At 38.8% G+C, this 133,091-nt stretch overlaps 2 protein-coding genes and 3 long non-coding RNA genes across 7 annotated transcripts; 1 reads left to right on the plus strand and 4 right to left on the minus strand.

Annotated features, from left to right (window-relative positions):
- Positions 1–7,810: 7,810 nt before the first annotated feature.
- On the minus strand, positions 7,811–92,171 carry LOC140239263 (decapping and exoribonuclease protein-like). Its single transcript, XM_072319140.1, has 6 exons — positions 91,705–92,171; positions 23,600–23,823; positions 22,499–22,718; positions 21,042–21,177; positions 15,241–15,326; positions 7,811–8,019 (listed from the first exon to the last, which is right to left on the minus strand). Exons 1-6 carry the CDS (start codon positions 92,169–92,171, stop codon positions 7,908–7,910), a joined length of 1,245 nt encoding a protein of 414 aa, XP_072175241.1. The 3' UTR covers positions 7,811–7,907.
- Positions 51,865–56,957, minus strand: LOC140239267 (uncharacterized). Of its 2 annotated transcripts, XR_011901963.1 has the most exons (4): positions 56,661–56,957; positions 55,412–55,801; positions 54,332–54,539; positions 51,865–52,519 (listed from the first exon to the last, which is right to left on the minus strand). It is a non-coding gene; the product is annotated as an uncharacterized lncRNA (long non-coding RNA). The 2 variants fall into 2 exon arrangements; XR_011901962.1 differs by lacking the exon at positions 56,661–56,957 and having other exon boundaries at positions 55,412–55,909.
- On the minus strand, positions 57,776–63,272 carry LOC140239264 (uncharacterized). Of its 2 annotated transcripts, none has more exons than XR_011901959.1 (4): positions 62,183–63,272; positions 61,094–61,312; positions 60,244–60,613; positions 57,776–59,889 (listed from the first exon to the last, which is right to left on the minus strand). It is a non-coding gene; the product is annotated as an uncharacterized lncRNA (long non-coding RNA). The 2 variants fall into 2 exon arrangements; XR_011901960.1 differs by having other exon boundaries at positions 60,244–60,616.
- LOC140239266 (uncharacterized) lies at positions 68,317–71,962 on the plus strand. The gene is made up of 3 exons (XR_011901961.1): positions 68,317–68,352; positions 70,734–70,824; positions 71,484–71,962. It is a non-coding gene; the product is annotated as an uncharacterized lncRNA (long non-coding RNA).
- A 16,037-nt stretch (positions 92,172–108,208) lies between the features above and the next one.
- Positions 108,209–121,876, minus strand: LOC140238603 (decapping and exoribonuclease protein-like). The gene is made up of 6 exons (XM_072318504.1): positions 121,392–121,876; positions 119,306–119,529; positions 111,013–111,232; positions 109,515–109,650; positions 108,799–108,884; positions 108,209–108,320 (listed from the first exon to the last, which is right to left on the minus strand). The coding sequence occupies exons 1-6, from the start codon at positions 121,874–121,876 to the stop codon at positions 108,209–108,211; spliced, it is 1,263 nt and encodes a 420-aa protein (XP_072174605.1).
- Positions 121,877–133,091: the final 11,215 nt, after the last annotated feature.

Genomic DNA, 133,091 nt, shown 5'->3' on the forward strand with positions numbered 1-133,091 from the left:
AGAAGAAATACGCAGAAGATACCAGAAAATATAAGAAGAATGATTATACCTAAAATATTTTAGGCCTAATCAAATTCTCAGAAAGGAACCAAAACAATCTCCTTTTGTTTTATGATCAAAAATAGAACATGAGCTCCCTCATTCCGATTTTTTTTTTTTTTTTTTAAAGATTGGCCCCATTTCTATAGCATTTTCGTAATCACGAAGAAATGTCACTTTATGCTCGTTTTGACCTTAAAATAGGGCAAAATCAATAAAAAAAGAACGCTTAAATGTTAGAGTTTAACATGCTTTTACAATGCAGTGATAGCAATATCATATTACCGGGGAGGTGACTCATCTCCTTGTAATAACTATGCTGCTTGAACTATAGGTGTATAATGTTATGATCAGGCTGGCATATTTTTCATGGTCTTGGGTGAACATGCGTAATCAAACATCACAAGATCCCAATTTCTTAGGTTGATATATCTCAGCAAATGTAACTCATCCCGGTCTGCTTTTCAATATCATTACTTTACTTTGGAACAATTCAGTTGGTTTGACTTCATTCTGCGCGTACTACAGGGTCCTTTACGAGTTGATTTTCCTCGTTTTATGGTAATTTACAGTCGTTATGTGATAAGAGGAGGTAACACATTGCATGCTGGGAGTGATTGTGACGATAAAACCAGGAGCCTTAATGGCTATGCTCTTTTTGACCTTTGACCTTGAAGTAATCAGCACTACGGAAGTAAACTCTTATTTTCCCCTTATAAAATCAATATGGAGAGTCGCTAACAAACTAATGTTTACACTGATCGTTGATGATACGGTGTAGGACCTGCACCACAAAAGCCCCCTCCTCCTTCCGATGAGAAAAATCAATGATGAAAAAAAAAAAAAAAAACACGATTTTTTTTTTTTTGCTCGTATGGTTTTTGCGCAACGAAAACGTACTGCCCGCAACATTTTAGAAATATAGAGCCAACAGTTCAATGCTGAGTGACACAAATTCATAAGACAAGCAAAGAGATTGGGTCGTGCTCTGGTAATCTCTCAATGTTTATGGAGCACTAAATCAGAGGAGAGGACATTGTCAGGCTACAGGTAGATGGGAATTATAAAAGCAGAATGACCGATTAATATTGAAAGCGTTTTACATATTGGGCGCATTGTTCGCCATTAAGTTCAGCAGGCGAACAGATAATGATAACTATGCATTGAATTCTCTTCTCTTCTCTCTCACTCTCTGTCTATCTTTCTCGCTACAAAAAAAAAACAAAAAAAACAAAAAACAAAAACGGTTATAGTCTGATAAATAGCATGGTTCCTGCATAAAATTCACTTTTATGTGAATAATGATAGTTAAACAATTCACCTGGAAGGAGTGACGGCGGTAAACCAGTTAAGTGCCTCCTTGCTATACTCAGCAACACCGAATATTATCTAATTATCACTCCAATGTCAGTGCTTTACTAGCCTTTTGTCAAGGCCCTCTCGCTGTATGGTGGAGAGAGCCCAGCCGAGTGGGGTTGCGCGAGGTCGCGCTGGGCTGGGCTCGCTTTGCTCGCCCGTTACAGCGAGAGGGTCTTAACAAAAGGCTAGTGCTTTACCGACTACCTAACTCCTCTCTCAGAATTCAAGGTTAAGATAAAAAGCGAAATAAAGAAGAGAAAAAGTAAACATGCATAATACACACTCTTACCACCCCCTATCACACATGCGCACCCAATTCGTCATCAGATACACTGACTATAACTCGTGGAGGCAGATTCAGCATCTCATAATCAATCACACAAAGTCTCCTTGTATTTGATAAGGTCTTTCCTTTTTATTTACATCATAAGTACATGTGCTATTGATTATGCTGGAAATTGAAAATGATAAACTTGAACTTGAACTTGATAAAGTCTAATATTGAGAATAATGTGAATTTTTGAAGTCAGCAATATTACAACTCACAACAGGCGATGGCCGTATCATCTTTGTTAAAGTCGATTATTGTGATAAATTATCAAGCTCCTATATTAAATTTTTGACTACATGACATTATACAGTTTGATATTCATTGTGTATCTTAACCCCACTGTATTCTCACACAGTGTCATTGTCATTATAGATTATATCTACAGGTGTATAAGAAAGCTACCAGTAGTTAACCCCACCAAATATATATCTTGATGAATAAAACGAAACTGGACTGTTTGGGGATCATGTAAACACTGGATTAAATTATTTATACGATACAATGCTATATAAAAGGTCTAAAGGCATTACAACAACTGCATGCTGTTCAAATTCATGAAATTCTTCCGTAGAGATGTTTTCATTGCAACTGATTGACAAATTGTCCTACATCGACGTAAATAAGGTTCGAATCCTGCTCGAGTACGTACGCCCATGATTTTTTTTTTTTTTATCATGGCTACTTCTAAAACACTGATCAATTCAGTGCTCATTTACGTCGATGTAGGGCAATTTGTCAATTAGTTGCAACTGCATGTTGATAGTAAAAAGAGAAAGGTTACATAGGAAGTGAGATTATGCAACTTACTGCGTAGGCCTACTGCAAACTAATGCGAACATACATGCCCCAAATCTGAAAGCAGACACCATTCAGATCTTTAAATGAGTACAAGCGTAAATATATTTTATTTTAAATCATTACAGGACATTAAAGCATAACGTTGTCTATTTTCACACAGTGGCAAGGTGCTAATCCTCCACTGCCAGACTTATTTACAGATGTATAAGATAGCTATATACCAGTAGTTAACCCCACCAAAAGATATCTTGATGGATAAAAATGAACTGGACTGGACAGATTGGGGATCACCTAAACAATGGATTAAATCATATACCATACAATGCTAAAAGATCTTGAGGCATTACAACAACTGCATACTTATTGTAAGAAGAGAAAAGTTACATAGGAAATGAGACTACGTACTGCAAAACTACATGTACTACGATACTGCAAAACTACATGTACTACGAATATATTATACATGCCCCGAATCTGAAAGCTGATACTATTCACATCTTTATCAGTATGATTATGTTTTTGATTACAAGGCATTACAGCATAACATTCGCCGTGTATCTTAACCCCACTATAGAGTATACAGTGGCTAAATGGTAATCCCCACTGCCATATTTATCTACAAATGTATAAGATAGCTAACAGTATAATAGTTAACCCTACCGAGACATCTCTTGATGAATAAAAAGAAACAAAAATCTAGACTATATACTTGGGTACACCTAAATAATATATCAAATCATTCATACCATATACAATGCTAACAAAATCTTAAGGCATAGACAATAACTGCATACCTAACATACCTAGCATATTAGATGTTACATAGGAAATGAGATTTAGCAACTTACTGCGTAGGCCCATTGCAAACTACTACGAACATAAGTACATGTCCCAAAATCTAATCTGAAAGGAGACACCATTCACATCTTTAAATCAGCACAAGTGTAAATATTTTTGATTATCGGACATAACATAACGTGGCATTGTTTACCTTAACCCCACTGTATATTCTCACACAGCGGCAAGGTGCTAGTCCTCCCGCATTGCCAGACTTATTTACAGATGTATAAGATAACTACCAGTAGTTAACCCCACCAAAACATCTCTTGATGGATACAAATGAACTGGACTGCTTTGGAATCCCCTAAACAATGGATTAAATCATCCATACCATACAAAGCTAAAAAAGATCTTGAGGCATTAACAATATCTGCACGCCAATTGTAAGAAGACATATTAAAGGTTACATAGAAAATGAGATTAAACAACATCGTACGTACTGCAAACTACTACGAACATACATGTTCCAAATTTGAAAGCTGATACAATTTAGATCTTTATCAGTACATTTGATTACAGGACATTACAGCAAAATATTGACTGTGTATTACCCCCATTGTATTCTCACATAATGGCAGGGTGGAAATAATCCACTGCCAGATTATGTTAAATGTATGATACTTGGAAAAAGCTGTTATTTTCGCGCATTTTGCGAATCACTGTTGGACGGCGGAATTTAACAGCACGTGAAAATATCGCAAATGGACAGGCATTAATTTACTTACGATGTCAAATCGCGAAACAAAAATCTCGAGCAAATGTCTGTGACCTCCTCATTGGCGAAAATATCTGTACGTGAAGAAAACAGCTTTTACAGTAACTACCAATAGTTAACGCCACCAATACATCTCTTGCTGTATAAAAAGAAAAATTGGACTCTTTGTGGATCACCCAAACAATTGATTAAAATCATTCATTAATTCGTGCTCGAGATTCATCACAATAATACGGGTGCTGTTCGTTATTCCGAAGGTTCGATATTCCGAAGGTTCGTTATTCCGAAGGTTCGTTATTCCGAAACACGCAAATTCCCTATACCTAGAGGTTCGTTAATTCGAAAGTGAAAAAGGGTTCGTTAATCCGAACATTTGTGGCGTTATTCCGAAGGTTCGTTATTCCGAAGATTTGTTCATCAGAAAATGAAATTCGGAAAAACGAACCTTCGGAATAAGGAATCTTCGGACTGAAGAGCCTTCGGAATAACGAACCTTCGGAATAACGAGCTGTAACCCAATAATACTATGCAAGTAAGGGCCACTACCTCGGACTAATACTCGGTATAGGATAGATTGTTATACCCCTCAGGTCCACGGCAACATCAGTTGTTGCTTTGGCGAGTGATAAATGCCTTTTACAACAAAATCGGTGAACTTGAGCACCCGCTCAACAAATTCATGTTGCCTGTGCTCTTATAGCACTGTCTGATATTTTGTGTGCATTTTTTTTTTCATTTGGTATACATCATTCATATCTAATAGCATCATACGCATATATAGTTGGTATGGTACAGCAGTAAAAGGCATGCATCTTGATCACGTATAACACTGAATTTATCGTTCAAATTTTTTTTTTTTTTTTTTTTTTTTTTTTTTTTTTTTTAGCGCTAGAATATGTTATTGATAGCTATATAATAGTAACACATAGGTACCTATAGCTGAGCAGTAAAAAAAAAAAAAAGAAATAAGAAAAATACTTTGTAACTGCCTGAATTGCAATGGGGCAGACTCGACTAGCATTCATGCTATTTTCGGGTTTCTATTGTCCTTGCTCTTTTGATATGTAACTCCATTGTAAACATATACATTGGTTATAATTGCATTGGATAATAAATTCATTGATTCATTGATTCATGCATTCATTCATTCATTTTTATACTTACATGGATGGATACATTTGACCGGCGTCGATACCTCTGCAGTCTGGCAATTACTTGTACATGAATTCATTCACACAGGTTTCATCCCCACATAAAATCACTCACATGCACAAGTCGCTCACACAAGTTTCATTCTTACACAAGTAACTTACACAAGTTTCATTCTTACACAAGTAACTTACACAAGTTTCATCCTCACACAAGTTTCTTCCCAAGGCATAAGGGCTATATCAAAGCGGCAGTATGGTGGAATGTACAAGGTCATGTTTGGTAGTTCTTATGGTGAAGAATTTATCCCAAAGTAATTAACATTGTGCCAAAATGAATGAATGAATGAATGAATTTATCTATTCATTTATTTATTCATTCATTCATTCATTCATTCATTCATTCATTCATTCATCTTTATACTTTCGACGGACACATTTCACCGGCATCTGTACTCTGCAGTCTGGCAGTTACTTGAACATGAATTCACTCACACAAGAAGTTTCATCCTCTAGTCACTCACACAAATTAGTCTCATCCTCATGTAAGTTTCATCCCAAAGGCAAAAGGGCAGTGTAAAAGTGCATGGCAGTATACGGTGGAGTGGTACAGGGTCATGTTTGGTAGTTCTTATGCTGAAGAATTTGTCCCAAGGTAACTAACATTATGCCCATATTAATTAAACAATTGATTAATTCATCCATCCATTCATTCATTCATCCTTAGGCCCTATATAATTTCGACGGACACATTTTATCGGCATACCTCTTCAGTCTGACAATTACTGGTACAACATTAATTCACACTCAAGTTTTATCCAAATGCAAAAGGGCGGTAAAAAAAAAGTGGTAGTGCAGTGTGGTGGAATGATATGGGGTCATGGTTGGTAGTTCTTACGAATGCTGCAGAATTTGTCCCAATGTAACTAACATTATGCCCACATTCATTCATTCATTTATAAATTCATTCATTCATTCATTCATTCATTCATTCATTCATTCATTCATTCATTCATCCTCAGGCCCCATACTTTTGACGGACACCTTTCACCAGCAGCTATACCTCTGCAGTCTGGCAATTACTTGCTGTACATGAATTCACTCACACAAGTTTCATCCCTGACATAAAGTCACTTACACAAGTTTCATCCTCACACGTTACATTCAAAGGCCGCAGGAAGGGCAGTATAAAAGTGAGTGGCAGTATACGGTGGAATGGTACAGGGTCATGGTTGGTAGTTCTAATGCTGAAGAATTTGTCCCAAAGTAACGAACATTATGCCCTAATTCATTCATTCATTCATTCATTCATTCATTCATTCATTCATTCATTCATTCATTCATTCATTTATTCATTTATTCATTCATTCATTCATTCATTCATTCATTCATTCATTCATTCATTCATTCATTCATTCATTCATTCATTCATTCGTTCGTTCGTTCATCCATCCATCCTCAGGCCCTGTACTTTTGACGGACACATTTCACCGGCAGCTACCTCTGCAGTCCGTAAATACTGGCACATGAATTCACTCACACAAATTTCTACTTACACAGGTCACTCTGACAAGTATAGTTTCATCCTCAGACAACTTTCATCTTAAAGCAAAAGGGCAATATATAAGTGGTAGTATGGTGGCATATACATGCATGGAAGTGTCATGGATGGTAGTTCCAGCAAGGAGGTTCGAAAAATGGAGTCACAACAGGGCTTATTCGCTTTGATCCCATGCTCGAAGCCGCCACTCAAAAATTTTTGAAGTATGTGTCAAACTGGATCTGCCGCTCAGATGCGAAGGCAATTGACTCGTGTCTCATTGCATAATCACCAGCCACTTTCCAAGAAAGATATGTCTTTGTGATGGTAATTACTTTTCGCTATCCCTACTTACAAACGATGGGCAATAGATAATGGTAAAGACACGGGGATGCGCGAATAGGAATTGCTCAAATATTGCTGAAATAGATATCAAAATTACTCGACTGTACGTGTCTGTACGCTAATCTGACATATCAATTTATAAGGAACTATACTTGAAGATGATACCATATTAGTTTCATTTGGCGGAAATAAGGAGAAAAGTGATAAAACCGGCTTTCCATGAGGGTAAAATTTCAAACACTTTCACAAAATACAGCTCAGATTTACACTTTTGCACATATTTTCGAACGGAATTGACTTTTGTTTTATATGCTTTATCATTAGGTGAAATTTCATTGCATTTGATATATAAACGAGCAGCATATACCCGATATTACGTTAGCGTTAAAAATGAATCTTCAGTTTGCTCAGAAAGATGGCGGCTTCAAGCATTGAACATCAAAGGCACAAATGCACCTGTGGAATAATTTTGTCCATTCATAGAAAACTGACAGCTGATTGAATAATTATAGTCAGTTGTAACTCCATCTCTCGAACCTCCTTGGTTCCAGGGAGCTCCCTGGTAGTTTTTATGCTGCAGAATTGGTCCCATATTAACTAACATTATGCCCACTTCCTCATGGTTGCAGCAGTAACTCTCTCCGTCCCAGGGACTTTGGAGAGTGTGTACATCACTATGGGGTTTTCTTTGCCAATTGGTACTCAAAGCACACATAAGGGAAGAAGTCTCATAACAGTAGACCGTCAGCTGTCGTGACGTAACAATGGATTCTTCCCGGATGCATGCTCTTTCTAGCTGAAGGCTGAGATGAATTCCTCCGTGAGGAACTGTTCCGTCCCATCCTCATGGAGGACACAGGTCACTTCGGACGACCCAGGGGCCCTCTCCAGCATGTACACCACCCTGGAATCACACAAGGAGAATGTATTTAGAGCACCATCTATTAATGGATGCATGTGCCATGAGTTCACAATATACACACGAGTTTCATGTGTGCATTATTTAGTAACACACACACACACATACACACGTACACACACAACACACACACACACACACACACACACACACTCACACACACAAAACCCACCAAAACATAAATGTACAATATTGTATTGGCAGCGGAACCTTTAATGTTGCAAGGAAAGATTTGTTAACTGTTTATGCAATTTTTGTTCGACCTTTGCTTGAATATGCCTGCCCTGTCTGGCACAGTGCTTTAACTCAGTCTCAACGAAATAAAATAGAGAAAGTACAAAAACGTTCACTCCGAATAATTCTGTCGTATAATTATCTCTCTTATTCCCAAGCATTAGAACTCGCAGGACTTCAGTCACTTGCGGAAAGACGTCAGTACCTGTGTCTAGAGTTTGCCCGGAAGGTTTTCAAATCAAATATGTCAAATCAATGGTTTTTGCCTGCAAATCTATCGAGGAGTCTAAGAAACAATCGACTGTGTTTTGAACCAAAGTGTAAAACTGACCGCTATCGAAACAGCTGTGTCCCATACCTCACGAGATTGTTGAATATGCACGGTGTATGATTGAATAATTTGTTGTTTATGATGTAATTATTATGTTGTTTGTTCGTCGTCGTCGTCGTTGCAGCATACTCTTGTCAGAGCGTAGCTTCCCACACGGCAGCATGATACAAACATCTGTTTTGAGCCATTCTAGTTGCTTTCTCCATAGAACCAAATGTCTCCCTCACCGTTCTGTCCCATCCTATTTGGGTCTTCCTCTACTACGCTTTCCAGGAAATTGGACCATAAGGACTCTCTTTTTCATCCCACTGTGTCTCATAATATGCCCAAAATATCCCAGCTTCTGTTTCTTTACATACTTCAGTAGCCAGTCACTCGGTACATTGAGTACCTTTCTGATGTCTTCATTTGTTCGTCGTTCCACTCACGGGACTCTCAAAATTCTGTGATCACATTTATTTTCAAATGCACAAATTCTTTTCTCATCTGCCTTCCGTAGAACCCAAGCTTCGGATGCGTAGGTTGCAATTGGGAAAATGCAGGCTCTGAGAACTCTGAGTTTTGTCTCCTTGTCTTGTCCTTGCCACAGTTTCCTCATGGCATTCAATGCCTTCAAACCCATAGCTAGTCGGCTTTTAATTTCCCTGCTGTTATCACCATTTTGCTGCATTCTCACCCCAAGATACTTGAAGTTGTCAACCTCCTCCAGTATTGAACCATCAATGCTAACTCAATGCTAATGTTGTTTGCTAATGCTATTTTTTTTTTTTTTTTAGTTCTTATCAATATCTTATTGCCAGTATATGTTCACGTTAATGCTCATTTTATGAATTTATGCCTTTACAGTTTGATGTTTTTATGTGAATTAGATAGTGGTATTATGTTGAGACATAATGTGTTTCGCAGTTATGGGATTGGATTGTACATGGAGTTGTACTGTGGAGGAGATAGTAGGGATTATGAAATAGGTGTTTATATGGGGGAAATAGGTGACATATGGTTATTGTGAGATGAGGTTTTGTGGTATGATATGTAGATTTACAGATTGGGTATGCTGTAAACATTACATCATAACAAAAACACAGGTGATCAGAGTTTGGTATTCACACTCTCTCTTTCAATACCTCACTTGCACTCCCTCCCCCTCTTTCCCTTTTTGGCATTATCACTTGCTTTTTCTGTTATTTTTTTTTTCTTTCTCATACACACCATTACGCCAATACAACATACTGGTGCATTATTAGTCCTACTGATTTCCCACTTTTGTTACCCACCAGTGATCACCCTCTATAGTGTAAGATAGAGATCGCATTTTGCCATTAAATGTACAGGTATCTTATGAGTAGTATACTCACCCTCATGAATTTATATCATACGGTGCTTGTGCAATAAGAAATAATTTATTAGTTTGTGTATTTGTATTGTAAAGTATTCTTTGTTTTGTGTTTTCTGTAATAATTGATATGAGTAATTGGATTTGGGGAATTGACGTTAAGTTCAGTTAAAAATGAATGCAAACACAGTTATTTGAGTATCAAAGTGTTAATGGTTAATGAGGTTTTTTTTTTTTAACAGATGATATGCAAAATATATTTATCGAATTTTTATATTGCATTGAATCAATCATAAGGAAATGTGGTGTATTTGCTATTGTTAAAATGTTTATATAATGTCTGTTGTTTGATGTAATTCATACGTTTTTCATGTGATGCATTATAATTTAGCCTTCGGGCTACTACTTTGCATGTTTGTTTCAATAAACCATTATCAATCAATCAATTAATGTGGGGGGGGGGGGTAGTGGGGGGCTTCCAATTTGTGTGTGTGTGTGCATTTTTGATTTTTTTTTTTGGGTCAAAAAAGTGAGGGTATATCTTATACGTATAGTAGAGGCTACTATGTAATCCCGTGAGATTTTTGTGCCAAAATTGATTTTATTAGCTAACTTTGTCAATTTGGGGGTGCTGAATCCAAAAAACTTTGGTTCCATTTTTTCCAACCACGTCTTCAGCCGCCATTTTGAATTTCAAAATGGCCGCCATAGCAAACTGTATTTTGACCCATATTTCATAAAGTGAGCATTGTAGAAGCTTCAAATTTGGTGCAAAATGTATGAGTGTGATGTCAGACACTCTGATATATCTTTTTCTGATATTGTGGATTGTTTTGATACAATTTGTAGGCTGCCATCTTGAATTTCAAAATGGCCGCCATAGCAAACTGTAATTTGACCCATATCTCATAAAGTGAGCATTTTAGAAGCTTCAAATTTGGTGCAAAATGCATCGTTGTGATATCAGACACTCTGATATATCTTTTTCTGATATTGTGGATTGTTTTGTACAGTTTGTAGGCTGCCATCTTGAAATTCAAAATGGCCGCCATAACGTTTTTACCAATATCTCAGGTTGCAATTATTGTAGAAGCATCAGATTTTCAAGAATACACATGCTTGTGGTGTCCAACATACCAGTACAGCTGTTTTCTAATTGTGGATCATTCGACAGGCCACCATGTTGAAATTCAAGATGACTGCCATAGAAAACATATTATACCGGGTACTGTTGTAAGCGCCTTAGATGAATTTGCCAAAATTGTTCTAGATAGACCGAATTCATTTCCAGGTCAAGCAGAATGACAGCCATCTCTCAATTAAAAATGGTCGCCGTAAATTCAAAACGTAAGGACGAGGTTCCAATGACGTCATCAAGCCATGCTGAGGGGCAAAAACTGCGTATGGGGGGAGGGGGCATACCACTGTCCCATACATGTGGGCAAGCGTGTAAGCGTTACATCCCATAGCCAGGCGGGTATATGCGGTTCGCGAACTGCACGCTAAAGCGGTTTGTTTTTGCCTCTCAGGGAACACATTATTTTGCATCGTGGAACCTCGTTACTGATTATATTAAAGCCCAGTCAATGAAATATTTGTACAAAAGTAAGCATTGATACAACTGAAGGTGATCTTCAGAAACTTGATGCTGCCTCGAGAGAATGAAGACAAACAAGGAAAAGTCTCGCAATGGCAAATGGCAAGAAATGCCATGGTCACCCTAACAGGCATCCCATTCACAAGCTTGTTTGTTGGCCACAAACTGAAACAAGATTTGCTAGACACTAGATATATTTCTGGAATAATACAGAATGAATAAGGAATGAGTAGGCTTTTTCCTTATTGCCTTTGAGTGGGTCATCTTCAATTATTATGACTTCCAAAATGCTTACTGCTGTACAGCCAATGATTCTAAAACAACAAAGGAGCAATAATAGCTCGGTTCTGTGGCGCTTTGCATGCATCAGAATTCCTCCACAATTAAGAGGACCATCACATGAGGGTAATCTCAAAAATTGTCACTGCCTTGAAGCTGATGAATGTGGTGTTTGGCAATCAGCTATTGGAAACATTCAAGGGAGATTTTTCTCGAAAGAGATGAAAAGGGAAGTTTTCATGTTCTGTACTAAGAATTTGTATCTAGGAGAATTAAAATATATTAATCTCTGGGATAGTATGAAAAAGGGCAGACATTCAACTCGTGCAATTAAAATACACCATGTAAGATTGCATCCAAAGTCATTAAGCTTTAGAGGATCACCAACTTCTCATAACATTTCTACTGGCTCTACAGTCTGATAGACCTTTCATTATCCAGTCATTGCTGAACGATACAATTATCGGAAGGTATTAGTTCTAAGTAATTCCACAATTACTCTTCATCTCATAAGTGGCCTTCTCCTCATTCTCACTAACAAAGGTTCATTTTCCACACCCATGCCTTAGAAACCCACAAAACTGAGCCATATAATCAGCCTGAAAGTTGAAATACTGAGCAGTCATTTCCATCTGACACAGAGACCACATCACGGAAAGAAAAGAAACAAAGGGTACATGAAAGATGCCATGGGAGCTGTCACCCGTCACTCACAACGAGGAAACAGATAGCCTCATTCCATTGTATGTAGATGCTACTTCAAGAGCAACGGGAAAATCAGAGATATTGATGATTATTACGTAGACACTGACATTTCAATTCTCCTCATGGATCTTGTAAGTTTGCTTTACTTACTGGATTGCATGATATCTGCTCCATCACTGGAAAAGGAAATGATAAAAGTACAATATGACATTATTGAGAGATTATGTTCTGCAGTTCGTTGCGAAAAAAAAACAAACAAACAAACAAAGGTCTGCTTTTTCATGCCTTTTACTGGTGCTGGCTGAAGTTGAAAATTTGAGGATGTCTCAAAGAGCAGATGGACCAAGAAGTATCTAAACCTGGAATCATGCAGAATGTGCAATGACACAGTCCAATGCTTCCAGAAGTTTGGCGTGGATGACTTCAACCAGGACAATCTCCCGCTTTACCCTCGTAGAGTCTTGATACAACAAATCCAGAGAGCAAAGCTCGTAAACTCTCACAACCTAATTTGTGCCTCTACTAGAGGGAAATATGATATTTACATCGTAGTTATTTCCAGAGGGTATGCATAAAATATTCAATTAAATGCTTTGAGCTTCCTACACCATCGGTGGCCACAGAATTCATTATCATGCTCATAGCTAGAAATGCAAAAGTCACTGTTTCTGGATGGAAGAATTTTATAGAACCAATTCTCCCTTGTGTACAGCCTTAAAGGGGATGGCTAGTAACTGATCAGTGGGAATCAGTGGGAATGCTGAGGGATGATTGTTCCAATCCTTGTGGGATTCATTTAAGAGTACATTATATATCTACTGTTGTTATGTGAACATTATTTGCTTTAGAACGGTCTCATATTCAAGTAATGTGCAGATTAATGCCCCGTCACTGACCAGGCACGCTAACCTGGAAACATTAAACTGCACATTACTTGAATATGAGACCATTCTGAAGCAAATAATTTTCACACAACAATAGATATATGATGTACTCTTAAATGAATCCCACAAGGATTGGAACAATCATCCTCCAGCATTCCCACTGATTCCCACCGATCGGTTACTAGCCATCCCCTTAAAAGTGCGGTAACTTCAAAAACATATGCAGGGAACGAGCCTAGAAGACATTATCTATTAAAGTGACTACCCCATGAATTTTTAGAATGTAGGGCTAATGTTGTAAACTCTACAACGAAATCGTCTAAATAGGGCATTTAGTCACTCAGACACAGTTATTAAGAGGTTCTTTCAAAATTCATTTTTTTGACGTCAGAATTACATGATTTCCCATTCACAATTTTTACCCAACGCAATGCTTTTAAAGGAATGTTTCCCATGGCAGCCATTTTGCATTTCAACATGGCAGTGTACCTACAGGACAGGAAGCAGTCCCGCCTACGCAATTCACCGAAGTGATTGACTTACACATGAGTGTTCCAGCATGCTTGGGTTTGCAGTTAAAGATCTTACAGCAACCAAATATGGTCGAAATCCATCTTGAATTTCAAGAGCGGCGGCCAATGCGAATAATCCATTATTACAGAATGTATAGGCCCTATGTGTGTTTTTTAAAAGAATATATACTGTACGCCACCATAAACATTCATATGTCTAAAAGTTGCTTGTAACCAGAGATATTAGCTGAAAAGCAGCCATTTTGAATGTTAAGATGGCCGCCTCGATAGTGATCTACAATTTAAGGGAGGGAAAAAGTGCATCTGAATGGTCAACATCATGAACCCGGTTTATATGCCCGAAATGTGAACTTTCTTTATTGCTTACATGAGGTATGGGTCAAAATATACGTTCTGGTTTGGCGGCCATTTTGAATTTCAAGATGGCCACCTTCAATATCAAAATGAACCATCGTTTCAGAAAAAGATGTTTCAGAATATCTGATAGCATACGCATGCTCTTTGCCCCAAATTAGAACCTTACACAATGTATACGATATGAGGTACAGGCCTAATTACATTTGTTATTGTGGCCATTTTGAATTTCAAGATGGCCGCCAATGAAAATGATCCATCATTTAAAACAAAATGTATAGCTTGTCTGATATCACAATCATGCTTTTTGCCCAAAATTTATACTTTCCATAATGCTTACAACCTTAGATATGGGTAAAATATATTTAGCAATGGAGGCCATTTTGAATTTCAAGATGGCTGCCAAAAAACTGTATCAAAACTATCTACGGTATCAGAAAATGGTGCATCAGAATGTCTGACATCATAAACATGCTTTTTGCATCAAATTTGAACCTTCTATGATGCTCAAATTATGAGAATTGGGTCAAATTACAGTTTGCTATGGCGGCCATTTTGAAATTCAAAATGGCGGCTGAAGACCTTGTCGGAAAAAATGGAACCAAAGTTTTTTGGATTCAGCACCCCCAAATTGACCAAGTTAGCTTAAAAAAGCAATTTTGGTACGAAAATCTCACGGGACCCAATATTTCAACATAGCAGACTGTACTAGTAGTTTTAATGATTCACTTCACTTAATTTGACACGCCTCTGCAATTGGTTTTTCATTAACATCTCAGAACTTGTTTACAGTGGATATAAACACCTACGTTAACGCCTCATCAGTAAACCTGTGACACATAGTATTGGTCACAGTCTAGCTAGTTGTTTCTGTGTAATTTTACAAATTTTAGGTTTGCTTGCCATTTTTGATGCATCAAAGTGGTGGTCCGTCATTAACTCTGCCCCTGTCTTACCTTGGGTTATCGATTTTTACGATTTCTTTGACGTAAGACAGCAGTTGGTCCGCAAAGTTGCAGCAGACGGCGCCATCCCAAGCTCCCTGCGTGAGTGAAATAAGATCAGACAAACCAAATGATACTCCGAGCAGTAGCAAATAAAATTGACTAATTCTTTATCCATTTTGTGTCTAATGAACTGACACCAAAATAACTGTTCTTTTTAACCAGCACGTTGGTTTTGGGTGTTTGTTTGTTTGTTTGTTTGTTGTTGTTTTTTTACAGCGGAAGTAGAAACTTTTTCGTGTGATCATTTTGTTTTACGCTGGTCCGCGGTCTCAATGAAATTCACATCCATACACTTTGTTAAGAAGACTCAACTGTCACAATGTTCTTATTTTCTCAGTACTCAGCAGGGTAAGATATTCATGAAAATTGTTTTGGGTTTTCTTTCTCGTCCAAGAACGACTGCACCCAAGTATGCTATATAGGCTATATACTTCTTTCATTTTTTTTTTTTTCATTTCATTTATTTCATTTTCAACAATGCAAAACATTTTCATACACGAAATAACACAATATCAATACAATGTAGTAACAAAGAAAAATACGTGAAATTAACAATACTACGCATCACAAAAGCAGATGAAATTGAATTAAAATTGCAGCAGGCAGGGCAAATTCCACACTTTGACCCTACCACAAAAGGGTCCATGCTTTGACTATGGCATCTTAACCTTTGACTTTATGACACCGCTGCACAGTCTGGTGATGTTTGGTTTGGTGACAAATGCAAGTATTAATTATTTACTCAAATGACCCTATGTCACACTCTACGAAAAATAGGTTCAACTTGGAACTTTTTTTTTTCAAACTTGGAGCACCATGGGGTATCTCATTGCAGGAGCGGCGAACGTTTGCGAACATAGCGAATTTGAGATTCGCCAAATTTTCTGACGAATGTTGGCGAAAAATCAGGGTTCGCTTCTGCCATTAGCGAGAGTTAGCGATGTTTAGCGACATATACAGGGCCGAAATACTGGAACGATCTCCCCATAGAACTCGCAGGTTGTTTGTCTTTGTTGACCTTCAAATACAAATTAAGACAGAATTTACTGAATAATTACATTGCGTAAGTCCACTGAAATTTCCTTCTTTCTTGTTTAGGTGCCTTTTCCTGCTGTGCTGATTGCTGTCATTCAAATCAGTTAAGCCTCTCTGTTTGCGCTTTTAAATTCCTACACAGCAGTATCCCTTTTCGTACCCTAAGACTTCGGAACGCGTGAACAGCTGGCTTGTTGTATTCCCCTCAGTGCTATACTGGATGGTAATTCTAATTGTAATTCTAGTTCTTCTTTGAATGTTAGTACTAGGGTTTACTCTTTAGGTTTCCCGTATCTCCTCCGAGGACTCGCATGTCGAGTTGTTATATTTTCACCATTATTCAATAGTGTGATAATATTATCACACTATTGTCAACATTGTTAAATCGACTGTTCTTACATGTGCAGAATGTGGTTGTCTGTATATCACTATTAATGTATTGAGAAGATTCTGTTAGTGCCCCAGGTATTTTTGCCTTTCATTTTTGTTTCTCTTTATTTTGGTCCTACGTTGCATCCGTGCTCCTCATCTTTACACTCTGTTCAGAATTTGGGACCTACGCTTAACAAGCTCGCTTTTAAGTAGGTTCCATCATATTTCTTTAGCGTTATACATAGAACCAAACGTACGATGATTGACCGCTATATGTTTTACATGCTTATATTAATTTACTGTACATCCAAGCCGGATATTATGATTCACTTTGTTTTTATTATATTTGATGTACATTCCTTCATTGAGAAGTATGAAAATAAATTGAATTGAATTGAAAATTTAGCAACACTTGAGCGAATGTTAGCGAAAGTGTTGCGAAACACAGGTGGCAACTATTAGCAACTGTTAGCAAAGGATATGTCAGCGACAGTTTTGCAAATATTAGCAACTGTTTGCCAATTCCTTCGACAATTTGCGAATGTTTTTGGGACCTGGAAATGTACCAGGCGATTATGTATAGTCAGACCCATAAAACCAACATACAACCTTCCACTGCATTCAGATCTCTTGTGGCCATCGTTCAAGATGGATTTCCAGAATATGGAATGAATTTCGGCCAAGAAGAGGCTCAACTTGCTGCAATAGCCTGGCTGCTGTTACAGCTATCGTGCAGCTTAGGACAAAGAAAGAAGATGAAGAAAAACAACGAAACGACGAAAATATAGACTGTTTAGGTCAGAGAGTGGTTGTTGCAGAGGACAGGCTTTGGTCAATATGGAAAGCTTTTGCAGCATTTAGGATATGTCAAGAGCTTCAAAAACGACAAATTTCTCTCAATGGGTCAATTTTATATATGAACAATATGGCTACTTGTTCGCTAATAGTGGCGAATCAGAAGAAAAAAGATGTTAGTGACACCTTATTACGACCGTTTGCGAATTCTTACGAGTATTTTGCGAATATTTGCGACTGTCAACGAAAATGCAAATTCGCAAAGAAATTTTGATGATCAAAATTTCTTTGCGACAAGAAAAACTGCTTGCGACAATAAAAAGCATTTGCGAACTTTCTTGCAAATGTTAACGAACCTTTTGCAACCCGTTATAAACCCTGGGGAAATCGCTTCGTTCGCAAACGTTCGCCGCTCAGTCAGATACACCCTTTACCAGTGTCCACACTGGGGCTCCGTACGGGTGCAGCCGTGCACTTTCAGACCATAAAAACGCACATTTGCACCTTTAAATAGGTGCTGGTCTGAAAGGTGCAAAGCTACACCTGTAAAGGCTCTCCCAGTTTGCAGAGACTCCAACTCTCCCGTTTTCGACGGGAGATCTCCCGCCGAAAACCCATTTTTGCAAAATCTCCCGTTCTCCCGTTTGAGATCTACTTTCTCCCGCCCTGGCTCTTTGTCTCCCGTTGGAAAGGATTTCTTACATATTTCTATCGTTGTTAAAAAAATAAGCCTTAGATAGCACCAGAGAGCATCTGGAACCCTGCGAATTTCGTGCCTCGCACACATCAACTTTGAGTCTCCCGTTTGCAAGGGGTTTCAGGCGGGAGAATCTCCAGATCAGAAGGTACTCTGGGTTGGAGTCTCTGAGTCTGACATTGGTAAAGCTGCAAAGTTGAACATATTTTTCTTTTATTGCAACTGATTGACAGATTACCCTTCATCAACATAGAATTGAATGCTGATCAATCCGTGTTTGAGGAATAATCATTATTAAGATTAATGGACATACATACATACTCGAGTGGGACTCAAACCCACGTCCCGATTGCCAGACATGCATCATATCCACTATACCACTGAGTGGGAGCCTGACAGCCAGTGATACCAGTTCTTATCCATTGTGGCAGTAGGTAGGCCTACTACATATCATTCAAATGAATCATTCTTGTATTCAGTTTTTTTTTCCAACTGATTGACAAATTGCCCTAAAAACACAGATTCTTCATTGTTTGAATAATAGCCGTGACGCAATAAGGAGGTCGTTAGTTCAAGTCCCACCCTAGTATGTGGGCTTTATGTCGTAGTGCAATGCCCATGATTATATATATATATATATATATATATATATATATATATATATATATATATATATTATATATTTATATATATTATATGACCTATATAGATACCAATGTGTGATTGGTCAAAATGCTGTCACGTGACCATGGTCACAAGGATGAGAAGCGTTATATTTCATAACATGACGTAAATTACGTACAATCATGGAATATAACAGCGACTACAGGGCTTTTTACACTTGTAAATTTTTGCTTAGCCCCGGACTATCGGTGGGGCTAAGGGGGGCCTTAGCCCCACCGATAGTACGGGACTATCCTTAGCCCACTTTCTGTTTACACTCGTTTTTGCCAAAGTGGGCTAGCCCCACCGATAGTACGGTACTATCTGGCCCTGCAAAATAGCAGGGGTTAGCACCGCAATTGCGGTGCTAGCACCGCAATTGCGGTGCCAAGCAAGTGAGTGTAAACAGAACGAAAAAATAATCCTGGGCTAAGCGACGGAGACGAAGTGCGACCCTCACTGACCAATCAGAAACGAGGTAATCAAGTGCTGCCGGTGCGTGCGTGTACGTGTACAGTACACAGCGTAATTATGAATATTCATGTGGTTTGGAAAGTCCGGGGCTAAGAAAGACGAGTGTAAAAAGGTCAGTTTTCTCCTTAGCCCCGGACAAGAGATAGTACGGGACTAATTGGCGAGTGTAAAAAGCTGAAAAAATTGGTACGGGACTAACGATAGTCCTGGGTCAGAGAAAGTCCGGGGTTAAGAAACACAAGTGTAAAAAGCCCTTACGTTAAACAAATGGCGTTATGTCCGGAGGGGTGACGTGATCAAAAACCGTTATGATGCGCGCAACATACACAGAGACGCTTTTGCGACCTTTGCGACCTTTGCACACACACACACACTTATGAATGTAATCGTGACCGGTCGACCGACCACACGCACCATCTTACGTTTACAGAATGCGCTAGCGGCCTATGAGCATCACACTGACACACGCTATACACTGCAAGCGCCAATTACGAAATTGCAACAGATTTGTTTTCATCAAACTGGTATGGCAGCTTTGATGAGCAGCTGCGCTTCGCTTGTAATGTGAGAGAGAAAGAATTGTTGTCCTGAAAGCTTTAGAGCCTACTACTCCAGTCAATGTTTATAGACAGTCGTGACAGGAAAGCCAAAGGATTTCCCATTACATTACCAGAGCCTGAACTGAGTAAGTTTTATGCTACGCGCAGGACCTGGACCAGGGCCAGGTCCGTAGTCTAAACAGCTTTTGTACCAGTGACCGCAGGCAGAAGAGATTAATACTGACAATTATAGGCCCTACATTATCAGAAAGTTCACATTCTCATACATCACCACAAACAAATGTTATGTCAACAAGCTTGCTTTACCCAGACCAAAAGCGGCATTTGTATAGTCTTCTACAATTTTTACATCTCTCATTACAAAATCTGGCTCTAACAAATGTTACCGCTACGAAACTATAGGCCCTACGTACGATTGATTAACGACTGTTCTAGAAATTACTTAGTATGTGATAAACAGGCAATGGTACTCCACGGAAGAACGAATTACCGGTACGTGAAAGCAATCGGAGTTGGATCTACGTAAAGGTTACTTGTGGCTTGATCAAAGAGATTTTCCCCGGGGAGGAGAAAAATCTCTTTGGGCTCGATTGAACACCACTAGCGCACTGTTGTCACGCGGTATACGCGCGTTCATGAATATGACTGCGAAAAGGAGTAGAGGAAAGCTCTATATTGTTAGACCTAGTCGTTTTGCTTTAGTTCTAGGACCTATACAGCAGTTTATTTCTTGTACTGTAGGTCATATAATATAACAGATATTGACTTTTTCCTTCGGTAGGAATATAACATTTCATTTCCCTTGGAAAGTTATATTTTTGTCTCGGAATACTACGCGCTTCGGAAAAATATAATAATCCTCGACAAAAATATAACTTCCCGCGAGGATCAATGTTATATTCCACCTCTGGTAAGTCAATATATATATATATATATATATATATATATATTATTATTAAGACTCAGACGCTGAATGATGAAGGGCAATTTGTCAATAAATCTTATTGAGATTCGAGGTAGGAGGATATTACGAGTTGTTTTGGGGCAAGTGCATTGACATAAATGACAACAAATGAACAATGCACATCGGTGCGAGAACCCATGCAGGGTACCCGGTAATATAGCATCTCGTCATCACTCGAAATCAAACTTACGCGAGCACTTCTGGGCATGTCCGATGTCCTGAATGACTTCAGATGACGCACGACACCGTCATCATCTCGGAAGCCACAGACAACCTCGGGGACGCCCAGAAGATAGGACTGTGCCCACCATTTAAGCAACTTGTATCTGTATAGAAAGAAGAAAAGGAAAAGTGCATGATATACAAAATTTAATGTTTTAATAACACGCAGAGAATAAAAACCATATTACATCTATTTCTGGTACGGGAACCCCATATTGTTTGTGTTTCGAATACTACTGTGAAAAAATTGATCAAAACTGGATGAGAACTAGAGAAGTTATGAAATTGTGAAGTTTTCTAATTTCTGCAAAGCAGTTCTCGTACAGTTGATATTAATACGCAAATGAGTGAGCTGATGATGTCATCACCTGACAAGTTTCCATTGATCGAATACAAAAAAAAAAAAAAATGACCCAACAAAATCAGTGTTCCTGTTATTACTGCAGATAGTATAAAACATGTTATTCCTGGCTAAATAACTTCTGATTAATGCTCAGTTAGTCTATCAAGATTTGAGACAGAGACATAAATGCGTTTGATTAAATAGCTGGCATATGCAATTAAAATATTTTATGTACAAACTATAAGGCAAGTTGTGAGGGGATGACAATATCATTTCACAATTTACATATTCATATTTACAGTTCCAGAAGTGTTTTCTGAATAATTAAGTAGTAAAATTTTAAAATGTCAAAACTTTCTGATTTTTATCCGATTTTCATCAATTTTTCATTGTTGTGTTAAGAAAATTTTATTCCTTCTTTTCAGACTAACTTTCATCTGCACCGGAATTCCCCTTTAATCATTCCTCATAACTTTTTTTTAAATGATTTTACAACGTTCAGAGACAAAAAAAAAAAAAATTGTGTATAGAATTTGTTAACGAAATCTCAGTGTGTGTTTTTTTTTCTCCTCATATATAGCTTGCCATTGTCCTTTTTCCATTTCCGTGCACGCTGCATGTGTGGTTGGTTGTTGTGCTAGTTTGTTTTAGCTCTTTGTTGTTCTGGGTTTCTTTTTTTTTTTTTTTTTCAAGAAGATGCTGATAGATATGGTTGTGTTCTTTTGTCTTGAGAGTGCTGTACATGTATCTTGAAATCCTGACACATATTATGGTAGATTATGATATACATTCAGTCCCACACATGCGAATATAAAACTGCCTTTTAGCCATGACATTTATTCTTGCGAAAACTGCTCCCGTGAATAGTGTTTTAAAATAATGAATAAATATATCTAAATTCTACCCACAAACATTATAACTGAACCCAATCTTAGTCCTCACATCACACTGTAAACCTAAAAACCTATCACAACCACAACCTTAACCCGAAGTCCTTGGAGAAAATGAGACTGGAGCAATTGTCGCATTAAGGAGCAAAATAATCGTGTCACCAAAACAACGCCATAGCATCTCCTATATACCTGTAGAAGTTCCTCTCATTGTTGTCGGTGTACCATTTTCTGGATGTCTTGAGCTCCACGTAGTTTGCTGGTGGTTCGGCACCAGGTCGGTTGATTTTACAGTCCACCTCTCCATTGTAGATCAAAGAGTGAGAGCCAAGTTTGGTCTGAACCACACAACAGAAAGCCTCGTTGCAGTTCACGGGCTTTGAGGTATCAACGGAGGCCGTCTTCCCATCATCTGTGAGGGTAATTGAAATCATGCGTACCCTGAATGTCAACATTAGCCATAATGCGTAAGTATCGCTGATGTGGGCTTAAATAGATTTGCTCAAATCAAACAACCCTACGAGACTTTATACAGTGCACTCCCGTTATAACGAAGTCCTCGGGATCAGCATGGCAGTTTTCTTTCGTTATATCGAAATTTCGTTATAGGCGGACAATAATGATGAAAACACGCCAATCATTCGCAGATTGTATGATGTTTAACGAGTACTCATCATACGCTGAAAAAGCAATATGTTATATGTGATGCTATATTCATCTTCATTTAAATTTACATTTAAGAGAGAGCTTGAAACGCATGTATTAAAAGTGATGTTTAAAGACTCGGTTATACAGTTCTCTATCTCAAAGGTTCGTTATTCATAAGGTTTATTTCGAAGGTTCGTTATTCAGATTGCTGGTGATTCCGAAGGTTCGCTATTCCAGAGACTCGCTATTCTGAAAGTTTGAAATTTAGAGAATGATTTAAGATTCTTATTCCGGAAGATTCGTTAATCCGAAAAAGAAATAAGCTTCGCTATTCCGAAGGTTCGTTAATCCGACAATGCAAAAAGGTTCGTTTTTTTCGATGGTGCATTCTTCCAAAATTTCGTAATTCCGACAATAAAAAAAGGTTCATTAACTCGAAGGTTCGTTAATCGGAAAAAATCAAATAAGGTTTCTTACTCTGAAAGTTCGTTTATCCGATAATGAAAATAAGGTTGGTTATTATGATGGTTGGTTAATCCGAAAGGGAAATAAGGTTTGTATTCTCCCCTTTTTTCACTTTCTGATTCGAATTTATAGTTTAACCTCTCTTTTTTTGTGTATAGGTGTTTGCCTGAACTGAATTACCACTTGTCACATATTGCTCAAACTTGTATCCCCAGAACGTCATTTCCTTTTCTTTCTCCGACATCGCTTCTCGCAGTCTCCTCTTTTCTTCTGTCTCAACTTCGCTGATGTAGTACGTGCCTCTGAAAAGAGTCACAGCCATGGCCCAACCCTCCCGATTCTCGTACGGGGTGCGAAGGAACTTGGTCATGTGACCCCTCGATGTGACAAAGTCAGCATTCAACCTAGCACAAAAGGGGAAAAGTTAATGGTGGGGTATGAGAGAATGAAATCTGTTTGAAGCTGTGTAATAGATGTGTGTGGATTGGAAAAACAAATTAAAGTTATGCAGAGAGGATCAGTTCTTTTTGTCAGTTTAGAAGAAAACTGAGTCTTGCACTCTCATATTTTAGATTATTCAAGATGAGCATGATGAGATGACGCCTGTCCGGGGATCAGGAGGTCGTATAGGTGCGAATCCTGATCGAGTACGTATACCCATGATTTTTTTTTTTTTTTTTTTTAATCATGGCTACTACTAAAACACTGATCAATTCAGTGCTCATTTACGTCGATGTATTAAGGACATTTTGTCAATCAGTTGCAACAAAAACACCTCAATGAAAGAATTTGATGAATTTGAATGAATACGCAGTACCCACTGCATGTTATATGGATTAGAACCAACATTTGCTGTCCGCATGCGGAACCTCGGTGGTCTAGTGGAGATGACGCCTGTCCGGGGATCAGGAGGTCGTAGGTTCGAATCCTGCTCAAGTCCGTACGCCCATGATTTTTGTCATTTCTACTACTAAAACACTGATCAATATCCAGTGCTTATTAACGTCGATGTAGGGCAATTTGTCAATCAGTTGCACAGAATGATGTAATTTTTCGGAGATGACGCTTTTGGACGGAACTGCACCTGTACAAATTTAAATGTGCACGATACATGTATATACCTGAAAATTAAACGTGTGGGTTGCACAAATACTTTGTATGTGTAGGGTATTAGTAAAGCTTTGCAGACGGTATGACATTGTTCATACTCATAGAAGTCCCTGAAAAGAAAAGAAAATTAGACTGTTTTCGGAGAGGACATTTTTGGACGCAATATGTATATTACACTTACGTATCAAACCCAACCTGCGTGTCCTATAAATATCACGAGCCATATACAGTTTTTCAAATGTACATTTCATTTGCTCATTCTGATGTCATATTATTGTGTTGTTGTCATTGGTTTCATAGATGTACATTCTCAAACTGTGAAAAAAAAAAATCAGATGACGCTGAAAAAAAAATGCCCTAAATGGCTCATTAAGCCGCAGTAAGCTTTTCTCGAAAACTTTTCGCTGTTTAAGGTTCAGTTCAGTTCAATTCAGTTTATTTTATTTTCGCATGGAACCGGCTGCAGCCAATGGCTGTTCTTCAGCTGGTCCGTGCCCGATAAAATCACATATACATCACATATACATCATCATACATTGTACAATAACAAACATATCAAACAAACAAAACAAATATACAATACGTTGATTAAAATAACAAAAACAAATGCACACAAATACAAAAAAGTACCAAAAATTGCCAAACGTTTACCCTCCTCCCATCCATTCATAACATAATACTGAATATTCACATAATATATATCTTTATCCATCAAATATGTTTCATAATTAACTATATTTCACCCTTTCACCTAAACAACAAGGAAAAGTAGAAATTACGCGGTGCGTAATATATGTCCCCGCCGGAAGTAGCATTTTGTAGCAAAATGTGCAATACAGGTCAAAAATCAAGGTCAAAGGTCAAAGATGTCAAAATTCTGTGTAAAGTTTTGAAGCCCTCACCTAGTGCCATCACATAAAGCAAACGGAATCAAAATCGGGTTAGAAATGGCGAAGGAGTAGCATTTTGTAGCCAATGTACAATACAGGTCAAAAATCAAGGTCAAAGGTCAAAGAAGGCAAAGGTCAAAATTCTGTGTAGAAGTTTTGAAGCCCTCACCTAGTGCCATCACATAAAGCAAACGGAATCGAAATCGGGTTAGAAATGGCGAAGGAGTAGCATTTTGTAGCCAATGTACAATACAGGTCAAAAATCAAGGTCAAAGGTCAAAGAAGGCAAAGGTCAAAATTCTGTGTAGAAGTTTTGAAGCCCTCACCTAGTGCCATCACATAAAGCAAACGGAATCGAAATCGGGTTAGAAATGGCGAAGGAGTAGCATTTTGTAGCCAATGTACAATACAGGTCAAAAATCAAGGTCAAAGGTCAAAGAAGGCAAAGGTCAAAATTCTGTGTAGAAGTTTTGAAGCCCTCACCTAGTGCCATCACATAAAGTAAACGGAATCGAAATCGGGTTAGAAATGGCGAAGGAGTAGCATTTTGTAGCAAAATGTACAATATAGGTCAAAAATCAAGGTCGAAGGTCAAAGAAGGCAAAGGTCAAAATTCTGTGTAGAAGTTTTGAAGCCCTCACCTAGTGCCATCACATAAAGCAAACGGAATCGAAATCGGGTTAGAAATGGCAAAGGAGTAGCATTTTGTAGCAAAATGTACAATATAGGTCAAAAATCAAGGTCAAAGGTCAAAGAAGTCAAAGGTCAAAATTCTGTGTAGAAGTTTTGAAGCCCTCACCTAGTGCCATCATATAAAGCAAACGGAATCGAAATCGGGTTAGAAATGGCGAAGGAGTAGCATTTTGTAGCAAAATGTACAATAAAGGTCAAAGGTCAAGGTCAAAGGTCACGACTGAAATTCTGTGTAGAAGTTTCAAAGCTCCCTTGTAGTGCTATCATATAAAGCAAACAGAATTAAAATTGGCTCATAAATGACAGAGAAGTAGCAAATTGAAGATTTTGATCACACACGGACGCACACACGGACACACGGACGGACACACGGACGGACACACGGACGGACGGACGGACACACACACGTACGGAGCCCGTTTCATAGTCCCCTGCTCGAACTCGTTCGGCGGGGACAATAACCTTAAATACAACAAATGTCTTATTTTTAATATATTCAGGAAGTTGATTCCATTTTATAACTCCTCTATTTAATAAACTCCGTTTTTTTTTTAATTTGTACGCGGTCTTGCAATTTCTAGATTCTTACATGTATTCCTCAATCCATAATAAAATTCTTTGAATACAAAATATTTCATAAACTCACCAGGCATCATTTCATGGACAATCTTATACATAATATACAATACATGTATATCTCTTCATACTGAAAGATTATCAATATTCAAACATTCATAGATATCTCGACTAGAAAATCTCCACTCTATATTGAGAACCACCCGGAGTGCCCTATTTTGCATTCGTTGTAAATTTTCCAAGTACCCTTTCCCAGCATTCCCCCATATTATACTACAATAATCAAACTTACTTTGTATTACAGATTTATAGAATGTTAATGCAGTTTGTTGTGTAACATACGGTCTTAATCTTTTTTTATAAATGTATATCTTTTGCTGAGTTCTAAGTTTCTTAAGTAATCAATATGTTTATCCAAATTTAATGCTCATCAATAATAACTCCGAGATACTTGCAGTGCGTAACGCGTTTGAGAGGAATATTCTGAATGCATACATTTGAAGTAACAGTTGACTTAATTCGTTTCTTAGTTCCAATCAAAAGAAATTCACATTTTTTTCACATTCAGAGCAAGTCTGTTCCTTTTCAACCATAAATCAATAGATAACAAGTCTGCATTTAATGATTCTGTCAATGTTTTGGGATTTGCGCTAGCATGATAAAGACATGTGTCATCTGCATATAATGACATTTTATACATGTATTCACACACTTAGGTAGATCATTTACGTATAACGCAAATAACAATGGACCGAGGTTAGACCCTTGTGGTATTCCGCATTGCATCATCTGCGAGCTGGACTGAACCCCATTTATACAAGTATATTGCATCCTATTATCTAAGATTGAGGTAAATAGGCCTGATAACATGCCATACCAGATTTTACCATGCCATGTTTTAGTGTACACTGTTGTTGTTGTTGTTGTTGTTGTTGTTGTTGTTGTTTTTTTTTTTTTGCAGGACCCTGTATCCGTACTCTGATTGTCAAAATGACAGTACACCCCCGTGCGCTTTTGCAATGAAACAGATGACCTCGCTATCGTTGGAGTGACATTTTGCTCGCTCCTGGCCGTCTTTTAAGTTAATAAAGCCCAAAGAAAGTTCTGGTACGCCTGCAAAAGTTGTCAAATTTTGCTCCAAAATGTGAACGTATGCCTAGGAAATGTGCGGAATAACGCTGTAATAACAAGATATTCGATGGGTAACGACGAAAATGGGAAATATTAACCAAAAACGTTCAGTCTCAGAACTTACCTGAACGGGATCAGGCTAGACTCGGACTCGGGGATAACTCGGCCTCGCTTTGCTTGACGGCGGGATGAGTTGTATTGGTTGTCCCTCTACAGCTTGTACTATGCGTATGGGAGCGGCCTGTACAAACTACACGTACATTGTAGCGTTCTGGCTACTCGCAGTAATGACAATGACAATGACAATGACAATGGTTTTGACAATGGTTTGACAATGACAATGTTTTTTTTTTTTCTTCTTCTTATGTCACCCAACGTCAGGGTATTGAAGAAAATTCAAACAAACATCGTAACAGATAAAATCAGTTAATTAATACATTAATACATTGTAAATCATATATATATACAGAAAATTACATGATATTTACAAAATATACAGAATGGTGCAGAACCCAGAAGAGAGAAAGAGAGCGAGAGAGAGAGAAGGAAAGAGAGAAGCAAGACAAACAAAACAGTTAAAAAAGCAAAAAAAAAAAAAAAAAGCAGGGCAACAATAACGCAGATAAAAGCAATTTCAATAATATAAAGCAAAACATTGTAAAAAGCTATATTTACATGAAAAAAACTACAAATAATGATATTAGTAATAATTATTTCTATGGAGCTTCATTATTTCTTACAAAATTTAGCTATTAAAAATTTATCAACTCACTACGATTTCTGGAATTAAATAACTGAGACATTTTTAAAGTGTTTGGTCTTATTCTATAATAGGACTTAATGAATTTATTCCTGGCATTATTCAATATATGACACTCAAATAAATAGTGAAATTCATCCCCTAGTCTATTAGTATTACATAAATTACAAAATCGATCACAATGTTCAATACAGTGCACTCCCGTTATAACGAACACGGTTATAACGAAATTCCGGTTACAACGAAATAAAATTTAGGGCCGCAACATTATCAACTCTATGTATTTTTATTGTTTATTCATTCGGTTATAACAAAATTTCGTTATAACGAAAGAAAACTGCCAGTCCCGAGGACTTCGTTATAAACGGGAGTCCACTGTACCAGCATATCTACCCGTTACAATTGGCAATCTGTGGTTGGCGCCGCGAAATTTGGAAAGAAGTTGTCTGAACATGCTAGGGATTTTTAACAAATATGGATCTAAACATAAATTCGTTTGATAGATTCTGTAATTCGTACAACATGAACTGTTACTTATCTTAGACTGCCAATTCTGTACAAATTCATCTCTTAATCTAAGTTTTATCGAACACCTAAACCACGAAGAACTTACGTTTTCAAAGTTATTCCTAACAAAAGACATTCCTAACTCATTTAGTGTATCATAAACTTTCAACAACCATGGTGACGAATATATCTTATAATTATGCAAAAGTGATATGATATTACATACAATAGATGAATATTTTCTTTCTTTTCCAGTAATAATCTTCAACCAAAAATTAAGCATTCTTTCTTTAACAGTACAGACTATTTCAAGCCTTCCTAGTTCTCCCAGAGCCATGCTATTCATAGTATTTTTGTTAGTCTCCGTAAATGTTTGCAGTATTGATAATGCAGACTCTCTATAAGTATTAAATTCTCATATCCCAAAACTTCACTACCATAAATAAGAATGGGTACAACAAGCCGGTCAAACAATGAATATCTATTGGAAGCCGCATCTTTCGAGACTTAACCATTAGACTATACATTGCTCGTTTCGCTTTATCAACTCGTTTAGCTTGGGCCTTTTTAAAAACATTTTTATAATTAAACACCACTCCAAGGTAAGTGTACTCATCTACAACCTCTAAAACATTCTCATTAAACATAAAGGGCTTGAATTTTTCTAACTTTTCCTCTTGAGAAAACCATTACCTTTGTTTTACTAACATTAACTTGTAGTAACCATAATTTGCAGTAATCACTTACAGCATTGAGTGCAGATTGCAATTCGTTCTCACTAGTTGCTAGGATTAAAGTATCATCAGCATACATCAATGAGAAGAGTTTTAGAAATAGCATTGAGTGCAGATTGCAATTCGTTCTCACTAGTTGCTAGGATTAAAGTATCATTAGCATACATCAATGAGAAGAGTCTTAGAAATACATCTATTCCTTTATCATGTACTACGGTCAACAAATTATTAGGCAAAAAATCAACACCATTATATGCGGAACTTACGTAATCTTGAAAATCATTTATACAATGCAAATAGCAAAGGAGATTTTCACCTTGCCTCACTCCAATATTACAATTAAAAAAGTCAGAACGCTCTGAATTGTTGAGAACACGTGACTTTAGATTTTTATACATATTTCGGATTACATCAAAAACTTTCCCTGTATGTTACATCTAGCAACTTTGTTCCATAGCAATGTTCTATCGACAGAGTCAAAAGCTTTCTCATAATCTATAAAAGCGCAGTATAATCTTTTTCTCTGTGATAAATAGAAGTCAATAATTGAGTGCAACACAAATATATGATCAACAGTTGAATAAGTCTCTCTGAATCCTGCTTGTTCTTCCCCAATGGCATGATTATCATCGAGAAAATCTGTCAATCTATCATTAATTACTGAAGTAAATAATTTGTCAATGCAACTTAATAAAGATATTCCACGATAATTATCAGGGTCATTAACAGAACCTTTATTTTTGTAGATAGGGCGTATCACACCAATCGTCCAATCCGTTGGAATTATTCCGCTATCTAAAACTAAACTAAATAATTTGGTTATTACACTCACTAAAGACGCATTGCTGTTTTTTAAAAATTCATCTAATATCAAATTAAAACCAGGTGCCTTATTATTTTTCAATTGCTTTATATGAGCAGTCACCTCTTCTTCAGACATTCGGTCATTATAATCATGTTCAATATGCATGGTAAGAGGAATATGTGCTGCATTACAAGTATTCACAAAACTCGTCGGTGTTGATCTCAGCATACCATCATTAATGTCATTTAAACTTTTAAAATGTTTCTGGAAAGTTCCAATGTCAATTGAACACTTCTCTGATTTCGTTTTTCTGGAGGGATATATTCCAATACTCCTTTGGATTTTCAGACTTCAACGTACGTAATTTTTCATGAGTGTCCTTAAAGAACGTGTATAACTGTGCTTTCTTCAAGGTTTTCTTGTATAATCTTCTGGCATTTTCAAACTCATCCATTACATCACGATTGAATCCATTACGTTTACATTTCTTTTTCAATTTGATAAATATTTTCCTAAGTTTCTTACAATTTTCATCAAACCATGGTTTATTATCTGAAGATTTTGCTAAATTACTACATGAAGATTTTGCTAAATTACCTTTAATAGTCTTTGTTACAGACCTTCTAACCATATTTGTGTTTGACGCTGCCGTAAAGTATATAGATTGTAATGAAACGAACAAATCATCTATCACGGTTTGGTTGACATTACTCAATTCAACAGAGTCCATTCTCGCGGAGATGTCATCTATTACGTTGCTCTCGTTAATCTCACTTCTGAAATCAGAACATTTTGCCTGATCCCACACAATCTTTGTCGACCCTTGGACTGCATTACACGCTCCATGTGTACATGTAGTTTCATCATTAATTTCATCGAAATCAAAATCAAAGTAAACATGTAGTGTGTTATGTTTATTAGATAGTGTATCATCAAAAGAGTCCACTTCAAACTTCTTTACAGTGTCAAACGAATCACTAGATATCAAGCAATATAGTACTTGAATTATCACAGGTATACACACCTGATTCGCCACCAAAGCGCACATTTAAAATTGATAAATTGAACGCTCTACATAATTCTAACAACTTTCTTCCATTCAAATTGACTTGAGAATCCACATTCTGCCTAACAGGTAATGTACCAACAGTTGGTGTTTCTGAACTTTGCGTGAAATCAGTATTGATACCGCCATAACCTTCATCTACGAAATCATCCAAATTACCAGTTCTAGCATTAAAATCTCCAATTAAGCACACAGGATGATCAAATTTACCCTTGATATCAACAATAGAGGATGCAACATCTTCAAACATATCCGATTCATAGTACTTCGATTTTTCATGGGGTATGTAAACTGCTCCTAAAATTAGAGACACTTTAGAAGAAATCACTACTTTGATCCATAAAACATATTTTGAGTTTGAATCAGTTAATATTTGTACGTCGTAATTTTCCTTCGCAACAATACACAATCCATGGATACCCCCATGCCGTAGTTTCCTATCATTATTCTCTTTGCTATACACTTTATATCCACAAGAATTAACTCTTCATCCACACAGTCCGTTTTAGTTTCACTAAAACAAGCAATGTCAAAATCTTTAATACATTCTGGTAAAATACCAAGTTCAAGTTTCGAATGTAGCCCGCACACATTTATGCTCAAAATATTTAGTTGGGTCCTACAAAATTGATTAGTTAGTGAGTTGAACTTACGTTTTTGCTCCACAGTGTCACCTCCGCATTCCTAGTAGCCGGTGACGTCCTTGATCTTATCAGGCTTCCATCCCAGCTTGCTCAACTGGTCAGGAGTGTCGATGGTCACTTTCTCTTCTTTACCGTGGTGGCTGAACAACGCATGGATTCTGCCATCGATCGTCCACGCAGTCTTCACGTCCGGGTCTCCTTTCTCAGCGCGTAAGATGCGACTGCGCAGAGGAGTTAGATCCTCCTCCACGTAAACGGCCTTCCGTGTCTCCTTCTTTCTTAATTCCTTCTTCTTTCTCATAATCTCCTGTCTTGTCTCCCTTCTGACGAACTTCACGATGACCGGTCGGGGCCCCTTGCTCCTCCGAGACTTAGGCAATCGATGGCTTACACTGATGTCACTCCTGTTGACAGTGACACCAATGTCAGCCGCAAGGTGTATCACCTTCTCCGTTGTGTCTTCCCTCGCTGACTCCTCGAGGCCGAAGATGCGGATATTATCCCGTCGCCCATACTGCTCAAGTCGGTCCAAACCATCAAGTGCAACGGAGTGACTAGAGCCGTTTGGTGGTGAGGGCGCCGTATTGCTGCTTTTATGCGATCCATAGCCGCTTCCATAGCTACTCTCACCGCTTCAGTTACCGCCTGGATAATGACGGGCTGGATCGCGACGAGGACCTTGCTCACCATTTCAGCCATCATGGCACCATCAGCTGATCCTTTACTCTCATCTTTCACCGACTCTTTACCACTTGTTGCAGCTATCTTTCAGGTTGCATGATGGAGTCTTTTTCACGGCAACCTCATCGTCCAATACGTCGAATCGACTACCAGGAGCCTGTTTCAACATGGGAAATCGATCCAACCCAAGACCGATCCCAACTCTGGGATTGATATAGCCTTTAAACAAGGCGACTCGCTCTGCGTGCCCCCGTATAGACCGATTCAAGCGACTGTTCATGGAAGTGCGCCCTCTTAAGGCGACGCCATAACTGGGGGCCAAACAGGCCGGGTCGGCAAGCGCCCTGCGTGCGTGGCAAGGGTGCCAGCGGCAGTCAGTGCTCTTACCACCCGGCGCCAGCCGGCCAGCTAGCTATCTCTGGCGCTGGCAGCGATCGACGCAACTGGCTTTTTGACAACTAGAGTCTACATTTTTTTTTTCGCTAGCTAATTAAAAATAAATAAAATTAAACAACTTTTACCGACTATGAGCGAATGGGTAGAGGACATACGGCTGTAGCCAACACTTGAATTTCGAGGTAAATATCGGTACGATCCGTGAATGTTTGTCAATATGTGGACTCTATTTCTTTGGCGATGACTTGGGTACTCGCGTGTAAGCCCCGTATATTTACATTTGTGAAAGAGAATAAAAACCGCTGGGGAGAATTATTGCTAGGCACAGGCAGACGTCTTGCAAATAACCCTAGGCTGTTGACAAGTTAACTGATATAATTAGATACAAATAATGAATAATAATCTTGAGCTAGATATAGCGCAATAAATTGCAAGCTTATAACTTAACCTTTTTAGGGCAGGCTTTTTTGCCTTTACTCCGGAGTGTCGGGCCAGCAGGGTAGGTCTGTCTAACGTTAGATCTTGTCTGGAAATCTAGGCAAGAGTCCAGACTAGATCTAGACCTATTGACTTCTAGAACCCTACATCCTATATCATGTTCGGTTGTCGATAACTTCAGGCAAGCCTAACTAAGTAAACCAGACGGAATATAAATCTAGGCGTTTCTAGGCCGTATATGCCTAAACTTAAGTTACCACTATGTCGCCTGATGTCTACAACCAAAACTTCTACTGTTTTAGGTCTAAGTAACCTTGCATAACATCACGCTAACGCCTAATACATTGTATTATAATCTACAAAAGTGATTTTTAAATCAAACTTTCTTAGTATGATTATGAAACGGATGTTTGCCACCATCCATGGTTTAATATTTATAAGTATCGCTTTATCAAAAGTCAAATTCAGAGTTCCAGGTCAAAATTGAATACTGAATAGGCCTATGGTCAATTCAGTGCTGAACATTGAAGAAGTGAAAACAATATAAGAATTTAACGCATCTTGAAACATTTATTTAGCCGTAGTGTAGGCTGTAAAATGTTTGTCATAATAATAAAGTCTATCCAGGAAGTGTATTCTAACTTTGGCAAGTAGGACACCAAGGATTAAAAAAAAAAAAAATAGTGAATTATCAAATTCTTTGACCTAAACTTGTCTTCTAAGATGAACAACATATTCTACGAATATGCAGTGATAACCTAATTAAATAGAGAATCTAGTAGACATAGTTTGTTTCGAAATCTGTGCATTTTTATACCGTTGTATTTCACTTAATTGTCTTTAGTTCTTGCCTTAATCTATCATGCGTCAGCGGTGTCTGAATTTCAAACACTGCCGTGCAGCTTCCACTTCCATTTTTTCTGTTATTTGTGCACCCAACAACTGCATAATGTGTTTTCCCGATCCTTCCTTTGAAGCTTTCAAAGTAGATCAACATGTCTGAATCACTCAATTTGTCCAAAAGAAAGGTATTAAAAGCCGCTGAATTACTTATCCACAATGAGTAAACAATCACAATATTAGCGCGGCGCCGGCGGTCGCCGGCCGCGGCGCAGCGGCCGCGCCCGGCTAACTATGCGCGATGGGTACGATAGGCTGCTGAGCTGCAAGTGCAACTCGCTGGGTAGCTAGCTCGCTGGAAGCCCCCGTTGGCCCCCAGTTATGGCGACCGTTATAGCGCCGCTAGCGGCGGTAGGTGAATAGGTCATCGAAATTGAATCGGTCTATAGCGCGTTTACCCCACAAACCTGTTGGCCGGCGAGTGGGCAGGTCCACTCGCCGGCCAACAGGTTTGTGGGTAAACGCGCTATACGGGGGCACGTAGAGCGAGTCGCCTTGTTTAAAGGCTAGGAGGAACGACTCTTGTGACGCGTTTCATCAAATCGATCTTTGGGTGGGAACCACCGAACTAAAACATAGTGGAATGCGTGTTCACCCAGGAAATACGCAGCCACCAAAACTTGCTACCTCCGCCATTTTGTTAGGTCAATTTTTCCTTATATGGAGTGCGGACTGTGTCTCCGAAGCGCAAGACCATTATCATGTACAAACGTGCATTGTTACGTCATAATCACTAGCCACTGGACGGCGTACTCTTGCTTGCGCGCGTACCAGTGGCCCAGTCTGACCGCGCCTAAGCGTGCACTCATACTAGTATAAGGAAAAATTGACCGAACAAGATGGCGACGCAACACGGTAATTTGGCTGCACGGTCTCGTGTATGTTGGGAATAGGGACACGCATTCCACTATGTTTTAGTTCGGTGGTGGGAACGATAATTAATTGAGTTCGACTGATTCAATCATAGTGAACGAGGCTGTGATCGATAGTGAGAGGTAAAGTAGAGAAACATGGTAATGACAACCAAGCAGAAATAAAGGTACGGTAAAGAAACATTGAAATTAATATTTCGTGGTCAAATTCCATTTTCAGTGTGCAAATTCCATCTTAGCATGATATGTTTATTGTAATTTCCATGGCCGATGCCATTCCAAGTCTGTTCTGGCAGTGATAAGGAAGTAGTGTCCAACGATTCCTTTACTTTGTTCGTATTGAACATGTTCATCGCAACAATCGTGATTTGCTTAGTCCCATGTGTGTAATTACGCAAACGTAGGTCAGTCTACATCGACTACTGATACGGTAGTCCACGTCTAGCTCCGTTTTTGCTTCGTTCGTGCTTGCCGACTCACGACTGTAGACCTAGAGTATATCTGTAGATTTGTTAGAACTTGTCACTGATAAGATTGCGATTAAGTGAGCTTCGAATATCGCAGAAGCCGCTAGGCGATCGCGTAGGCTGTCTAACTTGTTTAGTGTCTAACACTCAACAGTACCACTGTAGGGGACTAGGGGCATAGGGCCTAGACCTGTTTAAAATTCCAAGTTTGATCCTCCTCCGGACAGACGGATTTTCTGTCTAGAAACTCTAACGTTAGACCCTCTAGACCTCTACTCTTCATCACAATCACAATTGAGTCTCTCTTGTCTAGACCTTGACTCTGTAGAACTGTTCAATTTGAATGCAGTCTACAATGCAGTAGATTCCATTATATAGATCCCTAGGCCTAGATCTACCACTAGTAACTAGATCCACTCGTACTACTACTAGACTAGACGCTAACTATATATCCTACAGTATAGCCCTGCGTTTATGTCGCTGTACACAAGTGCTAGCGCACGGCATAGGTCGGGCTAACTAGTATTAGACGCTAGATTGTGTAGTTACAAGTTAGCTAACATCAGTATCGGAGATATCTAGTCAGTAGATCTAACATTAGATTAGTCAAGAACTAGATTCAGAGTATGGCAACGTAGCATGCTGATTCTATTATAGACCTCGGGTATCTTTGTCTGATTTTGTTTTCGGTGCTAGGTACATTGTAGTTCTACTCGGTATCCATGGTTGTTTACTCGACCCTATACGGATGTTATCTCAAATTTCACTACTGTTATAGGAACAAGCCATCCATAATTCGACTATAACACTGTCCTAAATTTGACAACCTGGTATGTGTAAAGACTTAATTCCATGCTTTTACGTTATGTCATATTTTGACTCGAGAGGTTGAAATGTTGTGCATCTCTTTTTTGTGGGGGGGGGGGGGGGGGTTACAACAAATTGTACCAGACTGCACCAAAGTTATTTCATAACACCATATAGCCTATTTCAATATGCATCCCTCAATAATGTGTCGGTTACTTCAGGTAAGATAACCTAGGCTGCAGTGCAGCGTATGTTGTGAAGAGCAAGGTGTTCACAGTAACCATGTGCAAGTCAATGTCAATATCAACAATTTCCTTTTCTGAGTTGGTTCCATAGTAGGTGAGTGATTGGAAAAAAGCTGGCAGTATTAAATTCCTGCCATTTCCTGCAATTTGATATTACCTTGATTACAGTGAAAATCAAAATATTTCTACATGGGTATGAAAATACAATGTACAAATGCACGTCAGTGCCACTTCCTTTCCCCCCTAATATGTTAAGTGATGACAGACAAATTTGAGAAAAGAACTAGCGCCAGTGTGTTATACTGCCCTCTTACGGGCAGTGTTTGAGATGTATGTTATATTGTTGTTGTACAACCTTCGCCCCTTTCGGCCGGCAGTTTGTGTTGCGTGAGCATAATAAAGTTTGCTTAAACCTTAACTATTGTGACTGGTTATCCATCCCCGAACGATGTTCTTTTAATGGCGTGGTGGCAGCTACATGGGATAATGTACCCTGCTCTTCCCTCATTACCGATGGATTTTATGCATGATATGGCAGCCAGTTGGTCGGCAAAAACGTGTCGTGATAGGTAGTTATGGTTTGCTCGCATTTGCTGTAGTCCCATACGTAGCCCTTGAATGGCTGTTCCCTGTCCCCTTTTGAGGCAACGACCTCGCACCCAGGCCCGAGAGAGAGGCCGCCCCTACCAGTATTGTAACCAGAAGTACAATGTACCAGGTACCTTACCGTGTTTATGATTCTGAGCCAATTCAAATCAAAAGAAATGAAAGCAGAAATGAATGGTGACCGAAGATGATTATGTCGGTCTTGATTATGATGATTTCTGTGACGATTATGATGATGAAAGTTATGACAGTTGTGATGAGCCCTTCGGGGACCCAAACCAACCTTGTCCCCATGATGACAGAGTATTGCATGCTACTCGGTATGATGCAGTCGGTCCCAGTACATGTAGCAGTAGACAGCCTGTCCCTATGTGTATGAGTAGTTTTAGCGAGTCCAGTCGTTCTACCGTTAGACATAAAGTTCACAGTTGCCCAATATGTCTCGTTGCCAATCGTCCGAACCAGCATCACATCAGTGATTGCTCATTCCTGCCAGAGCATGAAAGAGATATCATTACGTGTGCTCGCCAAGCGGCTTCCATCCTTGGCTACTCTGATTCCCTGTGTCCATATGACAATCATCTGGATGATTATGATGAGCTAGAGTCAGAATGTGATTTCTCCGAAGTTGATGAATGTTGTGATGATCTTAATGACAGTGCTTTGGCTACAGATATTGTCTGCTTGTCTACTAGAGTATGTGTTGCTGATCCAGACAGTAGTCTTGGAGATGCAAAGGGTATGTCAGATTTAGACTGGCCAATAGGGGTTCACGACAATTCCTTTTGCTATGATAGTGGCTTGTCGGAGTCGGATGAGTTCCACTTCCGGGTTGACCAGTTGCCACAGTCTCCAGTAGCTAGTCCCTCAGTGTTGCCTGAAAAGGCTTGTATGTCTCCCTACATTGACCTTGACCATGGTCAGCAGACTATCCGGGTTACTCTTGCCAGTGGTTCGCCACAGAACTTCATTGGCTATTCAGTGTTCAAGAGTCTCGGAGGTGTTTTTTCGGACTCTTTTGAGACTTATCCAGTCAATCATCCTTCACCGTATGCAGTTGTTGGAGGGACGTGCCTCACACTTACCAGAGATGGAAAGGCATTTCTCTTTGAAGGGTTAGTTGTTGACTCTCCGGATGTTATAATTGAGGCAGGCATTCCGTTCATAGTGTTGCACGACATTACCATCCGTCCCGCAAAGCGCAGTATCACAATTGGTGATGGACCTTCGTACACCTATGGTCCTGATCCTACACCAGAGGTAGATATTCGTCTTTCCCGCACACCTCCGATGTGTCTCAGCCTTCCCCGGTACAACTCGCGTTCATCTATCTCTGATGATGTGACCGCACCTTCACCAGCCAGCAACGGTCACCACCAAGGCATAGGCCTACACCCTCATTCCCAGGATGCTGAGGCTGCACGTCAGTGTCTAGCTCAGTCGGAGCTAGCCATCATTCCCACCCCTGAGATGAATCGCACCATCCCTGATGTCACCGATGATGATTCCTCTGGTGCCCTAACCACACCTCGTCATCGCTTGGGCTTGCCAGCATGCCAGCCATCTTCAGATGTCAACCAGTGTCCCTCACCCACTGATGAGCTTCCTGTGGATGTTCTCAATATCAGTGTTAGCAGCATCAGCACTCCTTATCGACGCAGTGGCCCCCCAGACCATCCCTGCACTATCGAGATCAACGACCCTCCTGGGCGCCCCCCAGATGCATCCAGAGGGTCCCATGCCTTCACCAGTACCTCCACTCCTGGAGATACATCTCACGTTCCATGGTGTGAGAAGAGTACTGCTCCTCGTGTTCAGCTCTGCACATTTGTGATGTCTCCAACCCTAGACATTGCTCCTACTCCTCGACCAGGTCACTCCACGGGCTTGCATGTAGGACCCCCTCCTGGCCGTCCTCCAGACATTGACTGTATATTCAGAAGCTCCCTGATAACTGATAACCCCCATTTTTGACCTCAGCTACTGGATGTTCCTGGACTCTGACTTGTGAACTGAATTGTGTGCCACATGCCTGCTTCATTTTTATAAGTTTGTTAAGCCAATATATTTGTGTAAACATGTAATAGGATAAATGGATTGTTGTTGATTAAATAATGCAGGATTTTTTTTTTTTTACAATGGGTGAAGTTTGTGTGAATTGTGTATAGTTCTGCAACTTTTGATATTTTGGCACTCTGAGATTTACAATTTGAGAGGTTCATTTTTTGTTTGTTTTTATGATTGTATGCAATCTATGCACAGTATGCATTTTTTCTTAGCATACTATATTACAAAGTTGCTAATATTTTTATTCTGGTCTAAAGTGTTTTGTATTGATTGTGATTCATGTAATGTACGAAGACAGTGCATGTACAGCTGTATATTGTTATTGGATGCAAGTACATGTTGTAGTACATACATCATGTAAGCAGAAAGTTGACTTGTACATTGCAACTTGCGCAAATCTGAATAACATGTATACCGTTTTATGTGTGTAGCATACACATGATGGTTTTGACAGCAACTCAAGTATAAGTCAGCATTTTTATGTTTGTGTTTTTGCCTTTCAGTTTGCCCAGTGTGTGTGATTCTTTGAGTCATTTCCTATGTCTTATGTCAAATACATATTGCACACATTTAGGAGAGGTGAGATTTTTACATACGTATGTATGATGTTCGTTTGATTTTTTTGTTGTTGTTGCACATGCAAGGGTAGAATATCAGTAACAGGTTTATTGATAAAGAAAAGATAAATGTACGTATGATGATAATTTGTTTTTATATGAAGTTTATATGATATGTATGGTAACACATTGTACATGGCATATACAATGTAGTTTTGATGGACCTCATGTAGCTCATTCTTCCCCTTTTTGATATGTAAGAACCATGTGTCAGGTCATATTGTATGGAGTGACGTCAATGTCGGAGTCCGTTTTTGATACACTTGAAGGACAAAATATGTTTCGGAAGTTTGAGTATGTTTTTAAAAGTGTAATACACCGTATAGGTGTATTTGATCTCTGTGTTTTTCTGATACAAATGTATATTGTAATTTGTTTTTATATACAGTACATCTTTTACTGGATGTATCGTCGTCAGTAGTTTCGTTTGGTATATGCCAAAGGGTTGTAGTAATAATTCACATGATATGTTAATGATGACATTAAGGTTTTGATATTGCTACATCAGATGGGTGGCTATTTTCAGCGGCTTTCATTCACATGCGTGTCTTACTCATGCCGATTTGAATACATGTATCAGGCATTATTATGAACACACCACATTGTTGTTTTCAATGCCATGTTGCTTTCATTTGATTATCTAGGGATTTTTGTCTTTACGCTTTTACGGCCTATGATGATGTTTATGTGGTTCTAATGTAACAACATTGTGTGTGGTGTTTACATGTATGTGCTTTAATAAGACTGTAGAGGAAAGACAGCTATAGTGTAGTGTTTATGTACATTCGTTCCAAATCTCAGCATATGTAGAAGAAAAGTGATTACAGCTGTATGTGCTGTGTTTAACAGTGTTGTAACAAAAGAGTGAATGAGAGTGGGGAGACCATGGTACTTACATGGTACGTAGGCCTACAGTAGTAGTGTTTCATACTGTGAGAAAAGGTAGAAAGTGAGGTAGCTACATGTGTTTGTATGATATTTGATAGTTGACATTGTGAAATATTTTCTGTTTCATTTACACCGTAAAGTAGTTTGTTTTATTAAGTGTTGTTTTATGATTGGTAGAAGACGTTGTACTGTATGATAGCAGTGCTTATCATAGTGTAATGTTGGTGTTTCATATTAGTTGGCCCTTACGAAAAAGTCCTGTGGTACTCCTGTGGTAATTACCACAGGACGGTACCACAGGACAGTACCACAGGACAGTACCACAGGAAAGTACCACAGGACAGTACCACAGGAATTGTCCTGTGGTATTTTGGGACATACCACAGGACAGTACCACAGGAATTCCTGTGGTATTTTGGGACGTACCACAGGGCAGTACCACAGGAAAGTACCACAGGACCGGTACCACAGAACAGTACCACAGGACAGTACCACAGGAATTCCTGTGGTATTTTGGGACGTACCACAGGGCAGTACCACAGGACTAGTACCACAGAACAGTACCACAGGAACTGTCCTGTGGTATTTTGGGACAGTACCACAGGACAGTACCACAGGTCGATCATTACCACACAGCATTACCACAGGGCAGTACCACACAGCATTTCCATGGTACCACAGGAGAGTACCACACGGGATAGATCGAAAAAAAAATCTGGGAGAATTTTAGCCACATATCAAGGAATATTCGTGATAGGTGAGTGATGGATTTCAGGACAAACATGGCCCTACTTAATACCTTGTCCTACTCCTAACATATAACCTCAAACGAGAGTCTAATGGCCAAGTGCCAATCTAGTCCTACAATAGATCTATATAGTCATATTCTATTCCTAGGTAGCCATCGACCGTATCAGTACACATATATATGGCCGTCTATCCGTAAAGCATTAAGGCATGGTTACTAACTCGATTATACTTTATTATCAAGATATGAAATTACACTTTCATAACGATATCTATGATATTGGGAATAACATAACATAATTAGACAATCTTTCATAAAGTTCAAAGTAAGTTCCATCATTAATACTTTGACTTTTTAAGTCATATATGTATTTTCTAAAATCTAGAGTGCTTTTTATGAATATTCATGAGCTATGTAAAAATTTGTACCACAGGAGTACCACAGGAGTACCACAGGAGTACCACAGAAGTCCTTATGAAATTTCTCATGCTTTACATCAGCACTTTCACTAAATAGGTAATACTGTAGGAGTATAGGACAGGATAAGTAATGGCAACAAATTGTTATAATTCACAGCATAAGTCATCTATCAATTGATTGAGGAATATTAATATGTGCTTTTTTGTTTGTATTTTTGTTATAGATTTCAGTTGAGTCTGCCTTACAATGATTTTCCTGTGGAAGTTTGGACAGTTCCTGTGGTACTCTCCTGTGGTATACATCGAAAATTACCACAGGAATTCCTGTCGTACTGTCCTGTGGTACATCACAAAATTCCACAGGACAATTCGTGTAGTACTGTCCTGTGGTACGTCCCAAAATACCACAGGACAAGTCATGTGGTAATGTCCTGTGGTACTATCCTGTGGTACTTTCCTGTGGTACTGTCCTGTGGTACTGCCCTGTGGTACTGCCGTGTGGTACTGTCCTGTGGTACGTCCCAAAATACCACAGGACAAGTCATGTGGTAATGTCCTGTGGTACTATCCTGTGGTACTTTCCTGTGGTACTGTCCTGTGGTACTGCCCTGTGGTACTGCCCTGTGGTACTGTCCTGTGGTACGTCCCAAAATACCACAGGACAAGTTGTGTGGTACTGTCCTGTGGTACTATCCTGTGGTACTGTCCTGTGGTATGTCCCAAAATACCACAGGACAATTCCTGTGGTACTATCCTGTGGTATGTCCCAAAATACCACAGGACAAGTTGTGTGGTACTGTCCTGTGGTACTATCCTGTGGTACTGTCCTGTGGTACTGCCCTGTTGTACGTCCCAAAATACCACAGGACAAGTCGTGTGGTACTGTCCTGTGGTACTATCCTGTGGTACTTCCCTGTGGTACTGTCCTGTGGTACTGCCCTGTGGTATTGTCCTGTGGTACTGTCCTGTGGTACGTCCCAAAATACCACAGGACAAGTCGTGTGGTACTGTCCTGTGGTACTATCCTGTGGTACTGTCCTGTGGTACTGCCCTGTGGTACGTCCCAAAATACCACAGGACAAGTCGTGCGGTACTGTCCTGTGGTACTATCCTGTGGTACTTTCCTGTGGTACTGTCCTGTCGTACTGCCCTGTGGTACTGCCCTGTGGTACTGTCCTGTGGTACGTCCCAAAATACCACAGGACAAGTCGTGAGGTACTGTCCTGTGGTACTATCCTGTGGTACTGTCTTGTGGTATGTCCCAAAATACCACAGGACAATTCCTGTGGTACTATCCTGTGGTACTTTCCTGTGGTACTGTCCTGTGGAACTGCCCTGTGGCGTTGTCCTGTGGTACGTCCTAAAATACCACAGAACAAGTCGTGTGGTACTGTCCTGTGGTACTATCCTGTGGTACTTTCCTGTTGTACTCTCCTGTGGTATGTCCCAAAATACCACAGGACAATTTGTGTGTATATTGTCTTGTTGTACTGTCCTGTGGTACTGTCCTGTGGTACTTTCCTGTGGTAATGTCCTGTGGTACTGCCCTGTGGTACATCCCAGAGTACCACACGAGCCTGTGACACAGTACCACACACTTCCTGTGTTAACATATATTTGTGTGGTACATTGTGTGGTACCAACCAGTACCACAGGGAGTACCACATGAGCCTGTAAAACAGTACCACACAGTTCCTGTGGTAACATTTATTTATGTGGTACATTGTGTGGTACTGACAAGTACTACAGGGAGTACCCTACAAGCCTGTGGTACAGTACCACACAGTTCCTGTGGTAACATTACAAGTGTGTGGTACATTGTGTGGTACCGACAAGTACCACAGGGAGTACCACAGGACTTTTTTGTTAGGGGGGTGTCAGTCAGTCCATACGAGTTTCTAGAGACCGTGTTTATATGGGGATAATGTTTGTACATGGTGTATTAATGTTATCAAATCATTGAGTGTTCGTAATGTGATCTGGCTGTCCACACACATTCTTGGCATATTGAATGTGCATGATTATTCCATAGCCAAGGGTTTCCCATTGTGTTATGTAGAAGAAGACAGAAAGAAGAAAGTGATCGCGCCAGTGTGTTATACTGCCCTCTTACGGGCAGTGTTTGAGATGTATGTTATATTGTTGTTGTACAACCTTCGCCCCTTTCGGCCGGCAGTTTATGTTGCGTGAGCATAATAAAGTTTGCTTAAACCTTAACTATTGTGACTGGTTATCCATCCCCGAACGATGTTCTTTTAATGGCGTAGAGCTTGATATATTTTATTTGTCATATCATATTTCTACACTACAGACTTTTATGATTAAACTTTGTAATCTGCTTTATTCTGTCATCAGCAGGGACTGGCTCTGAATGTGATGCACTCTTCCACTCAGAGGACAAGAGAACCGTGCAACCCTTATGAGAGAGGTGAATTCCTGACCAGGCTTTGAGCTCATTGATTGACTGGAAAGGTGTAAGTTTCGATTCTTCATTTTTTTATGTATTATCTATACCCAGTTTTACAACTCAATCATACTATTGTGGGAGGGGAAATTCATTAAATGGGGATGTGGTGGTAATGGTATTTCTGATCACTATACCTATGTACATTTTTATCCTTATGATGACAACATGTACTTTGAATGCTTATTTTCGTGATACCAAATGTGAAATTTCCTTGAATTCATATTTTTTTCTAGTGTCTTGAATCTGCCTCCTTCAGAGGAAATATAAATTCTTCTCTTTCTTCTCTGTAAAGGATAGTCCCATACTTCCAGTTGGTGTTATGTGATGCAGCATTGGCAAATCAAGATCAATAAAATGGCATGTGATATCTCATATGAATCAAAAACCCTGAATGTGCAGAAAGCTCTGTTGAAACCAAAGTTGATTTTAAGTCAAATAATGTCCAACGCAAGTGTCGGTATGGAGACCAAAAATGGAAGTATTGTAATATTTAACTTTAAAATTAGCACTATTGCCCATCATTTTTTGTATTAAGTCCTAAGAGATTTGACCTCATTTATTGGCAGATTGACATCTATTTGCAACATGACTTTGTCTGAAATTTAGCTAGATATCAAAATGAAAAACAACATAACTTGGGCTAGAGATGTGATGTGATCTGTAGTTTCCATGTATATAATACAGACCTATACAATACCCTCATGCTATGTCTTCTCTTTTATTTGCAAAATAATCTTTAGCTTTAAGTATGGCAGAGTCATTACAGAATTAATGTGATAGGGAGAAAAAAAACAACAACCGAGTAATAAAACCATTTTCTGGTTCAATACGTCTTGAATGTTTCTCTTTTTATTTTACTTTTTCTTCCTCAGAAGGGGACAATTGCTGAGTTTTATTGGTCATGTGTCGTCAACAAGGAACATCTACAGCCATAGCTTTCATCCTTTCTATTGGAAGATATGAAACCCTATTCCTTCCTATATGTAGCCGTGGAGAACAGCTAGGGGACTGTCTTGTCCAAGCATTGTTGCTACAGATGATCTTGTCTTCAAATTGATCCCTCAAATCTGTTCAACTGAACCCTTATCTTTTAAAGCAACTTTGTGAATGACGTGTGACACATTCTGGGAGCGGAGCGCCTTTGAATATTTCTACACATAAATGACACTATGCTGTTTCATCATCATCATCGTCATCTTTGTTCTAGATCTCAACTTCTAGCCACATTACATATGGCAGAGTCACCATTTTTTTTTTTTTTTTTTTTTTTTTTTTAGAGGGATATGTGTATATAAACTAGGGGGATCTGCAACTGTGGCATCATTCTGTCCTGCAATTTATGAATAAGCCGAGCCAATAGTGATGTAACAATTTATTCATCATCTCCAACCTCCACCTAATCCACGTAACCACACAAATATGACAACATTTGTTTCAGAGGTGATAAGGGAATGAAAAGTTTCTTTTGATTTTGGTCTCTCTGTGTAACAACTAAAGGTATTCTTTCATAAGTCATTAACATGAAAATTTACATTGTAGGCATTGTTGTATAAGTATTTTACTGTGAATGTGTTAATAGCAAGTACAAGAGCATGCTAGAAGCAGATTCCTAGAAACTTAAACCTTTGGCTGGTGAATACTTTTACCTTGAAACTCAACTCTTTAACTTTTGACACGATATTGAATTTTTTCTTATTATTGTGAATGTTTGTGAGCTTATTTTTTTTTTTGTAATCATTTTGTGGCAGATCACTAAGATAACCATGGTATTATACAGTATGCATAATGAATAGCCGATTTGTTCATTATGTATTTGTTTTTTCTGACTAGATTCAAAACGGAACCATCTGAGGCAATGAGTAAGCCATTTTAGTCATAGTCCTTGCTTCCTTCATTTTTCTTTGTCTATGTGTGTCAGAGTCATAAATCGTTAGTCTCTCCCACCCCCCTCTCAAATCCAAGTACAGTTAAACTCGCCTAAGTCGACATCGCATATGTCGAATATTCGCGCAAGTCGATGATTTTAAAAAGTCCCGATTTTTCCCCATTGACTTACGTGTAATAATTCACTCACAAGTCGAATTTTGTAAGTCGAATACTCGCCTAAGTCGATGAAATTCCAAGAACACTTTCATGGAAAAACCATTAAATTCACTGTGCCTAAGTCGAATAAGATTTTATTGTGCAATAAATCACTGTCAAAATCACGAGACGCCAGTTTTTGTTTACGTAAGAACTAGCCCGACCAGACAGGTGACAAAAAAAAAAATGATCTAAAGTATCAAAATTCAAAGCCATCGCATGCGATTGTTGAACTCTCTTCGTGTTTTGGAGGTCCGCTGGTACAATCCTGTCGCACTAGCGCTACGTACGTACAGCGACTGGGCTGTGTATAATTGTGCGTACAGCGACTGGGCTGTGTATAGTCTGTGTATGTTTGCAGTCTGCGCTGTGCAGTGGATGGATGAAGCTGCCGAGTTTTCAAAGCGGAAAGTAGGGGGAAAGTTACGGGCACGGGTAAATCAGAAGTACACCTCTACACGCATTTCAAGCCACGGTATGGTAAACTGGAATCAATCACTGCTCAAATATCGTTCATATTCACTTCCCCAAGGTTTGACAAGGGTGTAAAGTAATCGGACCTGTACCAATGCTTATGCACTGTCCATGCAAAGTTAGCCGCGGCCCTGCCGGGCGACCTGTGCTGCAGCACACCTCTCCAGCTCTCGGCTCCAGAGTAGACAACATACATGTACACTATACATAATGTATGTGTGGTGTGACTGTTGTTAAGTCGATTTTTTTCGACTTACGCACAAGTCGAAACTCGTTTAAGTCGATGTGTTTTGCTCAGTCCCGAGAAGATCGACTTATGCGAGTTTAACTGTATATCATACTTCCTCTTTCTTGCTCAATTTCTCTTGGGATTTAATTTTCGTATTGCTCTCTTCTTACAGTGCTATGATTCTCTAATTTTCATTCTCCCTGGTGTGCATAATATGCTACTTTCTCTCCTTTCCATTTTCCTTTTTCTGCATATGCTACTTCACTCTTGACCTTTAACATTGAAAAAAAAATTGTGTCTTGTGTTGGAGGCTTAAAAGAAGGAGTATCTGAATGCATGAGGTTGTCTCATGTTGTAATGTGTATGTTTCTACCATGAATGTGATTTGAGTTTGAATATTTTTTTTTTCACTTGTAAGAGAAGAGAAAAGCTACTGTATATAGAAGAAAGATGCATATCAAAAATTTCATTGGTGTTGATTTTTATATTTTATTCATTCATGACTTCAATTATCATTGTTTCTTCTATGAGATTTTAACACACCCAGATGCAGATGATTTGCCCTTCACGTGTGAATGTGATGTAGTGGTGTTGAAACCCAAGTACAGGCTTTCAGATAATGTGAAGAGTGTGTATTCATTGTATTATTTTTTTTTCCTGTGGCATCTTAACATCGCCTGATTAAATTGCATGAAATGTGAATATTTTTGTATTCGTTGACTTATTCAAAAGTGTCTCTAGTGCTGTAGTTGATTGCTGTTTTATCGAGAGCTAAGGTTGATGGTTTTGTTGGCACACTGTGAATTTTTTGTATCTATGTAAATACATATGCAATGTAGTCATATGATAATAATATTAACAATGATTATAAATAATAATAAAAGTGGCTACTGGTATAGCGCACAGGTCCACCTTTCAGTGCTCATGGCGCTTCAAAGATGAAAAGATAGATACATACATGTACATGCATGTATGCTCAAATATGTCAACAAAGAAGAAAATGGCAAACAAAAAACAAACAATACCAAATAAAGAATGCAATACTGTTCCGAACATTAAATGACAACAATTGCAGTCCTCAATGTGAGAGGAACAATACGTTTTATAAATGTGTGTGTGTGTGTATATATATATATATATATATATAAATATATATTAGTATTACATATATATATATATATATCGTCGGTCGCATTACGAACCGGCGAATGTTCGAATTTGCGCGGAAACACGATTTCGAGATAATCGCGTTTAAAGAATCGGGACTTCTTTAAACGTATAAAAACGTGTCTTATAACCGCACATTGATGATGATATGAAGAGAGTGATGAAAGCGGAATTTTCTGCTTTGTCTGATACTAAATATTATTTTGTAGCTGCACCTGGGGCTCTGTGGTAGTGATGCAAAGTGCGTTTGCCGGTTCGTAAAACCCCCCATTTCAGCGTTTTACGTACATCGCGTACTAAAGAGAGGGCATTACGAACCGGCAAATGTATACATTTGCCGGTTCGTAAAGCCCATGCTCAATACGTGTGGACGTAGCGAGTGCGCATTACGAACCGGCAAATGTAACATAAAATGGCGCGTATCATCACACATTCCACACGCTTAGGTGGTACGCGCACAGTGTAATGTATACATTCGCCGCTCTAGGTAGTGGGATTGTGATTCATTCATGTTCATTCATGTTAGTTGTATCATAATCATGGATATTAGGAAAGTGTAACAAACACCACAGTTATTTTCTCAAACTATACAACCTACCTGTACTTTTACACATTAATTGTTGATGCGAGTAATGTTATCAAACTGTGCAATGGGTTTTTGATTGGATGAGTACCGTTCTATTAAAGCGTGCCTGGTAGTCACTCACTATCTATAAATATTACAAGTGTTAAGTCATTATCAGTATTGAGAGAATATAATTACACCCATACAAACACAAACATACACAAACACACATACACGCACATATACCAGTAAACACACTCGAACCCACACACACAACTTACTTTCTGACACATTAATTGTTGATGCCAGTAATGTTATCAAACTGTGCAATGGGTTTTTATTGACTACTGGATGAGTACTAAAAGTGCGCCTGGTAGTCACTGTCTATAAAAAAAGTGTAAATTCATTATTGAGAGAATATAATTACACCCATGCAAACACAAACATACACAAACACACACTATACATGCACATACCAGTACACACACTCGAACAAACACACACACACACATACCCTCTTACAAAGCAGTCATAATCACCTTGTTCTCCCAATTCTAGGTATCTGTGTCTCTCTCACTCCTCTTTTTTTTTCTTTTTTTTTTTGTTTTCTATTCACCAGTCCCCAAGTTTGTGAAGAATTCTGCATTTTATTAATTCAAAATGCACCATTCCACATGTGTGTTCATAATTACATACAGTAACTACAAAACAAAGCATTCTCCTCAAACTTCCAGATATAACCTGTAAATTCAGAGAGTGATTTTTTTTTTTTTTTTTTTTGCATTTTCGACAGCTCACAATAATTACATTGCACACTATTATTACAATACATTAAATTACAATTGATACAAAATAAATGTGACATTCTCCATGATACTTCACTATGTAATCTCACTTGGAATGAGAAGTTAGGCATTTGTTGCATTTCAGAATTGTGTTCTGACCACTATAAAAGTGGTGCAATAACATGTACAAAATACAAAATTCTCCCAACACTTCACGAGGTAATCTGACCTGTAAATTGGTGAGAAGTTCTGCATTTCCTTGACTTTAATGTATTACAGTAGTACGCGTGTTAGTCACAAATAGTGCAATAACATGATCAAGTGTACCATTCTCCTCACACTTCACAAGGTAATTTTGCCCAGGGTTGAATTAATGAAAGTGATACCCAATGTGTTTATAAACACGAGTCTACAAACTTTAACAGTCTGCCAACTACTGGACTGCTGGGAGGAGAGTAGTGTACCTCATTTGTCTCTTTTTGCTGTCCTTAGGATGGGGGACAACATGACAACATGTTAATAACATGTCTGGCTAGCCATTCTCTTTCTAGGACCAGAATTTTCAAGGCATGATAATATTGTCTGATAGACATTCTGCCATTTTCACTAAGGCAATCATAGCCAAAAGATTGATATGGTTACGTGTTAAATCACATCTTTGATGGTTAAAATGTGTTCTACCATCTACAAATATTTCTGACTTTTTGTAGGCTTCCCCACTGTTCAGCTTTTTTTTGACAATTCTGTTTTAGATTCCATTAATTTTTTCATGACAACTGAAGATCTATCAGGAATAGAACTGATGTCAGTACCTACATATTCTTCCACATGAAAATCTTCTGGCTTTGCACTGACATCTATCTTTCACTCCCTCAAAAGCCTCAATGGCAGTAGTTTCCAAATTTGCAATGAAGAGACAATAAATGGAATACATACTGGAACACTACACTTTATTTCTATTGTTTCTTTTATATTTGAATAAGGTCCTCCCGAAGTGATAAAAATTGGTCGATTTGTGTGAAACTGTGTTGAAATTATTGAAAGCATGTAGCAAATATGTAACACTGAAGATAAAATAATTACCAGAAAGTATTACAAACTTGATCATGCATCAAGTCTATATTTGTACAAGGCACTATGAGCAAGAAATTCACCAATAATTCCCTTTCCTTTCCTTACAAGAAACATGTACAATAGTTTGCCTAAATGGTCTTTATTTTAGGAAAGTTGGTCAACAGTTAGTGCACTACATATAATAATGTAAATACAACCAGATGTATACCAACAAGACTAGATAAAGGGCAGTATAGAATACATACAGCATAATATGAATATGCTGTACTTCCATTACACTTCACAAACAGTTTTCTATTGCTTTCCTGTGTCCGGTTACCATCAAAATTGGTTCTTCAATGTCTGACAGGGACATTGCTTTCTCGAGATTTAACAGTTTTCCATCATCCAGCAAGGTTCAGTATTCTTTGTTATCTGAAATAAGAGTGGAGGACTTAGTCTGCTTTCAAATTGAAATCAGGTACACCTAATGCAAGGAAAACAAATACATAATTTGATGAAACTGCCAAGTCTGGTTGAAAAATTGTTACTTCATTTACTGTTTTTTTTTAACTATTCTTTGCAGAAGACAAACTATTTTCTTTAAATTTTACAGGTTGCCTGCCACAAACTTTTTCTTACAAGAGTGAAGGATAAAAGAAAAAAAAAAGATAATCAAAGTATTTAACACATGTTTAAATTATTTTACATTTGTTATTGGAAAATTAAGTTTTGGCTCATAATTGCTTTTTCAGGAATTTGCACCACACAGACAGATAATGCAAGAAATACAAACAACAGTTATACAATGCCCTGAACTTCTCAACTCCAGTTGAATTACCTTCAGCTTCAAAGGTAACATTGCTGCGTTGTTTCTTAGAATGCGAACACCACAGTTGTTTGTAGAGGCTCTGCTTCTGTTGCTGCTGCTGCTTCTAGCAGTGTTGCTAATGTTCCTGGAAGTGCAGATGCTAAAGTTGCAAGTAGAGGCTCTGCTGCTACAGTGGCAAGTAGAGGCTCAGTTGCTACAGTTGTAAGTAGAGGCTCTACCACTGTTGTCGTACTTAGAGGCTCAGCTGCTAGGGCTGTATGTACAGGCTCCGCTGCTGCTGCTCCTCCTGCTTCAAGCGGTGCTGCTGATGTTTCTGGGGATTCAGCTGTCACAAATCGACGTTGAGGCTCTGCTACTGCTGTCGCAAGTAACGATACTGCTGGGGAAGTTGTAAACAATGCATCAATGAAAAAAATTATGTGACCATCCTGTGGGTAGAATCAACAAGATTTATACTAGATATACTTGCAAACATCTATCATGGACACTAGAATCTACAGTGTATTACATGCACATAAAGCAAATTATCAGTAATTGATTTTGTTTTGGGACTGAGAAGAGACGTTGACATAATAAATTGTAAGTAATAATCAATATCAGACTTTTAAAGAAAGGAAGTGGAAAGCTAACAGTCTTCAGCATCCTACAGTCATTACAAACTGCAATTACGACATTTGTTTTATTCATTACACAGAATTGAACATTTATATTGAAATGGTAATGCAATGAAAGTACATTGTACCTACATGATACTATGCATAAAAATCTCTACATCATTTTAAAATGAAACTAGAAATGTCGCTTTGGCGACTGGTATGCCTCCGCCATAATGCATGATTTTTCCAATAGGTCTAGATAGTACATGTGGACAATGTGTGATTACATTTTCACAAAATTGGCAAAATATTGAAATGACAAGTTTGTCACAAATGTGTTGAATGTTCACCTTCCTTGACCTAGGTTTAATTGGATGAATAGGAGAGCATGTATCTAGGGATTTAAGGACTTTAACTTGACTTTGACCCATTCATACATTTAGGCATTGAGTAATTTTCAAGGTACAGGTGTGGAGAAAAAGTGCAATTTCTGAATTGAATAGTAAATTGTTACCATTTTCATCTGGCCCTTGACCCTAAAATTCATAAGATAATCACTTTCAGGTAGAACATACATAATATGTACTAAGTTTCAAGATAACTTGAGCCACTTCGAGATATGGAGGAAAAAGTTAGTTCAGCACTTTCACTTGATCTTTGACCTTTTGACCTTTGAGGCAAAAAAGAAGAAAAAAAAAACTTTCCAAAGAATTTCTATTAGGTTACACATGCATACACCAAGTGTAAAAAAATAATAACCCTGCTGGCATTGCATAAATATGAGGGAAATAGTAAAATTTTGAAGTGTTGCACTTGACCTTTGACCCCTGACCTTTGACCCCATGAACCCTACATTCTCTAGATAATCACTTCCAGTCAGTACATGTATATACTATGTTCCATGAAGATACCTTGAACAATTTTCCAAGGCACGGAGAAAAAAAAGAAGTTTTGATATTTTTACTTGACCTTTTGACCTTTGACCTTTGACCTCATGACCCAAACTTTCACCAGAGAATCTTGATTGGGTAATACATGTATACACTAAGTTTCAAGAAAATATCTTCAGGCATTCAATAGATATGGCGAAAATAGTGAAATTTCATGTATTTGACCCTGACCTTTTGACCTTTGACCTTTGACCTCATGACCCAAACTTTCACCAGAGAATCTTGATTGGGTAATACATGTATACACTAAGTTTCAAGAAAATATCTTCAGGCATTCAATAGATATGGTGGAAATAGTGAAATTTTATGTATTTGACCTTGACCTTTTGACCTTTGACCTTGAGCATGTGCACCCAAAAGTTGATAGGCACAACTTCACCCCCTAATACACATACATGCCAAGTTTCATTAGGATACCTCAACAGGTTTTGATAGTTACCTTGTCCACAAAATTCATTACGGACGGACGGAAGGACGGACGGACGGACGGACGGAAGGACGGACGGACGGACGGACGGACGGACGGACAACCCGAAAACATAATGCCTCCGGCACCACTTCGTGGCGGAGGCATAAAAAGACATAATATATATCTTGATAAACTTATTGATGTAGAACAAATCAGTAACTATGTATTCAAATTACCTCAGGCAGAAAGAGGAATGCCCTCGTCATCTGACATCCTACGTCCATCCATGGGCATGTTGAAGACTTGAAGCACCCTCCCTTTCCACCAGCCATTTTCACTTCTCATATGTACGCAGGAACCTTGTTTCGGTTTGGTCCATTGAGCATGATAGAGGTCACTTGATCATAGAACCATCCCTCTTCCACTTGACAAGAACATCTATGCCTACGGTGGTTCAAACACACACAAAATTGTATGGACAATTTCAGTGAGAAATTTGACAGTTGTGTCATACACTATGTGATAAAACATTACAAGTACCTGCAGGTTTGAAAATGTGAAGAAGAGTATTTCTTACAGCTAAAGCACAATTTCAGAAGAAAAAACAAAGTAACATAAGGAAATTCTTTACAGGCAATCACCTACGACATTTTGTGAGACAAAATGAAAATAGCTACAGCCAGCATACCTATTTGAAATGCAAAAAAAAAAATTTTCATCAAAGTCTGCTGATCTCTGAAGGGCATAGTAATTCAGGTGCTATTGGTCGAGCTTTTACACCTTGGGGTTGGCAAAGGTAAATAATGATAACTGCTGCACATTCTTTGATTAGAAATGTGATGTCTTTCACATAAAAACCTAACAATCTTATACACAGAAGTGTTAGTGCTTGCTTTTTTTTCTTTTAATACATTGAGTAGCAGTCAACATTGATATACATGTATGAAATAATTACAGTAAGGCCATTAGAAACTTCCCCCAAGTATGCTCAAGCAGGTGCCTAGGGAAGAGCTTGTAATATCAACATGAGCCTGTCCTCACCAGGTTAATATCTGCATAAGATACTTGACAGTAGAGTTAGATAAGATCGACATTACAGAAAAGGTATGACTACATTACCTAGTACATTCCAGATATCAAAACAGTGATTTCTGTCAAATGACATGGTATTGTTCAATCATCTATTCCACTGAAAGTAATAAATGACCTATTCCATTGACCGTAAACTGAGAAATGTTTGTGAATACCTGGTTCCCGGTACACTTTATGGTCCACAAGTACCGGTACCATAATCACTTGTTACGAATCAAACTTACCATTATAGGCAGAAGGAAAAACATCCTCATCACCACTACTCTCTGCGGTTGTACGTAGAGGCTCTGCTGCTACAGTCTGAAAGGCTCAGCTGCTACAGTTGAAAGTTAGGATCATGCTGCTACAAATGTAGAGTTTTACAGTAGCATACGTAGACGCTCTGTTGCAATAGTACTGTCGGTAGGCCTACTGTAGTACATAGAGGCTTCGCGACTACAATTGTATGGAGAAGTTCAGCTGCTACAGTTGCACTTTACAGGCTCTGCTAATGCTGCTCCTGTGCCGAGAGGTGCTGCTGATGTTCCTGGGATGCTAGCTGCTACAGTTGTAATGATAGCGGTGCTGCCTTTGTTTGTGGGGACTCGGCTCCTGCTTGTAGTGGCCTGCTGCTCCTAGAATTATCCCCAAGATATAAATAAGGAAAATCATGTCAGTGTTATCAGGGCACAAATAGGATACCGCGGTAACTGATATAGAATAAAAATCCCTGGATATAGGCTTATACTTGTACCGGTACATGAGTGTTCAAAAAAACTGTGAGTACCGGTACCGGTAATCAACTTCGTTTAATTTTTCTGAAAGTTCATTGATATCTGTCCCGGTAATCAAAATAAGTAACATACCGGTGAATACAACCTCGATCTAGCCTATAAATTTACTGTTTATGCAGGATTTTAGTTAGACAGTAAAGGCGAGAGCAGCTATTCTTGCATGCTTAAGGAAGCTATATGTAACTATAACTGACTTAACACTGACGCTAAACAGTCTCATCATGCAATTTCATTCTTACTTAGGGCCTAAATACTATTTTTTTTTTTATGCAACAACATGAATCTTTGAAAACAATGATAATCATTTAATAATTACTTTGGGCCTATTTTCAGTTCTACCTGGGTATTTGCAATTGCTACACGATATTTTTTTTTTCAGTTTATAGATTCTACTATGCTTTAGTTTAAAAAACAATGCATCCGGGTTGTATGGGAGGATTGCTTTATCTCTGACCAAGAATAATCAAGGACCACCTTCGACAAAAATGGTGGCTAGGTGTACGACTGTGTAGGATCTACAACTACAAGGAAATGAAATACACAGGAAAGCTACTTTTACATGATAATGTCGAGCAATTCTACTTCTCTGATGTAATATTTTATGATTACACATTAACCTGCCCCGATTATCATTACTTTTGTTTTTAAACAGAAGATTAAATAACAAATGAGCAACAAAATGCACCTAGTACTTACATACCAGCACAATTCCGAGTGCATGGGACTGATGGTGATGACGAGCCCTCGCTCGCGGCCTCGCAAGCTCCTCGATTCGCCCCACATACCTCACGTGTGTTCCGTCTGAACAGGGATTTTACGAACCGGCGTATACGAACATTTGCCGGTTCGTAATGTCACAAATTGCAGCATTTGGACATTTTGAAAATTCGTCACTACCAAAAATACATGTTTTCGTGAATTTTGCGATTTGATATTTTGGGGATAGATAGAGTTTGGTATGGACATTCAAAAAATGGAAAAAAGTGAATTTTGAAAAATTGACCCAAATTCGAACATTCGCCGGTTCGTAATGCGACCGACGATCGTCGGTCGCATTACGAACCGGCGAATGTTCGAATTTGCGCGGAAACACGATTTCGAGATAATCGCGTTTAAAGAATCGGGACTTCTTTAAACGTATAAAAACGTGTCTTATAACCGCACATTGATGATGATATTAAGAGAGTGATGAAAGCGGAATTTTCTGCTTTGTCTGATACTAAATATTATTTTGTAGCTGCACCTGGGGCTCTGTGGTAGTGATGCAAAGTGCGTTTGCCGGTTCGTAAAACCCCCCATTTCAGCGTTTTACGTACATCGCGTACTAAAGAGAGGGCATTACGAACCGGCAAATGTATACATTTGCCGGTTCGTAAAGCCCATGCTCAATACGTGTGGACGTAGCGAGTGCGCATTACGAACCGGCAAATGTAACATAAAATGGCGCGTATCACCACACATTCCACACGCTTAGGTGGTACGCGCACAGTGTAATGTATACATTCGCCGCTCTAGGTAGTGGGATTGTGATTCATTCATGTTCATTCATGTTCATTCATGTTAGTTGTATCATAATCATGGATATTAAGGAAAGTGTAAGAAACACCACAGTTATTTTCTCAAACTATACAACCTACCTGTACTTTTACACATTAATTGTTGATGCGAGTAATGTTATCAAACTGTGCAATGGGTTTTTGATTGGATGAGTACCGTTCTATCAAAGTGTGCCTGGTAGTCACTCACTACCGGTATCTATAAATACTACAAGTGTTAAGTCATTATCAGTATTGAGAGAATATAATTACACCCATACAAACACAAACATACACAAACACACATACACGCACATATACCAGTAAACACACTCGAACCCACACACACAACCTACTTTCTGACACATTAATTGTTGATGCCATAATGTTATCAAACTGTGCAATGGGTTTTTATTGACTACTGGATGAGTACTAAAAGTGTGCCTGGTAGTCACTGTCTATAAAAAAGTGTAAATTCATTATTGAGAGAATATAATTACACCCATGCAAACACAAACATACACAAACACACACTATACATGCACATACCAGTACACACACTCGAACAAACACACACACACACATACCCTCTTACAAAGCAGTCATAATCACCTTGTTCTCCCAATTCTAGGTATCTGTGTCTCTCTCACTCCTCTTTTTTTTTTCTTTTGTTCTTTTTTTTTTCTATTCACCAGTCCCCAAGTTTGTGAAGAATTCTGCATTTTATTAATTCAAAATGCACCATTCCACATGTGTGTTCATAATTACATACAGTAACTACAAAACAAAGCATTCTCCTCAAACTTCCAGATATAACCTGTAAATTCAGAGAGTGATTTTTTTTTTGTTGCATTTTCGACAGCTCACAATAATTACATTGCACACTATTATTACAATACATTAAATTACAATTGATACAAAATAAATGTGACATTCTCCATGATACTTCACTATGGAATCTCACTTGGAATGAGAAGTTAGGCATTTGTTGCATTTCAGAATTGTGTTCTGACCACTATAAAAGTGGTGCAATAACATGTACAAAATACAAAATTCTCCCAACACTTCACGAGGTAATCTGACCTGTAAATTGGTGAGAAGTTCTGCATTTCCTTGACTTTAATGTATTACAGTAGTACGCGTGTTAGTCACAAATAGTGCAATAACATGATCAAGTGTACCATTCTCCTCACACTTCACAAGGTAATTTTGCCCAGGGTTGAATGAATGAAAGTGATACCCAATGTGTTTATAAACACGAGTCTACAAACTTTAACAGTCTGCCAACTACTGGACTGCTGGGAGGAGAGTAGTGTACGTCATTTGTCTCTTTTTGCTGTCCTTAGGATGGGGGACAACATGACAACATGTTAATAACATGTCTGGCTAGCCATTCTCTTTCTAGGACCAGAATTTTCAAGGCATGATAATATTGTCTGATAGACATTCTGCCATTTTCACTGAGGCAATCATAGCCAAAAGATTGATATGGTTACGTGTTAAATCACATCTTTGATGGTTAAAATATGTTCTACCATCTACAAATATTTCTGACTTTTTGTAGGCTTCCCCACTGTTCAGCTTTTTTTTGACAATTCTGTTTTAGATTCCATGAATTTTTTCATGACAACTGAATATCTATCAGGAATAGAACTGATGTCAGTACCTACATATTCTTCCACATGAAAATCTTCTGGCTTTGCACTGACATCTATCTTTCACTCCCTCAAAAGCCTCAATGGCAGTAGTTTCCAAATTTGCAATGAAGAGACAATAAATGGAATACATACTGGAACACTACACTTTATTTCTATTGTTTCTTTTATATTTGAATAAGGTCCTCCCGAAGTGATAAAAATTGGTCGATTTGTGTGAAACTGTGTTGAAATTATTGAAAGCATGTAGCAAATATGTAACACTGAAGATAAAATAATTACCAGAAAGTATTACAAACTTGATCATGCATCAAGTCTATATTTGTACAAGGCACTATGAGCAAGAAATTCACCAATAATTCCCTTTCCTTTCCTTACAAGAAACATGTACAATAGTTTGCCTAAATGGTCTTTATTTTAGGAAAGTTGGTCCACAGTTAGTGCACTACATATAATAATGTAAATACAACCAGATGTATACCAACAAGACTAGATAGAGGGCAGTATAGAATACATACAGCATAATACGAATATGCTGTACTTCCATTACACTTCACAAACAGTTTTCTATTGCTTTCCTGTGTCCGGTTACCATCAAAATCGGTTCTTCAATGTCTGACAGGGACATTGCTTTCTTGAGATTTAACAGTTTTCCATCATCCAGCAAGGTTCAGTATTCTTTGTAATCTGAAATAAGAGTGGAGGACTTAGTCTGCTTTCAAATTGAAATCAGGTACACCTAATGCAAGGAAAACAAATACATGATTTGATGAAACTGCCAAGTCTGGTTGAATAATTGTTACTTCATTTACTGTTTTTTTTTTAACTATTCTTTGCAGAAGACAAACTATTTTCTTTAAATTTTCCAGGTTGCCTGCCACAAACTTTTTCTTACAAGAGTGAAGGATAAAAGAAAAAAAAAGATAATCAAAGTATTTATCACATGTTTAAATTATTTTACATTTGTTATTGGAAAATTAAGTTTTGGCTCATAATTGCTTTTTTAGGAATTTGCACCACACAGACAGATAATGCAAGAAATACAAACAGCAGCTGTACAATGCCCTGAACTTCTCAACTCCAGTTGAATTACCTTCAGTTTCAAAGGTAACATTGCTGCGTTGTTTCTTAGAATGCGGACACCACAGTTGTTTGCAGAGGCTCTACTTCTGTTGCTGCTGCTGCTTCTAGCAGTGTTGCTAATGTTCCTGGAAGTGCAGATGCTAAAGTTGCAAGTAGAGACTCTGCTGCTACAGTGGTAAGTAGAGGCTCAGTTGCTACAGTTGTAAGTAGAGGCTCTACCACTGTTGTCGTACTTAGAGGCTCAGCTGCTAGGGCTGTATGTACAGGCTCCGCTGCTGCTGCTGCTGCTGCTGCTTCAAGCGGTGCTGCTGATGTTTCTGGGGATTCAGCTGTCACAAATCGACGTTGAGGCTCTGCTACTGCTGTCGCAAGTAACGATACTGCTGGGGAAGTTGTAAACAATGCATCAATGAAAAAAATTATGTGACCATCCTGAGGGTAGAATCAACAAGATTTATACTAGATATACTTGCAAACATCTATCATGGACACTAGAATCTACAGTGTATTACATGCACATAAAGCAAATTATCAGTAATTGATTTTGTTTTGGGACTGAGAAGAGACGTTGACATAATAAATTGTAAGTAATAATCAGTATCAGACTTTTAAAGAAAGGAAGTGGAAAGCTAACAGTCTTCAGCATCCTACAGTCATTACAAACTGCAATTACGACATTTGTTTTGTTCATTACACAGAATTGAACATTTATATTGAAATGGTAATGCAATGAAAGTACATTGTACCTACATGGTACTATGCATAAAAATCTCTACATCATTTTAAAATGAAAAAAGACATAATATATCTTGATAAACTTATTGATGTAGAACAAATCAGTAACTATGTATTCAAATTACCTCAGGCAGAAAGAGGAATGCCCTCGTCAACTGACAGCCTACGTCCATCCATGGGCATGTTGAAGACTTGAAGCATCTTCCCTTTCCACCAGCCATTTTCACTTCTCATATGTACGCAGGAACCTTGTTTCGGTTTGGTCCGTTGAGCATGATAGAGGTCACTTGAGCTGACAGGATTCATAGAACCATCCCTCTTCCACTTTACAAGAACATCTATGCCTACGGTGGTTCAAAAACACAAAAAATTGTATGGACAATTTCAGTGAGAAATTTGACAGTTGTGTCATACACTATGTGATAAAACATTACAAGTACCTGCAGGTTTGAAAAATGTGAAGAAGAGTATTTCTTAGAGCTAAAGCACAATTTCAGAAGAAAAAACAAAGTAACATAAGGAAATTCTTTACAGGCAATCACCTACGACATTTTGTGAGACAAAATGAAAATAGCTACAGCCAGCATACCTATTTGAAATGCAAAAAAAAAAAAAAATTGTCATCAAAGTCTGCTGATCTCTGAAGGGCATAGTAATTCAGGTGCTATTGGTCGAGCTTTTACACCTTGGGGTTGGCAAAGGTAAATAATGATAACTGCTACACATTCTTTGATTAGAAATGTGATGTCTTTCACATAAAAACCTAACAATCTTATACACAGAAGTATTAGTGCTTGCTTTTTTCTCTTTTAATACATTGAGTAGCAGTCAACATTGATATACATGTATGAAATAATTACAGTAAGGCCATTAGAAACTTCCCCCAAGTATGCTCAAGCAGGTGCCTAGGGAAGAGCTTGTAATATCAACATGAGCCTGTCCTCACCAGGTTAATATCTGCATAAGATACTTGACAGTAGAGTTAGATAAGATCGACATTACAGAAAAGGTATGACTACATTACATTCCAGATATCAAAACAGTGATTTCTGTCAAATGACATGGTATTGTTCAATCATCTATTCCACTGAAAGTAATAAATGACCTATTCCATTCACCGTAAACTGAGAAATGTTTGTGAATACCTGGTTCCCGGTACACTTTATGGTCCACAAGTACCGGTACCATAATCACTTGTTACGAATCAAACTTACCATTATAGGCAGAAGGAAAAACATCCTCATCACCACTACTCTCTGCGGTTGTACGTAGAGGCTCTGCTGCTACAGTCTGAAAGGCTCAGCTGCTACAGTTGAAAGTTAGGATCATGCTGCTACAAATGTAGAGTTTTACGGTAGCATACGTAGACACTCTGTTGCAATAGTACTGTCGGTAGGCCTACTGTAGTACATAGAGGCTTCGCGACTGCAATTGTATGGAGAAGTTCAGCAGCTGCTACAGTTGCACTTTACAGGCTCCGCTAATGCTGCTCCTGCGCCGAGAGGTGCTGCTGATGTTCTTGGGATGCTAGCTGCTACAGTTGTAATGATAGCGGTGCTGCCTTTGTTTGTGGGGACTCGGCTCCTGCTTGTAGTGGCCTGCTGCTCCTAGAATTATCCCCAAGATATAAATAAGGAAAATCATGTCAGTATTATCAGGGCACAAATAGGATACCGCGGTAACTTATATAGAATAAAAATCCCTGGATATAGGCTTATACTTGTACCGGTACATGAGTGTTAAAAAAAACTGTGAGTACCGGTACCGGTAATCAACTTCGTTTAATTTTTCTGAAAGTTCATTGATATCTGTCCCGGTAATCAAAATAAGTAACATACCGGTGAATACAACCTCGAACTAGCCTATAAATTTACTGTTTATGCAGGATTTTAGTATAGACTACTAGGCCAGAGCAGCTATTCTTGCATGCTTAAGGAAGCTATATGTAACTATAACTGACTTAACACTGACGCTAAACAGTCTCATCATGCAATTTCATTCTTACTTTAGGGCCTAAATACTATTTTTTTTTTTAATGCAACAACATGAATCTTTGAAAGCAATGATAATCATTTATTACTTTGGGCCTATTTTCAGTTCTACCTGGGTATTTGCAATTGCTACACGATATTTTTTTTCAGTTTATAGATTCTACTATGCTTTAGTTTAAAAAACAATGCATCCGGGTTGTATGGGAGAATTGCTTTATCTCTGACCAAGAATAATCAAGGACCCCCTTCGACAAAAATGGTGGCTAGGTGTACGACTGTGTAGGATCTACAAGGAAATGAAATACACAGGAAAGCTACTTTTACATGATAATGTCGAGCAATTCTACTTCTCTGATGTAATATTTTATGATTACACATGAACCTGCCCAGATTATCATTACTTTTGTTTTTAAACAGAAGATTAAATAACAAATGAGCAACAAAATGCACCTAGTAGTTACATACCAGCACAATTCCGAGTGCATGGGACTGATGGTGATGACGAGCCCTCGCTCGCGGCCTCGCAAGCTCCTCGATTCGCCCCACATACCTCACGTGTGTTCCGTCTGAACAGGGATTTTACGAACCGGCGAATACGAACATTTGCCGGTTCGTAATGTCACAAATTGCAGCATTTGGACATTTTGAAAATTCGTCACTACCAAAAATACATGTTTTCGTGAATTTTGCGATTTGATATTTTGGGGATAGATAGAGTTTGGTATCGACATTCAAAAAATGGAAAAAAGTGAATTTTGAAAAATTGACCCAAATTCGAACATTCGCCGGTTCGTAATGCGACCGACGATGTGTTAAATTCTTGTTTTTACTTCTTCGATGTTCAGCACTGTATTGACCACTTAATAGGCCTATTCAATTTTGACCTGGAACTCTGAATTTGACTTTTGATAAAGTGATACTTATAAATATTAAACCATGGATGGTGGCAAACATCCGTTTCATAATCATACTAAGAAAGTTTGATTTAAAAATCACTTTTGTAGATTATAATACAATGTATTAGGCGTTAGCGTGATGTTATGCAAGGTTACTTAGACCTAAAACAGTAGAAGTTTTGGTTGTAGACATCAGGCGATATAGTCGTAACTTAAGTTTAGGCATAAGAATACGGCCTAGAAACGCCTAGATTTATATTCCGTTTGGTTTACTTAGTTAGGCTTGCCTGAAGTTATCAACAACCGAACATGATATAGGATGTAGGGTTCTAGAAGTCAATAGGTCTACATCTAGTCTGGACTCTTGCCTAGATTTCTAGACAAGATCTATAAAAACGTTAGACAGATTCTACCCTGCTGGCCCGACACTCCCGAGTAAAGGCAAAAGCGTGCCCTAAAAAGGTTAAGTTAACTGATAGCTTGCAATTTATTGCACCGTAATTATCTAGCTCAAGATTCTTAATCATACAGTTAAACTCGCATAAGTCGATCTTCTCGGGACTGAGCAAAACACATCGACTTAGCCGAGTTTCGACTTGTACGTAAGTCGAAAAAAATCAACTTAAAGTTACACTACACGTACATATGTATAATGTACATGTATGTTGTCTACTCTGGAGCCGAGAGCTGGAGCGGTGTGCCCGATATTTGCCCTTCAGCAAGACACTTTATCCACATTGATGCAGGCCAGGGCTCCACACTTACTTTTATTTTGGTGGCCCCAAAATGATTGATTTTTATTTTTTGGTGGCCCGAACAAAAAACAACAACAACAACAACAAAAAACAAGCAAAACTAAATCGGTCCTACGTTCGGTCCGAAAGTTACCGTTATTTATTTCTGATTGTAAAAGCAATCATCCACCATTTACAAGTATTTTAACACCTTCCGGAGCCGAATGTTGCCGTTAATCATTTTCAAATGTAAAAACAAGCAACCGACATTCATTCTAGGATCTTACGGAGCTGAATATCATCCTTATTCATTTCCAAACGTGAAAGCAAACATCCGCTTTTTATTTCATCATCTAAATGAGCCGATTGATACCGTTAATCATTTCCAAATGTAAAAGAAACAATCTGTTACTTATTTTAGCATCGTACGGAGCAGAATATTAACGTTATTCGATCTCCAAATTCAAAAGCAAACACCCGACATTTATTTTATGATCGTAAGGAGCCGAATGTTACTGCTGTCCACTTCCGAAAGTGAAATGAATCATCTGACATTTATTTTGGCATCTTCAGGAGTCGAATGTTACATGCTATTTACTTTCGAACGTAAAAGCGAACATTCGGCATTTATTTCATCATCGTACGGAGTTGAATATTATTGTTATTCATTTCAGAACGTCAAAGAGATCATTCTACATATATTTTAGAATCTTCCGGAGCTGAATGTTATTGCTATTTTACTTTCGAACATAAAAGCAAACATAAGACATTAATTTTATCACCGGACGGAGTTGAATACTATTGTTATTCATTTCCGAACGTTAAAGCAAATATCAAACATAAACTTTACCATCAAACGCAGCTAAATGTTACTGTTATTCATTTCGAAATTTAGAAGCAAACATTCGACAGTTATTTAGCATCGTATGGAGAAGAATATTACTGCTATTCACTTCCGAACGTAAAAACAATCATCTGACATTTATTTTAGCATCTTCTGGAGCCGAATGTTATTGCTATTTACTTTCGAAAGTAAAAGCAAACACCCGACATTTATCTCATCGTCGTACGAAGTTGATTATTATTGTTATTCATATCCGAACGTCAAAGCAAACATTCGACATTTATTTCAGCATCCTCCGGATACTTTTTTTTTTTTTTAATCCTTATTCATTTCCGAACGCAAAATCAAATCTCTGACATTAATTTCAGCACCGTACGGAACTGAATCTCACCATTATTCATTTCCAAAAGTATAAGCAAACATCCGACATTTATTTTAGTATTATACGGAATCGAATATTACCGTTATTCATTTCCAAAGTTAAAAGAGCAAACATCTGACATTTATTCAGCATCTTATGGAGCTGATTGTTACCGCTTCATTTCCAAAACTGAAGGCAAACATTCGGCTTTTTTGGTGGCCCGGCGTGCGTTTTTGGTGACCCCGGTCGCAAATTATATACCATTCGCGAAGTCGTGATTCGATTCGCGAAAAGACTCCGCTATTATAAGGCATAGATCGCTACACTCGGCAGGTGCTACGTCGTCCTTTCACCAGATCTCGTTACAAAACCAAAATCTCGCGTGAGTTCTTGCGTTACCTATCGTTAATGTTAACGAAACATCGTTAATTTGCACTAGGGATCGTTACTTATCGTTGCTACAAACGTTGATTTTCCCGATCGTTAGTTTGCGTTACCAGCGATTCAGGTGAAACCGCTTGCGTTAATGAAACGTTACTGTTTATTTACGCAGTTTCTTTTGGTATATACTGTATGTAAACGAAAACTGGCGTCTCGTGATTTTGACAGTGATTTATTACACAATAAAATCTTATTCGACTTAGGCACAGTGAATTCAATGGTTTTTCCGTGAAAGTGTTCTTGGAATTTCATCGACTTAAGCGAGTATTCGACTTAAAAAATTCGACTTATGAGTGAATTAATACACGTAAGTCAATGGGGAAAAATCGGGACTTTTTAAAATTATCGACTTGCGCGATTATTCGACATATGCGATGTCGACTTAGGCGAGTTTAACTGTATTTTGTATTTAATTATATCAGTTAACTTATCAACAGCCTACGCTTATTAGCAAGACGTCTGCCTGCGCCTAGCAATAATTCTCCCCAGCGGTTTTTATTCTCTTACACAAAATGTGAATATACGGGGCTTACACGCGAGTACCCAAGTCATCGCCAAAGAAATAGAGTCTACAAACATTCACGGATCGTACCGAATATTTACCTTGAAATTCAAGTTTTGGCTACAGCCGTATGTCATCTATACCCATTCGCTCATAGTCGGTATAAGTTGTTTATTTTTTTATTTATTTTTAATTAGCTTGCGAAAAAAAAAATGTAGACTCTAGTTGTCACAAAGCCAGATGCGTCGATCGCTGCCAGCGCAAGAGATAGCTAGCTGGCCGGCTGGCGCCGGGTGGTAAAAGCACTGGCTGCCGCTGGCCCTCTAGCCTTTAAACAAGGCGACTCGCTCTGCGTGCCCCAGTATAGCGCGTTTACCCCACAAACCTGTTGGCCGGCGAGTGGAGCGAGCCGCCTTTATCCACTCGTTCAGGGATGTGTACTTTTGTCGTTGTTGTTGCTTTATATTCTTTGACAAATTTGCGTACAAATTTGACGCAGAAAATACACACGGCACCAAGGTAAGCCGCGCGCGCTTGCTAACAAATTTGTACGCAAATTTGTCAAAGAATATAAATTTCAGCGTGTTTCTACAGAGAATCCGATAGACCTAGCATTTGCAAGCGCGTAATCAAACAGTGCGCTAACGCGGAACCGGGTTGTTTCTACAGAAAGCGCATAATCGGATTGAATCCGATTCTCCACCTAAATGCAGGTGTGACCGGATGTCTGGAAAGTTGGCTGGTGCATTGTGGGCCTGGGTCAAGGTCAAGCATCTACTGATGATGCGGATGCGATCACCGATTGAACGAAACTGAGCACAGGGCAGGGCCTGCCTAGCTAGCCTAGCCCTGGGCCGGCCGGCCCGGCCTAGTGTGGGTACAAGTTACGACCGGCTGCTGGACGAATTTGTTTTCATCTAACTTAACGTTAGGGCTCCTACTCTAACGTTAGCTCCAACGTTTATATGGATTAGAAACTAGTTTTGTTTTCTACCAATTCTTTGGTTCGTCAATTTTTCACGGATCTAAGTTAAGGTTGGATTTTTATAACTGGATTATCACATGTGACGAGACAACAGCAGTTCACAGAGACACAGCTTCTGTCACGTCTGACTGAGTTCTGTAAGTTCTATATATCATCAATTCTAACATTGTTAACTAGTTTCTAGAGTAGAAGTAGAACCTCCTACTCAACTGTTGGGCTAGGCCCAACGTTAGGCATATTTCTAACGCTAACAAGTTAAGATAAAAAAATGATTAGATTAGGCCTAGGGCCTAGCAGTTACACGTTTTAGGGGGTGTTGCAAGAAAGTCGAGTTGCGATTAATTGCAAATATCTATTGCAACTTTGCAATAGATAGATCTATTGCAACTTGCAATCAATTGCAAGTTGCTGTTGCAAGAAAGGAGCTTGCAATTAATTGCAAGATGCAATTAATTGCAAGCTCTATTGCTGTATTTTGTATTTATAAAAGCGACTGGCAAGACAAGCCTAGCCAATTTGTCCATTTTTCAATGCATTTTGCATGCATGAGAGATACTCCATATACCTCAATGTGTTGTGTCTCTCCTGTGGTAGAGGTTTGCTGTGCGATCGTTGGGGATTCGAAACAGAGTAAGTTACAAAAATTGTCGATTTTGATCCCATTATTTACTCATTGTGTCTTGTATTTAAAAGAGCTAGTTCCTTAGACTTACTTCTTATAAGAATTTTCTTGAAAAATGGGAAAATGTGTTTCCTATAACTGACAGAGTTGTGGCCGTCTCGACCACTCATTGGGCACACAGTACATCAATCATAGTCCCACACATAGCTTTTTGTGTTAGCATTTTTTCTTGCATTGGCAAGCTCCTTTTCTTTTCTTTTCTTTTTTTTTTTCTGCTGCCAGAGGCAGGGCTCTTATGTCTATAGGCTAGCTTAAAAAAAAAAGTCAATGTCAACTAGACTTTCTGAAAGTACTCTAGACGCTATTCATTATCGATTCATTATCCAAATCCGCTATTTTCAAGCAGGATAAGAAGATATCGGTAGGCCCTAGAGACCTATCTATGCTGCCATTGCTGGTGAGTGCTATGGCGATGAATAGGTGCTAGGCTTACGCTACGCCTTACACAATGTAGGCACCCTACGTAGCCTACAGTCTAGTCTATACTCTAGTCTAGCAGAACCATCTAGATTTTACATAGCCCTAGGCCTACCCCCTTGGCCTCATTCCCCTCCTGTACATGTGGGCTAGTTATTTTGCAGTGATACTGTCCATGTGACGCGAAAGCTTGCTGAATTTTTTAATTGATGTGTAAATTTATTTTTGATAGGCCTAATCACTCGATTAGACTCTGTGGTCTAGGCCTGTGTTAGGCCTATATTAGTATATAAAATAGTCTATAGGCCTATTTGTAATTTGGGCTAGTTTCTAGACCTAGCTAGGGGTTTACATCTAGGTAGGGCCTAGAGGTTCTAGGCCTAGTAGAAGTTCTACTTTTGCAGGTCTTAAAAGAAAGTTAAGAGTTGGCCCAAGGGTACGTGCTCCACGATTTCACTATTTTAACGTTAGTCCAACGGTTAGAACTAATCAACCGTATCAACTGTATCAGTGACCCCTACACAGACGTGTCGTTATTGATATTGGTGTGAGCCTACAGCGCCCCGGGGTTAGTCTAAAACCTTCTTTGAGCAGGGAGGTGGAATCAAAGAGGTTGGAGAACCTCTGGGTGGAATAGACCTTGCTTTTTTAGGTTGTTCTGTTCTGGAATTTGGACGGATCAATTGAAATCTTGCAATTTAGTGTTGACTAGCTGGATCAATAAAAAGCTAGGATTTAAAACGAACAAGGGCCAAGTGCATCCCAGGGTCCCAGTCGCTGTACTTCGCACCGCATCTGGTTGGGCTACTGTTTGGGGGGAAGGGGGGGGGAGAAATTGAACCATTTCTATAGCAAGTACCTACAAGTAATCAGAGTTGCAATGATAGTACTGTAGTGTAGTGTATCAAACAGTGCCAGTAAAACTTTAAGTTTTGTAATACAATGTGTAAATATAGGTCTATAGTCACCAAGGCTGACATTTCAGACAAGAAGCGTACGGATAAGATGAGCAAACTGACTGTAGGATATCCAAGCAGAAATATTTACATGTGTCAGTGCTTTTGTTGAAAACAAGTGCCAGTGGTTGAAGGGGTACACTTATGAAAGCTACCCAGGCCTGGAATTCAAGTGATTTACTTGATGGAGTCATAACTATGAGTACAATTCTTTATGCTCTTTTTGTTTGTGGAAAGAACAAATAGGCCTTGTTAGAATGCATTTAAACAAATGGTATTTATGGACACTTACCAATTAGATACCAGAATTTGCATAGTACCATACTCTAATACAAGGTGTGTGCCACCCTATAGTGTAGTTGTATGTAACCCCATAGGCCTACCCAAGCACCGGGTCACAGTGACCTCCGGATTTGGGAGATGAGGAAACATAGTTGAGAGTGCTTGCAATAGGCAGGACACATGAGAGCCTAATGGATGTGTGATTTGCAATGTACATTGTATAATATATACGGTACAGCACTAAAAATATTGTACATGTCTGCATATGAATATGAGTGGGAGTGATGGATTGATGGGCAGTCAACAGTCAACCGTGCCTAAGTCGATTTGATTTGGACCAAAGAAATAGATTCTGCTTCAAGAAATTTTGGCTTATGAAGATTAAAATCAATAGAATATAAAGAGAAGAGGATGTGAAAAGACTGCAGACGTTGGTGATTATTTGACTTTAATATGCAAGGTGAATGACTGTATAGAGGGTTAATTTGTTACAGAGGGGAGGATATGAAAGCAGTTCAAAGAGTGTTCCAACATTATTGTAATATCAAGAAAAAAGTGCCTGCTTCTAAACATCAATGTCCATTTTGTTCCTACACTGTTTGGTTGTAATTTTGCAAATTCTCATTGCTCTTTTGTACTTCTGCACAATGAGACAATTTTATCTGTTCTATCAGCAGGGAAAGGAAGAAAAAGAGGAGAAAAACCATGTTTCTTCAAGACCGAGACTCACACCAGCATGAGAATTCCAGCCAGTGCACACAGACAGTAAGTGAACATTGTACATTGTACGATAATTTCCAGTTAAGAGAGAGAATGAAATGTGTAGAACCTCTCAGCTTGAAATGTGAATATATTGATTTGTTGGAATCTGTCATTATTGTTTTAGGATAAATTCTGATGTGATGTCTCATTTGAGGATACTTGTACAATGACTTCATCCTACTGAACAAGAAAATGTACAGCATGGCATAGTAATGAGTAAAGAAGACTTCGCAGCAGTTCATACAAAATTATAAGCAAAAATGATGCATTGAAATTTACATAACACAAAGTTACCCATAATGAAAGGAATGTTTTGTACAGCAATGGCTTATATTATGTTTAATAAAGAGTTAAGACATTCAAATCTCTTTATCAAGCCCCCTGAAAACTGAAAATGCTCTACATATCCTGACAGTAGTATTCAGGCCTTCATGATTCAGGTACATTGTATTATTTTGGCGCATGAAGTTGCATGTAATACAAATTCTTCAGTATATTACTGATTGTTTGAAATTTCCCTCATTTTCAAATTAAAATGTTGGTACCATCATACCTTTACACAAAACGCCTTTTGGATGTCCACAAATTGACTTTGTGAGTGCAATGTTTCCATTTTTATTTCCCATTTCTTATGTCTTCAATATTTCTTGTATCATGTATAGGTATAACTTCTGTGAATCAAGGGGAATGGCAGCTGAGGGCAGACAGGCCAAACTTGATGTCAAGAGACGGTATACACTGCAAAGGATGAGCAGCTCGCTGTCAACAATGAGGAAAAGTGTGAACAAAACAAGGCAGTGATTTTTTAAACACATTTCATCAGGCTGAGGTCATCACTCTTAGAAAACAAGGGACACACGAAGCAAGCAGTGTTTCAGAGCTGCAACAAGTGCATGGGTAGTAATAATCTCGGCTGCATCACATGCATCCAAGTGTGCTAGCTACAATAATAGCACGTTGTGCTTTTCAAAGATATTGAAGAGTCCTTTGGACATTTTGCCCCTGTCACTTATTCTGTGTGAGTCATTTATTCTGCAGTATTAGCACTGATAATGGGATAATCAACCTTTTACTGAACCAGTGTTCAAGAAGTTACGTGTAACATCCAAAACCCTCCACGTAGAGATTGGCAGAAAACATATTGCAGAGCCCCGTTTTGTTCTTTTTCATGGGAAGAAATGTTCAGTCCATGATGTGAGTATGTATATAATGCAGGGAGGTGACTCACCTCCCTGGTATATGTATGTACACTGTAAAGCACCACAGTTTGAGTTTCTAGAGAGCTGTAGGACAATTATAACTTAAATATACAAGAGTAATCTGGCCATGAACATCATGTCTATGGACATGTTTTATTATATTTTTTTCCTTACCCTGGTCCATTATACACCGTAAATACAGCTACTACTGTATTCATAATCTCCAAGGTAACAGTTCACTGGTCCTTGTTTTGTTATTCAAACCACAAAATATGGTTTGTTACTCTGAAGGCTTGTAAGTCTCAGCCATATTCCATTTCAGGCTATCAAACCTTTAGAATAAGGAACATTCAAAATAACAAACAGTTGTATTAAAGGACATCATCGAACTCAAAACTGCCAAGGTATATTGTGAGACTTCATGTTTCTTGGTGGTAAAAAAAAAGTTCTTTAATAAGTACTGGTTGAAATTATGATGATCTTGATCTTGTTTACAGTTGTGTAGCACCACCTGGGGGCAGATGAACCTGTGCTGTGGCAAGATGGCACTGAATTTGATTTCTCAGCAATTGAACCACTTATTTGTATTGCATTCATGGGTCCTGGGATAGTTCCCACTAGAAGGCTAGAAGGTAGTTACGAGATATGTAGTAAACCATATTTTCCAACAAGCTGTATCTGTTTCACACTAGCACAAAAGATCAGTAGATACTGCTATGGGCCAATTTGCAGATTACAGTACCAATCAGTTGTACAAAGTTACATGTACAGTATACAGTGAACACAATGGTGGATCTTTTTTGGTTAATATGTCGTTTCCCAATTGACATCGTGATATTGTAGCATAATTGAACGCATTTCTAGAGCATTTGCATACATTTTTGGGCAAAAAATTAACAGTTCTGCATGTCAGAAGTATTTTTCGCTGTAACATTTGGTTACCTTAAACTTAATAAAGACATGTTTGTATGAGTAGATCACAGCACAAGTATACAAATGCAGATAAGTTACATGTAGATAAGCTAACTTTATGCGTGGTTGTCTTGATATTCAGTACTGTATTAGTACCTCTATGACCATGCATGCTTAAAAGATATGCATTCACAGTGCATGACAGTGGGGAACACACACATTACTATTCAGCCATAGATGTGGGTTAATTTTGAGCTCAGTTGATGGTATGATCTGGGATAGATAGGGTTTATGCAATGGGAAGAGAAACTTGGTGTAATTCAGATGTGAGTGCATGATGTTATCATGACGATGTTCATGTCATACACTACATATGTATGTGTTCAGTCGTGCTGAACTGCAGAGAAGACATAAGGTATAGAATACAGATTTCAATGTGGATCGAGGCTTTGACACATTTAGCGATAGGCCTACATGTCCTTGGAAGAGAGCATGTGAAGTAATCCTACTTATGAGGATAGCTACAGGTAGTTGACTGAAGGGTTTCCAGCAGACTGTCAACCAGTTTGCAATTAAGCATGTTACAGAGAATGTTCATTCAATTTATCAGTTTTAAGTATAAATGAATCTGATTATTGATTTAAAAAAACATAAAAACAAATAGAAAAATCACAAGCAAGGGATTATTGAAAACATTACTCTTTGTTCACTGTTTTAATGGAGTCAATCACACAGTGAATAGGGAGCTATGTATGGAGCAACATACAAGAAACAAACAATCAGCAGTAATGAATTATTGAACCTAGTAATTATTCCAGTAGTTTAATGTTACATATATCATAATAATATGTAACACTTTGATTTACTCAACCCTTCTCATTTTGTAGGTGTAACTAGTGTTTCATAATGAGGAGTGTATACTAAGTACACGTGTAATTGGCTCTTCTGTACTCAGCAATGTGTGCATTCTCATTAACTGCCTTTTCATACTTGTACTTGTAGTATGCTTTTCTTTTGCACATTTCTCTGTACTATCAGTCATTATATGAACATTTCTTTCAATATGAGAGCAACAAGAAAAGAGGTACAATATAGGGGTCCTACATATCTGTGAAAGTGCATGCTGTCTTGTTCAGAGAGACAGTGTGTCTTTTGTCTCCATCATGTCTTGTCATCAATTGCCCAGCATCATCTGATATGGGGCAAATGGGGGGGGGGGGGGTGGATGAGGAGCAAGCTTAATTTGCGATACTGTACGCGCCATATATTTAACAAGTATTTATCAAGACTGAGACAAATTGTGCAAGTAGTTCAATTCATGATTGTGGGGTACAAAGTACTGAATGTAGAAATATATGTTTGCAGATGGACCCTAATGTCAGTGTCAGAGTTGATATTTTTGTGTGTCTTCAAATTCATGGATACATGTAGCAGCTGTCTTGGGAAATTCATGAAGATATATACCTTGCAGAATATTGAGCATATACAGTAGGTTAATTTTAGTGTGGTATGGTGTATATCATGTAATGCATCATATTCATACTTTACGTCATTAAAAAAATGTCATTCTAGTGCTTACAGCTGCTTTAAATACTTGAAGTGCACCTTTAAAGTACCATCCTGACATGCGCCAAAATTTCTTCTAAATTTCCTGAAAACTGCAGGTGAATTTAAATCTGCATTTTTAAACTTGAGTTTAGGGTCAAAATGCACTGTTTCCATGACAACAGAATTTCAACTATACTCTTGTTAAATGTGTCCATCACAAATTTGCACTGACCTTGCTATGTGTGTTTGTGTGTGTGTCTGTGTGTGTGTGTGTATACATATGTGTAGTACCTCGTGAGTACCTGGTGAATTTGACTACAGGTACTTCACAATTGTGGAAGTAGTTCACTGAAAAAGATTTGAAGAAAATATGCAGTAACCATGGCAACACGTCACATACAAACACAAAGAGTGTCTTGCATATTACTACACCTTTGGATCATTTCACGCCCTACATACTGAATTTGAAATAAATAAACTAATAGTTCGTTCAGCAATGTTTTGGGTAGTTACCATGGCAACGCTTTCCCCGACAGACACACAAAAACATGTGTTGCATATCTACACCTCAATGTCATTATGTACACCAAATTTGAGTTCAGTTGCTTCAAAATAGTGAAAGAAGTTCAAATCTTAAGATTTTCAAGAAAATATGCCGTTACCATGGCAACGCCTTGTCGGGTACAAACACAATTAAGTGTGTCTTGCATAATTGCACCTATAGATCATTATACATACCAAATTTGAAACGAATTGCTTAAATACTATGAAAGTAGTTCACAAGGTTTTTGGAAAATTGCGGTTACCATGGCAACGCTTTCTCTGACAAACACAAAAGACATGTCTTACACGTCTACACCTCAATGACATGTACACCAAATTTGAGTTCAGTTGCTTCAAAATAGTGAAAGAAGTTCAAATCTTAAGATTTTCAAGAAAATATGCCGTTACCATGGCAACGCCTTGTCGGGTACAAACACAATTAAGTGTGTCTTGCATAATTGCACCTATAGATCATTATACATACCAAAAAAAAAAAATACTGTGAAAGTAGTTCACTCCACAACGTTTTGGGAAATTTGTGGTTACCATGGCAACGCTTTCTCAACGCAACGCCCAGTCAGGTACAAACACAAAGTGTGTCCTGCATAACTACACTTATAGATCATTTTACATACCAAATTTGAAACAAATTGCTTAAATACTGTGAAAGTAGTTCACTCCACAACGTTTTGGAAAATTTGTGGTTACCATGGCAACGCTTTCTCCGACAAACACAAAAAACGTGTCTTGCACATCTACACCTCAATGTCATTATGTACACCAAATTTGAGTTCAAGTGCCTCAAAATTGTGGAAGGAGTTCACTCCACAAGATTTTCAAGAAAATATGCCGTTACCATGGCAACGCCTTGTCGGGTACAAACACAAAGTGTTTCTTACATACCTACACCTAAAGATCATTATACACATAAAATTTGAAATGAATTACTCAAATACTGTGGCAGTAGTTTACTCCACAATGTTTTTCGGGAAATTGTGGTTACCATGGCAACGCTTTCTCCGATAAAGACAAAAAGACGTCTTGCACATTTTCACTTCGAGGTCATCATGTAACCCAAGTTTCATCAAAATTGCTTCAAAACTGTAGATGGAGTTCGTGACGCAAGAATTGCAACGGACTGCCCGACCGACCACATGCTGATTCATATACTAGTATACTGAGTAACCCCTTATACACTTTGTGTATGTTAAAAAAAAAGTATCTTACACAATCATACATTACATAAAAATGTCATTTATACAGAATATTTTCTTCTTTTTTCTTAAAAGAAATGATCAAGTTTGGAGATTTGTCCCCCAGCATCTATATAAGCAGCCGCAATTATGACATTTGTAATCTATTGCAAATCGATTGCAAAATTTGCAACTACCCCTGAATCTATTGAAAAGTTGCAATTGATTAGCAATTGATTGCAGAGATGCAATCGATTTGCAATCAATTGCATCTTTCTTGCAACAGAATTGATTGCAACTTGCAATTGATTGCAAATTTGCAATGGATTTCAGGATTTGCAATAGATTTTGGGGAGTTGCAATTAATTGCAACTTTCTTGCAACGCCCCCTTAGGCGTTAAGAGTCGTTAGGCCTACTGCGACTGGATACTATCTTACTACTAGGCCCTAGGCCTAGGCCTACTACAAGTTAGCTCTAATGTTAGACTATTCATGTTAGTGATTTCCACATTTCTACTTGTCATTAACTGTTAGGCCTAACGTAAATTGAATACTATCTAACGTTAGGCCTACTTTTACTAACGCTCTTAGAAAAGCTAAAGCCAGCAAGGGGCCCTGAAATCCAATTTTATTTGAAAACATCACTTTTGGGAATATACCGGTAAGGGTGGTTCTAAGAAACATTCCATATTATAGCCTCTATTTTGACTATATTGATTAGAAATGTATTAAAGTCAATCTAGAACTAGTTTGGAAGGTGTTTTTTTTTTTTTTTTTTAGTTTTGTTAAATATTTCAGTAGACGTACTTCACTACTGCATTACATAGATCTACTGTCTTTACCAATGACTGACAGATGAGGAATAATATTGATTAGAAATGTCTTAAAGTAGACTCTAACAGTTAGATCTAACGTTAGAACTTGTAACGTGTTAGTTTGGAAGGTGGTTTCTGTTTTTTTTTTTTTTTTTTTGTGGGCGTTCCCAAGTAGAGTCTAACGTAAAAAGAAAAAGTCGTTAAAAATAAATAGAATGTTTCTAACGGTTAACGTTAATCGTGTTAGATATATCCGTTTCACCACAAAAGTGGTATTGAGAACTTGAGAGCGTGAGGGTATTTTAAATCAACACAAATCAACATGCATTTTAATTTCAGGGCCCCTTTAAATTAGGCCCTAGACCTAGAGAACCACTCTAACTTAACAAGTTACGTTCAGTATAACGTTAAAAAACTTAGTCTAACTGTCAGAGTCTTAAACACAAACGGCCTAACCGTTAACGTTAAAACTAAAAGGATCGACTGTGTGTCATTGGATTTATCGTTATAAGTAACGTTAGAACAAAGGCCTATTAAACGTGAGGGCTAACGTTGACTGTTTGTGTTAACTGTGTTAGACCTCTTTCTACGGGCAGGTAGGATTTAATTCGGGTAGAAACTCAGGTTTATGGAACATTAAAGAACTGTTAGGCCTAGTTATATTCCAAGTCAACGTTAGATTTTAGAACAGAAGCAGCTGTTGTTATGATGCCTAACAAAACACTTAACGGTTAACGTTAGCGTTAATTCTAACGTACGGTAAAGTTTGTTTAATAGGTAGGCACCTTGCCTCTAAAATCTAACGTTAACTAGGTCTTTGTTAGACATATTCTAACGTTACACCCCAAGTGGACTCACTTTTTCCACTTTTGGATTGACAAAATGTGCTTCAATTATGTTTCGATACTCAGTAAATGAATGTTTAAATTTCCTTTCATTTTTGGACTAATGAAACGTCGTATTTTTATAGGCCCTACCAAGATCCACATTTCTATTTGATTCTTTGTCGGATTAACAAACTAGACCCTAGTAACGAACCTTTAGAATAACGACAAAAAGTTCGTAAAACAAACCCTAACACTAGTTTGCTAATGCTAGACTTTAGAGTTTGTCTTTTCCGAACTAAAAAGTAGTAGGCCTAGGCCTAGAGAATATCTAGTTTTAATAGACCCCTACTAGGCCTAGGCCTACTACTAGATTCTATGTGCATCTCACACGTATTGTTAGCGCTAGTTAGTATAAGTATTGTCAATTAGAATGTAACAAGTTAGTCGTACTCGTAGAACTATAGGTTCTAGTAGCTCGAATCTAACGTTAAAAAGTATTAGGCCTAACTATATGAGAACGGTTACTATTAATACTATTAGGCCTACTAGATCTAGTGTTCTGTTACTTAGTTGCCTTGGTTTTAAAATTACGGTACAGCGCAACTGTGTAAAAATAACACCACTGCACCTGTTCGTGTGTCTTTTCTTTATGTTAAAATTCAGAGTATTTTCTTTACAAGTTTGTCAAATCTGAGGCAAATTGTGACTAGTAACGTTAGAACCTGATACTCGGACGTTTTGGAGACACCCAACTACTGTAAGAGTGGATTATTCAACGTTAGATAAAATAGCTGCAACATGCATGCACATAAAAGTCATGGCCACATTTACCGTACACATGTCTGTCAAACTGGTGATTGTCTTCCGGGTCAGTATCGGATTATTGAACCTGGCGTGTTTCTACAGCGCTGACACTGGAAACTGCCCCGGAAAGAACTACCTCATTAGACGGTTAAGTTAAGCGGAATCGGTATCGGAATCTGCATCGGAAAGAAACCGTTACTGGTGTGTTTCTACAGCCCCCTCTATCGGATACAATCCGATAGACCCGGAATTTGGGGTTCTGTAGAAACACGCTGTATGTTAGCAAGCGCGCGCGGCTTGCCATGGTGCCGTGTGTATTTTCTGCGTCAAATTTGTACGCAAATTTGTCAAAGAATATAAAGCAACAACAACGACAAAAGTACACATCCCTGAACGAGTGGATAAAGGCGGCTCGCTCCACTCGCCGGCCAACAGGTTTGTGGGGTAAACGCGCTATACGGGGGCACGCAGAGCGAGTCGCCTTGTTTAAAGGCTACTGGCCCTCATGCCACGCACGCAGGGCGCTTGCCGACCCGGCCTGTTTGGCCCCCAGTTATGGCGTCGCCTTAAGAGGGCGCACTTCCATGAACAGTCGCTTGAATCGGTCTATAGGAGAAACTAGCACAAAGTTCTGTATGAGGTTCAACATATATATTGATAATTTCATGCTTTGAGAGGTTTTTATATTATTATAATGGGCAACATGTTTTGTCTTGTCGTGTTACTACTATCCTACATATGGCACTTTGCTTACCCTCTTCTTCTTTATTTTCTTTTTTCCTTTCTTTCCTTCTTTCTTTCTTCCTTCCCTTCATGAGTACCTTTTTTTGCTCTTCTCTCTTTTCGTCTGTGTACTATACGAGCACATGACAAATAAACGTTACAAACGCGCGCTCAATCAGGTAGCCTAATTTACAAACCCGAGATAGAAATTTTCAACACTCCAACATGGCAAATACGTGTAAAAATTCAAATTGGCTGCCGTGCAGCTTGTCAGACAAATCAAATAAGTCTGTTATTGAAGTCATCATATCACCATGCTGTAATATATCAAGTTCCAATGGCTAATGTCATTAAGAACTGAAGTTTGACGGCGGCCATATTGGAATTCAAAATGGCAGCCGACCCCGTTGTCAGACCTCTTGGATGCGGCAATTTTTGAAATCAGTGCCTCAAAATACCCCTATATGCAAAATTTCATACTTTCCGCCGGATGTGAGCATCTTTTTCACATATCTGCCCCACTACAGGATTAGCACGCACTTTCCTGTCTGCTCAGTAAGGCCTCGTTTGGTACCTGTACTATTATAGAGTACTGATGAACATGGAGATCACGAACTGTGTGTAAATTGTCTGAAATAGGGACGAGTTTTTCCTGAGACCGAGTTAGTCTGGAGCCTTCTGGAATAAAAGTCGGTCTACCGACTTTTATTATTTTTCTCAAAATACTCCAAAACGACTCATCATTCCGGTAAACCGCGTCAGCCAGGTAAGTTTCTTCGTAGACTCTTTCGATATATTGCGAGCAAATATGAAATGGTGCCAGACGGGTTCTCAGGCCCTAACGTTACTTTGTTTTCACTTTAATAATAATAATAATAATAATAATAATAATAATAATAGTGGCTACTTGAGCGCACGGTTTTCACTTTAAACCCGTACTATGTATACATTTCTACAGCGCGTATTACGCGAACTTCTGAACTTTTACGCGAGTACGCACTTGATTTTGGCTGCTCCTCGGTTGCTCGTTTGCTAGCGTGTTAGCACGAGGGATGAGCCTACCGTTGTACCGCCTCGTTGTCATCCAATGCTCCCCTTGCGCTCACGAAACAATACTGAGTTATTACAGGGCGTATGAAGACTCCGCACTCTAGCAGTCACTGGGGAAAATCTCTTTGGTCTACAGTAGAATACGGGCCTTTTGTGTCCATCTTTATCGCACGCCAATAACCTCACTATAGTATTGACCGATTCGGGTTCGTTGAGGGCAGCAGACATTTTATGGCACTGGGCGCAGCCATGAGCTCAAATTGCGGTGTCTCAGCCGACCCCCCCCCCCCCTGCTCTCCCCCACCCCCCCCCCCCCCGGGCAACATGTTTATCGCGCACTTGTAACAAAGGTTCGCGCACTAAGCAAGCATTCGCGCACTCGGTACGAGACGCCCATTGGCTAAAGCAACCATGCATCAGTTTTTCATTCTGCGCGCGTGCTAATGTAGGGAGAGGGGTGGGGAGTGGGAAGGGGGGGGGGGTCGTCGGCTGAGACACCGCGTAATGGCGCTGCCCATGCCAAAAATACACATAGCGCGTCACAGAATCGGTCAATACGCACATCACCTCAGTTGCTGAGACGCGCGGTCTTTGAAGTTTTTACATGACACATGTTTAGATTATTAGTATTTTTTATCCTTTTTGCAAATACTATACATGCCTTTTTTACAGGCTGTGCCTCCTTTACAATTGATATGTAACTTATTTGTCATTCCATTCTCTCCTCCTTTTTTCTTCCCCTCTCTACTTCTTCTTCTTCTCGTTCCCGTCTCCATATTTCCTTCATTCTTGTTCACTTAGCGTATGGATTCATTTCCGTATGTCTTTGCGTTTTTTCTTTTTCTGTTTCTATTTTTTCTTTTTTTTTCCTGAACCAAAAGTCACTCGTATATCGTTTGTTAATTCACCAGTCTTGTGTCCTTCTCACTCTCCCTCTTCACCTCCATATCCCTTCTCTCTCTCTCGTCATATTTTCCTTTCTTTGTTTGTTTGTTTGTTTTTTTTTTACCATATATCGTGTATTTATTGTATATTTCTGTACATTTTTTTTTTTCTTTTCATCAATCACATTTCATTCTTATTTTGTTTGTTATAGTTGTTTTGTACACTTTTCAGAGTTATTTGCAATTATTATTTATTGATATTATAATGTGCTATATGTTTTTTATTGGACTCCGATACCCAGAGTTTGGGTTGTGAGTAAATAAACTTTCAACTTTCAACTTTCAAACTTTCAACTTAAAGTGAAAACTAAGTTCTGGTAAGGGCTTGAGAACCCGTCTGGCACCATTTCATATTTGCTTGCAATATATCGAAAGAGTCTACAAATAAACTTACCTGGCTGACGCGGTTTGCCGGAATGATGAGTCGTTTTGGAGTATTTTGAGAAAAATAATAAAAGTCGGTAGACCGACTTTTATTCCAGAAGGCTCCAGACTAACTCGGTCTCAGGGAAAACTCGACCCTATTTCAGACAATTTACACACAGTTCGTGATCGCCATGTTCATCAGTACTCTATAATACTACGGGTACCAAACGAGGCCTTACTGAGCAGACAGGAAAGTGCGTGTTAATCCTGTACAAAACAAATGGACAGCGCGCGGTCCTCAAGCCTACTAGTATACGCACATCACCTCAGTTGCTGAGACGCGCGGTCTTTGGAGTTTTTGTTGTTGTTTATCAATTGTCTTTGATTGTTTTTAGAGGTGCTTGAGAGGCGCACACTAATTTTGCATGCGCGCCAAAGAGGTTTTTGATGCGCGTGTTGTAACAACTCGGACCATTACTGCGAGTAATGTACTGTTGGTCTTCAACAGCTGGGTCCCGTTGCATAAAACTTTTTTAGCAACCTTAGAAAATTCTGGTTGGGATTTGCCCAACCTGAATTTTTTAAGGTTGCTAATCTAAGAATGTAAAATCCGTTGCATAAAAACTCTGGTTGGGAGCTTCCAACCGGAATTTTGTGATTTCAACCAGAAAAAAATCCGGTTGGAGTTTTATGCAACGGGCCCCAGGTGTCCAATTACTGTTTGACCCAAAACAGCCAGACAGCTTCCACTCTTGCAGATGGAATACAACGTCAAATCCTGACTTAGCCTTTGCCAACTTTCAAGGCCCAAATTATCTTAGACCCCTTTCCCAAGTCACAACACAGGCCATCACTGCTCATACCAGTAAACCCAGTCCGACCAGTCACAACGAAGCCTGTTAAGCGTTGGAATTTCCGCAAGGCCGACTGGAAAAAATTCTCCGACTTGGTAGATGAAGCCGTATGCAATCTCCCTCCACCAACTCCCCGTGGCACCGACCAAGCCTACTCAGACTTCTGCGATATACTTATCAAGGCAGCAACGATTCCATCCCGCGCGGTTTTCGCCGACACTATACATCCCCACCTGGGACGAAGAATGTGATGCTATCTACAACCAGTTCTTGCGATCTGAACCTGGAGACTTGGCTTCCACCAAAGCCTCACAACTGACTGATTGTCTAGACAGGAAGCGTCGTAAACGTTGGGAAGAAACCGTGCAAGGGATAGACTTCACTCACTCTAGCAGAGTTGCTTGGAAGACTCTCAAACGCCTCACTGGAAACAGTACCAAACCTAGAACATGTCCTGTGTCAGCCAACTCCATCGCGGAACAACTTGTTAGCAATGGGCGATTCAAGGACTGTGACAAGGCCCACACTCGATCTGTGAAACAGGAGACTACCAACCTATGGCAGGCCCCGGGAGTGGATGGATGGTTGTCGGCCCCCTTCTCTCAGGAGGAGTTAGCTAATGCTTTAGCCCTACTTAGGAGTGGAAAGGCCCAAGGTCCGGACAACATCCCACCAGAATTCCTTATTCATTGCGGGGTCAAATGTCAGAAGTGGTTAACAGATTTCTATTCTTGCTGTTTCACCAGCCAAGTCATCCCTAAGATATGGAGAAAAGCCACTGTAATTGCTCTCCCAAAACCAAACAAACCAGTTGATGACCCCAAGAGCTACAGACCAATCTCCCTTCTCTGTGTCCCTTACAAGCTTCTGGAACGTCTCCTTCTGGCGAGGATAGAACCTGTGGTTGACCCACAATTACCAGATGAACAAGCGGGCTTCCGCCATGGTCGGAGTACAGTCCACCAAATTGTCAAGCTGACCAATGACATCGAAGACAGCTTTGAGAAGAATCACAAAGCAGGCGCCATCTTTGTCGACCTCACTGCAGCCTACGACACTGTGTGGCACCAGGGTCTGACTCTGAAATTATTAAAGACAATCCCTGATCGCCACATGGTGAGGTTCCTCTGCAACATTCTAGCCAACAGGAGGTTCGTTCTGAAGACTAGTGATGGACAGTCCAGCAGACCACGCCAACTGCGGAATGGAGTTCCTCAAGGCTCTGTACTATCCCCCTTGCTCTTCAACATATACATCAGTGACATCCCCTTCACAACCTCACGACAGTATGGCTATGCAGATGACCTTGCCCTTCTTCACTCTGACAGAGCCTTGTCAAATGTAGAGAATACCCTCACTGCAGATATGTCGCAAATCGCGAAGTACTTCAGGATCTGGAGACTCAAGATTAGCATGTCCAAGACAACGGTAACAGCCTTCCACCTGAACACCAAGGAGGCTAATCGGCAACTCAGTGTCATTCTTGATGGAACACCTCTTCCATACAATGCTACACCAACCTACCTTGGAGTGAAGTTGGATAGGCAGCTGACCTACAAGGAACAACTCAAGGCCATAAGTGCAAAAGTGTCTTCAAGGAACAACCTCCTTCACCGACTTGCAGGCTCAAAATGGGGTGCCAGTGCAACCACTCTCCGCACTAGTGTGCTAGCACTGGTATACAGTGCCGCGGAATACGCCTCCCCTGCGTGGTGTAGGAGCTCTCACACCAAGAAACTTGACTCAGTTCTGAATGACACCATGAGATTAATAACAGGATGTCTCCGGCCTACACCAACAGAATTCCTACCTGTTCTCTCAGGCATCGCTCCTGCCCCCATGCGCCGAGAACATCACACACGTAGGCTGGTAAGCAAGGCCTCCAGCAACCCGGACGACCTCCTCCACGACGTAGTTGATGGCTCTGTAACTCTGGGTCAGCGGCATCAGCGACTGAAGTCTCGCCGCCCTTTCTCCCGCCATGCAGCAACGCTGAGAGGATCAGACTTCAACATCTGTCAGACATGGAGAACAAGCTGGGAAGACACCCAACGACCTGCCCAACTCGTTGTCACGCCCGATACATCTGCCCCCCCCCCCCCCCCAGGAGCAAACCTCCCAAGGAGTGAGTGGGTGTCTCTAAATCGGATCCGAACGGGAGTTGGGCGTTTCAATGCAGCCATGCATCGTTGGGGGCTACGCCCATCAGCAGCTTGCCAGTGTGGTGCACCAGAACAGACTGCTCAACACATCTTGAGTGAGTGCCCTGATCTCCGACCTCCTGACAACATGGACCTGACACACCCTACTCCACAGACTGTAACTTGGCTACAACAATTGAGGGACATTACTTAGATGCTGCTGCCTCATAAGCAAGAAGAAGAAGACTGCGAGCAGCCAGAACGCTACAATGTAGTTTATACAGGCCGCTCCCGTATGCATAGTACTGTACAATCCAGAGGGAAAACCAGTACAACTCATCCCGCCGTCAAGCAAAGCGAGGCCGAGTTATCCCCGAGTCCGAGTCTAGCCTGACCCCGTTCGGGTAAGTTCTGAGACTGAACGTTTTTAGTTAATATTTCCCATTTTCGTCGTTACCCATCGAATATCTTGTTATTACAGCGTTATTCCGCACATTTCCTAGGCACACGTTCACATTTTGGAGCAAAATTTGACAACTTTTGCAGGCGTACCAGAACTTTCTTTGGGCTTTAAACTTTCAACTTTGTTGTTGTTTATCAAGCGTCTTTGATTGTTTTTAGAGGTGCTTGAGAGGCGCACATTAATTTTGCATGCGCGCCAGAGAGGTTTTTGATGCGCGCGTTGTAACAACTCGGACCATTACTGCGAGTAGCCAGAACGCTACAATGTAGTTTATACAGGCCGCTCCCATAGGCCGCTCCCATATGCATATGCATAGTATACAACACGCTGTACAATCCAGAGGGACAACTACAGTAATACAACTCATCCCGCCGTCAAGCAAAGCGAGGCCGAGTTATCCCCGAGTCCGAGTCTAGCCTGACCCCGTTAAGTTCTGAGACTGAACGTTTTTGGTTAATATTTCCCATTTTCGTCGTTACCCATCGAATATCTTGTTATTACAGCGTTATTCCGCACATTTCCTAGGCATACAAAGTACGTTCACATTTTGGAGCAAAATTTGACAACTTTTGCAGGCGTAGGCCCTACCAGAACTTTTTTTGGGCTTTAACTGTTAAAAAGAGCTACCCGTCCCTCTAACCGTCTTGTTCTTTGGAAAAATTAAGTGGAACATACATTGTAGGACCTACTTGAGGGGAGTGAATAATTTGTATACCGTTTGTCTAAGAGTTTATGAAATATCTAGAACTTAGAGGAAGAAATCTAAGCGACATGAAATTTTGTCGTAAAACGGTGTGGTTTTGCCCTTATTGCCATCTCATTTTCCTACATTGATTCTCTGATTTCGGCGCGCTGCGCGGTATGACTGGAGCCCTGCAGATGCTCGAGCTCTTAAAAGGGCATTTTAATAATAATAATAATAATAGTGGCTACTTGTATAGCGCACAGGTCCACTTTTCAGTGCTCATGGCGCTTCAAAAATGAAAAAATATCATATATTTACATGCAAATACATATTCAAACATTTCAACAAAGAAAAAAATGGTAAACAAAAGCAAATATATACCAAATAAAGAATACAACATATATCAATTAAAAATACAATATTAATCCAATATTAATGACATACAGCAATTACAGTCCTCAGTATGAAAGGAACAGATAAGTTTTAAGTTTGGATTTGAATGACTCTGTAGATGACAGTTCCCTTAACTGAAGAGGTAACTGATTCCACAATTTTGGTCCCATAACGGAAAAAGCACGATCACCATACCCATGTTTTACTCTGGGTGTTTGGAGTAAGAATGCATCTGATGATGAACGTAGCCTTCGTGTCGGATTGTATTTTTGAACAGAATTACTTATGTATATTGGGGAAAAAGAATGAACTGAATGATGTACTAATAACAGAATCTTGAAAATAATCCTTTTTTCTACAGGTAACCAATGTAAGGAACGGAGAACTGGTGACATGGAATCAAACTTATTAGTAAAAGTTAACAATCGGGCAGCAGAATTTTGCAACCGTTGAAGTTTTGTGACATCTTTTTTTGAAAGATTACACAACAATGAATTCGAAAAATCCAACCGAGAAGAAATCAAAGCATGAATAAGTATCTCAGCTGCAGATTTAGACAAATATTTCCTTATGAAACTTAAATTACGCAACTGATATCGAACATTCCGCTGAATATGAGTTACATGACTTCGAAATGACATTTCCTGATCAAATATGACACCTAAATTACGGGCTGTTTTCGACGGAGTAATGCAAGTGCTACCGATGTTGATATGACATGACTGATAATCAACTTTGCTTAACATATGCTTTGATCCCAATAACAGAAACTCAGATTTATCATCATTTAGTTTAAGGCCATTGGATGTAAGCCAAATTTTCAGGTCTTGCAAACATGCTTCGAGTTTTACAATGGCGGATGACAATGAAGACAGTGGGTTTAAAAGACAAATACAGTTGTATATCATCCGCATAACAATGATAACTAATACAATGCTTGCGAAATACTTCACTAATTGGTTGCATATACAGAGAAAAAAGCAGCGGGCCTCCAACAGAACCTTGAGGTACACCAAACTTTGTCATAGTTTTACAAGAGGTAGAATCACCAATTCTGACATAATGAGATCGATCACATAAGTAGGATATAAACCAATCAAGAACAGTTCCTTTGATGCCCAAATATCTCAATCGTTGAATCAGAATAGCATGGTCGACTGTGTCAAAAGCTGAGCTCATATCAAGCATGATAAGAGCAGTGATGTTACCACTATCTAATTCTCTGAACACAATATCTGATAAGTTGACTAACAGTGTTTCTACACTATGACCAGGCTTGTACGCAGATTGAAATGAATCAAGCAATTCATTATCTTGCAGATACATTGTCAGTTGTGAGAAAACAACCTTTTCGAGCAATTTACTTAAATAAGGTAAATTTGAAATTGGACGGTAATTTTTTAAACACTCCTGATCTAAGCCTGCTTTTTTCAAAGTTGGATGAATAACTGCTTTTTTACACACCTGTGGAACTACACCTAATCTCAGGCTAGCATTTATGATTCTTGTGATAACAGGCGCTAAAACTCTGCCACACTTCTTAACCAAATCTGTTGGGATTGGATCAAGTTCACATGATTTGTTAGGTGAGTTCTTAATAAGCTTTTCTATCTCATTAACAGTGACAGACTGAAACTCACTCAATTCTGACTTGACTTCACATACAATGTCATTTGGCTGTTCACAACGAGTTGGGAAACTCCGTTGGATTGCCACAATTTTATCAATGAAATATTGATTAAAACAATTGGCTAACTCAACCTGATCACCATGAGTGAGGTGTTCTGGTAAAGGAGATCGCTGTTTTCGGTAAAGTAAAGCATTAGCAACTTTGTACAACTTCTTTGTATCTTTCCCACAATCCGTAACCTTTTTTGAATGATATTGTAACTTAGCATCTTTAATCAAGGCATTTACACATCGCCTTTGTGCATGATACATCTGCTTGTGAATCTCCAGTTTTGTGGACCTTGACTTCCTTTCTAACTGTCTACGAAGCAGTTTTGCTTGAGCTATTTCTGGGGTATACCATTCCGTATTGGGGTGTATTGTGACCTTGATTCGTTTCTCAGGTGCCAACTTATCAAGGGTGGCAGTGAGTAAGGTGTTATACAAATTCACTTCATCATCAACATTATTAACCTGAGGTTCAGCTGATAAAAGAGACTTAACATGAGTATCAGCAACAAACTCTTTAGGGTTTACAGATATCAAATTCCGTGTCACAACAAATGTTTTTTTGATACAACGTTTAGGAAGGTTCAATTCACACATTATTGCTGAATGATCTGATATACCTTCCACAACACCGGTATTACAAAGTTGTACAGTGTTACCTTTATGAGTTATAAGCAGATCTAATACATGGCCTCGATTATGAGTTGGCTCATTAATATGTTGAATCATATTAAAGGCTGACAATAATTCAGAGAACTTCGAATTCGAAGTTGATGAGTCCACAGGTATATTGAAATCACCTGCAATCAACAAGTCAGACGAGCAGAGAAGCTGTCTATCGAGAACATTAGAAAACTCATCCAAGAAAATCTGAAACTGTACTGAACTGGGTGGACGATATACATTGATGAAATGCAACGATTTCTGCATATAATTCAGAGTCATCTGAATCATTTCAAATGTTGTAACATTTGGGGAATCTATAATTCTGATATCTAAATGACTTTTAAACAACACAGCTATTCCTCCTCCTCGTTTGCCAACTCTGGGAATGTGCTTAAATGTGAAGCCATGTGGTGTCAATTGACCAATCGGAGCAGCATCATTAGGCGTAAGCCATGTTTCACAAATAGCAACAATGTCTAATTCATGATCAAGAATATAATCTACAAACTCAGCGGTTTTGTTCTTCAGCGATCTGGCATTTAACATAGCAAATTTCATATTCATACATGAAATATCAGAATTCACAAATTTTCTTTCGTGTAACAACTTCACAGTTTGATCCCTATTTTGTCTTACTACTCTTTTACCTCTGTGAGTCTTTTTCACTCTGTTAATCTGTAGTGCTGTTATTCGTTGCCATGTCACTTCATTAATCCTAAGGCACTTACAAGAAGGTTGAGTGGAGTAAACATTGTAAGGGTTCAGCTGTAAAAGGTCCGAAATACTATATGCACGTCTTGTATTGTTATCAACAGCATGATCTTTAGTAGCTGACACACTAAATGACGGACCTGGGTTGATTTCAACATCTCCACTGGTAAGCAGTGACATGTGTAAAGTAGAGCTTGCATTCTTATAATACAAAATGCATGCTTTTGAGTAGTCTTTTACTCTGATACCGGTTTTTTTATTTTTTTTATATGTTGTTCTTTTAATTCTAAAAGACCCAGCGGTGCAAACAGAATCAAAATTTCATAACGATTAAGTCCGTAATTTAATGTTAAAAATGGAACTTTTTAGGTGAGTATTATGCTAATGAGCTGACGAGCCCGGATGTTATGATGTCACAGGTGCTCTCACTATTACTGATTACAAGTGCTTGCATACGCGTGCGTTAATTCGTATCGAGTAGCAGACGACGCTTAGGCCTAATTTAGCTAGCAGGTGGCGCTTGTGTACTGTTCTATCCATGTAGATATCTCAAATTTCACTGAACCAAATCGCACCAAAATTACAGGATATACTTCATAGCATATTTCAAAGTATTCTCTTATATTTGAACGAAATCAGTAATCGAGAAGTATCAATATTGACGCCGACTTTCAAGTCGTCACTCAAAAAAAAAAAAAAATCACTCTTCGCGAGAGATCTTGGCGAACGCAAGATGCACAATCTAGAACTGAAGTTAGCCGACTAGTACTGTGCGAACGGGGAATTTACGCGAGAACTAAACTCAAAAGTGTAATGATTTTTGCGACTTGTGTGATACAGGAACTACATTTTTCATTCAACTTACCACAAATAATTTGTAAATTTATTTATTGCCCCCGATTACTTGAAAGATTTTGTCTCATGATATTAAATGGCTAACTTCAGTCTGTGCGTGCGCAGCAGATAGACACTCTAGTAGGGCCTGGCCGCAATCACTCATGTTAGTCGTTGCGTAGAGCAGATTATTTTTAGCGACGCCGACAGGAAAGACCCGAAAGTCGACATCTACACATACGCTTCCCGACATGTGATTTGTTTCCAATTAATGTGAGCTGTTGGATATGAATCATAAAGTTCTTCCTGTGAGTTTGGTGCCATTTGGCAAGGTGAATTTTGAGATATCTACATGGATACGGAAGTACGCTAGCACTATACCTACACCAGCGCTGGGATCGCGAAGCGGCGACACTGTGTTAGAATCTACGTGGTCAGGCCACTCTTCCGAGATATGGGTCCTAGTAGGCCTAGGACCTACTGAAACAAACTGTTAGATCTTCTAACATTAGTCCTTGGTGTAAAGAACACCACTATGAGATTTGCTCGACTACAAAACATCGGAAATCCATAAAGCAGATACCTCACCTGAAAAATTCAGCACAGGAACAACAGTGCCTGCAGGACAAGGGTCCAGATCTATGGGGTCTGGACTTTTGTCTGGACTTTCTTCAAGTTCTAGCTGGCAGCAGCAGGGTAACTGTGCCTTAGCGCTGTGCACATAGGGCCTACAGCTGCAATGTCGACGGTGAGCGAGTGTAGGGCCTACTCATCAAAACTTGGACTGCCACGTAGAACCTACTCCTTGACTGCTCAGTAGTCCTAGTCCTAGTTCTAGTATTTCAGAGTCTATGTTTACTGGGTACCGTTTTCATCTCAATAAGCGTAAATCGTGCGTGCCGTTGAAGAGAGTCTATCTACATTTGGATTTTCGAGATTCACTCAGCCCTCATCTAGGGCCTACGTTAGATAGAGTTCTAGTTTGAACTGGCGAACCATCGCTCGATCATGATCATCATACTATCAACGCTTAACGTTACTTACACACGGTCTTCTATGGGCAGCACGTTCGGATAACGATGCCAATTTCATTTTGCATATCTGGAATTTCCCCACAAGTTTTATCTAAATAAAAAGCTGTTGAAGAGCTTGCTTTTAATGATTAATAGATATTGGTTAACATATTTATTATAGCTCCATATTGCAATTATACTAAATAACAGCTTTTGGAGTGCTTCGTGTGAGATTTCATCAGTAAATTGGCATTAGGCCTATGTAGTTCGTCTTGCTAATGTCGGAGTTGTGCACAAAGAGCACCTGTGACGTAAGCCAAATTGCGTGGATCGTTCCATGGCTTGCTCGTTTTCATTTTTTTTTTCAAAAAATCATTAGGCCTACAGGCTTATCCTGGGCTTTACAATCCTCTCTTTCCAGTAGTAGGCATCAAAAAATGTAGATTAGAATTATCAGACAATTAGAAAATATCAGTACAGTTTTCTTTTAAAAATGTTACTACATGTATACATACTTCATACCTTTCCATTTGTCCTTTATAATTCTTCTTTCCTTCTGCACCTGATGTTTCTCGAGATTCTGTTGGCCTGGAGGATATCACATTTCTCTTATTCAGCATGTTCAGCATCCAAGTTGTCAGACTGTTCAGTCGGTCTTTTTCATCGTCATCTTTGTCGATGAAATCCTTGTAACCCTTTCTCAGGTTAAAGTTAGTCTTCCTAGGGTCGTTTGGAGGAGTGTAGACTTTAAGGAATCTTGCATCGCAGTGGACACGGCGGTCTGCATCCAGAGAGAAGTGACCAATTTCAGTTGGATCCCGGAAGGAAGGGTAGTGATTTTGAAACCTGCGGATGGGCTCGATAGGGAAAGGTTTACGTTTGGTGGCCGCGAGATCACGTCGAACTTGAACTGATCGAAGTTCCCTCTCCTCGTCACGCTTCGTTTTCAGCCTTTCTAGAGCGAGTTTACCTCTTCCAAAAGTCGCCATCCTAACAAATCACAAATAAACTTTCCTTTTGTCCTACCTTTTGTATAACATACAATCTTCAAGTTACTAAAGCAGTATTGTGAATCACGATATACATACGCACTGTACATGAGAATGGGGAATACCACAGGAAAATGTAGGCCTACTGTTAACCCCGTCGCTACGTCGCGGGGCGCTGTAACATAGTAGGGAGCTTTAGATTTTAGACGCGCGGACGTTCAAAGGAAAAAAACATGTTCTGAGCGTGCGCAGTAGCGCGCGTAAAGTCAATCTATTTTTAGCTTGCGTCGCCTGAGTTTTTCACTACGCGTACTGGGCTATTTTCACGTCCGCACAGTTTGCGACGTAGAGAGCTTCTTCATGCACTGATCATATGGGGGCGCGATTGTATTTTTTATACTTTGCGTCCCAGCGTAATCTAAAGCTACTTTTCCACACGACGCAGGGAGAGGAGAACGTCCAGCGCAAGCGTCGGCTCAAACGTCCGCGCGTCAAAATCTAAAGCTCCCTAGTAACAGCGCCCCAGAGCAACCCATGCAATTTTAGGAAACACTCAAGTGCATTTCAACACGTAAACAACTCACCGCTCAAAAGGACACTTGGATTCGCACGAAAAGCCACATGCTGTAAAACCATATTGTTGAATATTAGAGGCGACTATGTATTTCTCACCATTACCTCCGAAAACAAGATAAATAGCCATCTTTGAGACCGTCTGCGGGATCCCCACTCGAGATACTGTCCTCCGTTTTGAACGTATCACGTAAATATACTGATCTGCGCATGCGCACATGAATATTCATATTTTACGTCATCTGCCATAATATAATGTTGCTTGTACATATTGTATTTGGTTCTCGGTCTCATAAAGTACTAGTACCCCTGTTTGTACCAATACCATATAGCTTTCATGGAGTTCAAAGATGCTCTAAGTGAAGTAGAGGAGGATGCAAAAAGAATTAAGTTCAAAGTGGAGCAAATAGAAATTATCGAGAACGCAGTGAAACAGAATGACACCTTCCTAATGTTGCCAACTGCGTTTGGCAAGAGAGCTTGCTTTGGTTTCATCACCAAATCTTGGATAAAGCAGGGCTGCACACTAACCCATTTTTTTCTGCCGGTCCAACCTGTCTCTGTCGGACCAGTAAATATCCATTTTTTTTTTTTTTCATTTTTGTACTGGTCGGAACAGAAAATTTACTGGTCAACAACAACCTGAAAAAGCATTAACTGGCTTGCAAATTTATTTTCATGTTTTTGTCGACAATAATATTACCTCCCCCCCCCCAAAAAAAAGTACATTTTACAAATAAATATTTTGTAAACTCAAGTGCCTTGTTTATGGATCATTACCTTGAGAAGGAACAAAAAGGAATCATTTGTGAATTGATTTGTTGATACGAAAAGGAAGTAAAAAAAAAAAAAAAAAAGATGGGACTGGATGCGGTTTTTAACTTCCTCCGAAAATTTCTTCCCGTATCTTACAAGTATGCGTTCTTGAAAGTACACTGCAGGGTCGAATTTGTGATGCTTTGTACTCTTTTCTCTTCTTCGTGTATAGAACCATTTTAAAAGAATTGAATGTTTGTGAATTAAAGTGTTAAATGATTATGAACAAAATCAGATTGTATCAAATGCGTTTGTGACTTTTTGTAAACATCGGCGCACGTAGAGCAACACGCGTTACTTAAGTTGCTGCGCTTTTCACACTTTTGGTGCTCAGCTGGATTGTGATGATTATATGAATTATTTTTGCTGTATAGTTTTTCTGATGCACGTGCCAGAAGGGGTTCTTTATTTTTCTCCCGATAATCTTTTCGCATTTGTGCATGCGTTGTTGAAAGGTATGTACGGCAGCATACGGCATCAGGGTCGAATTCATGATCTTTTTGCGCTTATTTCTACCTCAAATATCAGCGGGATTGTGACGATTTCATGAACTTTACTTCGGATCACTGTTCCGATGTAATCTTTTGTGATGAACACACCAGAATGGTTGAAAATGCGCCCTTTATTTTTCTCCGATAATCTTTTCGCATTTCGTAAATGCGTCCTCTCGGATTAGAAGAATGATACGGCCGAATTCATGATTCTTTTTGCACCTCTTGTTCTCCTCAAACTTCAACGGGATTGTGATGATTTCATGAATCATTTCGGCTGTAATCTTTTATAATGCACGCGCCAAAAGAGGTTTAAAATGTGTCTTATTTTTCTCCCGAATATCTCTTGTGCATGCGGTATGCGTTTTTGAAAGATAAATGCCAGCATGCAGGGCCGAATTCACGATCCTTTTTGCGCCTATAATATTTCCTCAAATTTCAACGGTATTGCCATGATTTCATGGATTATTATTCGGCTATAATCTTAATGATTCACGTGCCAAGAGGGGTTGAAAATGTGTTATTTATTTTTCCCCGATAAAATCTTCGAATTTCGTAAATGCGTTCTTGAAAGATCATAACACGGCCGAATTCATGATCATTTTTGCGCCTATCAATTTAATATCAGCGGGATTGTGACGATTTCATGAATTCCTACGGCTGTAATCTTTTACTTTGCACACACCAAAAGGGCTTGAAAATGTGTCCTTTTATACTTTTTGCCGATAATCTCTCCACATTTCGTAAATGCGCGTCCTCTCGGATTAGAAGGTATTCACGGCCGAATTCATGATTCGTTTTGCGCCTATATTGTCTCCTCAAACTTAACGGCATCGCGGTGATTTTATGAATTATTTCGGCTCTAATCTTTTGTGATGCACACACCAGAAGGGTTCTTTATTTTTCTCCCGAAAATCTCTTCGGAATTATTCATGCGTTTTTTGAAAGATACACAGCATTCAGGGCCGAATTCGAGATCCTTCTTTGCGCCTATCGTTTCTTCATCTTTTTTTGCGCCTATTTCTATACCTCAGATATCAGCAGGATTGCGATGATTTCGTGAATTCTTTCGGTTGTAATCTGTTGTGATGCACGCACAAGAAGGATTGAAAGTAGTTTTTTTTTTCCCCCGATAATTTCTTCGCATTTTATTTTGTGCATGCGTTTTTGATAACCAACATGGCATGCAGGACCGAATTCAAGATCCTTTTTGCGCCTATATTACTGTTTCCGCAAATTTCAACGGGACTGCGATGATTTTATGAATTATTTTTTTTTCTCGTCACATTTTGTGCATGCGTTCTTGAAAGGTACACAACAGGACCGATTTCGTTATCCTTTTTGTTCCTATCTTCATTATGAGACCATTCCGAAGGAATGAAATAATGAAAACAAACGCAATCAGTACATAGAAATTTAGCTTCCAATTCTTCCAACTTGTTACACACAATAATTATGAAACACACACGCACGCGGACACACACACACACATACACACAATCACACAGAAAGTGACAAGCCTGACAGAAAAAGAAAGACAGGAAGGATCTCCTCTCATACGGAAGTAAGTCTTTGGAAAAAAGAAAAAAAAAAAGGTCTCTCAATAAATGTTCAAACAATTCTCAACTATTGGAAATAAACAAAACATGTACACTGTATATGTAACAGAAGTGTATTCAATTCAAATCACAGTAGAAAATAAACATGAAGGAAAAATAAATATGAGTCCCTAAGAAGCAGAGCTTGTGAGTGGAGCCCATTGTGAATGTACAACATTAAAGCTATAATGTACAGTGTGAAAGGAAACTTGATTTATAGATGAGACATCTGGGGCATTGCCTCTGCAGACTGGGAAAAAAAAATATAAAAAAAAACAAACATACCCTCTATCATGAAAATCACCTGTTATTTTCTTAATCCGTCACATCTTCAGATGTTCATTATGTGTGCACTTCCTTTATTGCAAATAAATAATGAACCATACATTCGAAATGTGCTTTAAAAACGAAATAAATAAGTGCCGGTAGGCCCGTACAAGAAAAAAAGGTTCTCAAATGGTTCTCGTCGGCTCCAAAATGGTTCTCATCAGATGGTTCTCGCAAAATGGTTCCGATGAGCACCTATAAATGGTTCCCAATCGAAATGGTTCCGTTCGTCACCATTTGCTAGTATGCGATCCAGTCCCCGAGTGTTATTTGTGGTACTCCTGCAGGTCAAACAATATCTTTAGGTCCACTTTCATTTTTCCCCTTGCTGTATATTCGAATGCCAGATGTAAGAATCACCAAAACTGTGGTATTGGTACAAAAATATTGTATGTGTTTCTACTGCTGTGATAATAAAAAGTACATATTGTTTTTATCGTAGACTAATGACTTCTCTTGGCTGCGTGCCAACTGACCTATTATAGCTGCCACCATCCAATTTTAGCGCTCGATCAGATATGCGTACGCGTAAACGTACACATACTAGTACTGACAATGGTTTGACAATGGTTTGACAATGGTTTGTTTTTTTTTTTCTTATGTCACCCAACGTCAGGGTATTGAAGAAAATTAAAAATAAACACCGTAACAGATAAAATCAGTTAATTAATACATTAATACATTGTAAATTACATATATATACAGAAAATTGCATATTTACAAAATCTACAAAATATACAGAATGGTGCAGGACCCAGAAGAGAGAAAGAGAGTGAGAGAGAGAAGGAAAGAGAGAAGGAAGACAAACAAAACAGTTTAAAAAAAAGCAGGGCAACAATAACGCAGATAAAAGCAATTTCAATAATATAAAACTAAACATTGTAAAGAGCTATATTTTATACACGAAAAAAATACCAATAAAGATATTAATAATTATTATTTCTTATGGAGCTTCATTATTTCCTTACAAAATTTAGCTAAATTTATCAACTCACTACGATTTTGGGAATTAAATAACTGAGACATCTTTAAAGTGTTTGGTCTTATTCTATAATAGGATTTAATGAATTTATTCCTGGCATTATTCAATGTATGACACTCAAATAAATAGTGAAATTCATCCCCTAGTCTATTAGAATTACATAAATTACACAATCGATCACAATGTTCAATACCAGCATACCTACCCGTTACAATTGGCAATCTGTGGTTGGCGCAGCGAAATTTGGAAAGAAGTTGTCTGAAAATGTAAGGGATTTTTAACAAATATGGATCTAAACATAAATTCGTTTTATAGATTCTGTAATTCCTACAACATGAACTGTTACTTATCTTAGACTGCCAATTCTGCACAAATTCGTCTCTTAAAGGCATACAGTCGTCGCAGGCGATTCGCAGCTCAGTAGAAAAGCACGGCAAGCTGCTCCCCCCATTATAGTACCCCCGTATGTACCGAATGCCGAACACGACGCTACGCAGCGCACCAGCGAAAAACCAGTGGGGCACGAGAGCCGTGCGAGCCGTCCACTGTAATTTCAACATGGACGCCCGAATACCTACCGAATGGGGCCGAACGGGTGCACGCACAAAACACAAAACCATGCGCATGAAAATCTCTCCTACCGGTCGCGGCGACACAACAGTAGAGCTGTGTGGTGTACGTACGTACGTATCTGGCTCCAGTCTCTGTTTATTTGCACTATGGTGCCAATTTCAGCAATCTAAGCAATAGTATTTTAAAATGTCTGAAAATATTATATAGCAATATTTTAAATTATTCATATATTATTTTGTTTAATATTTGGTATTTATGAATATGCTTTGATGAAGAAATATTAAAACTCTAAGCTTCATGTATAGCAAGTTGCAATGCATATGGCCATACCATGGCAGGTTGTTTTGATCTCATCGTGCAATATAGTCTGCTGCGTCAGCTGTGTTATACGTACAGTACGTTGGGCCGGATCGTTACATAACAAAGTTGATATAAAGTCGTCGGTACCGGTATGTCAATATCAATAATGTGTGTGGTATGCGTGTACTGTTTACAATAAAAAGTGCTGTACTGTTTCGGCTTAGCCTTGGCTTTGGTTTAGTAATGAAACCTCACAATGGAGATCAAACAGCCGTCCAACTCGAGGAAACGTATCTACTTGTTTGACGCTATCGACGAGTGGAGAACTCAGAGAGACGTGTTCTTAGCATGCTTAGGACAAGTACAAAGAGACCAGTGGCAGAGGGGGAAGCTTCAGCGTCAGCGTGCCGATGAAAAATTTGCTTTTCACTTGCTGGAATTGCATGAACAGTTTTGCAGGAATTTAGAATGTGCAAATTCGTGCTATGCATGCACGGTGGAATTGTAATGCCACGGCTTACGCCAATCAAGCAGCTGGCCAAGTCAACAACTTCAAGGAATCCAGATCCAGAAAATGTGTAAGTAACGTTAGAAGTCTATTAGACCTACATGAATCAATGATTGAAGTGGAATGACTTTTTCTAATCTATCAGTATTACTTTAGGGCCTTTGGCTTTGCGTTTGATCGACAAGTACAGTAGGCCTATTTTTCTATGTATAATTCCGCGAAAAACTTCTCTAAGTTCTCATTTATGTCAAATTATGATAACGCCGTAATCGAAATGACATTTGCTGGGTCACTAGTTTATCGCTTCTTAAAAACTGACCCAGCAGTAGCGAAGCGAGCGAGCTTGAAAATTTTGACATTTTACAGTCCCCAAACTGCTTTTTGTAGCTACATTTTTTCGCTTGCAATTACTCGGCAGCAACATCAGGAGAATAGCATAGCGATTAACGCGAGCGAGCGAAGCAAGCGAGCTTGAAAATTTTGACATTGTACAGTCCCAAAACGGCAGTTTGTAGCTATATTTTTTCGCTTAAGAAATTAAGGGGAGTGGGGCGCACCGGGCGCAACTGCTGGCAATTACTGGCAGCAACATCAGGAGAATGACATAAAGATTATATGCGAGCGAGCTTGAAAATTTTGACATTTACAGTCCAAAAACTGCCGTTTGTAGCTATATCTTTTTCGCTTTGAAAAATAAGGGGGGGCGCACCGGGCGCAACTGCTGGTAATTACTCGGCAGCAACATCAGGAGAATGGCATGACGATTAAATGCGAGCGAGCGAAGCGAGCGAGCTTGAAAATTTTGACATTTTACAGTCCCAAAACTGCTTTTTGTAGCTACATTTTTTCGCTTTGAAAATTAAGGGGGGGGGGGCACCGGGAGCAACTGTTGGCAATTACTCAGCAGCAACATCAGGAGAATAGCATAGCGATTAAATGCGAGCGAGCGAAGCAAACGAGCTTGAAATTTTGACATTGTACAGTCCCAAAACGGCAGTTTGTAGCTATATTTTTTCGCTTAGGAAATTAAGGGGGTGGGGTGCACCGGGCGCAACTGCTGACAATTACTGGCAGCAACATCAGAAGAGTGACATAAGGATTAAATGCGAGCGAGCTTGAAAATTTTGACATTTCACAGTCCCAAAACTGCCGTTTGTAGCTATATCTTTTTCGCTTTGTAAAATAAGGGGGGCGCACCGGGCGCAACTGCTGGTAATTACTGGCAGCAACATCGGGAGAAAGGCATGCCGAATAAATGCGAGCGAGCGAAGCGAGCGAGCTTGAAAATTTTGACATTTTACAGTCCAAAAACTGCCGTTTGTAGCTGTACTTTTTTCGCTTAGGAAATGAAGGGGTTGGGGGCGCACCGGGCGCAACTGCTGGCAATTACTGGCAGCAACATCAGGAGAATAGCATAGCATGGCATGACGATTAAATGCGAGCGAGCGAAACGAGCGAGCTTGAAAATTTTGACATTTTACAGTCCCAAAACTGCTTTTTGTAGCTACATTCTTTCGCTTTGAAAATTAAGGGGGGGCACCGGGAGCAACTGCTGGCAATTACTCGGCAGCAACATCAGGAGAATAGCATAGCGATTAAATGCGAGCAAGCGAAGCAAGCGAGCTTGAAAATTTTGACACTGTACAGTCCTAAAACGGCAGTTTGTAGCTATATTTTTTCGCTTAGGAAATTAAGGGGGGTGGGGTGCACCGGGCGCAACTGCTGACAATTACTGGCAGCAACATCAGAAGAATGACATAAGGATTAAATGCGAGCGAGCTTGAAAATTTTGACATTTCACAGTCCCAAAACTGCCGTTTGTAGCTATATCTTTTTCGCTTTGAAAAATAAGGGGGGGGGGACGCACCGGGCGCAACTGCTGGTAATTACTCGGCAGCAACATCGGGAGAATGGCATGACGATTAAATGCGAGCGAGCGAAGCGAGCGAGCTTGAAAATTTTGACATTGTACAGTCCCAAAACGGCAGTTTGTAGCTATATTTTTTCGCTTAGGAAATGAAGGGGGTGGGGCGCACCGGACGCAACTGCTGGCAATTACTGGCAGCAACATCAGGGGAATGACATATCGATTAAATGCGAGCAGGGAGGTGTTTCTCTTCCCACCTCCCTGATTCGAGCGAGCTTGAAAATGTTGACATCTTACAGTCCCCAAACTGCCGTTTGTAGCTATATTTTTTTCGCTTTGAAAAATAAGGGGGGCACACCGGGCGAAACTGGTGGCAATTACCCGGCAGCAACATCAGGAGAATGGCATGACGATTCAATGCGAGCGAGCGAAGCGAGCGAGCGTGAAATTTTGACATTTTACAGTCCAAAGACTGCCGTTTGTAGCTGTACTTTTTTCGCTTTGGGAATTAAGGGATGGGGGCGCACCGGGCGCAACTGCTGGTAATTACTGGCAGCAACAAATATCTCGTAAACACATTTATGATGTAATCTGGGGAAATTTCAATCCCAGAAGTGTATAACACTTTTCGTACTATTCTGGCAAACTGTTGATGATACTGTCTTGCCTTTTCTGTGGGATTGTTTAATTAGGGATTAAAGAATCCATTTTTCTGTTCGTGAGATGAATGTTGTATATCAGTAAAATTGGCTGCGAATAAACTTGTCTTATTAATCTATTGATTTATGTTTGTTAACAGGTGAACTTTCTAGTGCTTTTTGCACATCTCCCATGAAAACAACAAGAAATCTGGTTAATAGGTCTGAACCATTAATCTAAAGCAATGCTCATTAGACTAAAGGAGGTACTTGCATATGGCAAAATATGGGAATCGACACGCGTTCCTTTTGTTTTTTCTGGAGGCAAACGAATTATACTAACTGAGCAAAATCACTGCCAATATGGAGAGGGTAAATGTGTTGCAATTCCTCCGACTGAAACTCGTACAAGGCTGTTCACGAACTCGTTTGTTATCTAAAATTTGAGATCTTTGCATTACAGTATATAGCCTATAAGCTAGCTAGGTGGGGATGCAGCTGGTCTGATGCGACGAGACTACGAACAGTGGATGCGCGCGAATACGCCGCCTATGATCCAGTTGTTTGTCGTTGTTTTCTTTTTTTTTTAATCGGTGGCAGTCTTCTTACACGGAAAAAAAAAAACTGCGATCGTGGCGCCTAGCGGACGCGGTAGATGCGTCCACTGTTTGTAGTCTCGCCCCATCAGGTGTATCGCTTGGCAAAGACAATTATCTCGCTGCATCATACGTTTCAGCAAATTACAAAGACAATAACTGCATTCTCCGCCTAGATTATAGGCTATGCAATAATCCATCATGCTGAAATCAACATCACCACATTTCTTTTTGTTTGTTTGTTTTTTTGTTCCTACATCTTTTTCTTGGGAGAATTTCAGGGGGGGATATTTGTACAGGCCATCCCCCCCTCCTTCAAAAGTGGGGGGGATATATCCCCCCCATCCCCCCCGGGATTTACGCCCATGCCTTCTACCATGGCCACAGGTACACTGTGCAGTGCAACTGTGGCCGTTGGCCCTGCACGGGCACAGTCGCTTCCCCGTCTTGAATTTACACACGCCACGGCAAGTACGTGATACAGGGTCTCCGACCCAATCGTCCGCGTTCAGAATAGACAACTCGGCGGTAATATCCGCTACCCATGACGATGTGTCATCGTCCATGATGGCCACCCTATCTATAATGTGGTCTGCACTCACTAGTCTGATCTGATCTGACGATTAATAGATTACAGTATAGTTGACGAGTGACGACGATCTACGATGCGATGAACAGAAGGCGTAGTCGTACGAAGTATAGGCAGCTAGCTAGCTCATGCGAACATCACACAGTACATACAGTATACCATACATTCAATTCATATTACACAAAACGTACTGTTCCGCGCTCAGATCAATCAAGCGAGCAATCGAGATACTATAGCGCGATACATTGCTTTAGGGATGTCTTGCGCACGCACACAATTTCGCTTCGTAGCAACTTCGGAAGCGAGTTTACGTGCTGCCGCCCGCGGCTGAAATATGTCCATGTATCCTCGCGACTGGGTGTCTTTAATCTAAGTTTTATCGAACACCTAAACCACGAAGAACTTACGTTTTCAAAGCTATTCCTAACAAAAGACATTCCTAACTCATTTAGTGTATCATAAACTTTCAACAGCATGGTGATGAATATATCTTATAATTATGCAAAAGTGATATGATATTACATACAATAGATGAATATTTTCTTTCTTTTCCTGTAATAATCTTTAACCAAAAATTAAGCATTCTTTCTTTAACAGTATACAGGCTATTTCAAGCCTTCCTAGTTCTCCCAGAGCCATGCTATTCATAGTATTTTTTGTTAGTCTCAGTAAATGTTTGCAGTATTGATAATGTAGACTCTCTATGAGTGCTAAATTCTCATATCCCCAAACTTCACTACCATAAATAAGAATGGGTACAACAAGTCGGTCAAACAATTCTAATTGGATATCTATTGGAAGCCGCATCTTTCGAGACTTAACCATTAGACTATACATTGCTCGTTTCGCTTTATCAACTTGTTTAGTTTGGGCCTTTTTAAAATCATTTTTATAATTAAACACCACTCCAAGGTAAGTATACTCATCTACAACCTCTAAAACATTCTCATTAAACATAAAGGGCTTGAATTTTCTAACTTTTCCTCTTGAGAAAATCATTACTTTTGTTTTACTGACATTAACTTGTAGTAACCATAATTTGCAGTAATCACAGCATTGAGTGCAGATTGCAATTCGTTCTCACTAGTAGCTAGGATTAAAGTATCATCAGCATACATCAATGAGAAGAGTCTTAGAAATACATCTATTCCTTTATCATGTAATACGGTCAACAAATCATTAGGCAAAAAATCAACACCATTATATGCGGAACTTACATAATCTTGAAAATCATTTATATACAATGCAAATAGCAAAGGAGATAGATTTTGCTGATCTCTGGCAGTCCATACAGTCTTAACGCGAGATGAGTACGCGCGAAATAAAAGTGCGTTGCACTGTGGATTATCATTCAACTAGGTCACTTGATAGTATTATACAACGTCCAAGTAGATCCTTGTAATTTGATTGGAGGATTGTTGGTGACGTAATAAATAAGTACTCCATTCAACGCGCCGTGCAATTTTGGTCCTATTTTTGCGTGCAACTTGGTTCGATTTTTTCGTTCTATTCCACGGTTCGAGAAATTGCTCGGTACTGCGTGTACTGTGTGTTGCATATTGAGGATCGCATGCAGCTAGCGCAGGTACGTGTGCGGTACATGCATGCGCGTACATAGGCCTACGTACTGCTAGTGTACGTGTATGATGTGAGCGCTAGTATAGCTGTGACCTGTATCTACACTGATTGCACAAGCCAGAAAGAGAATCGCAGTGGATCCACATGTAAGTATAGCTATATTTTTCATACATATATAGATTTCTAGGCCTACTTAGACCAAAAAGATCTACTTGGACGTTGTATAAATCAAATAGTGTATGGTCTTTACTCGTGCACCGGAACGAGATTTCGCACTCGGTGAAAGATGAGGCGCACTATTCAACTCGGCTTCGCCTCGTTGAATAGAGCGCCTCTATCTTTCACCTCGTGCGAAATCTCGTACCATTGCACTCGTGACCATTCACTATTTGTATACTATTGCACGTGCTCTGATGTCACAATAAACAAACATGTGACGCGCGCACTCAACAACAACAAGTGCGTACTTTTGTCACTATTTTTTGTAAACAACTTCGTTTCGCATACGTACTACACGTTAACATGTAGGGTTGGGGGTACCACCTATCGTCACCCTAAGGATCTGTAGCTTGTTTATTCTAAAAATATAACACAAATTCGCCTAATTCTTACCTCAAATATGCCATAGATACTGCAGTTTTGAATGTCGTGACCGTCTCGTTGATTATGAATCTCCGTTTTAAAATAGCGCAATTTTAGTGCGTGCGTTCCCTTTTCTTCGCGCAGCTAAAAAGGGTACCTTGCGATCGGCACCCCCTCCCCTCCATAGGTATACACGTGAATTTCACAGCATAGGTAATACACGTGAATTTCACCGCATTATAGGTAATACACGTGAATTTCACAGCCATACGTCGTAACTGAGCAGATGTGTAATTTTTAGCTTGGTTTGTTTGAGTTTGATTTTTGTTTCTTCGTTTTTATTGTCTTTATAGCTAATGACACTTAATCCCGCGCGTCCCTTTTCGTTCTATACGCAAACAGCCATAATACGCTGGGTGCCGATGGGAAGGTGCCCTGCCGATAGGTGGTGCCCCAACCATACATACACGGTGACTGCGACTGTGAGGCTACTCATTCGTCTTTCACGGAAAATGGGCCATTTCTGTGCTAAATTCAAGAATCTGTGAGTACCAAATTCGTTGACGTTCGAGGTGTTGTATAAAACAAATAGTGTATGGTCTTTACTCGTGCAATGGAACGAGATTTCGCACTCGGTGAAAGATGCGGCGCACTATTCGGCTTCGCCTCGTTGAATAGAGCGCCTCTATCTTTCACCTCGTACGAAATCTCCTACCATTGCACTCGTGACCATTCACTATTTGTATATATCACTCCATTGTCAGTGCTTTACCGACTTCCTCTCGCAGAATTCCAGTTTAAAATAAAAAAGCGAAATAAATAAAGAGAAGTAACCATGCATAATACACACTCTTACCCCCCCCCCCCACACACACACACACGCACCCAATCAGTCATCAGACAGGATACACGTCACGAGACCGACACCCACGAGTCATACAGCCCACGAGTCATAGAGCTCACGAGTCGTACAGCCCATGAGTTATACAGCTCACGAGTCATTCGGCCCATGAGTTACAGCCCACTAAGCTAACAAGGCCCTTGAGACCGACACATTAAGCCCCGTGTTGTATCTGTCGTACTTTTCGGCTGTTTTTACCGAATGTCGAACTCATGGGCTTTATTTGCCTAGTGTCGAACTCGTAAGCTTTATGACTCATGGGCCCCTTAGCTTTTCAATGTCGAACTCGTGGGCTGTATGACTCGTGGGTGTCGGTCTTGTGGGATGACCCCATCAGACATGTCAGATACACTGACTATAACTCGTATAGGCATTTATAGGCAGATTCAGTATCTCGTAACATCATACAAAGTCTCTTTGTATTTAGTTTAGGTCTTTCCTTTCTTTCCACATTGTGATTATACGTGCTATTGATTATGTTGGAAATGGAAAATAATAAACTTGAATTTGAACTTGATCAAGTTGAAAATTGAAAAGGATGTGAATGTTTGCAGTCAGCAATATTACAACCCACTACAGGCGATTGCCGCATCATCTTGGTTAAAGTCGATTATTTTGATAACTTACCCGACTCTTTATATTTTGACTACATGACATTACAGTTTAATATTCACTGTGTATCTTAACCCCACTGTATTCTCACACACAGTGCCAAAGTGGTAATTCTCCACTGCCAGAGTTATCTACAGATGTATAAGACAGCTACAAGTAGTTAACCCCACCAAAACATCTCTTGTCATAAAATGAAACTGGACTGCCTAAGAACCCCCTAAACAATGGATTAAATCATTTATACCATAATGCTAAAAGATCTTGACGCATTATACAACAACTGCATGCTGATTGTAAGAAGAGAAAGGTTACATAGGAAATGACTATGCAACGACTGGGTAGGCCTACTGCAAACTACTACGTACATAAATCTCCCAAATCTGAAAGGAGACACCATTCAGATCTTTAAATCAGTACAAGTGTAAATATTTTTGATTACAGGACATAAAATAACGTTCATTGTCTATAAATAACTATTCTCACACATTGGAAAGTGCTAATCCTTCACTGCCAGAGTTATCTACAGAATGTATAAGATAACTACCAGTATTTAACCCCACCAAAACATCCCTTGATAGATGAAACGACACTGGACTACATGAGGAATCTTCTAAACAATGGATGAAATCAGTCATACCATACAATGCTATTAAATAAAAAGATCTTGAGGCATTACAAAACTGCATGCTTATTGTAAGACGAGAAGAGTTACATAGGAATTAATTAGATCATACGACCTACTGCGTACTGCAAACTACATGTACTACGAAAATACATGCCCCAAGTCTGAAAGCTGAAACAATACTATTCAGATCTTTATCAGTATGTTTTTGATTACAGGACATTAAATCTGCATAACATTCATGGCGTACCTTAACCCCACTGTATTCTCACACAGTGGCAAAGTTGTAATCCCCCACTGCCAGATTTATTTACAGATGTAAAAGATAACTACCAGTGGTTATAACCCCACCAAGACATCTCTTGATGAATAAAAAGAAATAAGAACTGGACTTTGATATACTTGGGTACACCTAAACAATATATCAAATCATTCATACCATAAGACAATGCTAATAAAATCTTGAGGCATAGACAATACATGTAACTGCATGTAAGATTAGTATTATGAAATGTTACATACAGGAAATGAGATTATGCAACTCACTGCGTAGGCCTGTACTGCAAACTACTAAGTACTTCGTACATAGGCTTGTACTGCAAACTACTTCGTACATAGGCCTACATGCCCCAAATCTGAAAGCAGACACCATACAGATCTTTAAATCAGTACAAGACTCAGTGTGAATATGTTTTGACTGCAGGACATTATAGCATAACATTTATTTTCTACTTTAACCCCACTGAATATTCTCACACAGTACATTATCCTTTCTTTATCAATGTAACTCCACATTATTTTGTAAACACGTACAATGATGGCATAATAAATTCATTCATTCATTCATTTATTCATTCATTCGACCATTCATTCATTCATTCATTCATTCATTTGACCATTGACTTGACTTACTGACTTAAAGGCGTAGGACGGTGTGTCCCTTTGCACTCCTCCGGGTGAGCTCACTCCAACCTCTCCTGTCCTTTGCCTGGTGTTCAAGGCTCAGTAGGGTTGATCCTGTATCACCGCGAAGTTGGTCTCTCCATCTGAGGGGAGGACGACCAGGTGGTCGACCACTAATTCATATTCATTCTTCCTCATGGTTGCAGCAGTAACCTCCTCCGTCCCAGGGGACTTTAGACAGTGTGTACATCACTATGGGGTTTTCGGCATACCACTTCAGTCTGACAATACTGGTACAATGTACATAAATTCACTCACAAGTTTTATCCAAATGCAAAAGGGCGGTAAAAAAAGTGGCAGTGCAGTGTGGTGGAATGGTATAGGGTCATGGTTGGTAGTTCTTACGAATGCTGCAGAATGAAGGTAACTAACATTATGCCCACATTCATTCATTCATTCATTCATTCATTCATTCATCCATCCATTCATCCATTCATCCATTCATTCATCCATCCATCCATCCTCAGGCCCTATACTTTTGATGGACACATTTCACCGGCAGCTACCTCTGCAGTCCGACAATTACTGGTACACGAATCCACTCACACAAATTTCAACCTCACACAAGTCACTCTTACAAGTTTCATCTCAAAGTAAAAGGGCAGTATAAAAGCGGCAGTAGGGTGGAATGGTATCCATGGAAGGGTCATGGACGGTAGTTCCAGAGAGCTCCCTGCGTAGTTCTTATATGCTGCAGAATTCGTCCCATGGTATAACTAACATAATGCCCACTTCCTCATGGTTGCAGCAGTAACCTCCTCCGTCCCAGGGGACTTTAGACAGTGTGTACATCACTATGGGGTTTTCTGTGCCAATTGGCACTCCCAAAGTACACAGAGTGTTAAGGGAAGAAGTTTCAAAACAAAATACCGTCAGCTGTCGTGACGTGACAATGGATTCTTCCCCTGGATGCTGCTCTTTCTAGCGAAAGGCTGAGATGAATTCCTCTGTGAGGAACTGTTCTGTCCCATCCTCGTGGAGGACACAGGTCACTTCGGACGAACCTGGGGCCCTCTCCAGCATGTACACCACCCTGAAACCACGCAAAGAGAATGTACGTGTATTAGCGCCAATTATTATTGGATGTATGTAGGCGTGGTGAGTTCACAATTAAACACACGTATTATGCGTTTATTATACTTACACAAACACACACACAGACACACACACATTCACACACAAATTACAAAATATTAATGTATAATATTGTAAAGTTTTCTAATGGGGGGTCAAGGGTCAATGATACCTCCATCTCCGGAGGGGACCCGGGGGGGGGGGGGGGGGGGGGATGGGTATCTAGTAGAATTTGACCCTTGATTTTTTTATTTATTTATTTATTTTTTTTTTTTGAACCGCACAAATTCACTTCCAGCTCAGGCATGAAACTTGTGATCCGTACTATCTTGGTGACAGTCCAGTTGGTTTTGCTTGATTTTAAGAATTACGGGTTTTGCTTGCCATTTTTGATGCATCAAAGTGGTGGTCCGTCATTAACCCTGCCCCTGTCTTACCTTGGGTTATCGATTTTTACGATTTCTTTGATGTAAGACAGCAGTTGATCCGCAAAGTTGCAGCAGACGGCGCCATCCCAAGCCCCCTGTGTGAGTAAAATAAGATCAGACAAACCAAATGACTATAAACCGAGCAGTAAGTAAAATTGACGAATTCTTAATCCATTTTGTGTCTAATGAATTGACTCCAAAATAACTGTCTTGTTTAACCAGCACGGCACTGCGGAAGTAGAAACTTTCGTGTGATCACTTGTTTTTCGCTGGTCCGCGGTCTCAATGAAATTCACATCCATACATTTTGTTAAGAAGACTCAGCGACACAGTGTTCTTATTTTCTCAGTACTTAGCTATTCATGAAAATTATTATTGGTTTTCTTTCTGGTCCAAGAATGACTGCACCCAAGTACAATAGGCTACACTTCTTTCATTTTTTCACTTAATTTATTTCATTTCCAATAATGCAAAACATTTTCATACACAAAATGACACAAATATCATTACAATGTAGTAACAAAGAAAGATACGTGAAATTAACAATACTTCGCATCACAAAAGCAGATGAAATTGAATTAAAATTGCACCAGGCAGGGTAAATTCCACACTTTGACCATGGACCCTACCACAAAAGTAAATGACAACAAATGGAAAATGCACATCGGTATGAGAGCCCATGCAGGGTAATATAGCATCTCGTCATCACTCGAAATTAAACTTACGCGAGCACTGCTGGGCATGTCCGATGTCATGAATGACTTCAGATGACGCACCACACCGTCATCATCTCGGAAGCCACAGACAACCTCAGGGACGCCCAGAAGATAGGACTGTGCCCACCATTTAAGCAACTTGTATCTGTATAGAAAGAAGAAAAGGAAAATTGCATAATAAACAAAAGTTAATGTTCTATACACGCCGAGAATATAATCCATATTGCATCCCCAAATTGCTTGTGTTGACTCCAGTCCAGTTCAATTTCAATTTCAATTTCAATTCAATAGTTTATCTATTTCCATAATAAAAAAAAAAAAAACACCAAAAAACAGAACATGATTCATGAAGCGGTACAAATTGTCGATTTGTCTTTCATTCGTCTCATAAGGGCAGTTTTTTTTTTTCAGATACAATAACAATAAATAAAGTATATGCACGAATGATGTCATAAAAAACAATGCACTTTGTCATGGCAACAAAAAAGTAAATAATCATAACGAGTTACAAGTTAGTCTGAAATGAAAGAGTACAATCTTTCAAATACAAATGTGAAACTTTGATCAAAATTGGATGAGAATTATATAGGGAAGTAATGAAATTGTGAAGTTCGCTAATTTCTGCAGACAAGTTCTCGTATTACAGTTGATATCAATATGCAAATGAGTGGGCTGATAATATCATCAACTGCTAAATTTCCATTGATCGTGTACAAAAAAAAAAAAAAATCATTACACAATTTGTATATTCACATTTACAGTTCAAGTAGCGTTTCCTGAAGAATCAACTGATCAATAAGTAAAACGTCAAATTGTCAAAACTTCATGATTTTCATCCGATTTTCATCAATTTTTCATTGCTGTGTTAAGAAAATGCTATTCCTTCTTTTCAGACTAACTTTCATCTGCACTGGAATTCCACTTTAATCATTCCTCATATTTTTTTAATGATTTTACAGTGTTCAGAGATAGATTGTGTATAGAATTTGTTACCCAAATCTTGATGTGTTTTTGCCCCTCATAGCTTGCCATTGTCCTTTTTCCATTTCCGGTCATGCACGCTGAATGTGTGGTGGTTGTTTTGCTAATTTGTTTCAGCTCTTTGTTGTTTTAGGGTGTTTTTTTTTAAGAAGATGCTGTTCTTTTGTCTTGAGAGTGCTGTACATGTATTTTGAAAAAATCCCGACACATATTATGGTAGATCATGATATATATGATGTATTCAGTCCCACACATGCGAATATATAAAACTGCCTTTTAGCCATGACATTTATTCTTGCGAAAACTGCTCCCGTGAATAGTGTTTTAAAATAATGAATGAATATATCTAAATTCTACCCACAAACATTATAACTGAACCCTATCCTAGTCCTCACATCACACTGTAAACCTAAAAACCTATCACAACCACAACCTTAACCCGAAGTCCTTGGAGAAAATGGACCAATGTCGCATGAAGGAGCAAAATAATCGTGTCACCAAAACTACGCTATAGCATCTCCTATACCTGTAGAAGTTCCTCTCATTGTTGTCGGTGTACCATTTTCTAGATGTCTTGAGCTCCACGTAGTTTGCTGGTGGTTCGGCACCAGGTCGGTTGATTCTACAGTCCACCTCTCCATTGTAGATCAAAGAGTGAGAGCCAAGTTTGGTCTGAACCACACAACAGAAAGCCTCGTTGCAGTTCACGGGCTTTGAGGTATCAACGGAGGCCGTCTTCCCATCATCTGTGAGGGTAATTGAAATCATGCGTGCCCTGAATGTCAACATTAGCCATAATGCGTAAGTATCGCTGATGTGGGCTTAAATAGATTTGCTCAAATCAAACAATCCTACGAGACTTTATACAGTGCACTCCCGTTATAACGAAGTCCTCGGGATCAGCATGGCAGTTTTCTTTCGTTATATCGAAATTTCGTTATAGGCGGACAATAATGATGAAAACACGCCAATCATTCGCACATTGTATGATGTTTAATGAGTACTCATCATACGCTGAAAAAGCAATGTTATAATATGTGATGCTATATTCATCTTCATCTAATTTTACATTGAAGAGGGAGCTTGAAAACGCATGTATTAAAAGTGATGTTTAAAGATTCGATTATACAGTTCTCTATTCCAAAGCGGGTTCGTCATTCGGAAAGTTCGTTATTCAGAAGGTTTATTTCGAAGGTTCGTTATTCAGATTGCTGGTGATTCCGAAGGTTCGCTATTCCCGAGACTCGCTATTTTGAAAGTTTGAAATTGAGAGAATGATTTAAGGTTCTTATTCCGGAACAATCGCGCCGGAACACTTCTGGTTTTTTTTTTTTTTGTTTTTTTTTTTTTTTTTGTTGTTGTTGTTGTTGTTTTTTTGTTGTTGTTTTTTTTTGGGGGGGGAGGGGGCAAAATCTCAACGGGGGCACATTTATGTGACGATGTGAGATCCTCGGCGCGGGAGCGAAGCGAGCGAGCGGGGGGGGGGGAACTTTTGTAGGGGAACTTTTGTAAAACAGGGTACAAAAGTCGCGTTTATAGACCATTTAAAAGCAAATTTCTAAGGAATTAAACAGTAACAGTGAAAAATAATCAGTGCGAAGGACTATGATTATTACATACGGGAGTACATAATAATGTGATGGTGTGAGATCCTCGGCGAGGGAGCGAAGCCACCGAGCGGGGGGAGTGTGTGGGAGGGGGATACCCCCCTCCCACACACAGAGAAATTAGGGTTCTATTAGGGTTCTTATTTGCACCCTACGAGCAAATCTAACTAAGTGGCACCATATAGGGTTCGGGATGGATGTAGAGGTGCAAATCCGAACCCTAAAGGGAGCCAAGTCTTAAGGGTTCGAATTTGGAACCATTCCATAGTCTTTCCCGAAAGCTGACATGTGGGCGTTGAATGGTGTTTGCTTAAAATGCCACACTGTTTTTGGATATTATCGTATATTTTTATTTGAAAATATAACTATACGTTGTTAAAGAGTAACAGTGTCATCAGTAATACTGTACTAAAAAAATTACTACTTGAATTAAACATTTGTTTTTTCTTCTCGCACCGGGATCAAGAATATCATTTCAATGACGTTATCATAGAAAGCAAACGAGTACAAGTACACGTATTATGCGTGCACGCGTGGACCGTTGAGCACTTGGTCAATGGCAAAGCTAAAATCGCATGCGCACGCCACGCCGTAGGTCGCGCGGTATACGTACGTGCATACTACTGACGTTCCTCGTTTGGAATGGACAGACGACCGTGAGGTTGGGATGATGAATTAATCTCTTTGATGAGCCAAACGTTGTGAGTAGATAATTGTACTGTAATTCCGTTGAAAATATTTCACAGTAATCGATGATATGTGTGAATTATGCTCATAGAATGCTGAGTGGTGAAAACTGATGCGAAAGAGTTGTATCGAGGTACATGTGTACTAACTTGTCAGAAGTGCGATCATACATACAGTAAAGCATAGCGAATAAGTCAATGAAAGTGCACGTTAATACGGAAAGCCTCAACCAAGGTACTAACTACGACCAACAGCCCCATATTATGCATAGCGTAATTACGCTATGCGTATGGGGCTGCTGGACGCAGTTACCAAGGTACGTACGTAAATAGGTGACCGGATATAGTCGCATCATTTTCAGTACTGGGAATTATTACGTTTGAGCCGAGTTGAGGCTCAGTTGGATATTGGTTTCTGTGAAGTTGACAGAAAGAACGATGTAGGCGTGTATAATGTGCCTAATGAAGAAAAATAGTGTTCCTGGTTCATTTAGGAGAATTTAAGACATGTATGAAGATTGAAGTCAGAAAATTTAGGTTGGCCTTGACTCCTTGTTGTCTATCAACGAAAATAGAATGTGTGTTTATAAATTAGCAATGCCATAGTCACAGAGCATAAGCAATGATACACGATATATGAATTTAGATAATATCCACTGGAGAAGTTGCATGTGCTAGACATGACATAAAATAAGTCACACAAACAAGGTATGTAAACGGTAAATCACTTCAGAAGTACAAATACTTGATCCCATACTTTAGCAGGTAGATATTCCAATATTGATTGTATGTTGAACTTTGTTTTATTCAATTACAGGTTGAACCTTGCTGATCCATGCTGATGCATGGTGTTAGCTTGGTCTCATACTGGGCCAAAGGGACCTGTGTTTGATTGATTATTTATCATCGAGTTCACTATGCATGAGGTTCAATAATGGTCTTCAGGATGAGTGATGCAGGTCAACCTCGAGAGACTGGTGAGCCATATAGGATGCCAGAGCTGGAGATGGAAGATGTTCAGGATGTCAATCCTGGTTCCTCGTTGAGTCAGTGTGGAAGCCATGCCAGTTGTTCTGAGAGTGATGGCCAGAAGGGCATACTATTTGGCAGCTGAAGCAGCTGCTATAGAAATGCATCAAAAACTAGAGCTCGTGGAGTTTCGACTTTATGCAGCGTAAGATGAGATTAGCTATGAAGACCATGCTGCAGGTTGCTGAAGCAGAGGAGCAGATATACCTTGACTACGAGAACAAGAAGTTGGGAGTCGGCTTTCCTGTGAAAGCAGAGGATGAAACCTTGCTGTACCCAACTGAATGCGCCAACCAACCAGTACACACGAGTGCACCGATTTCCCTGACTAGAGAAGTAGCAAAAAATGTATTTTCAAATTTTCTTTGACTTTTAGCAGATATAGTGCAAAAGCCAATAAGATCATCAGCATCATGTAGTATCCCTGAACCAAGTTTGATGAAAGCCCATCAATTTTTCCGTAGATACATCCGTACAGACTGGGAGACAGACAGGCAACCTGAAAACATATGCCTCCGGCACCATTCAGGGCGGAGGCATAATAATGAGACTCCTATATGTCATGTATGTTTAAACCATATAAAATTTGAGACGGGCCACATTGAATCCCCCCCCCCCCCATTAGAATTGCTAAACACCACGGCTCTAGAAACATCTTTCCATTTTAATCCAGAAAGTAATCACCTCCCTGTTTTTAGCCGAGGGTGAGAATAAAGCCACTCCATGAAATGAAGATTAGCATTTTTTTTTTTTGCAAAATATATGTGAAAATGTGAAAATTTCATAGATAACAGTAACTATTTATTCTGTCTTCTAAACTGTTGTCAGGTTATTCCCTTTCTTAGAATGCACTGGCCTTGAATATTAACAAGAATACTCTAAAGAAATATATAATAGAAAAATACAAGAGAACGAACATTGCAAATTACAAATTTAAACACAGTCTAAAGAGAACTTGACTTCTATTCATTTTTATCTCTTTTTTTTTTGGGGGGGGGGAGGGTGGATTATGGATGAAAATATGAATCTGCAGTTTGGGGGGGGGGAGGGTGGATTATGGATGAAAATATGAATCTGCTAATGGATATGAAATACTCAAAGTATGCTTTCCATTATATTTCATACTAGATGGGGATAGTTTGTATTGTTCATATTTTAGTTATTTCTTCACCATCGATAGCCTCAGTGCTTCAACAACACATGCACACTTTGAATTGATTGTTTAAGTAGGGAAAAAAAATAAGTCGCCTGATGTTTTTTTTTTGTAGTAGACAGCCACACAATGTATGTCAATTTTGGGCAATCTCTGGCAATGCAATGTCATAAGTGGAGTAGCTTTGTGACACTTGACAAAAGCATGATTTTCTCACAAACCCTTTATATATATAAGGATTGAAAAATAGAGTTTGTTCCAAAACCTGAGAAAGCTCAACATATCATATCTACTTTTTATGCATATAAAAGAACACTGGACTTCACTCTTTAAGAAGGCAGAAACTATTATCATTGCCCTTACATACGTCAGTGACTTGTCAAGGAAATGTGCATGTTTTTCCTAAAAAAAAAATAAAAATGTGAAATTCTCTTTAGGTTTTCCTTGAATTGTTCTATGCATGCGACATCATAAACTCTTCTCACTCTGCTGCGACTGCACAAATGATTTAAAGATTATCAACTTTTGAACTGAATGTCCGCTTTTCAATTTTTTTCTGATGTGTTCTAATAGTATAAGCCAGTTCGGGGTACCAGTTTGAGCATGTGCAGAAAAAGGTCATTTGTACCGAGAGACAGGTTGGTTTCTTTAATTTCACTGAGATAAGCATCTGTAATGCTAGGATTATTCATGGAATCCTTATAAATGGTGCCTGCCAGTACATCCACTTGACAGCAAGCCTGGTATTTGGCAATGTTAACACACAAAAAAAGTTTGTTAACATATTCAAGACAGCACTTAATAAAATAGATGATTCCCTAAGTGTTGATTGACGAACCATACTGGTCACTTCATCTACACTGGTTAGGTTCATTCTTTGTTTGAATATGAGTTCCATAAATGGCTATGGTGGGCAAGCTGCTGCATTATGTCACTTTGCATTGAGTGAAGTGCCTAACCAACTGAGAAAAATGAAAGGTCATTTGTACCTATGTGCACATGAGCTATCTCCGGACTGGCTTATTGCTGCGCATTCACTCAATCCACATGTAGGTCTATATGAAGGTGGACTTGCCCTCTAACTCTGATTATGATTTCAAGCTTTCTTTAAGTAGGTTGTATAAAGTGCTGATATATTTGTGTAAGGTTTGGTGAAAATTAAGTGTTAAAATCAAATGATTGGAAGAGTTGTGAGACTGTAACATCAACACTTGAGGTATTTCTCATGCATGATCATAAATCTCTGTAAAATATTGATGGTAATAGTAATAATGATAATAATGATGATGATGATAACAATAGGAATAATAATGATGATAATAGTAATAATAATATATTTTGCTCCTGATCATTATGCTTGTGATGGTGCCAATACCAATACCTGCTTTATAAATGTGAAAAATCGACTGCTCTTTACAATATTTTGAATGTTGGGGCTAAACTGCATACATTGTGTAATTATATTTATGGTCTACTGAGTACAATGTGCTTCTTGTTTCCATCGCTTGAAAAAACAAAACAAAACAATGTATCAAAAAAAAAAATTTGTTTTTAAACTTGTCTCACTGAAGACATATTCCTTCCTCTTTATGTCCAGTTTGTCATACCACTGATTGGTTAACCTTATTTTCCCTTTCTGAGGTAACATTAATTTTTGTGTGGAATTGTTAATGTTAATTTGATGCAATGAAAAGTGTTTTCAGATGTGCTATTCTGCCCGAGATTTATAACTGGGACATATCTTTAGCTGTGTGCATAAAAAGTAACCAAATTTAGATGTTCATTTTTTGATTCTTTTTTTTTTCACCTTTCTTATCATTGGTGTAATTGTATATGAAAAACAAAATGTGAAGTATACTAATTGTATAATGGGACACATTCGCAAGCTCTCAAGCTTGGAATTGGATGGAATATGTCAGTACAAGTAGTGAGTTTCAAATATATATGACAGAACTTTGAGATACCCTTCATTGTTTTGGCAATAACTTGTGTACGAGAAATCAGAGTTGACATATCGCTGTTAATGTCTAAGAGCGTCATAAAGGTGCTTTTGATTACCGTAAGATGTACCGGTAAATTCAAGGTACATATCTATGATCCATTCCAGAAGTAGAAGGACAATGTGAAAGATATTTGTCACATAGTTTACTATTACTCTGCACAAGCTTCAGGGATTTTTTTGTATAAAAAGAATTAGTGCTTTTTGTCAATGTGGTAACTTCCTTTAAAAGAAAAAAAAAGTAATCATTTGATGGAAAGAACGAATATTTTTCTTCTTATTCAATGTACTGACCAAATTTCATACATTTTTGATTTACATTGCCCTTTTTATGACAAAATATGCATCTCGTTTGAGAATTTGTAGAAATACAATGTATATTTGATGTTCATTTTAAAGTAAACCATGAAAAAGAAAACCGCTGTTAACTTGTCCCTCTTCCATGAGACATATAATAAAATGTTAATAATTTATATATAAGTATGCACTGTATTCATCATGTTTATGTTCTATTTGTTGTTGAATTGAAGTCTCTGACTTTAGTTTTCGAAAGATTGTGGATTTAATTGATTGAGAAACTGTGTGTAAATCTATGCATGCTATTTTGCTTCATGTCTGGAGTGTTACCTTAGGTAATTGTTTGTGAAGTCAGTGAATGCATCCAGTATATAATAATTTTGGTTTTAAAAAAGGTTATAATTTTCACCATATGGGGTGCAGAAAGGTAACCCTATATAGAGACGTGTGCAAATTGTATTGCATCCTATATTGCGGTGACTTTATCACCCCATAGGGTGCAAAATTACAACAATAACAGTATGAACCATAATGGTTGCAGGTATGAGGTGCAGAAGGGGAACCCTGTAAAGAGGTCCATATTTGCACCTTATAGGGTGTTGAATATAGGGTGCTAAATAAGCACCCCTAAAAATAGAACCCTAAATGGAGCCGCTGGTGTTACAACGATATGAACCCTATTGGGTGCAAAAGGGAACCCAATGGAGGGGTGCAAATATGCACCATATATGGTGTTAAATATAGGGTGCTAAATAAGCACCCCCCAAAATAGAACCCTAAATGGAGCCGCTGGTGTTACAACGATATGCACCCTCTAGGGTGCAAATTAGAACCGTAATTTCTCTGTGTGCACGGTAGGGACTTTTTGTAAAAACAGAGTATAAAAGTCGCGTTTATAGAGAATTTAAAGCAAATTTCTAGGGAATTAACATATTGAAAAAATCATTTGGAAGGACTATGATCATAACATACCGGAGTACATTGATAATGTGATGGTGCGAGATCCTCGGCGAAGGAGCGAAGCGACCCAGCGGGGGCGGCGAGCGGGAGGAGGGTGCGGGAGGGGGGATACCCCCTCCCACGGTAGGGACTTTTTGTAAAAAAAAAAAAAAAAAACAGAGTATAAAAGTCGCTTTTGCAGAGCATTTTAAATTAAATTTCTGAGGAATTAAACATAGTAAAAGAAATCACTGCGAAGGACTAAGATAATAACTTATGAAAACTTTTCATCTTACTATAAGCAGAATGAGCGAGCCACTTTCACTTTGCAATTTATCTGAAATGTACTCATTAAAAGCTTAAACGTGATCACATCGTTCGAACAATAAAAAATATTCTTATACTGCTAGAAAGCAAAGAAGGTATATTTCAGCGGGCACACTAGAGGACACGAGGCTACCATCTATACACTGAATTTACTCATAAGTTACAATTAGTGTATAGATACAATAATGTATGTTGTTAGTGTATTATAATTTTCGCCCCGTTAGGGGCGAAAATTTTTGCATTTTCAGTTATGAAATTACAACATTTAGACAAGATATATGCCTTTATTGTTCATTTTGGTCTTTAAATCAGTGATTAATTATTTGTTACAGGGGGCACTTTGGGGGGGGGGGGGGGGGGGCAAAAACTCGTTTCGTTCCGGAAGATTCGTTAATCCGAAAAAGAAATAAGCTTCGCTATTCCGAAGGTTCGTTAATCCGACAATGCAAAAAGGTTCGTTTTTTCGATGGTGCATTCTTCCAAAATTTCGTAATTCCGACAATGAAATAAGGTTCATTAATTCGAAGGTTCGTTAATTGGAAAAAAAAAATCAAATAAGGTTTCTTACTCTGAAAGTTAGTTTATCCGATAGTGAAAATAAGGTTCGTTATTATGATGGTTGGTTAATCCGAAAGGGAAATAAGGTTTGTATTCTCGCCTTTTTTTTCACTTTCTGATTCGAATTTATAGTTTAACCTTTTTTTTAAATAGATGTTAGCCGTCAATTTGGTACATTTCTTTCTTGTTGCTGAACTTAAAAAAAAAGAAAACACCTGAATTACCACTTGTCACATATTGCTCAAACTTGTATCCCCAGAACGTCATTTCCTTTTCTTTCTCCGACATCGCTTCTCGCCGTCTCCTCTTTTCTTCTGTCTCCACTTCGCTGATGTAGTAAGTGCCTCTGAAAAGGGTCACGGCCATGGCCCAACCCTCCCGTTTCTCGTACGGGGTGCAGAGGAACTTGGTCATGTGACCTCTCGATGTGACAAAGTCAGCATTCAACCTAGCACAAAAGGGGAAAAAGTTAATGGTGGGGTATGAGAGGAATGAAATCTGTTTGAAGCTGTTAGATGTGTCTGGATTTTTAAAAACATATTAAAGCTGTGCAAAGAGTATCAGTTCTTTTTGTCACTTTAGAAGAAAACTAAGTCTTGCACTCTCATATTTTGGAGCATACAGCATCCATTGTATAATATTGTGTACCAAAATAATATATTTTGTGATTTTGAGTGAATACTAGTACAATTATTTGCTTTATATAAATGTTTTTTTTTTAATACATAACCATAGACTTTTTTCAATGTTCTTGTGCAGGTGTCTCCATTTTATCATTTTCTTTTCACAGTGATATGGTAAATGTGTCAAAATAATTGTCATCTTCAAAATTATTTCATACTATCATATAGATATCAATGAAGCTATCCCAGAAGGACTCTGTGAGTATTCGATTATGTGATAAATATATGAACAAAAAATGTGTACATACCAAAAGAAAACAAGGAATAATGAGTGTTCTTCACTACTTTAATAATATTTGAAGGAATCAATGGGAGTTAGAAAAGTGAAGATTCAAAGAAACATCTCAGGGTGATGGTTGTAGAGTGTGTTTGTTAAACAAAAGACATTTTGGTAGGAAAATGTATTCTCTAAACCTCATATTTACGTGTTCATCAATATACAAACTGCCATTCGGAGAGGACATATTTTTTGACATATGGAAATTAAATGTAGGAAAGCAAATGAATAAATCTTGACGTTATGACAATGATAAACAACTACTAGCACTGTTAATAACATATCCAGGATTGAAAACATGTGCATTTATTTGAAGTACTGAATGAATATGTCATTTTTCGGAGAAGACGCTCTTGGACGGAACTGCACCTATCAAAATTTTAGTGTGCACTATACCTGAAAATTAAATGTGTGGGTTACACAAATACTTTGTATGTGTAGGGTATGAGTGAGGCTTTGCAGAAGGTATGTCATTGTTCATGCTCTGAAGTTATATGAAAAAGGAGAAAAAAAAATCGGAGAGCAAATTTTTTGGACAGAATATGTATATTACCTATGTGTCAAACCGAAATTTTTAAACTGTACGTGTCCTAAATATCACGAGTCATAACAGTTTTCAAATGTATACATTTCATTTCCTCATCCTAATGTCATATTATTGTGTTGTGCTCATCGGTTTCATAAATGTACATTCTCAAACTTTGATAAAAAAAATCAGATGAGACTGAAAAAAAAAATTGCCCTAATTGGCTCATTTTGACATATTTTGAAAAGTTAGAAGGCTTTTCTTAAAGACTTTTCGCTGTTTAAGGTTGTGGTAAATAGGCCTGATAACATTCCACACCAGATTTTGTTTTGATGTACACTGGTTTTTTTTTTTTTTGTTTTTTTTTTTTCAGGACCCTGAAAATGTCCAAATCTGAAGTTCGTACTCTGTTTGTAAAGAGGGCCTACCGTGTGCTGCAGCTTAAATATGACAGTACGCCCCCGTGCGCTTTTGCCGTGAAACAGATAAACTCGCTATCGTTGGAGTGACATTTTGCTCGCTCCTGACCGTTTTAAGAGCTACCCGTCCCTCTAACCGTCTTGTTCGTTGTAAAATTTAGAGAGAATAATTATACTTCAGGGGAGTGAATAATTTGTATACCGTTTGTCTAAGAGTTTATGAAATATCTATCTAATCTAAGAAATCTAAGAGACATGAAATTTCATCGTAAAACGGCGTGGCCTTTGGCCTTATTATTGACATTTCCTACTTTGATTCTCTGATTTTAGGCACGTTGCGCGGTCTGACTGGAGCCCTGCAGGGGCTCGGGTTCACCAAAGTGTTACTACTGATAAGTTATATACCTTTCCATTTGTTCTTCTTTATTCGTCTTTCCTTCTGCACCAGATGTTTCTCGAGATTCTGTTGGCCTGGATATCACATTTCTCTTCTTCAGCATCCAAGTTGTCAGACTGTTTAGTCGGTCTTTTACATCGTCATCTCTGTCGGTGAAATCCTTGTAACCCTTTCTCAGGTTAAAGTTAGTCTTCCTAGGGTCCTTTGGATGAGTGTAGATTTTGAGGAATCTTGCATCGCAGTGGACCCGGCGGTCTGCATCCAGAGAGAAATGGCCAATTTCAGTTGGCTCCCGAAAGGAAGGGTAGCGAATTTGAAACCTGCGGATGGGCTCGATATGAAAAGGTTTACGTTTGGTGGCCGCGAGATCACGTCGAACTTGAACTGGCCCAATTTTCTGCACCTTTGTGGACTTCGAATCTTGTTCCCTCTCCTCTTGGTGCTTCCGTTTCTGCCTTCCTAGAGCAGGTTTACCTATTCCAAAGGTCGCCATCTTCACAAAATCAGTCAAATTTCCTTATGTACTACAGCATAACATACAATTTTCAAGTTATGAAAACAGTATAACATGTTAATCACGATATTCGCACTGTGTGCACTGGTATGAGAATGGGGAAAACCCGTACCGGAAAATCTCTGTTATTATTCGCGTGCATGCACACAACTCATACAACACAGCAAGCGGCGATAGAACGTGCACGCTTGGAACATTCATGACTCTAACTGCATACATGCCAAAAAAGCTTATGAGGTATATAGGCAACTAGGCACTGTCCAGAGTGCTTACTGGCCATACCCCCTGACAATGACAATCACAATCACAATGACAATGACAATGACAACGACAACTTTTTTTTCCCATGTCACCCATGCCAGGGTATTGGGGAACACAATGCATGAGGAATAAAACATTGATGAAATTGAATAACTAACAATTTATGTTATTTACAAAATTTAAATGAATACTTATTAATAAATTCACTTTGGTTGGGTATATTACATTTGGAAACAGAAAGAAGAGTGTGCAAATAAGTGTTTTACTGGTTTATATATAAACATTGATAAAACCTAAAAGAAAAATTGCTTTGGCTGAAACAAGCCAAAAGCAGTGAAAGTTACGATATGATTCACAATCCGTATATGGAGTATATCAAAAGCGGAGTCTTATCTCAATGCAAAATTCATAGATTTTACTGACGGTTTTCAGCTGTTTTCTAGAGTCAAATAAATAATTCGCTTTTAATGTGTTTGGGAGGGTTCTGAAATGTCTCTTATTGATATAATTATCATTTCATTCTTGAGTCATCAAAAACACTGCATTGAAATAGATAATGGAATTCTTCGCCTAACCGTTAGACTTACCGAGGGAAGATAAACGATTTTCCTTTCTATGTACATTTATTTTGCATATCTTCCCGTCTCGACAGGAGTGGTCTTTGGTGCCCTCATCTTGAGTTACACAATGAAGCTTACATAGCGAAAAGGAAGTCTGTAATGCAATGTGGATTAGATTCAGCTCTTGTTTGAAAATACGGTAATTCAAACATTGATAATTGCATGTACCATAAATGCTCCAAACCAAGCTTTTCTAAAATTCATTTCGCATTTTTGATTCACGGGGATATATATATATATATATATATATATATATATATATATATATATAATACATAGATTATACAGTACTTTCAAGTTTTCAAACATAATTGAGAAAAGCTTACTAAGTACTAGATAGACTTGCCATGAACTATACTCTGATACAAAATCCGATAATTCATTTTTCAATACTCCTTGATAGTTATATCGTGTTTTCCAAGTTCTCCCAGCACCATTATGCAGTTTTCTTCATTACTACTGAGTTTCAATAACATTTTAAAGTATCGCATATAAAGTGATAGCGGTTGTTTTAGATTCTTATCTAGTCCCCATATTTCACAGCCATGATAAAGGACTGGTAAAACAAGCTCATCGTCAAGTTCAATTCAATATCGACTGGCAACTTCGATCTCTGTGATTTCATCTTTTAAACGAAACATATCTTTCCGTGCTTCATTAATGATTAACTTGTTGGCTTGTGCCTTGCTGAAATGGTTATTACAAATTACTATTGTTCATTGATAATTATGGACAGTCATCTTCCACTTCTAATTTTTTTTTCTCCATGACATATAATATTTGAACCGAGAGACGTTCTTGATTTTACCTTGAAAATAATTATGTTGACTTTGGTTTTATCAATGTTAACTTTAAAGGACCAGCATTATCTTTTGCAAGATTTGCAGGCAGGATACTAACACCATTATAACTATGACGAAGGAAAGATTCGAAATCATAACCAAATAGAGAATATCAGGAATGGCGACAGACTTGACGTAGCTACACCAATTTGGCAGTAAAAAAAAAAAAAAAAAAAAAAAAAAAAAAACCAGCAACAACCAGGTTTACCTCGGTCATATACTGAAACACGTGACTTTGCTTTATATTGATATTCAGCAGAACTTTTGATACTTTCCTACTGAAGTTATATGTCAACATTTTTGTTTTTTACCACAAAGATGTTCTATTTATAGCATCAAATGTTTATTTCTTTAATCGACAAAAGCACAACAACTTTACACGTGCTTCTCTTGAGGGACAGAATGATGTGTTAATTATTGAGAATATACAAAAAAAAAAAAAAAAAAAAAACACGCAAGATCAGAACTTGTCGAATAGCCCTCGCGGAATCCAACCTGTTTCTCTCACATTAGATTATTTGAATCAAATGAAGATGTCGGCCTCCCATTAAGTACGGATGTGTACAATTTTCTATAGCAACTCAAAAGAGTAGGTAATATAGGATGGTAATATCATCGGTATCTTTTGGTGAACCCAGTCTTTCTTAAGAATAGGGCGTATTAAAGAAAAAGGGGGTGTCACTACAAGACACGGCTCACCTTCGGCATGTCCGCATATCGACAGCCCAAAACTTCGGCAGCCAACGCTAAGGCTCTCGTCTGCCTTTCAGTCGCCAAGCAGCATCGCTCACAAACTCAAACTTCATCTATAAATCGTCCAAACGGTTGAAATAATCCACTATTCAATATCACATTGAACATAACTATAAGAGATATCATCGATTAATGCCTAAAAAAAAATTATGTATTAAAAATCATTCCCAACAGTTCTTGAGTATCAGTATCAATTCAGTGTCAATTTGACTACATGTTTTCCTAAGTTTACAATAACCATTGAGGAGTTTCCAGTATTTTTTTAGGGGTTGCTTTTCCGTACGATTTTCGGATGGATTGTAATCTGCGCAGGTTTTGCCGTCTCTTGCCAGTCATGCTTCCACTGCTCCGTAAGACTGAAGTTAGAGAGGCCGACTAGAGCCATATTTGGCGGCCGAAGTTTATGGCTTTCGCTATGCGGGCACGCCAAAGGTGAGCCGTTTGCAGTAGTGACTATAAATCCAACCCAAAATTAGTTAATCTTTGAGAAAAAGAAAAATATTCTTTTTTTATATACAGAATGATACCAAGAAAAAAATAGCAAAAATTTGATAAGAAATAAGGAAGATATGACATTTTGTAATTTCACATTGTTTTTTTCGGAAAACATTTCTTGACCAGTCCTTATGAATATTCAACTCTGCAAGCTTACGATGTCATGCTCTCACAATTTCTTATTCATTTAATAATTATACAGAAATGACAAAAAAAAATCTAATATTTCGGCTATTATATATTATAGATTATAAAGCATGTCTTAAAAATCACCAAAAATATTTTAAAAAAAAGAGCGACATGCTAATTCTGATATATCTTGGCATGGGAACATGCTTTTGATTGTATTAATTAAAAATGAAACTATGAGGGTATGACATCATAAACTCGCTCATTTGAATATTCAAAAGGGCTATGTTTCCGGGGAAAAAAAGTGAAATTTCAAAGTGTCATATCTTACTTATTTCTTATCCGTTTTTTGTCATGTTTACATGATTTTGTAAGGAATATCTATATCCCTTTGTTTTTTAAGTTTATCTATTTTGGGGGTGTATTTCTTCTCGGTGTTCCCTTCGAAGTGCTGGTGCATGGATTCATTGTGGAACGATACCCGGCAGGACAGTCAGATGCTTCACTGGGGGTTGGGCGAGGTCGGTAGCCGCGTACCCACTGACTATTCTCATAGTAACGTTGAGGGTAGCATCCAGTTTTCTCCCGTTTTTTGACATGTTGACATCACTGATGTACACTCTTAGAAAAAAAGGTTCTTTTGAGCACCATTAAATGGTTCTCAGCACTGTCACAATAGCGACACCCTTTTAGGTGCTCGTGAGAACCTTTTTTAAATGGTGCTTGTCGGCACCTTTTGCAAAAGGTGCCCATTAGAACCTTTTTCCCGATGAAATGGTGCTCGTGAGTACCATTTAAAAGGTGCCCATGGGCACCTTTTTGACTAAAGATGGGCACCTTTTTGACTCTTTTTCAAAAGGTGCTCATGGGAACCATTTCATTGGAAAAGGTTCTAATGGGCACCAATGTTAAAAGGTGCTTACAGGCACCATTTAAAAAAGGTTCTCACAGGCTCCAAAAAAGGTGTCGCTATTGTGACAGTGCTGAGAACCATTTAATGGTGCTCAAAAGAACCTTTTTTTTTTCTTAGAATGTAGTATGTGAATTGATGTCTGTGTATTTTTGGTGTGTTTCACACGCAGTGCTGGTACGGTGCTTCACTGGCACCATTCTTAAAGGTACATTACCTATCTGCATTGAAAATGTGCATCACAAACTCATTTGAAATGAAATGAATTCATCTGAATTTCATCTCATCAGTCAAACATACGTTCAAAACATGTATATTAGCAATACATCAGCATATCATACATTATCATTGACACTAGAAAAAAAAAAGAGCAAGGATAACAAACCAACGCACATACACTTTCACAAGCATGTATACATGTACATGACATTCACCAATATTTTTTCATGAAACATTACTCAATAACTGAAAACCATAGAAATTTGCTCTTTCACAAATTCGCAGAAATGTATTTATTCACCTTCACTTTTACAATCTAAAGTTGAGGTTTGTATTTGTCATGTTATAATCTGTCAAATATTCTTAACAAGATATTTTTATTTGTTCACTAATTTTTTCCCACAATATTTGTCATTCGTGTACCGAGCAGTTCTTGAAACACCATCACACATCTCTGTACAGATGATATGAAATAGCAAGAGGTGCATCAGGCTTTTGAAATACATAACAAAATTTCTAATTCTCTGTGAAATAATTCCTGCACGGATGAGATACAGTAATTGTTTAAGTCTTAAGATAGGCAGAAGTCAAGTACATTACCTGCTTAAGTAGTATGATGAACTTTTTCCACATATTTGCTAGTTTGTTCGGTGTTGTTGTTTTTTTTCTTTTTCTTTTAACGCATATTTGTCCTAAAAGCAACTACAAAGGGCAGGAAAACAATTCCATTAAACAGGACCTTTGGTATTGTCACAGAAAACATACATTATATTGCTGGTATGATACTTGGGATAGGATAAGCTTTACACTTCTTCGCTTCACTTCACTTCACATTCATAACGTCGAGTACTTGAATTGACTTATCTTTGTTTGTATACGAGTGACCTTTTTTGTTGTTGTTCTGCAATTTGAAAGCGCCATAGACACATCTATGCAACTGCAAATACAAGAAGAGCATCAATTCAGGTTAATCATGACTTCTGACAATTTACAGCATGTCCTACGAAAACACACACAAAAGAAAAGAAAAGAAAAGAACACATTGTTTTATAGTGAGAAGGATAATAAGAATCCAAAGGGGAAAAGAGCTAGGATACCACACCCACACAGTTTCACAAGCATGAATGAACAAAACTCCTCAACCATGATCTAAAATATGTAACATTGGGAATCAATAAAAATTTGAAGAGTTTGATAGCAAAAACCGATGAGTCCATTTTTGAAGATTTTGAAGTACGGTCTCTGTTATAAAGTACAAAATAATACCTTTTAAATTATATATTGGTTACTACATATATAAAGGTACATGTTTGAAGTTATGGTCAAAAGAAGCAAATATTTTCTTATTGTTCTCTTTATATTTCTTGACCTTTAATCGCAAATATCTCCATTTGGCAAATATGGACTTATCGGTTTCTGCGAACAAACTCTTCATTTACACTTTTTTTTTAAAAGCAGAGCAACAAATTCATTAGAGTAAACTATATACAATGCAGGCCTAAAGCTGAGGTATGAATTTGCTGTCCTATAACCTGCCTATGACAATTATATGTTGTTAGCATTTGTCATTTTGTTCACCAAATTTGCCCACAGTCTTTTAAACACCACCACCACGTACATGTACATTTTGTATTTCTGCAAAAGCAATATAAACTGGTGACAAGAGGTGCATCAGTGCTTTGAAATAAATTACATAATCTTCAATTCTCTACACAATATGTAATGCCTGCGTGGGTATAAATGCAATAAGTTCTACCAGTCTAGGTGCAAACTTTAAAAGTGTGCAGAAATCGACCACACAATGACTGGAGAAGTATAAAGAGCATTTTCCGTTTGTGCTTTTTAAGTTTAGGACTATGAATGACTCCACTTCTCAGATTAGCATCTGGTCTGATCTCATTACGTCTACTAACCCCCCCCCCCCCCCCAATACAGTTGATTCAAAGCTGTTAAATACAAATTATAGGAAAACATTATCACTGGTACATTGCAAGTTGCAAATACTGTATTGGGATCGTAACAAAACATATGTGACCCTCCATCACACAAACCAACAAAAAGTCGCCAGAAATGAATATTTGGTTGACGGCAGATTGAGATTCTGAAAGAGCAGCTATAAAATACACTATAAGTCAATGCAAACGGACTTACCTACCCTATATCTACATATTTCTCAAAGGTTTTCTCTGGCAGCATCAGTGTTTTTTCTTTGACTCAGCTCATTCTTGGCTAGCGTAGGTTTCTGGTCGATGCTGTCAACGGGCTATCGGGCTAAAATTGTCATTCTGATCTATGTATTCTTTTGGTCACCCAGCTCATTCTTGACTAGCCCATCGGTTCTATTTGATGCTGTCAACGGGCTATCACAGGCTGTCATTCTGATCGATGTATCGTCTTAGCCACACAGCTCATTCTTGACTAGCCCAGGGTTCTGGCTGATGCTGCAAATGGGCTATCCCGGGCTCTTATTCTGATCGATGAATTCTTGTGGCCACCCACCTCATTCTTCGCTGATGTTAAGCCTACGGTTCTGGCCGATGTTGTCAACGGTCTGTCACGGGCTGTCTCTCTGATCAATGTAGAGTCTCCCTTTTTCCCTAACCGCACCAGCGACCCGAACACGTACGTACTGCTTCATCGTCCCGGCCAGAGTTACTTGTTTCCTGGTTTCTGTGCATGTTGGTGTGTCCACTTCCCTGATATATGAATTGAAAGATACAATAGACCTACACCGCGTTAATAAAACAATGTCATTGCTATAATTCGATAAACAGAACACGGCATTACATGACGTGACTCGTCACTTAGAACAAGCCTGAAAACATACTGCAAAGAGATTTTGACCTAACAGTTAGGCCTACTGGGCTGTAGACAGACCTCTATTGGCTCTAACGTTAACACTGACAGTTATAGGGAGTATAAAGTTAACGTTAGAACAAATTTCCTTCAATGCATGTCGACGGTATAGACCTTACCCCGGGGCGCTCCTTGTACACAGTTATCTTTGCGTTCGGCGTTTGGGCTATGTTTCGGAGTCAGTAGACTCTATTTTTAATAGGCATAGAAATGTGTAAACGTTACATGCATAACTAGCTAAGTAACTTAGCCCTGCCCAGTCCCTGTGAAAACGTGACAGCCATGCTCCGGCCCCGCACGGCGTCTGTTCGGGCTAACTAGCCCATGAGCCATTGCTACCGGTACGCCAAATTTCTAATTGGGAGAAGTGTCAGGCCTAACATGTTATTTTTAGATCTGGATCTACTGTACCTGGTAAACATTACACAAGATAGCAGCTTCGATCAAATTAGATCTAACAGTTAGGTTAACATTAGGATCTAGCTAACCGTTCAGGTTAATCATTGACTGAAAACGAAAACTGAGTGATGAATCTAACACGTAACATTCTAACTTGATTTTAACGAATGTCATCTAAAAATGAGATAAAACCACATTAAAATTAAAAATCTTACCTCTTCTCCTAAATTAGTGATGACTGCCATGGCGAAAATGGAATTGACAGTGACACGTTTCCAGTCCACTAACGTTACCGGGTGCCGCTCGTTATGTATTGCAGGTTTGGGTGTGATGTGTTATGTGTACACTAGCCGTCTGCTGCTGCATGCTAGCCTATGCATGGGTATTGCATTGGCACTCTGCTACATATACCTACACCGCACCACCGCTGTGCGGTGGCCAGGCTAGGCAGGCAGCTAGCACAGGGCTACATAGCCGCGGCGCATGCCGCCGCGGTTACATTTTATAGTCCTACAGTGCAGTACTAGTACGTGTACGTTTACGCGTACGCATATCTGATCGAGCGCTAAAATTGGATGGTGGCAGCTGTCAGTTGGCACGCAGCCAAGAGAAGTCATTAGTCTACGACAAAAACAATATGTACTTTTTATTATCACAGCAGTAGAAACACATACAATATCTTTGTACCAATACCACAGTTCTGGTGACTCTTACATCTGGCATTCGAATATACAGCAAGGGGAAAAATGAAAGTGGACCTAAAAACATTGTTTGACCTGCAGGAGTACCACAAATAACACTCGGGGACTGGATCGCATACTAGCAAATGGTGACGAACGGAACCATTTCGATTGGGAACCATTTATAGGTGCTCATCGGAACCATTTTGCGAGAACCATCTGATGAGAACCATTTTGGAGCCGACGAGAACCATTTGAGAACCTTTTTTTCTTAGAGTGTAGTGGGTGACCATGACATGGGTCCATCGTCCATGAAAAGCCATCGGTACGGTGTCTCAGTCGCTGAAAAGTTTCTTCCTGTCCTGCTCGACGTTTTGCGGGGATTTTTGTCACAATAAAGAATTGTTACTCAACTCTGTTGCAGTGTGCATGTCTATACACCCGCCCCATTATATGTTTCTTGATATTTTTACTGTTTTGAAGATCCTGTATACCCCGTTGGTGTTAATGACTACACAACATTTTTATTGTAGGTATCGAGAGAACATGGTGATAATATACTAGGAAAATCTCGTCATACTTGAAATACGGATTAACGAATCCTCGGAATAACAAACAAGACATGATTGAGAATCATGATTTAGTCATTCAAATTTCCCTCAAAATTAATTTTTCTAACTTTTTTTTGATGAAGATCATCTAAAAATTCCATCAAAAATGTGCGCCAGATGACTGAATTTCAATTCTTTGAGTATGCAAAAGGTTCCTCGTGACTAAGGAGAAGGATTATATTCGTTACTGCAAAGGTTTGTTCACCCCAAAATAAATTAAGATTCGTATAACACACAACTGTTCGTTAATCCGAAAATGAAATAGGGTTTGTTAATCGTTATATTTGTGATGTCATTCCGAAGTTGCATTAGTGAGAAAAAAAAAAACAAACTATTTATTCCGCTAGCTCGTTATAATTCGAAAATGAAACAAGGTTCTTTAATCCGAAAAGAAAGAGAAGGTGCATGCGTGCTAACGAACCTTCGGAATTACAAATTCCATGTCATTCTTTTTTAATTTAACGAGCCTTCGGAATAACGAACCTCATTTCTTTTTCGGGGTAAAGAATATTTTGGAAAAACGAACCTTCGGTATGAATATAGTAACAGAAGAGATACCTATACTCCCACACCCTCCCATGTTCAAGAGTGAAGACGTACACGAGGAAATGCAATGAATTAGCCACTCACATGCATATTAAGTGAAAATTTGCATTTTTTAGAATCAAAATTTTTCTTAATATTCCCCCAAAGTGTGCATCAGATCAATGTATCTAACAATCTAAAAATACACAAGTATGAGCTGGCGAGACAGGTAGTTTTACCATTATAATAAATGTCAGACATTCACAATGTTCTTGAATATTAGTTCTTTTTTTTTCGATAGAAAATTCTCCAAATATTCCCAAGGTATATGCACCAGATCACTAAATTTCAGCTATACAAAAAAGGAATCTCTCTCGTGTGGGATACTTCCCTTCCACACCCTCTTCCCCTTTGGTCCATCCCCAAGTCTTTTCTGTTATAGTGAAGACGCAAACGCCGAAAAAGAAAATCGCGATGCCATATATACAATGAATAGCCACTTACATTCATTTTCTTACTTTTTGATTGAAAATGTTGCCAAATATTTCCCCGAAGTGTGCATCAAGTCATTGAATTTCAGTTGGGAAGCTCCGTTGTGTGGAGGGGGATACCTTCCTCTGATTATGTCACTTATTATAGTGGATTATATACATGTAAATGAAATACATATGACATACGATATATATATATATATATATATATATATATATATATATATATATATATATATATATATTTGAATTAAGCGGCCTATGCATATTGAATGTGCCTACAGAGCTTAATCTACTTCGGATCAATATAATTATTCGTACATTCATTCGGACTTGTATCTTTTCTAAACAGTAATAGCGCCATCTTGTGTTTTGTCTTTGTGCAGTAAACATTGATTGTCCTACACCGGTAAACATTTATAGTCTTGTAAGGTTTGGACCTTTATAATGCACTGAAAAGGTCAAACTAAGGCTCCAGAATGTGTTTCTTAATCCTTCTTGATAGAAGAACACAAACTGATTAGGGACCTATATACCTCTATTGCCTAACTTATGGCTTAAAACTAATCAAGAATATCATTTTTAAGATTGTCTTTGTGTTCATATTAGTCAAAGTGCGCTCCCATGTTGTGTCCTATAGTGAAATTTCGACAGTTCTCTTTTGTAGGGCATGATTTGCTTTATATTCGTGCCAAATTTCAGAGCAATAATGGTTAAAAACTATAGAAATTATAGAAAGGGCACACTGTGCCTCTTTGTGTCACAGAACTTCAAAAATGGCTTGGGCTTCTTAGGGTTATTTGCTGATTGCTAACTATGACTAAGCAAACAAAAACAGAAATAAAAACAACCCAAATATATATATACATATATATATATATATATATATATATATATATATATATATATATATATACATACATAGTTATATATAATGAAAATGTTGTTGTTGTTGTTGGTTGTTGTTGTTGTTGTTGTTTTTTTTTTTGGGGGGGGGGAGCTGCAGAAAAGAAACCCTTTCCGGTTTAATGTATCTCTCTCACACCTTCCTGGTGAAACTAACAGCCGGAAATGGTATCGTTTGCGAAGGACCTTAAATGACACGACTTTCCTAGACCATGGCGATTGGCAACCTTTCAGGTATTAGATAAGTATCGTATGCCACCCCCCCCCCCCCCCAGACACACACTGTCTTATTTTTCACTCTTAAAAGGGATGGATAGTTTCGGTTGAGATGGTGATTCAGGATTTGACTTTTGTGAGATATTTCAGAAACTGCTTATAATATGAACATTCTAAGAGGAACTGAAAGTTCATCTGATGAAAATTGGTTTTGGAATGGCTGATCCATATCCAAACATAAACAGGTCCTAATATTAAAGGTGAGACCTAGCTTTTATAGG

This window comes from Diadema setosum, chromosome 15 (genome assembly GCF_964275005.1).
Source record: "Diadema setosum chromosome 15, eeDiaSeto1, whole genome shotgun sequence".
In the NCBI taxonomy this organism is placed as follows: Eukaryota; Metazoa; Echinodermata; class Echinoidea; order Diadematoida; family Diadematidae; genus Diadema; species Diadema setosum.

What these genes read in the sequence shown, in the direction of transcription:
- LOC140239263 (XM_072319140.1), bottom strand. Translation starts at nt 92,171, where the DNA reads ATGGCGACTTTTGGAAGAGGTAAACTCGCTCTAGAAAGGCTGAAAACG. An exon ending in AATGAGAGGAACTTCTACAG is followed by an intron (nt 21,178 to 22,498) that starts GTATATAGGAGA and finishes CTTTCTATACAG; the next exon opens with ATACAAGTTGCTTAAATGGT. An exon ending in ACATGCCCAGAAGTGCTCGC is followed by an intron (nt 15,327 to 21,041) that starts GTAAGTTTGATT and finishes TCACTCACGCAG; the next exon opens with GGAGCTTGGGATGGCGCCGT.
- LOC140238603 (XM_072318504.1), bottom strand. Translation starts at nt 121,876, where the DNA reads ATGGCGACCTTTGGAATAGGTAAACCTGCTCTAGGAAGGCAGAAACGG. An exon ending in AAAGAAGAACAAATGGAAAG is followed by an intron (nt 119,530 to 121,391) that starts GTATATAACTTA and finishes CTTTTGTGCTAG; the next exon opens with GTTGAATGCTGACTTTGTCA. An exon ending in GTAAAAATCGATAACCCAAG is followed by an intron (nt 108,321 to 108,798) that starts GTAAGACAGGGG and finishes GCGTGGTTTCAG; the next exon opens with GGTGGTGTACATGCTGGAGA.